Here is a 143,275-nt window from a genome sequence, read left to right as displayed (position 1 = left end):
AGAAACAAAGGCGAATGTTGTTGAAATTGCAAAATACTTCCGTAACAACCACTTTGCAGCAGCTGCACTGAAAAAAATGGGAGGAACCAAGCTAACTTTCCCACAAGGCGTGCGCTGGAACGCAGTAGTGGATTGTTTTGAGCACTATATCAAGAACTGGCCTAATCTGATAACAGTTTGTGATCAAAATTGTGAAAAAATAGATGGCACTGTCACAGCCAAAGTTCCCAACATTGGGCTTAAGAGAAATGTTGAACACATCCAGAGTACCCTGAAGCCTATTTCTGTAGCCTTGAACAAAATGCAGGGAAATAGCTGTTTTATTGCTGACGCTGTTGAAATTTGGAAGGAACTGAGTGAGATCTTAAAAAGAGAAATATGCAATGACAGAATTAAATTACAAGCATTAAAAAAACGAATGGACAAGCACCATCTCCAGCTCATTTTCTCACAAATATTCTAAATACTCGGTACCAGGGTCAAACCTTAACTGCTGAAGAGGACGAGTTGGCTATGACATGGACATCCAGCAATCATCCCTCCATAATGCCAACTATAATAAACTTCAGAGCTAAGGGTAAACCATTCAAGAAATATATGTTTGTTGATGTTTTAAAGAAAGTCATACCAGTGAACTGGTGGAAGTCACTTAAGCACTTGGATTCAGAGACTGTTGAAGTGATAATCTCACTTTTAACAGCAGTAGCTTCTTCTGCCAGTGTAGAAAGAATTTTTTCCTTTGGACTAATTCATTCCAAATTGAGAAATTGTTTGGGACCTGAAAAAGCAGGAAAGCTTGTTTTTCTTTTCCAGATTACAAACAAGCAGGAAAATGAAAGTGAAGATGACTGAGTTAGCTGCAGAAGCCAATATTTTAAGTTTCTCATGTTGACCTGGCTGACATAGTCGATTAAAAAAAAAAAATACTTCATTTAACTATTTTAAACAATTTTAACAAACAAACCTGATTTTAAAAAACTTGAATGTTTAACTAAATTCAAAAATTCATATGCTTGAATTGTTAAAATATTATATGTTTGCTGTTGAAGAAAAAAATCTAGAACACATAACGTTGTTGTTTTAGTTAAATAAAACAGTTTAAATGTCTGTCTGGTGATGTTCTCCTCCTAATACAGCATGGCAAGAAAATCCTCCAAATATTAATGATTAACCTGTTGAATTGGAGATAGTTCACCTCCCAATAGCTTCATTTACATTTACCTTTACCTTTTACCATTTACCTTTGGTAAATGAAATAACCAAATTATTCATTTTCTGATATAGCTGTAAAACTAATCTGAAAAGTTTTCAAAATAAATCACTTAAAAAAATGTATAGTATGTACCTTTTAAAAATGAAACCTACATCTATCTCTGAGTTGTGAAGAATATGTATTAAGGTTAACACAACCAACAAGAATGCACTTTTATGTAGAAATCCATGATTAAATTGAGTCTTCCTGACTAGTGATTTAAATCATGATTTAAATTAAATCAAATCCACCCTGTCAAAGTCTCAGTCTGAGGATTCAATTTTTTAAAAATTCCAAAATAATCAAAGTTAATTATAGAATATATCCACAATAACATTTCCACACATTCCTTTCTCTCTGTAGAGTGGAGTGCATACTGTTATATTCTTTCCTACCCCACATGCTACTCGATTAGATTTAAATGTACAAATTCAGCAGTTTAGCGTACACTCTTGCAATTCAGTCCCTTGCTGCTGAAGGGCAAACTTTACATCTCAATATCTACTTCAGATGTCAAATAGGGAAGAATGAATTGTGAGTTGTCAAACTTTGACCACAGCAATATGAAGCAGCCAATTTCCTCCACAGCAGAAGTGTTTTTCTTCCTATCCCACTGAAGAAAGGCCTCTCACAAGAAGATTACACAGCAGCCACACACACACACCAGGAGCATCAGGACTTGCCTTGTTTTGGTACAATCAATTCTATGCTTTTCAAGCTTCTTGATAGCTCTTCCTATCTGAAGAATTGTTGATGCACAATGGACAATTTAAGAAAACAAATGCTTAAAGTTAAGCTCCTAGTCACATGATTTTTTTAAAAAAGGTACTGAGGACTTGGCAGCTTATCCAATGACTAATGGGAGATACTGGGCACTTTGCATTTTTGAAAGTCAGTTCACATATTCAACAGCCTAACCCTCTGCCCCCCCCCTTTTTCCCCCCTTCTTTAAATCTCAATCTATGCCTTCATTATAAAAAAACCTGAAGAATACAAAACAGATTTAGTGTTAACATTTGTTTTGAGAAAGTCATGGATGGGATTGCTAAAACTACCTATCTATGTATTCATCATGTGGCCAGTTGCTATAGGATATGGGTACTCTATGCATAGGTTTGAAAGAGTACAGGACAAACTAGGAACAAACAATGCAGTATCCCCCTCAAATCTTCCCTTCCTGAGAGTGCCACACACTGGAAAACACAACTAACACTGGACAACAGGGCTCCCCAGAACTGCATTTTATGGAAAGCCTGAACAAATATTTATTTCAAAGCATGCTCTAAAGTTACTCAGACTAAGGGCTGGTCTACACCCAGCCGCTAGTTCGGCGGCTGGGGATCGAAGTTCTGGGTTCGACTTATCGCGTCTGGTCTGGACGCGATAAGTCGAACCAGGAAGTGCTCGCCGTCTACTGCGGTACTCCAGCTCGGCGAGAGGAGTACCGCGGAGTCGACGGGGAGCCTGCCTGCCGCGTGTGGACCGCGTCTGAACCGCGGTAAGTTCGAACTAAGGTATGTCGACTTCAGCTACGTTATTCACGTAGCTGAAGTTGCGTACCTTAGTTCGACTTGGGGGGTTAGTGTAGACCAGGCCTTAGATAGATTTGGCACAGAAGAAAACAAGGAGATCCCCCCCCCCCAGTGTGACTGTTATGCTCCCAAGCTTGCAAGATACACAGAGCTCAAAGTTTCTACCAAAAGAAGGTGGCATGGCAGAAATGGCCTAAGTTAACTGGAACCTAGTCCATTAAGGGACAGAAACTAGCACCCTGAATTTCCCCAGAAGTGAGCTGTCAGTAGGTAGACAGTACAAGTGCAATAAACTCTTGCCAGCCAGGTCTACTCACATGGGCAGCAGTATTCTGCATTTGTTAATGTTTCTGGGTAGCTTTCAAGGTTAGCTCCACATAGTGTGCTGCAATGATTTCACTGGTCTACAATTTTTGAGAAGTCGTCTGCTTCAGAGATAAAATGTGCTATTTATTATGTATTTTGATGTGCTGAATTCAAATATGACAATTAAAACAACTGATGGCTACTGTTTCTAAGATATTTAAGTTTTTACATTTTATGTCTATGTATATTGTGTAGATAGTAGAGTTTTAATCATAAATTGTAAACCTAGGTCTTTTCATGTGTTTATGGTTGCTTTACATGATATTTCACCTTTCCTGTTTATGTAACACTTTAAAAATCAGCAAAAGGGTTATATAAATAAAATTTATTATGAAACATAAGGCAAAAAACTATTATGTACATAGTTTAGTCCTATTCAGTGTCTACTCGGCGCTTCTTGACTTGTCTCTTGTATTCATTAAATGGAGCATCTCTTGTCACTGTCCAGCAATAGTCTGCAAGCATTGATGGGCTCCATTTGCCCTGATAGCGTTTCTCCATTGTTGCAATGTCCTGGTGAAATCGCTCGCCGTGCTCGTCGCTCACTGCTCCGCAGTTCGGTGGAAAAAAATCTAGATGAGAGTGCAAAAAATGTATCTTTAGTGACATGTTGCAACCAAGGCTTTTGTATGCCTCGAGGAGGTTTTTCACCAACAACCTGTAGTTGTCTGCCTTGTTGTTTCCGAGAAAATTTATTGCCACTAACTGGAAGGCTTTCCATGCCGTCTTTTCCTTGCCACGCAGTGCATGGTCAAATGCATCATCTCGAAGAAGTTCACGAATCTGAGGATCAACAAAGACACCTTCCTTTATCTTAGCTTCACTTAACCTTGGAAATTTTCCACGGAGATACTTGAAAGCTGCTTGTGTTTTGTCAATGGCCTTGACAAAGTTCTTCATCAGCCCCAGCTTGATGTGTAAGGGTGGTAACAAAATCTTCCTTGATTCAACAAGTGGTGGATGCTGAACACTTTTCCTCCCAGGCTCCAATGACTGTCGGAGTGGCCAATCTTTCTTGATGTAGTGGGAATCTCTTGCACGACTATCCCATTCGCAGAGAAAACAGCAATACTTTGTGTATCCAGTCTGCAGACCAAGCAAGAGAGCAACAACCTTCAAATCGCCACAAAGCTGCCACTGATGTTGGTCATAGTTTATGCACCTCAAAAGTTGTTTCATGTTGTCATAGGTTTCCTTCATATGGACTGCATGACCAACTGGAATTGATGGCAAAATATTGCCATTATGCAGTAAAACAGCTTTAAGACTCGTCTTCGATGAATCAATGAACAGTCTCCACTCATCTGAATCGTGAACGATGTTGAGGGCTGCCATCACACCATCGATGTTGTTGCAGGCTACAAGATCACCTTCCATGAAGAAGAATGGGACAAGATCCTTTTGACGGTCACGGAACGTGGAAACCCTAACATCACCTGCCAGGAGATTCCACTGTTGTAGTCTGGAGCCCAACAGCTCTGCCTTACTCTTGGGTAGCTCCAAATCCCTGACAAGGTCATTCAGTTCACCTTGTGTTATGAGGTGTGGTTCAGAGGAGGAGGATGGGAGAAAATGTGGGTCCTGTGACATTGATGGTTCAGGACCAGAAGTTTCATCCTCTTCCTCGTCTGACTCAAGTGAGAATGATTCTGGTGCATCCGGAACCGGCAGTCCTTCTCCGTGGGGTACTGGGCGTATAGCTGATGGAATGTTCGGATAATGCACAGTCCACTTTTTCTTCTTTGACACACCTTTCCCAACTGGAGGCACCATGCAGAAGTAACAGTTGCTGTTATGGTCTGTTGGCTCTCTCCAAATCATTGGCACTGCAAAAGGCATAGATTTCCTTTTCCTGTTCAACCACTGGCGAAGATTTGTTGCACAAGTGTTGCAGCATATGTGTGTGGCCCACCTCTTGTCCTGATCTCCAATTTTGCAGCCAAAATAAAGGTGATAGGCTTTCTTAACCATAGCGGTTATACTGCGTTTTTGTGATGCAAAAGTCACTTCACCACAAACATAGCAGAAGTTATCTGCACTGTTCACACAAGTACGAGGCATCTCTGCTCACTTTGGCTAAACAGAAATGTGTCCCTTTGCAAAAATCAAACACTGACAAATAAGAGAGCACGACACTGTATGATTTCTAGAGCTGATATAGGGCAATTTGTTCAGCAGAGTGATGTAAGCTTCGTTATGATTGCATCATCCATGACTTCTAGGAATAACATGATGCAATTCATATCATGTATGATGCAATACCAGCTTCAGATTGCATCGTTCATTGTTTTGCCTAAAAAGCAAGTACTGTCCAAACCCAGTCATAGATTTATTCATAGATCCAGTCAAAGATATATTTTAGTCATTTCTGGTTTAAATTGAGATCCCTTCCCTTTATAACTCACTTATCCTCCGCCATTCCCAAGTCAAGGGTCGTATATACTGACCCAATAGCATATCTTGAAAACTAGAGCCAATCAGCAATTTTAAGCATCATTTTCGTTCTCAGTGACCCAGAATTAGTAAAGTTTGACTACATTTATTTCAGAAGCATTTTGGCTGTAGAGCAGTGTTTCCACAGATAGGGCCCCTTGACATAAGAAAGGATACACTCCCGTCTCAAGGCTGAGTAATGGAATCTGGGCACTGCCCTGAGGAGACTGACTTCTGAAACTAATTTCCTTGCCGTACCCTTGTCTGGTCTTGTTGTTTGAACCCCAAACAACTGGGGACCACCAGGTGCTGCTGAAGATAGCCTCCAACTCTCACTTCAATGACCTTCCCCAGAAAGGCTTGAGACTGGGCTGCAACTGGCAAGATGTCAAGTTATTCTGTGTAGAAGCTTGCAATTCACCTTACCTTGGGGGAGGCATTAAAAATCCCCATCAATAAAGAGCCAAAGTATTCCCCACTCACTTTCACTAACTGCAGAGGGCATAAGAGCCTTACTCTTCCGAAGTGTATCAGAGATCTCTAATTGAGAAGCTAGTTAGACCTTTTAGGGAAGAACACTTGTTCCCTCCTGCTATCACAGTCCAGGAGGAAAAGTTCAACATTCAATCAATCCTGTTTGCAAAGCAGACAGAACACCCAAAATAGTTACATTGGTTGGGACTTCCCAGATACTACGACAGAGTCTCAGTCTCACCACAGTATAAGAGTACACAAGTATAAGGCGGGCAGGCAGATTCAGCACACCAAACTTTTTTCAAAAGATGTTTCATCCCCCTACTTCATAAATTGTGGCTGCCAGTTAACAATGGTGCCCTGAAAGGACAATGGAGGAAGAGGTGTTTAGGGGCAAGTAGGGCTTTAGAGCTGTGCTCCGGCTCCGCTCCAGCTCCAGGCAAAAACCTGCAGCTCCACTGCTCCAGAGCTGCTCCGCGCTCCAGCTCCGGGCTCCGCTCCAAAGCCCTGGGGGCAAGGGCACTGGTAGTCAAACAGATTGCTGTATCTCACCAGGACATCCACACACTGATCCCAGAGAACATTTGAATCCAGTAGGGTCTACGTCTCACGGAGAGGTTTGTCACAGTTGGTCCACCTTGACTACTTTGTGGGGTAGTTGTAGTCAGACTACAATAGTGTTCAGCAATACAAGTTAGAATGAGAGTGTTTAGAACTAGGGCTGTCGATTAATTGCAGTTAACTCACGCGATTAACTAAAAAAAAATTGTGATTAAAAAAATGTATTGCAATTAATGGCAATGATAAATAGAATCCCAACTGGAATTTATTAAATATTTTTGGATGTTTTTCTACATTTTAAAATATATTGACTTCAATTACAACACAGAATACAAAGTGTACAATGCTCACTTTATATATTTTTTATTACAAATATGAGTACTTTAAAAATGATAAAAGTAGTAGTATTTTTCAATTCACCTCATACAAGTACTGTAATCTCTACCGTGAAAGTGCAACTTACAAATGTAGATTTTTTTGTTACATAACTGCTCTCTAAAACAAAATAAATGTAAAACTTTAGAGCCTACAAGTCCACTCAGTCCTACTTCTTGTTCAGCCAACTGCTAAGACAAACAAGTTTGTTTACATTTATTGGAGATAATGCTGCCCGCTTCTTATTTACAATGTCACCTGAAAGTGAGAACAGACATTCACATGGAACTTTTGTAGCCGGCATTGCAAGGTATTTACGTGTCAGATATGCTAAATATTCGTATGCCCCTTCATGCTTCGGTCACCATTCCGGAGAATATGCTTCCATGCTGATGATACTCATTGAAAAAGTAATGTGTTAATTAAATTTGTGACTGAACTCCTTGGGGGAGAATTGTGCATCTCCGGCTCTTGCTTAGCCCACATTCTGCCATATATTTCATGTTATAGCTGTCTCGGATGATGACCCAGCACATGTTGTTCATTTTAAGAACACTTTCACTGCAGATTTGACAAAACACAAAGAAGGTACCAATTTGAGATTTCTAAAGATAATTACAGTATTCAACCTAAGGTCTAAGAATCTGAAGTGCCTTCCAAAATCTGAGAGGGACAAGGTGTGGAGCATGCTTTCAGATGTCTTAAAAGAGCAACACTCAGGGCTGGTCTACACTGGGGGGAAACCGATCTAAGATACGCAACTTCAGCTACGCGAATAGCGTAGCTGAAGTCGAAGTATCTTAGATCAAATTACCTGAGGTCCACACGGCGCGGGATCGACGGCCGCGGCTCCCCCGTTGACTGCGCTACCGCTGCTCGCTCTGGTGGAGTTCCGGAGTCGATGGTGAGTGCGTTCGGGGATCGATATATCGCATCTTAACGAGACGCAATATATCGATCCCGGATAAATCGATTGCTACCCGCCGATATGGCGGGTAGTGAAGACGTACCCTCAGATGCGGAAACTACAGAACCTGAACCACCAAAAAAGAAAATCAATCTGCTGCTGGTGGCATCTGATTCAGATGATGAAAATGAACATGCATTGGTCCGCACTGTTTTGGATTGTTATCGAGCAGAACCCATCATCAGCATGGACATGTCCTCTGGAATGGTGGTTGAAGCATGAAGGGACATAAGACTCTTTAGCACATCTGGCATGTAAATATCTTGCGACGCCGGCTATGACAGTGCCGTGAGAACACCTGTTCTCATTTTCAGGTGACATTGTAAACAAGAAGCGGGCAGCATCATCGCCTGCAAACGTAAACAAACTTGTTTATCTGAGCGATTGGCTGAACAAGAAGTAGGCCTGAGTGGACTTGTAGGCTCTAAAGTTTTACATTGTTTTATTTTTGAATGCAGGTTTTGGGGTTTTTTGCACATAATTCTACATTTGTAAGTTCAACTTTCATGATAAAAAGATTGCACTACAGTACTTTTAATGGGGGAATTGAAAAATACAATTTATTTTGTTTTTTTACAGTGCAAATATTTGTAATCAAAAATAAATCTAAAGTATATTTTGTATTCTTTGTTGTAACTGAATTCAATATATTGAAAAATGTAGAAAACATCAAAAAATATTTAAATAAATGGTATTCTATTAACACCGCGATTAATTTTTTTAAACACTTGACAGCCCTATTTAGAACACATCTCATATTCACATTCTTATCACATTTCAACTGTTTCTTTAATTCCTACTCCCTTCCCTTTTCATTGTCTTATGAAGTTTACCATAGATAGTTTTATAAGGATTCTTTAGAGGTGTGTAGATATTTACTCAGACTAGTGATCTGCTAATCCAAAGTCTTCAACCTATATGACTAGAAAACAACTGATTCATAGTTGTAGAAAAGCATAATTCCCTCCTTTACTTCAAAGAAATAAAAATTATAGTTTGTCACCAAATAGTTGTGGATTCTGGAATACTGACCATCTATCCGCAGAAGTTTCCAGGCATTCAAGTAAACTAGGTATGTAGGCTAATTTCAGAACCATCGTTCTTTCATTTTACTTTAAGGCTTGACAGCAATTAACTGGATATCCAACCTCTAGTTATTTTGTAGGTCAACGGAGGATTAAGATTTGCCAAAAATTGACAGCTTAGATTTTGTAAACCCTGATTTATTGTAGCTTATAATGTCACTGACATCTTTATATCTTAAAAGCCACATTCAGTATTTTACTGCAATATATAGTATATTGTTTTAGTTATAAAATGAATTATTATAGGTTAAAGCTACAGTTAGTGTGGGACTGACAACTAATTCTGAATCAAAGTGTTTACAGCATTTACAGTAAAGTATGCACAGGCCAAGATGTGAATTACAGGCAAACCTTTGAGCCTTCATATTTGAATTACACCACCATCCACTGGAGCACCAAAAACTGCCTATGTCCAATTAAGCAGACACGGTGGGTGACATGATAGAAACTGGTCCAATGAAAGCTAATAGTCAGAGACACTCTGTATGTTTCCCAGACCTGAAGCTGAGCTTTGTGTAGGCTAGGGGTCGGCAACCTTCAGCACGCGGCCTGGGAACGGCGAACCACAGCCACTGGGAGCTGCGGGGGGGACCGTGCCCGCGGACAGTCAATGTAAACAAAATGTCTCGCAGATTACCCTGATGGGCTGCGTGCAGAAGGTTGCCGACCCCTGGTGTAGGCTCAAAATCTTGTGTCTCTCACCAACACAAGTTAGTCTGATACAAGATATTACCTCACCTCCTTGTGTCTCTAAAATCTAAAATGGGACCAACATGGCTACAACAACATTGCATGAATCCAATTAAAAACGTCTAAAGCTTTAGAGTTCAAAAGAATCATAGATTTATCTTAAATATGAGTTTGTTTCAGATGCAATCAAGATAGATATTCCCCTTGAATAGAATAGAAATTAGAAACTACTTATTACTTTATAAACAAATTAAAGTGTTCCCCTGAGAAGCGTTTTCATTTTAAAGGTTTTTGGGTATTTTGTTTCCCCAGCATCACCTTCTTCCTTCATTTCACATTGTACAAAGCTTAACTAAATTTTCACAAATATGTAACTAAACCTAGATATTAGGCTTTCAGTTCCTCCACCCCAAAAAACATTTGTTCCTATAGAGATGATTGAATTATTCAGGTTTTGCTCTCAAGATTTAATGCTTTTTTAAAAGGAAGGGAATATTTTTAAAAGCTTGTCTTTAATGATTTTCCATACCAACACAAGCTGTTAACCTTTTAATGTTTGCTATTAACCGCTCAGTATAGAATATTGATCAGAACAAGAACTATGCTCTAAATATGATGCCTACAAGCTGATGCCAAAACATTAAGAGGAAGCTGGTGTCTCTTGTTGCTTTCCTAAGGTATGAATTTGGAGACATGCATATCCCGGTAAGAAAAAATACAGATAAACCTACTAAAAGCTAAGTGTTCTTACAAAATGTTAACTGCATCCACAAATACAACTTCAGTTGTGTGTCAGACAGAGCTGGGACAGTTTCCTCTGACATTTGAGAATGGTTTTATACCCCGCAACTCACACACCTTGAATGTTACAGTACATCCAGTCTTTTGTGGCACAATACTGATGGTATCTTCCCTCTCAAAATGAAGTTAAAGGACAAAATATCTCTCTCCATAGATTTGTTAAGTAATTTGCCCCCTATCTCTACTCTAGTCAGATTTTGAATCCAAACACCCATTCCTTTGTTTTGACTTTTCCAGCGCTGTTTAATATCTGCATGTGCTGAGAGGTTATGACAGCAGAGATATTTTTCAGAGGCCACTAGACTTATTTCTTGGGCTAGTGAGTGTTGGGTAAATGGCCTCACCATATACTGTAAATTAACAAGCATTGAGAAATTTTAGCCACCTACTAGTCAGAGGACTAAACCCAGTGTATTAAAACTGCAGCCACTAGGATCTTGGACATCATTCTGATGTCACCTCCCCCCCATCGCCCCTCCCCCCCACCCCCCCTCCCACCCCCGGAATCCATCTACTGTCTCCCCTTTCCATCACAAATTTAAACCTCTTGGGCCTTCACAACTCAGCCCTTCCATACTTATCTGTTCCAGTATCTTATCAAATTATACCCCGTTCTGCCAAACCAATTGTGCCAGCCTGAATCACTGGCTGCTTCATTTCTCTCCTTTGCACATTCTTCCATACAGCCCCCTTATAGATGGAACACTCGAGTGAAATAGCTTGTGAAGCACTACTGTCTCCTCCAAATTCCTCCCCTACATCTATTTCTGTGCTGCCCATAGGAAGTAAATTGGTAATAGCCACGTAGAAAGCCACTGAGGACTGCTGATTTTTTAAAACAGTGATTCAGAACCATCAAACTATTCCAAGCCTATGTAAATGCATTTTCTTACCCATCACCCTTCTCCACCTTCTTTCAATTTTCTTTCCAATGTTGACACAAACTAGACTGTAAGTTCTTCAACACAGAGACAGCCTTCTGTGGTATTTGGACAGCACCAGCCACAACAGGGCCCTGATGTCGATCAGGGCCATTGGGTACTATGCAATGAATGCAATTTAAACATTTATCTATTTTATTTATTAAAATAGCATTTTTGGTGTTTGAGACATCACCCACTAGTGGAGAAACCAGGAAGGCCACAGCTCCGATTTCTCATATATTTTAACAGCCATATTATTTCTCCTTATTGAATGTTACAGCTATTTAAAAAACAAAAAACAAAAACTTTGCAGCTCACTTTTAAGAATACTTAGTTGAAGGTAAATATATACTGAATCGAATGCATTAAAATACCATGAAAATTATTCACATCAACCAATTTATATTAAGAATTGGTGGGAAATCTTCAGGTGGTTCCTTGAGAACTTGAAGGCAACAAGAGGATATGAACAACTCCAAAGAAGCTATTAGAATCAGAAAAAATTAAAAGGGCCACTTTAAGCACATCTTTTAAATAAACTTTCCTCACGTGACATTTAGTGTCAGGGTTTGTTAATAACCCAGCCAAACCCTTACAGACTTTTAGTTCCCTAGATGCAGTTGAGCAAATTATGAAGCAAGTGTGTTGATAACGGCAGTCTTAAACAGTAATTTGTGACACAACTGAAGCATAGCCTCTGAATTTGCACCATTTAACAATGCAAGGGAGGATTATGAAGCGTAACAAGTATGCAAAATTCTTACACACCAAATTCCTCATCTCTAGAAAGGTCAAATGTGCACTACATGGAGGCAGAATTGTAAGGGGAACAACCAATATTAAAATCGGCACTTAGACGTTACCTTTTAGTCATTTTCTGAATGACTAATACCATTAGACAATACTGGTCTACAATGCAACACTAGGCGCCAACACTATGTTGGAAGGGTCTCCTTAATAGTGGGAGAAATATCTGCAATACTCAAATGTAAGTCTCCTGTTACAAGTCTGAAACAGTGCATACACCAGCAGAATAATCCCTATATTATATGTACTAAATTACTGATGTACTATTTGCAAATTAAAGGAGTTCTTCAGGCTTCAATCTGGATTTCCTTGTTGCACTTCAAGCACTTTTTTGTGGTTTAACGAATCGAAACTAGATGAAGCTTCATTTTATGTTCAGAAACAGCTAACACTCATGGTATATCTGAATAGACTGGCAGACTGCAAACACAATCTGGTGACCTGCTCCAGTCATGTTAACAGCCAGAGCTTCAGCAATTCATCAACATGGCACCTCATTTACAAAATTGACTTACCTACACACCACTATTTAAGCCAAAACCCACTGCAGAAAATTATGACGAACTATTGGTGTATCTCACAATATCAAAAGCTAAACACATCAAGTGAGGATGGCGCAGGCAATGGAGCCACCAGAGCTACTCTTCTTCCTCGCCAGAGGTTGGTCCTGGCAGAAGTCACGAGAGTCGGAGACCTCCTGGACTACGACCGGGGAGTCTGGCTGGATCCCCTGACGCTCGCTTGGCGCATGGGGCTCTCCAGGCCTTGTACTCCCCGGCGCGTACTTCAGGAGGTGAGGGCCGCTTTGCTGCCCACTGCTCGGGTCTACCTCGACCAGGTCCTGTGCGAGGGCATGCCCCGCCCACCCTCCACCCCTGGTCCTCCGGACCTTTTTATTGGGCCCCTGCCCCGTGGATCCAACTGGCCTCCCCGCCCCTTCTCCGTGAGCCGGCTGCACGACTTGAAGCCGGTTTGTTTCTTGACCGCGCCAAGGAAACATCTATACACGCTCGCGCTCCACACTCTTCACTTCCTCACCCTCGTGTCCCGCCCCAATACGAAGTGGCGGGACCTCCTGCCACCTGTCGAGGGGGAGAAGCTCCGGTGGGCCAGCCTCTATTCCACCCTGGTCCCGAGGCCCGCCGGGGATGTCAGTTGGCGGCTCCTTCATGGGGCCGTGAGCATGGGCGTGTACTTGGCGCGGTTTACCCGTCCCTGACACCTGTCCTTTCTGCGGCGTGAGGGAGACTCTGGCTCACATTTACTTAGAGTGTGCCAGGTTGCAGCCCCTACACCGGCACCTCACCGACATTATGTTGCGTTTTTGGTTACACTTTTCCCCTCACCTTCTCATTTATGCACTCCCTATCCGTGGCCCCACAAAGTCACGGGACCTCCTGGTCAACTTCCTCTTGGCCCTGGCTAAACAGGCCATCTATGAAACCAGGGAGAGGAGGTTGGCCGATGGAGGTTCCTGTGACTGTGGGGCCTGTTTCCGATCCTCTGTCCGTTCACGTATCCGGGCAGAGTTCCTCTGGGCGGCGTCCACTGGCTCCCTTGGAGGAGCAGTGGGCCCTGTCCGGGGTTCTCTGCTCGGTGTCCCCATCAGGTTCCCTTCTTTTGACCCTTTAATCGCACTCCTGTCCCCGTTTTTACATTAGTTGTCCCCCATAATCATTTGGGTTTTAGGTCCTGTGGGTCCTCCCCTTAGGCTGGGGGGAGGATCCTTTAGCAGTGGGCGGGCTTTGCCCGCCCACTTCCCGGAACCCAATAGGTACTCTTCTTCCTCCCAACCTGCGACAGGCAAGATGGCCAGCATGTGAGCTGCTGAGCAGCCACACTGCAACTGTTTGGAGTGCTCTGTCACATTATAATTGCTCCTGGAACTTAACAACACTTCCATTTAAAAGTCCCAGGGCACAGCTCATTTTCTGTTCAAAAACAAAAACACACATTTTCTTAGCAGTCACCTAAGGAACAAAAGTGGCCACAGATTGGCCACTTCTGGAGTGGACTGTGCTATGGAAATCTATCTTACATGCAAGAAATTTGTCACTATTAAGTTAAAAATACCATCTCCTGTAAGCACCTTCTGATACACATAAGCGTTCAAGCTGGCATGACCAGCTTTTAGAATATCTAGAGTAATCTATTATTTTTGGTAAAGGCCCAAATTTCTTGTCCAAGGTATAGCCAAGGTTCAGACTATAATAATGGTAATAATAAATAAATAAAAAGATGTCACAGTCCGTTCAAAAGCGTCTGGCTGTCCGTATTTGGCCTGCAGTCCGCCTGTTGACTGCCCCTGACCTAGGGGGTCATATTTCTCAAACCTTCATGTACAGACATAGTTTGAAGCACAATTAAACCTAAAGCCATGTTTTGAAAAAGAGGCTCAAATGTTCAGGGTCAAATTCTATCTTAACGGATGATTGCATCAGGGCCAATGGTAAATACAATCCAGCTGCCTTTTGGGGGGTGCATGCTCCTCCTCCTCCATCTGAACAGTGCTGGCACAGTAAACCTTGCATTGCTCTTGTGTTCGGTCATAGACCCCAAATAAGTGTTATATTCAGGGTCCACATTTTCTTCGAGAAACCTGCTAAATGAAGCTAGAAGAGCTGGAATAACGACACTAAGTGGCATATGGTATTCACGTCGTAAGTTTTTATATGGCACCTTTACAAACATTAAGCATAAGCCACCCCCTCTGTGAAATGAGTTTTACATCAGCTGTTCTCAGATTGTGATCTCTAGGCCACTGGTGGTCTGTGGGGTGCTGGCTGGTCACATGATACTGACTTGCCGCCTTGATTCCAGTTGCATTAAGAGACTATTATAAAATATATTACTTTCCCATGTGAGCAATTGCTATAGCTGCCACAAGGATGTTGCATGATCCTAAATGAGAGGGGAGGTGTCCAAGATAAACACTATTAAGATATATTCTACACTACGAGAAACTGAAGACCCCGGTACTATATCATTTTATAGATAAGCTGAGGCACAGAGATTGCATGACTTGTCCAAGGTTAAAGTCAATATCAGAGTTAATACTAGAACCCACAGTCCAGCTCCAACCACTACACATTTCTTCAGCGTGTATATGGGATAAGCAGCTCCTTGCGACAAGTGGAACTGCTTTTTTCTAGCTATCACAGATGACAGGCATGGATCAAATTAGTTAACCCAAGTAAAATAGATGTATGCTCTTTTGAGGTCAGCAGACACGGAACAAAGTCAAATACCTGCCCAGTGTGGTTAACACAGTTGCCAGTTTATGGATGGTGAGATACTACACAGATGACTTGCTTTTTCCTCAGTACCTGCAAATAGTGACTCAACAATTAAAATCCTATTAATTAAATTTGGAAGTTCATATGCCTAAACCAAACAACTTTGCAGTCCTGCCCCTCATTGCACATCCTCCCTACTATTTGTTACCCCAAATCATTGGGTCACACCTAAAATAAAAATGGAAAGATCCTAGAGACAGGAACCTTGTCTATTTGTCCTGTAAAGCACCAAAGCACACTTCTGGGTGCTATAAAAAAAATGAAAAGTTAATGTAGGAAGGACCAATCTATGATAGAAGTCAGACACCACAGCTTGAGATCATTTCCCCTTTACCTAGATAAGCACATCTAAAATGCACAAACGAGATCACGCAACAGGCCAAACAAATGTGTACAACCAGTTTCCATTTCTAGCTAATCAAGTCCATTGGAATTTTGAGTGAATAAATAAGTGAAAGTTCTCAGAGGGAGGAAACCATATTCAACAGAAAGGGGAAGAATGGTTCAGAGTATCCAGAGATCACCATGTATCTGAAGATCACCAATATTTTGGTCATGTGTTGGGCTTTGGAAACTCAAGCTAGCCATTGAAAAAGGATTTTTAATGTAAAGTCTGGAATCTCTTTGCTATTCCGATGAACCACCACAACTGGCACCGAAGATTATACGAACAATGCAGAGTGACAGTATACAATGTGAATTAGGTGAGGATCACAATAAACAAACTCCCCCAGCTTTGTATTTAAAGTCATCAGCAGCTGAGCATTTTTTTTGTAAAGCTTTTAACTGAACTTTCAAAACAGAACACTGCTCCACCTGCTCATCAGCACAAAGACATCACAATTTTAAACTGCTTTTAAAGAAGATTCTCTCTAATGAGCTATTCTACTGTAGTAGTTGTATCTCTCTTTTGTTCAGAGTCTGGGGGTGGCAGAAGAGTTTTAACAGTGTCACATTTGCCTACCTGTACCAAACTGTACAATCTGCTTTAGTGCGTTTTCAAGAGCACTAGTCTGAACACTTTACAGCCTACAATTTTGCAAACACAAACCTGAACTAAGAGCTACACAGACAAAAAATAAGTTGGCTGAACATACAAACAATTCTCACAGTAACCAGCAAACAAGGACTCTAATTTGCATTTGATTGTAATCCAAGCCTACAGAGCCCTAAAAATACACACCTACCTATTTACTAGACATAAAGCTTTCCATTAATACAAATAGAAATTGAATAGAAGAAGAAACTGACAGTACAGCATATTCCCCTGAAGAGAACTGCCAATCTAAGCACAATCCAGTATCTGATCAACTCAGTTTGCAAAAGGCAACCAATGCTGGAGCTTTAATTGCATCGGGGAATCCCAATTTCACATTCTCCAGGTAGTTCTCTGGCATTCATTCCTGTTAAGAGTCAAATCTACTACCTTGGGCAGAAGCTCTTGTCACACTGCCACACACAGAGCACTATTGGCACAGAACTACAGACTGGAATGTTTGGATTGTAAGATCCCCTGGGCAGGAATTGAGAGTTCTATGCCTTGTACAGCAACAAACACGTTGGCTGCACTTAATTTATTTCTACAAAAGTTGGTTCAAGATAAATACTACTACTATTACGGTACCATTTTTGCAGAGGAGGCGTGTCAGAGAAAGGATGAACAAGGAATACTAAGGCTATTTAGTTTAACTCCTGTCTTAAGAAAGTCTTGAGATGATATACATGGAGTTGGTGACTAATATTAAGCCCCAAGATGGCTATCACCTAGCCTTAGGGGAGGAGCTCTACCAAGGAAAATGCCTATTTCCTCTTTTTGTAAAAATTTGTTCCAAGAGCGGCAAAATCAGAATAAGTACCTAGTCCACTGAGGAAGCAAAGAAAAAAACATGGAAATGTCCCTTTAAATACAGAAGAGCTCATTCATCTGAATCCTCCTTCAGCTGCAGATAGTACCCACTATGTGTATAATGCATGTACAAGTGAAGGGCTGACCTCCCACATTTCAGCTAGAGCAGGGTTCTCAAACTTTTTGTATTGGCGACCCCTTTAACACAGCAAGCCTCTAAGTGCAACCCTTCTTATAAATTAAAAACATTTTTTAATATTTAACACTATTTTAAATGCTGGCGGCAAAGGGGGTTGGTGGAGGAGCTGGGCTGGAGGGGCTCCGACTGTCAGCCCTGGGCATGGCAGGACTCCGGCTGACAGCCTGAGCCCCACCATGCACAGGGTTGACAGCTCGCGATCCCCCACGTAATAACCTCGCAACCCCCATTTGAGAACCCCTGAACTAGAGGAACAGGAAGAATAACAAAGTGGCCAATATATGACTAGGTATGGATCAGCCTGAGTTGATGCACTCCAGTCCACCCCTTGATCACCAGCAGTGAGAAGCAACAAACAGATGCCAGAGCCTTGGGGAAAAGCTCCTGCAAGGCAGTTTCCTTTCTCTCCCCCACCTTTCCCCCAGGACAGAGATCAACCTCACTCTCCTGGTCCCGCAGCTACCCATAGAGGGGAGCTTGAAAGACTGGGGGACTTCCAGTCATAAGAGTAGGAGAGTCCTTGGTATGGAGCATCTCAGACTCAGATTCCAAGGTGAGAAGCAACCACTCTCTGACCTCCTGCATAAACACAGGCCCATAGAACTTGCCCAAAATAACTCCAACCAATTTTGATTTAAAAATAGTCAGTGACGGAGAATCCACCATGACCCTTGGTAAATTGTTCCAATGGTTAATTACTCTCACTGTGAAAAATGTATGCCTTATTTCCAGGCTGAATATGTCTAACCTTCAATTTTCAGCCTCTGGATCATGTTATTTCTACCTCACCTCAAAACATCATGACAGGTTTCAGAGTGGTAGCCGTGTTGTTGTTTTTGCTGATACAGACTGAGGAGTCTTTGTGGCACCTTAGAGACTAACAAATGTATTTGGGCATAAGCTTTCGTGGGCTAGAACCCACTTCATCAGATGCATGGGGTGGCAAATACAGGAGCAGGTATAAATACATGGTAAGGCAACTCACATCTGTTCAAGTGTGAGGTCAGTGTAACGAGACAATTCAATTAACAGCAGGATTGAATTGTCTCGTTAGACTGACCTCACACTTGGTAAGGCAACTCACATCTGTTCATGGTTATACATTAGATGTTTCATCATGTCTGTTTGCTCCCCCATTAGCCTCAGCATCATGTCCTGCCTCCACTCTTTGCACTCACTTAATTCTTTCCTGGCCTCTGCCACTGAATTAAGCTGTGCCCTATCAGTGCGGGAGGACTGCATGAGCTCAGAAAACATGTCATAGCAAGTGTGTTTTTTTGGCCTTCTAATCTGCGATAACCTCAGGGACAGAGATGATAGGGGGAGTCCAGAAACATTCTACACTCTACGATTCTGGGGGGACTGCATGGTCACCTGTGCTGCTGAGTTCGCCACGCTGACCAAACAGGAAATGAAATTCAAAAGTTCCCAGGGCTTTTCCTGTGTACCTGGCTAGTGCATCGGAGTTCAAAGTGCTGTCCAGAGCAGTCATAATGGAGCACTCTGGGATAGCTCCCGGAGGCCAATACCGTCGATTTGCATCTGCACTACCCTAAATTCGACCCAACAAAGTCGATTTTAGTGCTACTCCCCTCGCCAGGGAGGAGTACAGAAGTTGATTTTAAGAGCCCTTTAGGTCAGGGGTTCTCAAACTGGGGGTCAGGACCCCTCAGGGGGTCGCAAGGTTATTACATGGGGGGTGACAAGCTGTTAGCCTCCACCACAAACCCCTCTTTGCCTCCAGCATTTAATGGTGTTAAAAAGTGTTTTTAATTTATAAGGGGGGAGGTCACACTCAGAGGCCTGCTATGTGAAAGGGGTCACCAGTACAAAAGTTTGAGAACCACTGCTTTAGGTTGACGGAATGGGGTTGGTTGTGTGGATGCATTCACTTTTAAATCAACCTAACGCAGCTAAATTCGACCTAACCCTGCAGTGTAGACCAGGCCGTAGATATTGCCACAAATATGGGGAGGCTGAAACAAAGAATTGGAGCTTAAGTCAAAAGAAAATTGTGAAAGGCAGAAATTGTTAGGCTTAGTCCACACTAAAAAGTTTTGTCAGAGTAGCTATTTTGGCTAGCAGTATGGGAAAAAAATCACCCTTTAGCCGACATAGCTGTGCTGGCATAACACCTGGGGTAGGTGCAACTATGCTAACAGAAGAATGCTTCTGTCAGTGTAGCTAATGTCTTTCAGAGAGGCGGTGTAGCTAAGCCAGCCAAAGAACTCCGCCTGCCAGCGTATGTTGCATCTCTACTAAGGGGCTACATCAGCATGTGGAGGCTCTGTTCAAAGAGACTACAGGAGAGACTTTTGGTGGAGTGAAGAGAAGAAAAGGCTTCCTTTCCCCTCCTTAAGGATAATTAATGAGAATCAGACACTTGGATAAAGACCTATTTAAAGTAAGCAATAAAATTAAGACAATCCCACTTTCCCAGCACTTCATAAAGAAAAGAGCTAGAAATAAAGGTATCTTGTGAGTAGAATCCACTTTCCTAGCAAATTTAACATGCTCATCTATTCGAGGATTCTAAGAGTAGGGCATTTGCATCTGTGCATGTGTTTCAGAGAAGAGACTGTCTCTTATTCGAGGACCCACTTGAACACCAAACTCAAATTTGCAGAAAGAAACAGCAAAGCATGCACAGCTGATCAAATTGCTTCTTGGATGGTATCACCTGAATGAGCATTTTTTTGAGTGTCTCTCTCAGCCAGACTGCTAACTCCATACTCCTAAAACACAGCATTGGTTGGAGTGATCAATTCAGCAAACCATTAAAAAAAGTTATGAAGCAAAATTCTTGGTACAACAGATGTATAACTGACATTTTGAGAGTTTTGTTTTGGCAGAGGAGGTCTGTGGATGAGATGGTAAACAGCTGAACTAATTTATGAGAACAGAGAGAACTGCCAAGTCAATCTCAGGGATGTACTTGAGGCCATGAGAGCAGAAACCCAAATTTGGACTAATTTGCAGGGGTTGCTGCTGCTGTTTCAGGATACCTGCTGGTTTAACAGGGATACTGATTTTAAGTGACATTACACTATTAGTTGAATACCAAATAAAGAATATTTAGCTTTGACTACATAACCATGACTGCTTTCCTTAAAATTAACAGTTCTCTTCTTCCCAGACCTTTCATGACCAAACCATAAGTTTTTATATAACTGAACATGACAAATGACTAGCCTTAATCATGATTATTATAAAAGTACTTTAAAATTTAAAAGTACTTTAAAACTACTACTCTCTCAGTTTAAAGTAATTTTTCCTACATTTTTGACCATGCCTCTTGTTCTATACACTGAGCATTTACCATTTTAAGTACTGTTTTAGGGATTTTAATTTTTTTTTTTTTTTTTTAAGTTTTTGCCATTATGCCCTTAGGGCTTTTAACCGGTTTTTAAATTTTTTGTTTGCTGCCTGCTTGCTTGTTTGGGCCTGATTTTTTTTTTTTTATTGAACTGTTTTTTTTTTTTTTAATGGGCATAGGCTTTGTTTTACTACCAATTTAGCAAGGAGGGTGGGCTCCTTAACTAGCCCCCACCCCTCCTGGTCCCTTTCCTTTTTGTAATTACCCCACAGACTCCAACCAGAAACTGCAGAACTGGAATTTGCAAACTAATTTGGAAACTAATTTGCAAACTGGACACCATTAAATTAGGCCTGAATAAAGACTGGGAGTGGATGGGTCACTACAAAAACTAATTCCCCCCTACTGTTACTCACACCTTCCTATCAACTGTTTGAAATGGGCCACCCTGATTACATTGGCCTCATTATCACTGCAAAAGTGATTTTTCCTCCCTTGGTATTCTACTGTTGAGAACAGTCCACTTCCACTTTAACTGAATTGTCTCATTAGCACTGACCCCCCACTTGGTAAGGCAACTCCCATCTTTTCATGTGCTGTATATTTGTACCTGTCTACTATATTTTCCACTCCATGCATCTGACAAAGTGGGTTTTAACCCATGAAAGCTTATGCCCAAATAAATTTGTTAGTCTCTAAGGTGCCCCAAGTACTCCTCATTGTTTTTACTTGTTATGTTTCTCATGCCAATTGAACTTGACTCCTTGCATGATTTTCACAAAGCATACCTATGGCACTACAGAGATAGTGAACTTATTTTAAAAGTAAAAGCTTTTATTATGAAGAGATGGTAGCTTCTTAATGATCCAAGAGCTTGTGAAGACCTTATACTTAACTTGATGGGCATTTCAAATGCAGAGGTGCTTTAAGGCTGTGATGGTGCTAAAAAGATGGCAGGTGCTTCACATTTCCTCCATTTCCCACCTTTTGGTTTACTAATTTCCCCTCAAATCATTAGGGTTCTGGCCACTGATGCCTAGAATATCCCCTGGATTTCTGGAGTTGCTCAGATGCAACAATCAAAAAATACCACATTACAAACAGAATGGGGGTAACCCCTGCTGTGGGAGATGGGGGAATGGGAGAGAGTCCCAGCCACAGAGGGGAATGGAAGTGCACACAGAGCTGCTGGTATGGGGGGGGAGGGAGAATGGGGGACCCTGGTATGGGAGGAGGGGGAACAAAGGGTGCACAGCATCCCTGGCAGAGGAAGATTAGGGGAAGCTGCAGGGTGTCCCTAAAATAGATGGGAATGGAAAGGACAGTGAGTTTGTGGGGTAGAATGGAGCGATACAAGGAATAAGCTTGGCTTACACAAGTGTGCCACCCACGAGATAAGGTCGAACCTAATTTTCCATTGCAATCTCAGTTCTGATCCTCTTTTCCTCTAATTTTCCAAAATTAACTTGTGTGCCTGTAAACTCACCGATTTATCCTATTTCAGGGTGGAATTTTGACAAAGTTTGCATTGTATCAGACATAACCAGCTGGCTAGTTCTGTTGCATCATGGCACGACGCATTCTGGGACACGTCTACAAGGTAATCTTGTCGCAGCACTGAATGGGTATAAATTAGTCAGGTAAGTGGAATTTAACGTTATATACAAACCACTTTACAACCATTAATTAGTTAAGCCTCAATCTTCATGGAGTATTTCCCTCATCTGTTAAAATGGGACTATGGAGGTACAAGAAGTTAAATGACTTGCCAAAGGTCAAAAAAGGAAGTAACATTTTAGAGCTGGGGCTAGAACTCAAGCTCCTAGACTTGTTTGATCAATCCACTAGACCATATTGTTTCAGAATGGTTTAAAAAAGGGCTTTCTTTTTAAGGTTATGTATGACCTAAGGAATTTAATATAAGAAAAATTTTAAGACACACAAAGCCGGCCACTGTTTATGCAACAATTGTAGACCACCTCAGTACAGCAACAGGTTTCCTCGGTAGTTATATTACAAAATAACGTATAGCTGGCCAGCAAGACTGGACAGGGACCAAAATAGCCAGGACTTAACATGTACTTGCCAGTGGCAGCCAGGCAGTATCCCCAGGCAAATATGGGGCTTACGTCATAGCCAATTTCTGCAGAGTAAGTTTTTCACTTAAAAGAAGGAAGTGATAGCACATATGGTTGCAAAAATAATCTGGAAGGTTATTTTATAGCAAGCACAAATACACACACAGATCCCTGCCCTGCAAAGCTTAGGAAAAAGGCTCAAACACAGTTAGAGTCCATTTTGATTTCTACAAGCTGTGGTATGTTATCCTGTGCATCCCTGTTTTATTTAGGCATTCTTTGTTTACTTGCATGCTGATGCTGCTTGCACTGTATACTTCCTACTTCTCTATGTCCTGTTGGGGTCTAGTAGCAGCACAGAACTTAGTTCTCTGCTCCAAAACCAAATGCCATAGCTACACTACCAGCTAAATCAGCACCACTGCGATGGATGCAGTGGTGTAGATTTAGCGGGTCTGGTGAAGACATGCCTCTCCGAGAGGTGGAAGCTATGTTGGCGGAAGAGCAGCTCCCGTTGACATAGTGTGATGTAGACACCGCTGTAAGTTGACCTAAGTTGCATCAACTTCAGTTATGTAACTTATGTACCTGAACTAGCGCAACTTAGATCAACTTACAGCATTAGTGTAGACCAGCCTAATGTGAGCTCTGACGCAAACTAGGACTGGCACCAATGTATTTATGGACAACCTGCCTCCAGCCCTCTGACTAGAAGGACTGGCTGATGTGAGGTATTTTAAGCAGGTGATGATGGAAGAGAAAGAGGGTTTTCCTGGAGGAAGTCCCCCATTCCCTGTATTGTTCTTAAAACAAAACAACCCAAAACACACTTACCAGACAACACTGTTCCTCTGACAGGGAACACTGCTAAAGGATCCAAGGTACACCTCTACACTCCTGCCCACATAAGCAGAGGATCAGGAATCACACTTTGGTATATCATAGGGCAGTGCCCAGTAGAGCAGCCCAAACTGTCATTTTTGGTCAGTCAAATGTCATAAAATGTTGTTTGAAGAGATGCTCTAATACTACAGTGTTTCATGTATAATAAATGCTAAAAAAAATGTATTTTCTAAGACAAATGCACTAAGATCCTGGGTTGGATCCAACCTGAGTTAAAACTGCACTTGTCAGGGTCATGAATGATCTTGCACAGGTTTTAGTTTGGGTTCAGTTGACCGTTTTTATCATGCTGGACTCAAGTTACTTTTGATATAATTGACTTTTGACTGCTATTTCAGTGATTAACTGACTTTACTGGTGTAACTGGAAAGAAGATAGAAATCAATCAGTTCAGATGGACAATTTTGTGTCACTCATGTGGGATTTGAAACGTGGTAACATTCAAGGACTGAAAGTCTATGGTACAATAATTATTTTCAAGTTACGTGACCTGCTCTATCCATATGTTTGTCCTGTGACCACCTCACAACAGCACCATATACAATTAGGACCACAAAGCTTTATTTTGTAGTTGTTTAAAAGAGCTCTTGGTAGAGCTGTTTTATCGCTTGCAGTTCAGAATGCAGCAGTACTGCTCACTGATGAGTTCCTGATGAAATAGCAAAATTACTTTAAATTGGTACAGTTCATTTTTAAAGCCATTATCAGAATTAGGTCTAGCTACGTTAGCATTTGCTCTATGAGACTTTGATGGGTATTTCTGAACTGATTGCATGAATTCAGTTTCTCCCACTAGCTATGAAGGGTACTACACTGTGGAACTTGTTCTGTACCCTGAAATGCCCATCATTCCTGCCCATTTTAAAAAAATAAACTTAAATCACATTTGAGAAAAATAGCTATAAGAATGACCATAATTAATAATGACCATAATGACCATATAATTCTTGGCCCCATTATTTATTTCCTTCAATTTCAATCCAACTAAACCTCAATTAAGTAGCCTATTTTCATTAGGACACATGTTAACAGGGGAATATATTTACTTATGTCTACTTCCATTATGTGGTACAGCATCTCTCCATCACTTTTCCCAAGGCCTTTTTTGGTGGGAATAGACATGACACAAAGGTGAGTGCTACATAAATGAAATAATACACAAAGTAGAAATATAAGAAAAATCTTAAAGTTAATAGTTATAAACAGGCTTTACCATGCTTTATCATGACCCTGATAATAAGTATCCTGCCCCCAGCAGCAGCAAATATTTGATGCTTCAGAAAAAAGGAAAACAAAGCTGTAATACATCTGGCCAAATGCATAATTTTGTATGCATGTGAAGGGAAGAAATCCCTTCTGACACCTGGGATGATCAGTTTATACCCTGAAGCATGAAACCTGATAAACTGTAGCTATGCATGCTAAGAGAAGTAATTGATTGTAAGACTACTCCACCTCTTAAAAATACAGCTATGATATTTATCCAACCTCCTGAAGCAGAGATTTCCCCAGGCTGAGTAGCCACTGTGGGCAGTACTATTTTTGTTTTAGATGTATTTAGCTATTAATTTAATGGAGAGTCCACTTGTTCGCCTATTAAGTGACAGTTCTACTCTGAAAAATGACATTGTAGAGTTCCACGTTCACGGTGCCTTACTGATTTCAGATTACATGTGTTCAGCTTACAAGTAGACATCTCGAAGTCAGGCAGAAAGTCATGAAATACTGCTTTCACCTGAGGGAGGAGGCAAGGGTCATGGGGAATGTACTAAAAAGGTCAGAGTTCTTCTTGGAGAGATGCACCAAATGGCAATGATGTAGAACTTCACTCTCTGCCATCAGACCCCTTGCTTCCAAAGTTGCACAATCAACTCTCTTTCTGGTCTTATTCTTCATTTACACGGAATCAACAGGAGAACTGATGAGACATCATGGGTTCAAATGCCAACAATACACAAGTGACACATGTGTCTATTCATATAACTCCATTACTATCACATCACTAGCCCAATGCTTGGCTGAAATCTTATAAATGAAGAATAGTTGGTTGAAGTTAAACTCAAGCAAAACTGAGGTCATGTTGGTTGGCACAGGAAAACAATTTTGAGATGTTTGTAGCCATGGGGCATCCTTCTCTGGCTGAAAATGTACATCCACAACTGGTCACGTCAGTCTGCAGTTTAGGAGTACTCCTGTACCCCTCATTTATGCTATGCACTAACAGAGCCACATCCACAAGCAACATGTTCTGCCATGTACAGCTAGCTAGGAGACCACATCCCATCCTGGTGAATCAGGATCTTTCCTTGGTAATACACACCTTTGTCACTTCCCAAAGGGAGTACAGTGTTGAAGTTTACTTGGGCATGAAACAGTCAGTTCTCAGTAAACTACAACAAGTGCAGAATGCAGCAGCAGCAAGCCTCCTCAGCAAAACCAGGCTATAATAAACACATCAAACCTGATCTGGGCTCACTACACCATCTCCTCATAAAATACCACATCTAATTCAAAAGTTCAGGTCTTTTCTTCAAGGTACTCAAAGACATGGGACTCAGGATGTCTAAGAGATTGCCTAAAGTTTGAGGATGAGAACTGTGGTTGAGAACTCCACGCCTATGGTACCGTGGAACTTTCTACGGCAAGGATAAAGCTTGCGTGCAAGAGAGACAGAGCTTTCCCAGAAGCTAGTCCACGATTGTTGAATGAACCTCTACAGGATCAAAAAAACTACCTCAAATCTCACTACTTACTATCTAAGTTTAAGGTATACTTCTTTGAGCTTGTCTTTACAACACAAAGTTGCAAATTAAACATACAAAAAAAGTCCTCGTGCAATTTTCTGCCAGAGAGAGGAACGAAAGAACTAGCCGTGATAGATGCTAGCAATGTCATTTAATGCATTATTGGAAGCCATTTCAATAGCACAGTGATGAGGACAGTGTAAGAACTTGAACAGAATATTTTTACCCCTAACAGCCAGCCTCAAACTCACTGTAGGCTTAAACTAAAGCTGGGTTTTGGGGGTTTTTTGCCCATCACCACCAGGAATGAAGGCCTGTAGGTCAAACTATGTTATATCTTTGCAGCGTCTTCAAATGCTATAGGGTTAACACAGGTGCAAAGCAAAATGCAGAACAATGGCAGTCTAATACCTGGAACTTGGTTAATATTTCTGTTATGTTATAATGTATAGGAGGGAAAGACTCCATTTCACTCTTCCATAGCGTTCGACAACTAAGTAATGAATAATGCAAACTTATTGTTTTCACTAAAGAAAGCAGTACAATTCTGAATATACACTAGATTTGCTGAGTAAGAAGAATCTGCTTTTATACAGTCCTTTTGAAAGTAAAAGCCAAACGTTAAGTATCTGTAAGCAATTGCTTACAAGAAAAATTACAACTTTAGGCCGATTCTGCAACAGGATTTGCATGCATGGACCTCAGATCAGCATAGCCCAAAGCTCTGTGTGGTCACAAGAATCTATTAGTGTGAACCCAATTGCAGAATTTAGATCATATGGTTTAGTTTATTTTTAGAATGCATTTTTGAATACTTTAGCAGGTGCATATGTAATGCTGATAGGATCAAACCTGGGACCTTTGAAGCTTAGTGTATGAGCCTCTACTGCATGAGCTAAAAGCCACTTGGCTTTTAGATAAGGCTGTAGCAGACTCATTAATCTCTAGGCCAGTCGTTCTGAACCCATGGCCAACTTGCAGCCCAATTAGCACACTGCTACAGCCCAGGCATAACACAGAAAGAGCTGCATAGGTGGCCCACCATGGTAAATAGGTTGAGAACTACTACTTTAGGTGGTCTAGGTGCCACCAGAGGGGGACAGAGCATCACACCTAACAGGCATGTGTTACACCCGGGGAAAGAGCATTTTATTTGGTATACCGACAAGACATGCTGCGATAAGAATGGACTGATATTAGCATCAGTTGATTAAGCAGAAAAGGGGCATTTCTATAGTGCTCACTCCTTACAAGGTTCTTTGTTACAGTCTACTATTCTGGTTGTGTCCTATATCCATGGTCCACCTTTAACACAGCCCAATTTTAAACACATCACCTCTCCATTCCAAGAAGAGCCATTTTGACAGTGGACTGTATCAATACTCACCCTTTGAAACACAGGCATGCCAGTGGCAGTTAATTCCCAGGCAGGCAGGTGAATGCACATCCCCATACAGGTACATTATCCTCCACTTTGCCTGAATCCATTCACAGCAACCCAGGACCTACCACCCCACTCGCTCTTCGGGTATTCATACAGGGCAAACCATACACCCACCCCTCGCGTTTGTGTTTTACACAGGCCAATGTTGCTCTCACTTACCATGGTGACTTTGGAGGCGTTTCAGGTGATTTGGTTCTTACGTACGGCTGTCTCACTCAGTTCATGTCATGGTCAGAGGCAGTTTTATCAGGCCTTCCCCATCCATTCAACTAAAAATAACCTGCCTCCTAGTACTCCCTAAAAATAATACTAAAACCCACACTTCCTCTCCTGTCCCACATACAGCCTCAGCAACCCATCAGCTCTAGAGAGCCAGTTACAGAGCCATTAAAAGTTCACTCCTCCCCAGGAGTACAGCAATTATTAAATTAGAACAGGGAGACACCTAAAAGCCTGGTCTTTTTTTGAGAGAGAGAGAGAGAGAGAGAGAGAGAGGAGAACAAGTCAGAGGCCAATGCCCCTGTCTTGGGGTGGGGGACCTGTCTATTCTTGGTTGTGCAGGGGGAAGTCCTATGTCTCAAGACCCTCCCTAAGTCTGTTTATTTTTTCCTCTCTCTGTAGAGAGGGGTGCAGTCAGTGATGTAAGGAGACCTGTGCCCTCACTGGAGTTGTGCGGGTGTGTGGGGAGGGAATAGGGTTCCTATAGAACTTTTTGTGGTTGAAGGATCCTGTCAAGGAAGGGGGGTTGCAATAATGAAGGTGGAAGTGTGTTCCTCCTCCTGGGGGGAAAGGCCAGTGTCCCTCCCTGGATGAGATCTATAACCTGAAGAGAGAGGACTATTCCCCTCAGTGGCGGGGAGGTCTGTATCGGGGGAGGGGTGGAGGAGGCCTGTTCCCCCCAGTGGAGGATGGGGGCTGTATCGGGAGAGGGGGAGCCTGCGTCCCTTCCTGGCGGGGGCTGTATCCGGGAACGGGGAGGGAAAGGCCCGTGTCCCTCCCTGGCGGGGGGAGGGGCTGTTCCCCTCAGTGGCGGTTGGGGGCAGTCTGGAGGGGAAGCCTATATCCCTCCCTGGTTGAGGGGTCTGTAACCTGGCGGGAGGGGCCTGGCCCCCCGAGTTGCGGCTGGGGCTGTATCGGGGTTGGGGAGGCCTGTGTCCCTCCCTGGCGGGGATGAGGGGCTGTATCCCGGTGCCGGTGGCCCTCGCTCCTCTGCCTGACCGATGCTCTCTGCTGTCCCTGCACGAAGCCCCCTCGTTGCCCCCGGCCCCGCAGTCACCGCCGCACCAAGCGCATCCTTCCTCGCCGCTTCCTCTCCGCCTATGGGGGCAGGGCAGCCTCCGCCCCTCCCCGCCGGAAGCGACCTATGGACCCACAACGAGGCTGGCCGGGTTGCCGGCGGCCGAACCAATCCGAAATCGACAGGATCGGAGGCGGGGCCGCCGGTCGGAGCGTGACGCAGTGCGCACGAGCGCGGGCGGTGTGCATCGGCCGCCATGTTGGTAAAGGGCAATGAGGTGCTGCGTGGGAGGCCAATTCCCCAAGCTGCGCATGACGGGGATTCAACTCCGTCCTTTCCCATCACTCACCCCTCGCCCCCGCCTTCCCTTCCTGGGCTAAAGGGGGCCTGCCCCTGGGCTGCTCCCTCACCTTTGTTTGGGGTAGTCACTTCCCATCCCCAAGTGAAGGGACAGCCCTTCCCCCTGAGTGGGGTGCTTCCCCAGGGGCTGCTCTGCTGGCTGCAGCTGGCTACAGTAACCTGTACCCAAATATTTCACTGTGCAGATTTAGTCAGTGGAACTCACCGCCACAAGATATCATTGAGGCCAAGAGCTTAGCAGGATTCCAGGAAGGACTGTATACTTACACTGATAATGAGACCATCCACAGTAACATGAGAAGATTTAACAAAATAGAAGGGATATAAACCCTCCTGCTGCAGGCAATGACTGATGGGGCTTAGCAAGAAGCTTCCCCTTGTTACAATTCAGGGCAATTGCACCAGTAGCGTAGCTGGGGGGGAGCAGGGCAGCGGCCTCTCTCCCACTGAGCGCAAGTGGTGCCTTTTCAATTTCTTAGCACCTTTTTAATTTTTACTCACCCGGCAGCGCTCTGGATCTTCGGCAGCACTTCGGCGGCGGGCCCTTCGCTAGCTCCGGGTGTCTTCGACGGCACTGAAGGACCCGCTGCCGAAATGCCACTGAAGACCCGCGGAGCGAGTGAAGGTCCCGCCGCCGAAGACCCGGAGCACCGCCCCGTCAGTAAAAGCGCCGCCGGGTGAGTAAAAGCACCGCAGCTGGTGGCGCCTTTTTTTGTGATCACTCCCCCTGTTCCCTCCACCTGGCTACGCCACTGACTGCGCCTGTATTCCCCCTCTGTGGCCTAGCAAGGGCACCCACTCTGGGCTCCTGGCTCCTCAGCTGTCACTTCTCTAAGGGGGAGAGCCATGTTTCTCTCTCTCCAGAACAGGTTTTTTCCAGGCTGCACAGTTCCCTGTCTACACTGTATTATTCCCAGCAAGCCAGAGGGCCTAAACAGACCAGCGTCCACACTTTTCTCTCTCTTCGTAATTGACCACAGATACAAGTTACCACACAGCTCTTTCTAAGCAAGCACATTTATTGTTAAGGTGAAAGCACTAGAGAGAAAACATTAAAAATAATAAGAGAACCTACACACATGCCAACAAGTTTACCAGAGACTGCTCCAACTCCAGCAGGGTCGCTGGTAGGAGTCAGTCCTCCAAGCTCAGACAAGCAGGAATGCGCAAGAGGGGAGGACTCCTGCCTCATACTGAGAAAGCAGGACGATCAGCGAGTTATCTTAAGTGCCTATACACAAATGCAAGAAGCCTGGGAAACAAGCAGGAAGAACTGGAAGTCCTGGCACAGTCAAGGAATTATGATGTGACTGGAATAACAGAGACTTGGTGGGATAACTCACATGACTGGAGTACTGTCATGGATGGATATAAACTGTTCAGGAAGGACAGGCAGGGCAGAAAAGTTGGGGGAGTTGCATTGTATGTAAGAGAGCAGTATCTCTCTTACTCAGAGCTCCGGTATGAAAGTGCAGAAAAACCTGAGAGTCTCTGGATTAAGTTTAGAAGTGTGAGCAACAAGGGTGATATCCTGGTGAGAGTCTGCTATAGACCACCAGACCAGGGGAATGAGGTGGACGAGGCTTTCTTCCGGCAACTAACAGAAGTTACTAGATCACAGGCCCTGGTTCTCATGGGAGACTTCAATCACCCTGATATCTGCTGGGAGAGCAATACAGCGGTAGACAGACAATCCAGGAAGTTTTTGGAAAGTGTAGGGGACAATTTCCTGGTGCAAGTGCTGGAGGAACCAACTAGGGGCAGAGCTCTTCTTGACCTGCTACTCACAAAACAGGGAAGAATTAGTAGGGGAAGCAAAAGTGGATGGGAACCTGGGAGGCAGTGACCATGAGATGGTCAAGTTCAGGATCCTGACACAAGGAGGAAAGGAGAGCAGCAAAATACAGACCCTGAACTTCAGAAAAGCAGACTTTGACTCCCTCAGGGAACTGATGGGTGGGATCTCTGGGAGAATAACATGAGGAGGAAAGGAGTCCAGGAGAGCTGGCTGTATTTTAAAGAATCCTTATTGAGGTTGCAGGAACAAACCATCCCGAAAGAAAGAATAGTACATATGGCAGGCGACCAGCTTGGCTTAACAGTGAAATCCTTGTTGATCTTAAACACAAAAAAGAAGCTTACAAGAAGTGGAAGCTTGGACAAATGACCAGGGAGGAGTATAAAAATATTGCTCAGGCATGCAGGAGTGAAATCAGGAAGGCCAAATCACACTTGGAGTTGCAGCTAGCAAGAGATGTTAAGAGTAACAAGAAGGGTTTCTTCAGGTATGTTAGCAACAAGAAGAAGGTCAAGGAAAGTGTGGGCCCCTTACTGAATGAGGGAGGCAACCTAGTGACAGGGGATGTGGAAAAATCTAATGTACTCAATGCTTTTTTTGCCTCTGTCTTCACGAACAAGGTCAACTCCCAGACTTCTGCACTGGACAGCACAGCATGGGGAGGAGGTAACCAGCCCTCTGTGGAGAAAGAAGTGGTTCAGGACTATTTAGAAAAGCTGGACGAGCACAAGTCCATGGGGCTGGATGTGCTGCATCCGAGGGTGCTAAAGGAGTTGGCGGATGTGATTGCAGAGCCATTGGCCATTATCTTTGAAAACTCATAGCGATCGGGGGAGGTCCCGGACGACTGGAAAAAGGCTAATGTAGTGCCCATCTTTTAAAAAGGGAAGAAGGAGGATCCGGGGAACTACAGGCCAGTCAGCCTCACCTCAGTTCCTGGAAAAATCATGGAGTAGGTCCTCAAGGAATCAATTCTGAAGCACTTAGAGGAGAGGAAAGTGATCAGGAACAGTCAGCATGGATTCACCAAGGGCAAGTCATGCCTGACTAACCTAATTGCCTTCTATGATGAGATAACTGGCTCTGTGGATGAGGGGAAAGCAGTGGATGTGTTCTTCCTTGACTTTAGCAAAGATTTTGATACTGTCTCCCACGGTATTCTTACTGGCAAGTTAAAGAAGTATGGGCTGGATGAATGGACTATAAGGTGGATAGAAAGCTGGCTAGATCGTCGGGCTCAACGCGTAGTGATCAATGGTTCCATGTCTAGTTGGCAGCCGGTATCAAGCAGAGTGCCCCAGGGGTTGGTCCTGGGCCCGGTTTTGTTCAATATCTTCATTAATGATCTGGAGGATGGTGTGGACTGCACCCTCAGCAAGTTTGCAGATGACACTAAACTGGGAGGAGTGGTAGATACGCCGGAGGGTAGGGATGGGATACAGAGAGACCTAGACAAATTAGAGGATTGGGTTCAACAAGGACAAATGCAGAGTCCTGCACTTAGGACGGAAGAATCCCATGCACTACTACAGACTAGGGACTGAATGGCTAGGCAGCAGTTGTGCAGAGAAGGACCTAGGGGTTACAGTGGACAAGAAGCTGGATATGAATCGACAGTGTGCCCTTGTTGCCAAGAAGGCTAACGGCATTTTGGGCTGTATAAGTAGGGGCATTGCCAGCAGATTGAGGGACGTGATCATTCCCCTCTATTTGACATTGGTGAGGCCTCATCTGGAGTACTGTGTCCAGTTTTGGGTCCCACACTACAAGAAGGATGTGGAAAAATTGGAAAGAGTCCAGCGGAGGGCAACAAAAATGATTAGGGGGCTGGAGCACATGACTTATGAGGAGAGGCTGAGGGAACTGGGATTGTTTAGTCTGCAAAAGAGAAGAATGAGGAGGGATTTGATAGCTGCTTTCAACTACCTGAAAGGGGGTTCCAAAGAGGATGGATCTAGACTGGTGGTAGCAGATGACAGAACAAGGAGTAGTGGTCTCAAGTTGCAGTGGGGGAGGTTTAGGTTGGATATTAGGAAAAACTTTTTCACTAGGAGTGTGGTGAAGCACTGGAATGGGTTACCTAGGGAGACGGTGGAATCTCCTTCCTTAGAGATTTTTAAGGTCAGGCTTGCCAAAGCCCTGGCTGGGATGATTTAGTTGGGGATTGGTCCTGCTTTGAGTAGGGGGTTGGACTAGATGACCTCCTGAGGTCCCTTCCAATCCTGATATTCTATGATTCTTTGATTCTAAGCTCATAACACCTTCAGTTCAGGACAAGCACATCCATGCATAGGTTAGTTTTTCCATTTTACAGACCTGAGCCTTTGATCTTCAGGTTCTAGGATCAGGTAATCAGTAGACAATGGTCCCTTCTTTAGTGTGTAGCTTCAAATGGCTGGGTTTTTGCATAACTGGGGTAAGGAGGAGTGTGGAATTTCCATTCACCTCCTCCCGCTAGTTCCCAGGAAATCCAACTTGCACATATTTGTCTAAAAGATTATTCTTGTCTGCCACATTGTTCAATATAGTGCTTTGACCATCCCGGCCCATAAAATAATACCATAACTTTTGCATTTACTATAATGGACTCCAAAGATGATAAGGTTTTTCAAAGATATTGCAGGAAATTGCTACCGCTGTCACACCCCTTATGGCTGGTTATTCCACAATTGTCTACTCTGGGTTTTCTTGCACCTTCCTCTGAATCACCTGGTTTTGGCCACTGGTCAGCCAGAGTACTGGCTTACCTAGATCACTGTCTTGATGCAGTATGGCATTTCCTGTGGCTACTAATATGAGTTCAGTTTGCAGAATTTGGCCAGTTTTTGAAACTTACGCCTGGGCCACCACATGGCGCAGGGTAAGTGTGTTTAAGCCATGTAACCAGGAAGTGCATCTCAAACTGGTTCAAAAACATGATTGAGTCCCTGGTGTGGAAGGAGTCTTTGGGCCTTTAAGTGGCAGCAGAAAAAACACAGAAACCAGATTTTGTTACCATAATCAACGATGGCACAGCAAAGAGACTTGCCCCAACTGCAGCCATGCTCTTATGAAGGCATGGCTGAGCTGCATGTAAAAGAAATCCTTTAGCAGTATTCCTCATTTGCCAAAAAATTAATCTGTGTATTGCATGGCAGAATATTAGGATCCATTAAAGGTGAGGCTGAACTGAGCTGTGAACCGTGTTTACAAGAGTATTTAATGCTCTGAATCACCTCAAGCTTCCATTTATTTCAATGATCATTAAATCAAGATATTATAGCAGCATTTTCAGAAGACAGGTTACCATGGTGACCATTAAAGGACTAATCTTATTATCACAGTTTGTTATTCCAATTAGTTGTTTGTTTACAAGCGCTTCAGGTTGTATATTTCAGTCCACAGAAAACACTTCTTCCCAGTACAAATCTGTTTCACTCAGCACTCAGCTTCCAATTGCATGTTAGTCTGGGGAGCCATGGAAACCCTGTTGTTTTGGCATTGGGTTTGTCGAGGGTTTTGATTTTAGTGCCATGAAACAAGATAAAACTCAGCCCACTTGCACAGAATGTAAATGATTCAGTGTGTCAAAAGCAGAAAGAAGGTCAGGGAGACCCAGCAGAAGAGACCAACACCAGCTGGTCATTAAAAATGACCTGCATAGGAGAAAAAAAGAATGTATCCGTTTTTATGGTGCATGAAGAAAGCCTGAAAGATTTGTGGAGTTTCTCCTTTTTTCCCCTTCAACATCACCAATTTCAAGCCAGATCTTCCCTAATTTTGCTGGAAAGCCTCAGAGAAGTGGATCAAGAGCTCTCTCAGCCCTCAATCGAAGGAGTGAGGTAACGACTCTTTAGAGAGAGATTTTCTCCTAAGTGTTCCTTAGTCATTGGTGCTAAATGGGCATCAACAAAAACAATTTTGAAAGTCTGAATAAAAATCACTTCCCCTTCATTCTTCTTCATTGGGATCTGTGATGTCAGTTCAACAGTCATCCACAGAGTCTTGTAGGTTAAATTACACTCCAGTTTCACCTGTAAAATACAAATTGAGAAAAAAAAATCTTTTCAGTCCTTCATACATCATGAAGTTAAAAAAACAAGTGCAGAACCCCCTTTTTTTGCTTTGCCTTTTACCTTTGAAGTCCAAACACTTGGGACAGCAGCATTCTTCTCTGAGGCAAAGGGCAGGGATGGTAGGAATAGGTTTTACTGTCACAAAGTGTCTGCCCCCATTGCCATATGCATTATTAAGCGCCAGATAAATGACCTACTGAAAATAACTGACTTTTGTTAGTTTTATCCAGGCCCATACATTGTCTACACTGTAAATATGTTAGTGATAACTAGGACTGTAGCAACAGAGGCTAGTCAACCATGTCTGCTCACCCTTGCAACAGAACCAAGGGACCTGCTCAGGGGCAAGGGTCTTGACTTATGGCAGCTGCTACATGCAGAAGAGCTGCACCAGCTTCCCCCAGCCAAGCCCCTAGGTCCACTGGAAAACTAAAGTAGCAACAAGGCAGCTGTGGGGGAGGGGGCAGGGGAGGTCAACAAGAACATGCCTGAGCCTCTGGATTTTTCCTGCAGTCCTCCTGATGTCACAGCACCCATCTTTCAGCATCAGTCCCAACACGCTGCTAGCTCACTAATGCCACCTCTCTGTAATAGTTTTTAATACCTTCAGTTGTCTTTCCCTCACCTCCATTCTTCTGATCCTTACAATGCCCCCCACACTCTTCATCTTCCTATCTCTCCTGCTCTCCATGCTCTTGCTCCAATTCCCTCGTCATCCCTGGTTTGATTACCTTGGTGTATAAAGAACCCCAATAAAATACTTAAACTATACACTAAATACATTTTTCAAAGAGGTTGTATGTGTGGATACCCATCTCGGGCACCCCTATTAACTTCAGACTGTATGCATGGGAGCCAATTTAACTTCCAGGACTTCTCTCAGTAGATTAGGATGTAGGGAGCCATTATGGATCCTTCCTTGAGGCCTGTGCTGCTCCAATAATTCCCCACATCGGGAAGGGGAACTGCCCCTGTTCCACAACCAGTGGATTCCTCTGAGCCACGGAGAAAAGGTCAGGATTTGGCACTAAGGCCCAGATCCACAAAGGTATTTAAGCTCCTAACTTGCATGGAAATTAGGAGTCTAAATACGTTCATGGATGTGGCAGAAGAGCCTTTACTAATGCTGGCAAGATGGAAATCCTGCTGCCCCAGTTTAGAAACAAACATCTGCTCCAAAGCAGGAAGACCTCCCCGTTCTATTTCACAACACATACTTGTAGGAAATTAAAGGCCTAATGCTTACCCCCATTGTTGCACAGGTGTAGGTCACAACACAGGTTACAAGGCAGCGGAGAATCAGAGTGGAATGACCTATGGGAAAACCTTTTCCTAGCACCCGCTAGAATTCCTTCAGTTATAACTGGTGGACTCACGGGATTATCAGCACAATACTCATTCGCCCTTCTGCTGAAACTGGCCCTGTGAGGCCTCATCTTTGCAGTGATTTTGAAGAGAAAATGACGACACAATTGTATTGCAAGAACTGTCTGTTTTTAAAGTTCACCAGGATGAGCAAATGTAGAGATAACTACAGGCAAGACTCAAACCACACAAGCCTGTTATGTTGCATTGCTTTGTGTGCTGATGCAGCACGGGTTAATCATTTCCAGCATAGGTGCTGACTCGGGTGCTGAGCACTCACCAACTACCCACCGATTAGCTGTTCTGTGGCAGGCAGAAGGCACTGGGAGGAGCGGACAGAGAGGGGGCAGGAAAAGGCGACATGAGGGTGGGGCCTTGGGGGAAGGGATAGAGTGGGGGTGGGGCCTCGGGACAGAGTGGGGGTGGAGCACCACCCAGAAAGAAGAAAGTTGGCGCCTGTGATTTCCATTCTTTCTTCCTATTGCTTTCTCTCGATCTAGCTGGTGCTTCTGGGTAGGTTAGAAACTTGTGAGTTTTGGCAAGGGAAAAACTCTAGCACTGGAATAGCAGAGGTAGCTGCTGAGCAGGCTTCAGGGGCCTCAACAGGACTGGGTGGAGACCACCAGGGTGACTAGCTAGCAAATATGAACAATTGGGCCAGCGGGCGGGGGTTATAAGCACCTATATAAGACAAAGCCCCGAATAGCGAGACTGTCCCTATAAAATTGGGACATCTGGTCACCCTAAGGGGATCCCAGGACTAGAGTACATGAAGTTTCTGCAGGTTATGATCTAGGGGGGAATCGCACATTTCATTGCTTTTGTGGGCAATGCTTCTTGTTGTGCACTGCAGGGACTGCTTGCATCCCTCGTTCTCCCACACATGTTTCCTGTGCCACCCTCCCATCTCCCTCTAGTTCAGGGATTTCCTGCAACCCATCCCTGCCCCCTTCCTTATGTCAGGGGTGGTGTGTCCGACATTCCCCTTTCCCAGCATGCTAGGGTCTCTGTGTGCCCCCTGTGCCAGGGGCTCTGTGTATGTCTCCATGCCTCCCCCCTACCTTTCTTATTCTCCTTCACTTTCTCTTTCTGGGTGTCAACATTTTTAACCTGTAGTGGGATAGCTGAAATGTGGGATATCGTTACGCTGGAGGGTGTTGGTTTCTAGGCACCTAAAAGTTACGGCTTCGTGCTGCTTAGTGTTGCAATGCTAAGTCCATTTGTGGATCCCTCCCAATGGCCCATTACCAAAACCCTGAACCATCTAGTCTTTCCCTAGGGGTTAGTTGCAATCCAAGCAATAAGCCATGCCAGAGTGTGAATGAAGGGGCCGGAGGTGTGTGTGTGTGGGACATTTGGAGGCATAGACGGTGACACCAGGTACTGCTGTCACTGCATGCCCGGCTAGGAACAGCCCCACTCTTCAAGACCTAGTTAACAAGAGCCTGTTGTGGCTAGCACAGGTGCCTAAACCAGCCCTGCTTGCTTCTATAATGAATTCCTTGCTGACCTACTTTCTTATTCCTGTTGATCAGGTACAATCTGGTTCTGGGTAGCGTGTCTGACAGTGAGGGGGTTTCTCTTCCCTTGGCTTTTGCTCTCGTCTCACTTTAATAGCTGGATCAGAGGGATGCTGGCTTGGATTCATTGGTTACTACTGAGGTTTCGTTGGTCTTTTCTTTTCCCCAACAACCTCCTTAGTACATTTCATCATGTTGTTCATTACACAAAGAGAGTCCATCAAATGCCAAGGCAGAGGAAAAAGGAAGATGCTTGTTGACATTGCTTGTTATCAGAGAGGGAGAGAAGGTGCTTCTGTGTAGCTCCTTACACTGACACAAAGAAGACAAAGGAAAACAGCACAGGCAGAGAAAAGCTGAGGTGGAATCTCTGGAATAATGAGGCTCAAGGGGACCATAACAGCCTCCAGTAGGTAATAGTAATACTAGTGTCTCTTCTCCAGAAAGATCCCAAAGCCACTTACAAAGTGTTTAATTACAGGAATTCCTTTACACCCACCCACCCCTGAAAGGTAGCCACTTCTAGTGTAGAACATAGCAACTCTATACACACTGGAACCAAATAAGAATATAGAGTAGCCAGTTGACAAAGCAAGGAGAATTTAGGTAGGATAATGGTAATTCTTCACATCTGTTGTCTCACCAGTATTTGAAGGGTGATGCCTGTACATTCATCCTGTCACCTAATCACTGTCTCAAACAGCCTCAACACCTGCATCTGGAGAGTGATATAGGAGTTACACTCTGTCCTGCTCCCAAGAGGACTGACTAGTTAATTCTGGGGGAAGGAGGAGGGAGAGAGAGGAGCAAGAAGAGAGAAAGTGAGGGAAGAGGGATAATAATGCGGAGAGAGAAAATGCAAGATGAAGGAAGTAGAGGAGGAAGAAATCCCAAACAAAGGAGATCTTGAATAGCAAAGAATTACGTTAATAAAAGGTGTTTTAAAACCAGTAAGAAAATATAGAAAAGTTTGCTTGAGGGCAAGGATGGGCACTGGAAAAGACTGAAGAGAAGATGTTCCAAACTCAATGGAAAAGTGGAGAATGCTGCGGGAAGCGAAAAGAGGAGTGACACAAACATTGAGGTCACAGTAGTGTTCTGTATCTGACCGAAAGTTCTCTTTACACAACATTTGGACTTATAGTCAGGAGTGATTTTGCCTATTTCTAGCAACAACAACAAATTTCAGACAAATTTTTGTACCCTTCTCTCCCCTCCCCCATACACATTGCAGTGCTAGATTGCCTCTTGCTTCCTTTTGAAAAAGCGGTAGGCATGGTATATCCCTAGGGCGCCAGGATTAATGCCATTGCTTTTATATAGCAATGCCCCGGATCACCCGCCAGAACCTGGGTTTTATATCTGCTCGGAAAGACAGCATCTTCCACAGCCCAGCACCTCCTTAGCACTGGGCTGGAGTTTGGGTCCAGGCTGCACTGACTCATGGGGAAGAATGTTATCTACTGAGTCATCAGTGCCACTTCCTATCATAAGACCAGGCTTGTCCCTAGAAGACTCCCATTCAAATGGTAACTAGGTCTGGTTCTGCTCCTTTGGGATCTACAGGCTGGGACAGATCTGCAGCATTCCAGGAAAAGATAAACAGGCCCTGCCCTGGGATCATAGAATCCTTTGGGTTGGAAGGGTTCACAGGTGGGTCACCTCGTCTAATCCACATCCGTACACCTAGGCAGCAGTGCCACCATTTCCCACCAAATAACGTACTGGGCAACTCAGGTTTCTCTCTCCAGAGGTTAGTGAAAAGGCTCAGCCATCCTTCCTCCTCCCTTCACACTCACCCGATCACTGCAGCCTTCCAACCCTTTCAGTTAGTTTCCCACTATCATGATGGCATTTCATTGGCCACAACCAGCAGAGAGAAGCGAGTACTGGGAGGATCTGAAGGATTTGGTGTTCAACTTACAGGCACCAGTTTAGCAAGCCCCAAACTCAACGCTGCAGTGTGAACAGCTGTAGCCCAGAAGAACCAATGTGTTACTCTTCTAAGCCAGCTGGGGGAGAATGTCCAGCCATATCCTTTTCTCTTCTGGCCACTGCCAGGATCCTGCAGCACAGCGGGTGACCCGATGACACTAAGTTAAATCTGCAATGTTGGGCTGTGGGTCTCCACGGATTGTCTGCAAATGTCTCTCTACTAACGGTTTGGTACTATTTAATGTCCTTCTGGTGCCTCATGTACAACAGCCTGACAGGAACCCCTATAAGGCAAGGGAGATTGTCATGTGAAATACAGGCTGCTGAGATACATTGAAAAGAAGGGATTAGACTGACCATTTTGGCAGCAACTTGGGAGACTGTGAACTCTGCTTTCCAGGTGCCTTCCCAGGTGATAGTTACATACCTGGGCATGTTTTGCCCAGGCCCATACATTGTCTACACTGTAAATATGTTAGTGATAACTAGGACTGTAGCAACAGAAGCTAGTCAACCATGTCTGCTCACCCTTGCAACAGAACCAAGGGACCTGCTCAGGGGCAAGGGTCATGACTTTTGGCAGCTGCCACATGCAGAAGAGCTGCACCAGCTTCCCCCAGCCAAACTTTCACACCGCGTTTCACACTCAGTCACTCATGCAGCTGATCAAGGTGGAAAGAGCCAGAGAAGTTCAGGCATTGGTTTGCCTAATGACTCACAGGCAGGATCCATGGGTGTGAGCAGGAACACGTCAGTTACACTGCGGTGGATATCTGTTAATTTCCTATAGGCACTGGTAGGATTTTTGTTCTACAGCCAGTCTTCTAGATCTTGGTCTACCAGCACCTACTTCATCTGCAACCGGGTACCATGTAATGGCACATCTGCCTTAGGAGTGATAGAGGTACTGCAGGCAAAGGTCAACACATCAGTGGCAGTGTGTGTGTAACCAATCCATGTACTTTAGACCACACACACACGTGACTGGAGTCCTGATCCCTCAGGCCAGAAAACATGGGTCTCTCCCATGCCTGTCAGCAGTAATAGATCCAACCTGCATGCACATATGTGTATGTTCACTACAGTCCAGGTGAGAGCTGCTTTCCCTTTAGATGGAAGAGTCCCGTTTGTAAGTGGCTATTGCTCCGCTTTTCAGGAGAGCTCTTTCCGGTCTGTGTGCTCTGTTCCTGAAGGTGGGAAGGGACATGGAACAGAGGCTGCGCCTGCTCTCAGGTGTGGGGCAGCGGGGAATGAAATGACCAGTCCAGTATTAAATCTCTGTGTTAGTCTCATAGTTTAACATCTGGGAGAGGAAGGAGAAGTCTCCCTCTGTCTTTGGGAACAGGTTGCATCCTTTACTGTAGCCCTCTTTCCTCTTCTCCAGCCTCTCGTCAGAGCTTCAACATGAACCTGGGATTAACTCCAATAAATCTGTCCCCCCACCTACCAGACTGTTGCCAAGGAGACAAGGAACAGGACAAGGAGGGAGGGAGGCAGATTTAAGGGGACTAGCACAGACCGATTTTTCTATCCCTGCTTGAAGTCCAGCCTCAGGGGGTTCCTTTCATTTGCAGTCAACCTGAAGCCTTCAGATCCTCTCGTTTAGGAGAGTACAATGCAGAGCTAACGTTCAGCCCCATGCAGGCTGAGGATGTGCTGCAGATCCAGCTGGGCTAGGGGATCTGCACGTGATACCCCCTTTCTTTCTTTAAATGGCAGCCCCCGATTATGGCTCCACCACTTTGCCCGCCTAATCAATAGGATCACATTTGCCCAATGCGTTGGGATCTTGCTGTTTTTCATCCTCATTCCGTAGCGAACCCCTCTCTAGAATCTGCTTCAGCTACTCAGTTCCCATCTATGCCCTGGGGTGAGGCAGCACACTACCCAGTAACAACAGCCCACCAGGATGGGTGGGATCAAACACTTTGCTGAATTACCTGGAGAGCAGTGGTGACATTGCATGTGAATTACAAGGGACCATTACAGATCAACCCCGAGGCAGAGGTATTTCCTACATGTATTGTAATTATCTTTTTGATTTGCATTTGTACTGTACCTAGCACAGTGGGACGCTTGTCCCTGACTGTGGCTCCTAGACATACTATTTATGGGTACTACAGCAGCACTTAGAGAAGACTCCATTGTGTTAGGTTTTGCACAGACAGTCCTTCCCCTGAAGTTCTTACAATCTATACAGACAAAGGGTGGGATGGGAAACTGAGGCAGAGACAGGGGGGCTGATTTGCCCAAAGTCACAGAGCAAATTAGCGATGGAGGTAGGAATAGAGCCCAGGTCTCCTGACTCCCAGTTAGATATCCTATCCTCTAGATTGCCCTGAAGCTCCTGTTGTCTAGGTCTACACTACAGCGGGGGTCCGACCTAAGATACGCAACTTCAGCTACGTGAATACCATAGCTGAAGTTGCGTATTTTAGGTCGACTTACCTGGCTGTGAGGACGGGGGAAAGTCGACCGCTGCCACGCTGCCGTCGACTCCGCTGCCGCCTCTTGGGCTAGGTCTACACTACAGCGGGGGTCCGACCTAAGATATGCAACTTCAGCTACGTGAATACCGTAGCTGAAGTTGCGTATTTTAGGTTGACTTACCTGGCTGTGAGGACGGGGGAAAGTCAACCGCTGCCGCGCTGCCGTCGACTCCGCTGCCGCCTCTTGCCGCGGTGGATTTCCGGAGTCGTCGGCAGAGCGATCAGGGATCGATTTTATCGCGTCTTCACTAGACGCGATAAGTCAATCCCAGAAAACCGATTGCCTGCCGCCGGACCCTCCGGTAAGTGTAGACAAGCCCTAGTGGCCCAACATAGTATTGTGGCTTCCGGGAGGAAGGTTACAGCAAACACTTGTACTGTACATGTCACAGCATCACAACACAACAGGGGAATACAATGGTTGTCAGAATCTTAACTCACAAGAGGATCCTCACTCAGTGTCAGACACACGTCTGACTCAATTCCTTCCAGTCTCAGTCCCTGATTCCCTGGCACCAGCATTGACTAACTTAATTGTAGAGAAAGTTGATGGCAATAAGGTACCAATGAGCTATATGGGGTGTGCATGCTATTTCTACAGGTTAGTGGCTTCTAGCAAACTTAGCCACTGGCCACTACAATGCAGAGCGTAGACCAGACAGTCCAGGAGGGACTCTTTGCACAGCTATTATACTGGCACTTTCTGCCCATACTAGCCCTGAACGAGGACTGGCATGGCGAGGGCCGCATGGTGGTTGGCTTTGCCCAGAGCAAGTCTACTCCAAATGGTGACATGAATGCCTGTGCACCCCTGGGAGACGTGTGTGTGGACACAGAGTGATTTATAGGCATGCCAGGGGCCTTAGGGGTGCACAGTCACATTTCTCCGCTGCAGAGAAGGCCAAAGGCTGACCCTGAACCATATTTTAACTGTGTGTGGGGCGGCAATCATAGAAATTGTAACTGGTTTCACCTTTGTCCTCTTGTTTTGTTGACTGTCGTCCCACATGCATGGTGTCTAATTTAGAAGAGAAACTCCACCTTGTCTTCTCAGTTTGTCTGCAAAGTGCTGGGCTGTCAGGGAACAGGGCGTGCGTGGGTGGTCCAGCCTTGTGATTGAAGCAGGAGTCAGGAGCCAGAAATAGAAGCCCAGGGTCAGAGGCAAAAGCCAAATGCCAGAGCCAGAGTGAGGAATCGCGGATGAGGGTTGGAGCTAGAGTTGCCAACTTTCTACTCACACAAAACCAAACACCCTTGCCCCATCCCTCCTCCAAGGCCCCGTTCATGCCTCACCCCTTCTCTGAGGCCTCGCTCCCCACTCACTCCATCCCTCCTCCCTCTGTCGCTCTCTCTCCCCACCCTCACTCACTCACTCATTTTCACTGGGCTGGCTCAGGGGCCTGGCGTGTGGGAGGGGGTGAGGGCTTTGGCTGGGGGTGCGGGCTCTGGGGTGGGGCCAGAAATGAGAAGTTCAGAGTGTGGGAGGGGGTTCCAGGCTGAGGCAGTGGGTTGGGATGTGAGAGGGGGTGAGGGCTGTGGCTTGGGGTGCGGGCTCTGGGTTGGGGCCAGGGATGAGGGATTTGGGGTGCAGGAGGGGGCTCCGGGTTGGGGCTGAGGGGTTCGGAATGTGGGAGGGGGCTCTGGGCTGGGGATGGGGGTTGGGGTGAGTGGGGGGGTGAGGGCTCTGACTGGGGGTGCAGGCTATGATGTGAGGCTGAGGATGAGGGATTTGAGGTGTAGGAGGGGGCTCTGGGCTGGGGGGTGGAGCCAAGGGGTTCAGAATATGGGAGGGGGCTCTGGGCTGAGCAGGGGTTGGGGTGTGGGAGAAGGTACGGGCTCTGGGCTGGGGGTGCGGGTTCTAGGGTGGGGCCAGAAATGAGGGGTTCAGGGTGCAGAAGGGGGCTCCAGGATAGGGCAGGGGGTTGGGTTGTGGGGATGTGTGAGAGCTCTGACTGGGGTTGCAGATTCTGGGGTGGGGCTGGCGATGAGGGGTTTGGGGTGTAGGAGGATGCTCCGGGCTGGGACCGAGGAGGGCAGCTGGGGGATCAGGCTGGGGCAGGGGGTTGGGGCCCAGGAGGGGATGAGGGGTGCAAGCGCTTACCTCAAGCAGCTCCTGGAAGCAGTGGCATGTCCCCACTCCGGCTCCTAAGTGGAGGTGCAGCCAGGTGGCTCTGTGTGCTGCCCTGGCCTCAGGTGCCGCCCCCGCAGCTCCCATTGGCTGCAGGGGCAGCATGCAGAGCCCCCTGGCTGCCCCTGTGTGTAGTAGCCGGAGGGGGGACATGCTGGCTGCTTCCTGGGAGCTGGGTGGCACAGAGGCTAGCAGCCTTCCTTAGTCCCCCTGTGTGGTGCTGCCAACCGGACAGTCAATGGCCTGGTCAGTGGTGCTGACCAGAGCTGCCAGGTTCTCTTTTCGGCCGTGTGTTCCAGTCGAAAACTGGACACCTGGTCACCCTACCTTCCCAACCTTCTAGCAAGGAACTAACCAACCTCCCTCCCAAGGAGAAAGGAGAGATTCTCCCCTATTAGATGGGCCAAGGGGATGGGCTTGCTGGGAAGGACTAGTTTAGAACTGTGACTTCTCTGTGTGCGGACAAATCTATGTGCTAGGTCATGGAACAGTCTAGGAGCTGAAATGGAAGGAGTGAGCAGGGGCTTAGGAGTGAGACTCCATGCCTGGTCCCGTCGGGAGGGCTTTGGCTTTTCTCCATAGAGGCAAATGCCTCTTTGTGGGTCAGGCTGGCGTTGGGTCACAAACCATTTACTCAACTTGAATAGAAACATACGCAAGTGCAACGATGTTTAAAAACACTGGGTCACATTAAGGTTGTCATGTGTCCAGTTTTTGACCAGAATGCCCAGTCGAAAAGGGACCCAGCCGGCTTCGGTCAGCACTGCTGATCGGGCCGTTAAAAGTCGGGTCGACGGTGCTGCAGGACTAAGGCAGGCTAGTCATAGAATCATAGAATCATAGAAGGTTGGGGTTGGAAGAGATCTATCTTGATATATCTTGACTTTAGCAAAGCTTTTGATATGGTCTTCCACAGTATTCTTGCCAGCAAGTTAAAAAGTATGGATTGGATGAATGAACTATAAGGTGGATAGAAAGCTGGCTAGATCGTCGGGCTCAATGGGTAGAGATCAACGGCTCGATGTCTAGTTGGCAGCCGGTATCAAGCGGAGTGCCCCAGGGGTCTGTCCTGGGGCCGGTTTTGTTCAACATAGAATCATAGAATATTACGGTTGGAAGAGACCTCAGGAGATCATCTAGTCCAATCCCCTGCTCAAAGCAAGACCAACACCAATTAAATCATCCCAGCCAGGGCTTTGTCAAGCCGGGCCTTAAAAACCTCTAAGGATGGAGATTCCACCACCTCCCTAGGTATCTTCATTAATGATCTAGATGATGGGATGGATTGCACCCTCAGCAAGTTTGCAGATGACACTAAACTGAGGGAAGAGGTAGATACGTTGGAGGGTAGGGATAGGGTCCAGAGTGACCTAGACAAATTGGAGGATTGGGCCAAAAGAAATCTGATGAGGTTCAACAAGGACAAGTGCAGAGTCCTGCACTTAGGACAGAAGAATCCCATGCTTACTGCTACAGGCTGGGGACTGACTGGCTAAGTGGCAGTTCTGCAGAAAAGGACCTGGGGATTACAGTGGACAAGAAGCTGCATATGAGTCAACGGTGTGTCTTTGGTGCCAAGAAGGCTAATGGCACATTGGGCTGCATTAATAGAAGCATTGCCAGCAGATTGAGGGAAGTGATTATTCCCCTCTATTTGGCACTGGTAAGGCCACATCTGGAGTATTGTGTCCAGTTTTGGGGCCCCCACTACAGAAGGGATGTGAACAAATTGGAGAGAGTCCAGCGGAGGGCAACGAAAATGATTAGGGGGCTGAGGCACATGACTTATGAGGAGAGGCTGAGGGAACTGGGTTTATTTAGTCTGCAGAAGGGAAGAGTGAGGGGGGATTTGATAGCAGTCTTCAACTACCTGAAGGGGGGGTTCCAAAGAGGATGGTGCTTGGCTGTTCAAAGGGGTGGCAGATGACAGAACAAGGAGCAATGGTCTGAAGCTGCAATGAGGGAGGTCTAGGTTGGATATTAGGAAAAACTATTTTAGTTGGAGGGTGGTGAAGCACTGGAATGGGTTACCTAGGGAGGTGGTGGACTCTCCGTCCTTAGAGGTTTTTAAGGCCTGGCTTGACAAAGCCCTGGCTGGGATGATTTAGTTGGTGTTGGTCCTGCTTTGAGCAGGGGATTGGACTAGATGATCTCCTGAGGTCTCTTCCAACCGTAATATTCTATGATTCTATGATTCTATGTTGAACAAAACTGGCCCCAGGACCAACCCCTGGGACACTCCACTTGATACCAGCTGCCAGCTAGACATCGAGCCGTTGATCACTACCCATTGAGCCTGACGATCTAGCGAGCTTTCTATCCACCTTATAGTTCATTCATCCAATCCATACTTTTTAACTTGCTGGCAAGAATACTGTGGGAGGGGAGACCATATCAAAAGCTTTGCTAAAGTCAAGATATATCACGTCCATTGCTTTCCCCATATCCACAGAGCCAGTTATCTCATCATAGAAGGCAATCAGGTTGGTCAGGCATGACTTGCCCTTGGTGAATCCATGTTGACTGTTCCTGATCACCTTCCTCTCCTCCAAGCGCTTCAAAATGGATTCCTTGAGGCCCTGCTCCATGATTTTTCCAGGGACTGAGGTGAGGCTGTAGTTCTGTAGTCTGTAGTTCCCCAGATTTTCCCTCTTCCCTTTTTTAAAGATGGGCACTACATTTGCCTTTTTCCAATTGTCTGGGACCTCCCCCAGTAGCCACGAGTTTTCAAAGATAATGGCCAATGGCTCTGCAATCACATCAGCCAACTCCCTCAGCACCCTTGGATGCATTAGATCTGGACCTATGGACTTGTGCATGTCCAACTTTTCTAAATTGTCCTTAACCTGTTCTTTCACCACTGAGGTCTGCTCACCTCCTCCCCATACTGTGCTGCCCAGTGCAGCAGTCTGAGAGCTGACCTTGTCCGTGAAGACCGAGTCAAAAAAAGCATTGAGTACTTCAGCTTTTTCCACATCATCTGTGCAGGCTAGTCCCTACCTGTCCTGGTACTGCACTGCACCCCAGAAGCGGCCAGCAGGTCCAGCTCCTAGGCGGGGGGGCCACAGGGCTCCACACGCTGCCCCCACACCAAGCACCGGCTCCACACTCCCCTTGACTGGGAACTGCAGCCAATGGGAGCTGGGAGGGATGTTGTGCCTGCGGGCGAGAGCAGTGCATGGAGCCTCTTGGCCCCCCCACCTAGGAGCTGAACCTGCTGACTGCTTCGGGGGCGCAGCGTGGTTCCAGGACAGGTAGAGACAAGCCTGCCTTAGCCCTGCAGCACCGCTGACTGGGAGCCGCCCAAGGTAAGCCTGTGCCCGAACCCCCTGCTCCAGCCCTGAGCCCCCCCAAACCCAGACCCCCCTCCTGCACCCCAATCACCTGCCTCAACCCGCAGCCCCCTCCCACATTCCAAATCCCTCGGCCCCACCCCCCAGCCTGGAGCCCCCTCTTGCACCCCAACCCCTCATCCTCAGCCACACCCCAGAGCCCACACCCCCAGCCAGAGCCCTCACCCCCTCCTGCACTCCAACTCCCTGCCCCAGCCCAGAGCCCCCTCCCTCACTCTGAACCCCTCATTTCTGGCCCCACCCCAGAGCCTGCACCCCCAGTTAGAGCCCTCACCTCCTCCCGCACCCCAACCTCCTGCCCCAGCCCAATGAAAGTGAGTGAGGGTGGGGGAGAGCGAGCCACCGAGGGAAGGGGAATGTAGTGGGGGGGGGAGGCTTTGGGGCAGGGGCAGGGCAGAGGGCAGGACCTCAGGGGAAGGGGTGGGGCTAGGGTGTTTGGTTTTGTGCAATTAGAAATTTGGCAACCCTAGGCCACATTCAGGCCTGGCGTAAGCCCACGGAAGTCAATGGAGTTACACCAGGGATTACAGGGGCTAAATGAAGACTAGACAATTTCACCCACCTTCAGCCAAGGTCTCGCAAGGAGAAAGGCTGGTGCATTAGCTCACACCAGCACTTTGCCCCCTGGTTGGGAGCGGCCCAATCTCCCTATTATAACCAACTCAGGCCCCTTCCTTTGAAGGCCTTCCTCCTGCAAGAGGTTGCCTGGAGTCCTTTTAGTGCTGTTTCTTCCAGGCAGCAGTTAAGTATGAGATGCTGCTTGTCCGCAGGGGTTAAGCATCTTCTCGGCCCCTGTCTGCTTGGGAGTGAGCTCAGTACCCAAACCTGGACTCCTAGGTACCAGCAGATCAGCTCTACCAGTTGCTTTCTTAAAGCATTCCCTCTTGCTGTGCCCTCTGCTGGTTTTGTTAGTCCCATTTGGAATCCACCTTTCATCCCAAAGGACGCTGACCCAGTGACATACATTGCCAACTTGGAAAAAAAAATCACATTTCTGCCTGAAAACGTTGCAGCCATTCTAGCATCCAGGAACCTCAAAGATTCACTGAAAACAGTTTGCAAACCAATCAATCAACTCCTCTCTCTCTCTCATATACGTATAGCTGTTTTTTCCATTTTGTTTACTTTGTGCATTTGCCAGTACTTTGTCTCGTGACAGTTTCACTGCATACCTTGTATAGGGAGGCCCTGATCCTGCAAACACTTAAACACATGCTTTGCTTTATGTGGGTATTCCTATAGACTTCAAAGGGACTAACCACATAAATAAAGTGAAGCAGGTTTCTGAGAACGAAGCCTTTGGTTGGTTTCTTCCTTGCTGAAATACCCTATAAATATCAACAGGGGAGTTCCTCCTCCAAGAATCTCACATTCTATCCAAGGATGCAGGAGTGGTACCGTGCAATTAGCAAAGGCTGAAATTCTGTGCTGTGCCTCGAGGAGCTACAGTGCAGGATGAAGCAGCCCAGGGGAGTTGGGAGGGTGCCCTTGGGGTTCTGAGCAGCTCCTGGAGACACTACAACCCCCAGGCATAAATAAAACCAACCAAAGGGCTGCACCATAGCCCGTAGCAGCCCAAAATCTCCATAGCACCATGCATTTAGAGACTCATCCACCTGCCCTCTGCTTTTGGGCTTGCCAAGCTGCCACTATACGGTCATATCTGGCAGCGATGCCTGTGGAATTTTTCCCCACTCCCTTGGGGCACAGTTCTGGCCTTATATGCCATTATAGGTGTCAATAGGGGCTGGGTCCCAAAGAGATTTCTACTGGTGTGCTTCACTGAACCAATTAGTTGTGAGAAGGGGATTGAAGAAGGCAGGTCTGGGTTTGGTGAGCAAATATAAAGTCTGATGTGAAAAATGGCACCAAGTTGGGACAGGGTGCAGGTGATAGATGGGAAGAGTGGTCAGGGGAGGGACATACTTACAGGATGGGGGGCTCTATCCTGGGAGGCAGTGACTCTGAAAAAGATTTGGGGGTCATGGTGAATAATCAGCTGAATATGAGCTCCCGCTGCGACACTGTGGCCAACAGAGCTAATGCGATCCTGGGATGTGTAAACAGGGGACTCTCGAGTAGGAGCAGAGAGATTATTGTACCTTGGTGTCTGGCACTGGTGAGATCAGTGCTGGAACCCTGTGTCCAGCTCAGTCCCCCACAATGCAAGAAGGATGTTGATAAACTGGAGAGTGTTCATAGAAGAGCCACAAGAATGATTAAAGGATTAGAAAACCTGCCTTAGAGTGATGGACTCCAGGAGCTCGATCAAAAAGCTTTACAAAGAGAAGTTGAAGGAGTGACTTGATCACAGTCTACAGGTACCGCTACGTGGGGAACAAATATTTGATAATGGGCTCTTTTACCGAGCAGACAAAGATCCTGTGGCTGGAAGTTGAAGCCAGACAAATTTAGACTGGAAATATGGGATATATTTTTAACGTTGAGAGTAATTGACCAATGGAACAATTTCCCAAGGGTCATGGTGGATTCTCCATCACTGGCAATTTGAAATCAAGGTCTGATCGTTTTCTGCTCTGGGGAAGGTCTCTGGCCTGTGTTACACAAGGGGTCACTCTGTTCACTTCCAGTCTTAGACTCTCTGACTCTTGGAGACACAGGGCTGGGGTGTGTGAGCAGCAGGTGTGAGGTGACAGAGAAGGCCAGAGGAATCAGTCTGTAGCAGCTCCAGTAACACCACCTGGCTAGTGGGACCTGCAGGCCAATCCCTAATTGCCTTCCACTTCACGGTGGACTATAAGGGGCAGCTAAGACACTAGGCTTGAGGAGCTCCATGGAAGAAGGCTACTCTTAGGCCAGATCAGGAACTTCTCTGCTTCTCTCTTACTGTAACCAAGCCCTTATGCCCAAGGTATTTGCGCCTTCTTTCTGCCAGCCCATGTGAATTATCCTTCTTTACTTACCGGGCATGTAATGGGAACCCACCCTGAGGTCCCATCTGTCAAGCCTATAGCACCTGTGTTACACTGCCCCCCTGAGTGGGTTGTCGGCCTTGGGGATTGAACCTGGCACATCTGGGTCTAAACACGTTGCCTGAACTAGGAGACCCCGCTCTCTTAGCCAAGGCCATAGCAACCTCATCAATGTGGGCACGTAGCCCAGCCACCACTCAGTGGAACAGAACACATCAGCAAGGGAGTTGTACCTGCCTCTGATCTCATGGTGCCCAGAGCACAATGGCGTATATTTACCAAGATCACACAGCACTCACAGGGATGGGGCCAAAGGGCCAGGACCCTCAAATTCCCTCTTTCCCTTCGAAAGTGCATCATGTGACCATAGTCTTTTCCCCTTTTGTTTATCCCCCAGCCTCATCACCCTACATTTCTCAGTGAGGAGTTGCCTAAACTACTTATCTTATTGAGTTCTGACTTTGGAGCCAGCTTTCAATCAGTGTCTCCCTACTGTCTCAGAGGCTTAGCACTCCCATGCCATGTCATATTTGTCCACAGCTATGCCACTTCCCAGCTGTCACGGCTAGGTCATAGGCAGTTAGACCTAGTAGCCAGAGTCCATGGTCACAAGACAGGAGTTTGGGAGTCAACTGGGTCAGGATACCAGGAGATCAGGAGACAAACTGGGGATCAGAACCATGAGCCAGGAACCAGAGTCAGGCTGGGTCAGAACCGCAAATCAGATGCCAAGAAAGCAAGCAGCAGAAAGCATGCACTCCAGAGCAGGGTAGAGCCCAGCTGCTCAGACAGTATATTTATGGCTGCATCTGTAATTTTCACTCCATGCATCTGAAGAAGTGGGTTTTTTACTCACAAAAGCTTATGCCCAAATAAATCTGTTAGTCTTAAAGGTGCCACTGGACTCCTCATTGTTTTTGAGGATACAGACTAATACGGCTACCACTCTGATGCTGTTCAGACAGCTTCTTGGGCCTGCTGCTGGCTTAAGTAGGGTCAGCCAGCCAATCAGCTGCTCCAGGACTCTGCCAATAGGACTGTAGGGGGCGGAGCCTCAAATGGGTTGGGGTTCATGGTTCCCGGGTATGCCAGCATCAGTAGGCTGCTAGATGAAGGGCTGGAGCTGCTCCTAGAAACCCTGCAGCCCCAGCTTTGAGACCCATGGGTCATGATGCTAGCCTTTGTTAGCTGAAATCAACCAGGTTGCTCCCTGGTACACTCTCTCCTTCAAGCCACCCAGAGCTTCTCTTTTCCTTTTCAAACCAGGGAGGGGGCTGGAGGCAGTGTAAGCCCCCTGCCTGTGGAATACCCCAGCCCTGGACCTGGGCACGTTCTAGGGTGGATCTGGGACAGGCGGGCACTTAGGGGGTCTGCACCCTAGTGATTCTGCACCGGTGCAAAGCCCCATCAGGACCAGTGAAGCAGGGGTGCAACATGAGGCTACCTGAATAAGGGTGGTGCAAGCTGCCTCCACTCTGCCAATGCACCTGCACAAGGAGGGATCTGCCCCTATGTGGGTAGCTACTCTGGGGCCCAGGGAGGACCGGGGCACTGTCTGTGCCCTGAATCCCCTTTGCACTCAGTGCCTCGTCCTCACTGCATGAGAAAGTCTCCCTTGGGGTCGATGGGCTCAAGGGGGTGCCAAGTGCTAACGACCATCCGTCATGCTGGGTTTGATGCAGGGCGAAGGAAGGAGACAGGAGGGGGACGCTGATCCTGAGCCACCAGCTAGGAGCTGGAAGAGTCCACCCCACACAGTGCAGATGCACTTCATCAGGGTATCCCCAGGGGACCAGCCAAAGCCTGGTGAGGCGAGATAGCAACGACTGTGGCTTCCTGCGGATGTGTCTGGCTGCTCCTTCCCCAGCAGCCTCTGGGCTGGCAGGGTCTGAACTGCATCACCACTGCCTGCTCCTGGATGCTGCTTTGCGTCTTCCATGGTAGCTTCCAGCATTGCATTGCCACCAGCCTCAGCGCCTCTCCCCGGACAGAGTGCCTTCTCTCATCTGCAGGGGCCCAGCAGGTAACCCCAGGGCTCTGCAGAGTCCCCCAAGAGCAGCACTGCCATGAGGGTGGCGTCTCCTGTTCGTCAGGAGTTTGTCTGAACGGGGACAGGGGCAGCCCCTTCAGAGTGTCCATCCTACACAGTCCTGCCTGAGCCTGTCTTTCCCACACAAACCCTTCCCCCAGGCCCATCCCCATGGGGAAGCACCTAGTGCCAGCTGAACCTCAATCCAATGTTTGGAAGCATCTCAGCACCTTGCCCCAACCCTGTGGGCTCTAGGGTTGTCTCCCCCAGCCTCCTCCTCAGTGCAACCCCCTCCCCCCAGCCTCTACCCCAGCAGCTAAGTTACCCGTAATTTTGCCTGACTGGGCATGAGTAGAAGTTGTGCCCAGCCAGGCAAAACCACAGGCCTTTTCACCAATGGGTCATGATGCAACAGCGTGGCCCAGCCTCTCCATGATTATTTTACCAGCCTGCTTTGCCTGTCCCCAATTTACACAACCCTGACTCGATGGTGTCATTTGAGACATCTCAGCTGAAATTCTCACCATATAATCCCATGTAGCCACGAATGCAGCAGCGTTAAAGGAACACCATGTCACTTACACTGCTCTGCACCCAAACCCTTCACTAGTAAAGTGACAGTGCATGAAATGTGCTGGCGCAGAGCAAGGAACCATGCGACCAGCTATAACATCCCATGTCTCCTTGGAGGCTGTGCTAGAACCAATGGGTTTTTATTGAATTCGGCATGGTATTCATGCCAAGGGTGGGGCTGGGTTCAGCTGCTCCGGCGCCTGGCGTCAGATGGCAGGGCCCCTGTGCTGCACAGTGTGCTTCTTGGAAGAGTCTCCATTTTACACTCGCTAATCTGAAAAAAAATCACATCAGTTGACATCAAGCTTGCTGGATTTCTATCCCCTTAGATCTGTAGGGAAGGGGACGCTGCCTCTGAGCCCTCCCTCAGCCAACAACGCCGTTAGCCCTTCCCAGAACTCATTAGTTGTCTCCCAGGGGCTCCTGCTACATTGTTTTGTTCTCTTTGTTGGTAGACTCTTTTCCCCCAATTGCCGCCCAGATTTCTCTCCATCGCACTGCCTCCCATTGGCCCATTAGCTGACACATGAATTTTTAACATTTTGGTGCTCCCTTGACTGCCTGCGGCATGTGCCTGGGTGAGTGTCTCTCTGAATTGGTGCCAAGGGCTGGATCCAGCCAGCATGGCCAAGATGCAGGATGGGGTACAGAACAAGAGAAGGAAGAGAGTAGCTGAGACATGGCTCACCTAGCACCATGTGCCCCAACTGGCTCCCCCGGATGGCTGTAGAGTGAGTATTAGCCCACATGGTGCACGTCCTATGAATGGCTTCCTGCTTTCTGGATGGACACTGAGCTCTTGATCTGGACAGATTTCCATGTCTCTGACTCTGATTGGTCCAGCCCTAGCTGCACACTCCTCACCTGGCTCAGCTGGAGGCTCCGATTCGCCATCGCTCTGCCCCCTGTAGTGCTTTTTGCACCAGTGCAAAGTAAGTGTCAGGCCCTGCCATGTGATCTGGTGGGACTTCACACCCACAGGGCACTCGCTGCTCTAGCGTTGGCGGCGATGCAGGATTCATAGAGCAGAAGTCCAGAAAGGACCACTGGGGTCATCTACTTGTTCCAATGGTTCATTACATGCACTGTTCAAAATCTGAACCTTATTTACACCCCAAGTGAAGGGCAACAGAGTAACAGGGTGCTGGGTTCCTTGGGACAGGCCCCCCACATACAGGGAAGTGGGGCCCCCCAGGGCCGTTTAGGATAAGTCCCCCCCTCAATACAGGGGAATGGGGGCTGCCTGGGGCCAGCTGGCATAAGCCCCCCAAATATGGGGCAGTGAGGACCCCAGAACCATCTGAGATGAGCCCCCCAGATATGCACCCTTGGGGCTAGCTTGGACAAATCTTTCATTTCCTCTCTGCCTCCCACCTGCTCTGTTCCTCTCTCCCCTGCACATGCTCCCCTGGCACCTGGCTCTTTTCCTCTTGTCATACTGCATGGCTGCCTCTCCATCCCTGCTCCCCAGGACGTCCCTTTCCCCCGGTCACTGGAGGCTCCAGTTGCTGTTTCCTTTGCTCTTGGGGAGTAGCCATTCCTGGCAGAGGCCAGGTCCTTCCTTCTACTGCTCCCAGTGCTTTCACAGACACACAGGCCGTGCTTTGCGGCAAAGAGCTTCTCATCTGGAGCACCCAGGAACGAGGAGGAGGAGTAGCTCTGGTCCCGTGACCAGCCAGCCCCACGCAGGCCACCTGTGCTCCTGGGCACGGCTGCTTTGGAGCACCCTTCCGGGATTGTGCTGCCCATTAAAATAAGGGACGTGGTGCTGTCATGGCAACAGCCTTCCCACATGTCACTGCGGGGGCCTCTGCCCAGTGGCCAACGGGCTACATCGGTCTCATGGGATCCTTCCATGTGGCCAGTGGTGTCGTTGTGTGGGTGGCTACTTTGCAGCCTGCTCCTCTTTCACCTGCCTTGGCAGCTCCTGCACTGTCCCTGCTAGGAACTGTTCTTAGGAGAGGAAGCCAGGAGAAGGGCTCCCAGTGAGGAGCCCATGTGGGCGGGGGGAAGGGACAGATGCAGAGGCAGGCGAGTGATGGAACGGGGCCAAGACCATGACAGCCCTTCCGCCCCGCCCTGAGCCAGCTAATGGAATAGCCATCAAGGCCTCAGCACGGCAGCTAATGGAGCAGCCAGCTCCCAAGTGGCCCATGCTGTCCTTGAGATGGTTGGCCCAGGTACCCAGAAAGCTTGGAGGCCTCTGAGCTCCCACATTGCAGCTAAGATTCATGACTGAACACAGCTTTGAAGCGATGGGTGGACTAATAACAATACTCACAACAACACTAGAGCACACAGGTGCTGGGCAAGTCTTCATACAAGTCTGAATGCCCCTTATCCCCAGCCGGCAGCCTCTGCTACAACCCACAGCCCCCATGCTTCTAACCCAGGGTCCCTGCTCAGCTCTGCAGATGCCTGTCAGTCCTGACCTGTAGCCCCTGCAGTTGGTTCTGGTTTGGAGCAAACATGACTGGGAATTTATCTCAAGGACATGCTTTTCTCCAGGTTACCTGGCTAGCCTGTTATTGCAGGAAAGCAAGTGCCAAGAGCTGGCTCTGAGTGTGACACTTGCACCCATCAGTGACTTCTGAGGGAATGACGGTGCCCCAGACTCTGCTGCCACTGTTCATCTAGCCTTTCAGCTCTCTTTCCTCACTCCTGGGTCTGTAAGGGCAGCACCCATCACAGATGTACAACCTAGTTTAATTGCTAGGGAGCTTTCTATGACATGGAGAAACGGGGATTTCCCTCTCCTGGATACCACGCTCCACAGCGCTCTCTCCCCGGCATCAATCAACTCCTCCTTCCAGAGAAAGCCAGGGCTACTCAACTGCCTTGCAGGGAGAGAGGGGGGGCCCAGGGTTCCTCTGCCGACACCAGTGGAAATGGAGCTCATGGGGAGATGCCTGCAGGAGTGGCGCCAGGGTTTTTGGCGCCCTAGGCGGGGGTCCTTCCGCGCTCCCGGTCGTCGTCGGCAAGTCTGCAGCGGGGGGGTCCTTCCGCGCTCCCGGTCTTCGGGACACTTCGGCAGCGGGTCCCGGAGCGAGTGAAGGACCCGCCGCAGAATTGCCGCTGAAGACCCGGAGCGCAGAAGGACCCCCCCACCGCCGAATTGCTGCCGAGGGTGGCAAAATGCCACCCCCCCAAATCCTGGTGCCCTAGGCAACCACCTAGGTCGCCTAAATGGAAGCGCCGGCCCTGGATGCCTGCCCTTCTCCATAGTGTCTGTGGACACAATTGTGTCTAGTCCCTGCCCTGGGAGGGGGAGCAATCGCAGTCCCCATGCTCTGCCGAGGGCACAAACTGCCCCAAAAGGGGTGGGGAGGAGACACTGCTCCCTAAGGACAGAAGTGGGAAGTGGTGCATATCTGCACTGCATGCCCAGCACAGCCAGTTCCAGACACCCTCCATCAGCATCCCCCATTGGTCCAATTGCACCGGACAACGAATGGGAATCTCCTATGAGCTGCAGCATTCTACCACCTGGCTTCACATTTCCCTTATTGATGCTAGAGAGTTAAAAATGTGAGATGAGAACAAGAGATCATTGAACGGCCCAGTGATAATGCAGATGGCTTTACAGTATACGCCTGCAGAGTAAATGGCCTAAACGCCTGGAGAGGCCCTGGGTGATGTAATCTTTGAACTGCAATCTCTCTCACGACTCTGCAGTGCAGCTCTGGAGTCCTTCGTGGAGTTAGAGAATTGAACCATTGAATGTACACCCCCCAACCTCATGTAGTTACAATGGGTAGGAGGGTGAATTTGGAGCAGGCAATTCAATGGCCCAATGCTTCTTTAAGAGCTTTCTCATTCCACCAGTCCCCTGTGGTGCATCCCGTAATGTCTACCCACATTGCTAAGAGCTAACTGGTCTTTTGGAATGGCTTTTTCTACCTTCTGGGATTCTATGAAGGTACAGGAAACCCTGCAGGAGGCAATTACAGGATAACTGCCCCCTGCCCTTGGGAAATTCCCTCCTAATCCCCAATATCTAGAGGCTGGTTTATACCCTGAAGACAGGATCCAGTAGTTTGGATTCTTGGTCCCCTAGACATACTGTTTCTGCATACATAGCCCACCGCTGCATCCCCGGGTTGGACAGTGGCAAGTTGATGTGAGTGGCCAACTCATTATGAATCAGTTAGAGAGGGCAAGGGTGGAGGAGGAAGGTAAAACATCCTGGACTGTATCCAAACCAAAGTCCCTAGCTGGGCAGCGCGCCTCCTCCCACTTTGCATGAGCTGTCCCCTGTATGCCGTCTCCCCTTCTAGGGAACAGCCGACTCTACAGCCTGGCAAGTGTTCTCAGCAAGCCGGCGCTGGGAGCCTTCCAGCCACTGTAAATTAAAAAGCTATTGATTTTTTCCCTTTGCCTGGGCAGAGCATTTCAAACAGAGCCATGCTAAATAATTCACAGGGAGAAATGACAACACCCACGTTGGGGATGGGCCAGGAGCCTGCTGGCATGCCCCACCCAGCAGCCACTACAAGGACAGGGCTACCGCTCTCTCCCTAATTGCAGGCATCGTGCGCACTAAATGGATCACATAGCGGGGCATGGGGCCTTCCCTCGCCAGCTACAGTCTGACGGCCCGGCTCTGCTCTCAGTTACAGACCCCATGTCTCCCTCAGCAGCACTTCCCATGCACAGCATGATGACTCAGCCCTGGAGCTCCCATTGGCTGTGCTTCTCCGTTCCTGGCCAATGGGAGCTGTGGAGTCAGTGATGGGGGCGGGGGCAGCATGAAGAGACCTCCTGGACCCCCATGTGCCTAGGGGGCGCAGGGATGTGCCAGCCGCTTCCAGGAGCGGCTTGGAGCCAGGGCAGGTTGGGAGCCTGCCTTAGCCCTATTGTGCCGCTGGACTTTTAGCGGCCTAAAATCTCTCGGATTGACTTCAGTAGCCTCTGGCAGATCGAGCCCGATTCCAGGAGAATCCTGGAGGGTTGGCAACCCTAGCGAGAGGTCCCTGTGCTCCCCACAGCTGGATCTCTAGGGAAACACCCTCAGCAGCTGCTCCCCATGCACAACAGGCCAGCTGGCTCAGTTATAGGAGAGAGGCCCCACGCCCGGACGTGCCTTCCAGGGGCTATCCCGGGATCAGGCAGGTGGAGCAGGGAGCAGAATACAGAATTTGCAGCTTGGCTTATACTGAGCATGTGCATATGGACAGAGCATGCTCAGTAATATCTGCTGAAACTGCTGCCCTCGCTATGCCCTTACTTGGGATTAAAAACTGCTGCCTGCTGTTCACAGGGGTTAAAAGGGGGCAAAGAGGTCAAGTCAAGAGGTGGGATGGGCAGAGTCTAGCAGGGGGTGGAAACTGATTGCGCCGGGGACGGGGGGGACAAACAGCCGTAGGCAGCAGGGGAAGGAGAGGGGCTGACGGGCAAAATCAGGGAGAGGGGGTAGGAGCCAGGGTTAAGCCGCTGCCAGATGGTGAAAAAGGGCAAAACCCTGGCATGGGGGGGACAGAGGGGGTAACAGATACCCCAGTGGGATGAGTCACCTGCCCTGTTTGCAAAAATCGGGGCGGGGCAGAGGGGCTTTTTTATTTCCCCTCTCACAGGACAGTACATCTTAGCACCCGCTTCCCAGGGCTGTGTCATTAAAGGCACAGGGCATCCCCATGCCTAGCTACGGCAGCTCTTCCCTATCTGGTACAAGGTACTGAGGTGCTACAGGAGAAAATATTTTACATACACCCCCAAAAAACTACGTGTCACAAATCTGGAGTATTTAAAAGAATCCCTTAGCTGAGTCTTTGCTACCGCTGGATCAGAGGATGATAAAAGTGAGAGGTAGCAAACTGGGACAGGGCAGCAAAAAGAACCTCCCTAGATGTCAGTAACTGCTACTGGCAGCAAAATCTGTTGGTAGTGGCTTTTGACATTACACCCTGGCAACCTCAGAGTAGCGCCACAGAGCTGCCCTGTCCACAGCCAGGCCGTGTAGAGGGTTAGGCTGACAGCCAGGTCTGCGTGGGACTGGCTGGGAGGGAACACTCCCAGTGACTGGCATGTTCAGGTAAAACCGACGAGCCCCAAAGCAGGAAGGGGTTCCCCCATGCTGAAGCCAGGATCCACACTGCCCATACTGCCAAACACCCCCTTGGGCATCCACATAGCACGGGGCTCAACCCCATGCTCCCCACATCAACTGTAATCTCTGTACCTGGAACTGCAGGAGACACCCAGATTGTGAGAGCACCTATAGAGATCAAGTACTCTGAGGCTGATCCCCAATGGTTACCAGTGGCAGTGTACATTTTGAATGGCATCTCATGCTCAGCCAGCCCCATCCCAGAGGCTGGCAGTGCGGAGGCACATGGCTGCTGCTATTTATAGCCTGCCTCTGCTTAACCTCACAAAGAATTGCTAATTCACTGCCATATTTGCGCAGCAAACTCCAAGCCTGCATTTAATTAATCTATTGTTATTGTAGGGCCTACCTCAGATATAGATGTTTAAATTACAAGACTGTGGAGTGGCTGGCACAGAGTGTTTGGACTGAAGTAAGCAAGTGGCCCGGAAGGCCAAGCAGGAATTTTCCAGCCTCTATACTGATTTCACTCTAAGGACCCCTCTAGTGTTCTCAAGTGGGTACTGAACACTCTCACCCCTGCTCTATTCCGATTTCATCAGAAACAATGGCTATGTCATGTTACGATGATGCTGATGCTGAATTTATATTGTAGTGGTGCCTAGACACCAGCCAGGTCAAGGCTCCACTGTGCTAGGCGCTGTACAAACATATAGAAAGTGACAATTATACATGGGGTTTGCTTTAGAACACTGCAGCAATGAATGTTGATGGTAGGTTCAACCTCTGGAATGGAAAAAAATGTGAACTGGTGCTCAGACACTAGGGTAATGGGTGCAGTATGTAGCAGGAATCATCACAGATTGATGGATAGATAGTTAGTGTAATGCTGATTATTTTTTTAAAAGGCTCCAGAGGCAATTCCGGCAATTACAGGCTGGTTAGCCTAACTTCAGTACCAGGCAAATTGGTTCAAACTATAGCAAAGAACAGAATTATCAGACACACAGATAAACACAATATATTGGGGAAGAGTCAACGTTGCTTTTGTAAAGGGAAATCATGCCTCACCAGTCTATTAGAATTCTTTGAGGGGTCAGCAAGCATGTGGACCAGGGGGATCCAGTGAATATAACGTACTTGGACTTTCAGAAAACCTTTGACAAGGTCCCTCACCAAAGGCTCTTAAGCAAAGTAAGCTGTCCTCGGATAAGAGGGAAGGTCCTCTCATGGATCAGTAACTGGTTAAAAGATAGGAAACAAAGGGTAGGAATAAATGGTTAGTTTTCACAAAGGAGAGAGGTAAATAGTGGGCATCCCAAGCATCTGTACTGGGACCAGTGCTGTGCAACATATTCATAAATGATTTGGAAAAGGGGGTGAACAATGAGGTGGCCAAATTTGCAGATGACAAAGTTACTCAGGATAGTTAAGTCCAAAGCTGACTATGAAGAGTTATAAAGGGAACTCACAAAACTGGGTGACTGGGATACAAAATGGCAGATGAAATTCAGTGTTGATAAGTACAAAGTAGTGCACATTGGAAAAAATAATCCCAACTATACATATAAAATGATGGACTCTAAATTAAGAGATCTTGGAATCATTGTGGAAAGTTCTCTGAAAACATCCACTCAGTGTGCAGCAGCAGTCAAAAAAGGTAATTGAATGTTAGCAACTATTAGGAAAGGGATAGATAATAAAACTGACAATTTCATAACACCTCTATATAAATCCATGGTATGCCCACAGCCTGAATACTGCATGCAGTTCTGGTCATTCCAGTTAAAAAAAAAAAAAATAGAATTGGAAAAAGAAGAGAGAAGGGCAACAAAAATGATTAGGGGTATGGAACAGCTTCCATATGAGGAGAGGTTAAAAAGACTGAAACTGTTCAATTTAGAAAAGAGATGACTAAAGGGGGTTATGATAGAGATCTATAAAATCATGAGTAGTGAAGAGAAAGTGAATAGGGAAGTGTTATTTTCCCCTTCGCGTAATACAAGAACTAGGGGTCATCCAATGAAATTAATAGGCAGCAGGTTTAAAATAAATAAGAGGAAGTGCTTCATAAAACCCACGATCCACTCATGGAACTCATTGCCAGGGGATATTTGTGGAGGCCAAAAATATAACTGGGTTAAAAAAAGAATTAGATAAGTTCCTGGAAGATAGGTCCATCGATGACTGTTAGCCAAAATGGTCAGGGATGCAACCCCATGCTACAGGTGTCCCTATGCCTCCAACTGCCAGAAGCTGGGACTGGACAACAGGGGATGATCACTTTATATTTATCATGTTCTACTCATTCCCTCTGAAGCATCTGGCATTGGACGCTGTCAGAAGACAGGCTACTGGGCTAGATGGACCATTGGTCTGACCCAGTCTGGCCGTTCTTATGTTCTAACTGGGTTCATCTGCTCACCTGAAATGCCCAATCCTTGGGAGAAGTAGAACTGGAACTGGAGTCTTGGACCCCAGTAAGATCAAGGCACATGTGTCACAAGGAATGATCTAAGGAGCTCTGACATGCACATCTTCCCTGTTGGGCCTCCAGGAATGTGGATCCTCCTGCCTTCATCAGCTAACTCTAGTGGCCTCTTGGGGTAGGAGGAAGCTGCACGCTAGCCCAGGGCCAGCCCTCTACAACAGGGTGAGGCCAACAGGGAGATCTGGGATTGTTCTGTGCCAGGGACTAGGCTGCGTTTCCTCCACAGGAGTTTGTGGCAAGCTGTGTGGTTGATCCTGTGAATCTCCCTGCTAGCCCCACACATGAGGTGTCCCAAGGTCAGATAAGCTCACTGCCATACCCGCATTGCAGAGAAAGGAGGGGGAGCATGTCTAGAGCAGGAAGATGAGATTAATGTCCACCCCAGCTGAGTCCCCCATTTAATACTGAATGAAATCCAAGGTCCTGGCCCTGATCCTTAGAACCCCTGATGAACTGGGGTCCATGTACCTAAGAGACCAGCTCTTCAGTTCTGACACCCACAGCAGCACTGCTGCAGAGGACAGAGCCCGAAGCGACACTGTGCAAGGGAGAGGAGCCCTGGGTGATGGGACTCCATGCTAGAAGGAAACAGTTTGAGTCTGAACTCAACCGATTTGCCCCAACCATCCCCAATGACAGGGGCTGGCTTGCTAGCACAGAGGGAGAAAGGAGAGAGATTATCAACACTCTAGCAAAGGGAGAGCAGCTGGACTAAGAGCAGGGGGAAGCCAGGGCAAAGGCAAGCAGAGGGTCTGTGATGCTCAACTCTGTATGGGATCTGGACACCATGGGGAGGGAGGAACTAGAGCCATCCAGCTGGCTGAATGAACAAGGGGTGGGCCGGGTGGGTGGTAGTGTGTTGTAGGTGGGCGGTAGTGTGTCGTAGGTGGGCTGCGTTGGGAAGGAAGTTGTCTCAATGCAGTGGGCCTGTGATGCGGGACAGCCCTGACCACCCAAAGTCAAGCCAAAGTGGAATAGCCTGGGGCTGTAGCTGCTCAGTGCAGCATCTCCTGTGTGAGTAAGGGCTGGGACTGGCAGCTAAAGAGTTAACCTTTCCGCATGAATCTGGAGCTATTAATACCCGCACACTGGTTTATCTGTCAGAGCGAGCTGGCTGCTCTGTCATCCAGACAAGCCCCGCAGAGCTGTGTCTCGGCAGGGCCAGAACTTTTCTTTGTGCGAGCTCGCATGTACCCGCCAGCCCGGGCTGCTCCCCCAGCCCCGGCTCCAAACGCTGTCACGGAGTTCCACTCCCCCACGCACACTGCTCCCCTCCCGCCCCACGGAGCCGCCAAGAGCCACGGCTGATGCTGGCTGATGAGAAGATCGGAGGGAAGGGGAAACTTTCCCAAGGGCAGATCGTGCTGCAAAGTCCAGCTGAGGCTGAGCGCAGGGCACTGAGGATCTGCCTTTGGGCACCAGCGCCCTCCATGCTGGAACAGCGACAGCAGCTCCACTGATCCAGCCACAGGATGAGATCCAGCACCAGCCCCTGGAGATGGGTGGCCAAGTTCCCACACTTCTGCCTTTGAGGAACAGCGGGATGCTTTGGGGTCTCTGTGCTGGTGCGTCCTCCCCAAACTCCTCAGCTCAGGTTCTTCCACCTCAGGCTACAGACTGAGCCCTCCTTGTCCTTCCCCAGCTGCCCAAGGAGGGAGTTCTTCTAAGGGGACAGCCCCATCTTGTCCCACAAAGAGAGCGCGACAGCAGTGGCCCCAAAGATGGCCATCAATGGGAGCGAGAGTGCAGGGTCCCGTCTGGCTGCTGAGTGAGGACGGCGTGGGACAGGAGTCACAACAGCTGGGTGGGATCGTGCTGTCCCAGCGCATGCCCAGTCAGACGGGCCGAGGGCACAGGATCACCTCAGAGGGCGCAGGGCAGGGGGAGCCGCGACCTCTCCCTGTCAGAAGGAGCAACGGGTAATTTAGGAGACAAAACACACGATGACGCTTCCCGGCAACTGGTCCAGGAGACTGAGGACCTGCTGACTCTGGCTTCACTGGCCTCCGGGCAGACTGGTGAGGGGCAAGAGGATGCCAACACCTATGCAACGTGCCCGAGCCTGGAACTGCCCCCACTGTGGTGCACTGGCTGTGGGAGCAAGGAAATGGATACCTTCTGCTTCGTCTGCTTCCAGAAAGAGGAGCTACAGCCCTTGCAAATGAACAGGTCAGTTCAATACTGCCTGCTCTCCCTCCCTCCCTCCCCAGCACCCAGGGCCAGCGAGGGGCTGGGGCCTTGAGTCACTCAGAGTTTGGGCAGGGAAGGGCTTCTGGGCATTCTCTGAAGGAGGGGTGTGGGCCTACATGTGGGGAAAGCCAATGGGACTGCCCAGCTGATCTAGGGAGGGGATGCGTGAGTGTCCCGGGGGCAGCAAGGCCAGCTCACAGGGCGTTGCCCAGGAACGGGCCCATAAACCTTACTTTGTCAAAAGTTTCTCTCAAGCAAGTGCCCCGTCTTCCCTCAGGATGTGGCTTCAAGCAGCTGGGACCTGGGTACCTTTCCAGCTGGAACGGGGGAACCTGCAGTATAGGGGAGAGAAGGGAGAGGTGTGTATGTGTACACACGTCTATGCGAGGGCATGTCAGAGTGCGTGTGTGTGAACATCTCTGTGTGTGTGCACATCCAGGCTGTTTGTACAGAGCTGCCTGCGTGGGTGTGTCTGTCTCTGGCTGTCTGGGGGTACACAAGTGTACATCTGGGGAGCACTCACGTTCAGGCATGCGGGAGTGTGTTTGTGGACAGGTACATCTCTGTCTCGGTGCCCACGTGTCTATCTACGCATCTCCTTGCCATGGGGTCAGATGTTGGAACAGGAGCCCAGCTCTGGGTGTGGCAAACTATGCCGGTCCTATGTGGAATTTATCTAATGCAACAAGTATCAGTGAGTGTTGCCTTTCCTGTGTGTCTCAACGCCTTCCCGGAGGCTGGGACAGTGATCCCTATTCAGGGCCTGATCCTGGGGCATCCCTGGCAAAGTGGCACCTGGGTATTCAGAGGTCCTGAGCCAACCCCTTCCTCAACCCAGGACTGTATCAGCTTCTCCTCCTGCCATTCGCAGTGCCCAGGCAGACAGACCTGAAACCAGGGGAAGGGCTCTGGCCAGCCCCTTCTCCTCCATGCAGGTCCCAGCAGTCTCGCATGGAACCTTTGCAGGGGTGACTGTGCCCGCTTGTTGATTAGACCCAACCCAGTGTTCCCCCGGCCTCACCCTTCCTCCACACTGAAGCCTATAGTCACTTGCCCCCCTCTTTGGGATGTGCCTTTTCCCTGGGGGCAACTCCTGCAAAGCAGTGCCCACTGGGCTGTGCCACGCGGCTCTGCTCCTCTACGCTGCAGCCTGGCTTCAGCACTGCCCCCTCTGCCAGTGATGCAGATGGCATTGTCTGCTCAGCCCCCTATGCCACTCTCCAGCCTGCGCTGGCTGTCCTGGAAGGTCCTGGCCTCAGGTGGGGTCAGGTGGGTTACTGAGGGAACGACTAGGTCTGTGGTGCCGGCTTGCTGACATAGCAGAAGTCAGGATGTGTTTCCCAGGGTACTGTGGATGCATGTTATCTGCCAGGCTAAGTGTATTCCAGACAGCTCCAGCCTTAGCTTCTCCAGGTGTGGTGATTGCTCATTGTGGATTTACCTGGTGGCAGGTGCAGCTTGGTAGGAGATGGGTGAAATGCAGCCTCCTCCAGGCTGGGATGCAGCAGCCGCTGTTTCACAGAGCACAGCCAGCTAGGACAGGAAGTGAAGAGACCATAATCATTTGCAGCAGGCTTTTAGGAAGGTGGAGTATAATCAGTCCCAATTAGATCTGGGCCAGGTTAACCCTCTCTTCCCTTGTGAAAAGCGCCGCAGGACCCTTAACCACTGCATGTGACTGAGGCTGGAGTTTCCCATCTTACCCACAGTGCCCCATAGGTATTGGACCAGTACTGATTCAGGGGCAGGAATCCGCAACCCTTCTGATGCCCCTAGACTTTCCTCCGAGGTCTCCCATCTAAGGGCTGGGCAGGCCCTGCCCTCCATAGCAGGGGAGAGGGGAGGAGAGCCTTGCTCGAGGTGGCGAAGATAAAGCACCAAGCAGCAGAATGGAAGCAAAGCTGGATTATGGGTAGCAATTAGCATCCTGCTTCTGCAGGGCTTGGTGTCAGGACCTCTGTTCCATGCCTGCATGCACTGTGCTCCAGCAGGCCCCACTCTGTGTGCAAGGGGTCCCCAGGCTGCAGCACTAGGGGGTGGGGATCCTTCAGCGCACACAGCTGGACCCGAGAGTATAACCTGGCCCATCCCAGGAAACAGCACCCCCTACAGGCAGGGCCCCGGGATTCATGCCAGCCTGGAGGAGGGGGCAGGGCAGCCCAGGAAGAGGGCTGCTCCTGGCCAGACAGTGCTCAGGGGACAGAGGGAAGCAGGGCTAGCCAGCACTGTACTGCTCTGTGGCTGGGAGGAGGAATAAGGTCCTGCCAGGTCCATTGCCTACTCGGGTTGTTAGGACTTACAGGTGACCTGCCCATCAGGCCTTGTGCTGTGGGGCCCAATCAGCGGGGACAGAGATGTTGGGCACAGAGGTGTTATCCTGCGGGTGCCGCTGCATGTTCACAGGTGGCCTCTAATTATTGAGGCACTAATTTTCAGTGCCTATGCGAGACCCCTGGTTTTCAGAGGCACTGAGTGCCCACAGGGCACATTGACTTCAGTGTGGGACCTGGAAGCTCAGGCCCTGGCCCCAGCCCCTCAGGCCCTGGGCACCCAGCACGCACCAGGCTGAGCCATCACAAAGACCGCACAGCCCCTGATAGAGTCAGCACCCCCCTGCACAGGTACACAGCAAAGCTACAGCAAATGGAATAGCCCCTCTCCCCGGGCAGCTCCGGGCCCCACCCAGCTTCTCCACAGGATGCATGCTGGGCCCACCGCTTGGGATCTGGAGTGGGCTGGCCACAGCTTTGGGGGTTCTAGAGTGAATTAGCTGTAGATTGTATCCCCTCTGCTCCTCCCCCTCACCCGCTGCTCCCCCCAGCACAGAGACTGCACTGCTGGATGATGGCTGCTGTTCATTGTCATTGTCAGATTCCAGCAGTGCCCAGGGCTCCAGCTGAGATCAGTGCCGCACTGTGTTTGGGGCTGCGACAGAGTCCCTGCCCTGCCCTTACAATCTCAACAGACAAGCCAAACGGAGGGGGCAGAAAGGAGGGGTTGTTATTCCCATTTCATGCTGGGGACCTGCAGCCCTGAGAGACTGGGGCTGTGTTTCTCTCCAGCCAACGGAACGCCATTAGCCTCCCCAGAGCTTCTCCCAATCTACGCCAGCATGACTGAGTCCTAAGTGACGTGGCCAAGGTCAGGCAGGAAGTCTGGCCCCTGGTCTCCTGAGTCCTGGCTTCCCCACCAGCCCCAGCCGTCCCATTCCCCACTCCTGAGCTGCATCCTCTCCAAAGCACTACCCCGGCTCCTTCCCGTCCCTAGGGTTACCTTCCCCTCCCTTGCCCAGGGTCACTGCCCACGGCTTTCCCTTTCCATCTCCAGGTGCTTTGCCACCCCATGGGGCATAGTCTGATCCCCTGTCCACATTGCAATCAGAGGAGTTACTCTGGGTCAATTCCCGTGGCAATGAGATCAGAATCGGGACCCGTTCATGTTAAGATGGTGATAAATGGGGAGTGGAGGGGCGGAAGGAAAGCGCACAGCTGGCTTTCTGGCCAGAACCCGGTTCTGCTCTCTGTGACACTGCTGTTAACCCAGAAAGAGTGAGGCTGCTCCAAACAGACCCAGGGTAGGTGTGTGGCTTCCTGGCCTTGCAGAGAGCTAGTCACAGGCTGGGGGGGGGGCTCCCTGTGAGCAAGCGCTGGGCTTGGGGGTATCCCTTTCCTGGAGGCTCTGGCACTCCCCTCCCTTGTACTTTCCACTCTGCTGCTTTGGGAATTGTTCTTCCCCCCCCCCCCCGACTGGCAGCCAAGCCACGTGCCCCAGCTCCCCAGTCCCCAAATTAGCGAACCAGATGGCGGGGATGCAAGGTGCGAATGCAGGCATATGCCTTCTCCAAGCTGCTCCTCCCAGGCAGCAAGACTCACTGGCTGCCAGGAGCTGAGCAGGACCAGGTATATGTGGGGTGGGGGCATCCTTCCCTCCCCCCACCATGGGAGCTGGCCTACAGCCTGCCATTTCCCTTTAACTCCCCCACCCCAGCATGCCTGCTCCTCCCACAACGGTCTGCGGAGGGGACAGTCACTGAACCAAGGCTCACTTCTACCTGGGGGCAGGGGGGCAGCTCCAGTCTTTCTGCGTCCTTCAAGTGACATTGGCCCCTCTCCAGTCTGCATGGGATTGGGGGCTGCATCCCTTTATTTTCATCACTTTGCTGCTCCATTTCCTCAGGCTCTTGGCTGTCATTCCCCCTCAACACCCCTCCCTCCCCCCGACTAAGGAGGAGACTTTGTGCCCATAATGTTGGGGAGCTATTGGCACTGGCAGGAATCAGCACTTTCCCCCACCCACACCCCGCTCTGCCGGTGCCCCTCAATCCTGACCCGCAGCCTCTGGCTACTCCAGGCCTGCCTTCCCCACCCTCCCTTCTTCCAATGCTCCTCACTCATGAGCTGCAGCCCCCTGCCTATCAACCCAGCGCCTTTCACCACCATGACAAGCCCTGGGCCTGGGAGATCTGAGTCTGGGAGAGCATTGCCGCATATCAGTAACACATCTCGTGCTCTGAGGTTGTCTGCGGGGAAGGTCACTTGGCTCCGGTGCTGGGGCTCAATGGGGCTAAGCTGAGGGCGGCCAGCTCCCTGCCAGCCCATGCAGGAAAGGGCACAGCAGTGGCAGGGCTGAGTCTGGACTGTTTGCTTGTTTCTGATGAGGCGCCAGGAGAAATGTTGAGCTCTGCGATGCAGGCGAGTGGAAGGGTCACACGCCCTCCGCTGCAGCCTTGGGTCCAGAGTCCTTACTCCAGCAGGCGACTGCAGCCACTTTCGCGCTGCTCGCCCTGGCCCATCCGCTGGGCGCCATGAGCTGACTGAGAGTTTCTGAAACCTCCCCAAGGGCACCACTGTCAAGGTATTTGTTGGGCTCTTTAGACAGCAGGGGATGTAAAGAAACATCTGCCCTTCTCCAGCGGCTCGATGCTGAGATGCCCAGCCCTGCTGGGAGATTCACACTTGGCGCAGGCTACAACCAGCTGGCTGCAACATTGGAAAAGGGTCAGCTAGGCAGAATAATGGTGCTTGGTCGTGCTGCCCCCTAATGGTGATGGAGCATCACTGCAGGCAGTGTGCTCAGGGGCAGATCTAGGCAGTCCAGCAGGGTCCCTTGGCAGGGGGCACTGGTGTGGTTCAGCTACACAGAGGTGTGCGTGTTGGGGGCAGAGCTGTGCAAAAACAGACATGGCAGGGCTGGGAAATCTTCCCATCCCCACTACCAGCACAGGGAGGATGTATGGGGCACACAGGGGCCTGTGGAGTGGCTCTGCCTCTGGCTTAGGATAGATTCTTCCCCTCCCCTGGCCTGGCTACTCAGAACAACCCCAAGGCTCCAGGCTTGGAGCCCAGCGTTGCAGCCCATGAGGCATGCTGTAGAGGAGCGGACTCACCCCTGCGGCACCCCCTACTGGTTGCTTCGGGGGAATCAGCTCATCCAGCATCTGGAGCGCCCTCTGCAGGCCAGTGATCCGCCTGTCCTCTTCTGGCCCCCATGTCCCTCCCAGGACCCAGTGCCCCTATTACTGGGATGCTGCTCCCTGGCAGTACCCCACAGATCTGGGTCTCCCCTCCCTGGGGAACCCCCACCCACTATCCCCACCTTGCCTCAGGATAAGGCCACTGCCAGTCACCAACTAGCCCCCACTCTCTGGGGCAGACTGCAGTATAGGCCACTCATCATCAGCAAGGTTGGGTTTGGACCTGCTGCCTTGGCCTAGCCCTGGGCTGCCCTCTGCAACCCCCAGTACCCCTTAGCCTTCTCCTAGGCTGCAGCCTGGGGCTTTCCAGGCTGGAGCTCCCCAACCCTACTCCACCCAGGTACTCTGTGTCTAGCTCCCTGCAGCCAGTCCCTTCTCTCTCTGAAGACAAAGAGAGACTTCTGAGTGCCTGGCACCCAGCCTCTTTATACAGGCCAGCTGGGCTCAGATTGGGGCGTGGCCCAGGTGCAGCTACTTCCCCAATCAGCCCAGTAGCTGCTTCTCCCTGCCACAGCCTTCTCCCAGAGCTGTTTCAAACCCCTCAGGGCAGGAGCAGGTAACAATCCCGCTATACATGCACAGAGGAATCGGGCCATGGGAGGGGCCTGGCGAGGCATTGGTCCCTAGCAGGCAGTGAGGAACCGCCGGCTGAGCTAAGCTGGGCTTAGCTATTTTCAGGCCTATCTCAGAGTCTCAGCAGCTAGCGCTTCTCACCACCTCAGCTGCCACAACGCCACACTCAGCAGAACAGGCGCTGCTTCCCTCAAGGTCACAAGGCCTAAAATTAGACCTGCCAGCTGCTCATTGGTACATGAGCCTGCCTGCCTGCAGCCCCCTCTGCTCTGATCATGCGAGCTGGGTGTGTGCTTTTGGGGGGGGAATGTGCAGGCCCCCATGCCTGCCAGGGCTCTGGTGGCATGGGAAGGAGGCATATCTGCATACCATGCCTGCTCCATGTGTGCCAGGGCCAGCAGACCGTGAGGCTCCCTGGGGTTGTGTGGTGGACCCAAGCTGTGGAGGAGGCTTTCATTCTTGGGGAGGTATGTGTGAAATTAATCACAATCAGGGGGCTTTTGAAAATCCCCATGGCTGCCCCTTCCACCAAGGAGCCCTGAGCATCTCTCAGCCTTTCATCAATCCTCCTCCCATGCATGTGTTCAGTGTAGCTGGGCAATATCCTGGCCCCGACTAAGGCTCCTGTATGAAAAGATCTACAATGCCCCCCAGGGAATTCCTACAGGACAGGGACAATATAGGCAAATCTATGTCATCTATCAATCCATCCATCCCCACTGCTCATCCCATGGGGTAGGTGGAAGGGCAGAGCCAGGGCGTGTTGGGGACTGGTTGGAGAAGGCAGCTGCCATTCTCTAGAGCAGCCTCTAGGCTGCTCTAACTTACATCCGGGGCTCTATTAGCCAACAGAGCAGTCCAGAATTAGGGAGGCATAAAGGTGACGCACAGCCCTCCCCTGTTCCACACCTGCTGGCATAGGCGGGACTCCGTAGATGCTCTGGGGCTGGAGCACCCACGGAAAAAATTGGTGGGTGCTCAGCACCCACCGGCAGCTCCCTGTGACTCCGCCCCCCTGCTCCAGCTCACCTCCACGAGCCTGCCGCCGCTTCCTGCTTCTCCTCCCTCCCAGCGCTTGCGCTGCGACACAGCTGATTTGTGGGGCAGGGAAGGAGGGGGAACACGGCGCGCTGGGGGAAGAGGTGGGGCCGGGGCCGGGATTTGGGGAAGGGATCCAATAGGGGCAGGGAGGGGGCGGAGTTAGGGTGGGGACTTTGGGGATGGGGTTGGAATGGGGGCGGGGGCAGGGATGGGGTGGAGTCAGGGGGCACAGGCACCCACCGGCACTGAGAAAGTTGGCGCCTATGCCTGCTGTGACATACAACACAGAATCTGGCCCTTGCACCCTAGAGGCACGGACAGGGGAATGGCACCCGCCTGAGCTCACATAGCAGGTCAGTGGTTGAGCCAGGCATCCTGTCTCCCAGATACTACGGTGATGACTGCAGTATCCACCAGACCACGCTGTTAGGGCTAGGGGTGCCCAGGGCATCTTGCCCTTGCATGCCCACTATCCTTTAGCGCTCCACACACTGTCAGCACACAATAATCCTGCCCAGACACTGAGAGCTTAGTGGCTTCTTTGCGGTAAAGGGCACAAGTGCCAGCTCGCCCAATAGTGGTGGGCCCATCATACCTTAAGCAGGAAGCCCCTATCCTGTTCTCTGTATCCCAGCAGCCAGCTCAGTCAACTTGCCAAGTGATCCACTATACCAGCCCTCCCTGCTCAGCCAACAGCTGCCTTCCCAAACAGCCCCCATCTTCCTCTGTGCACCCCCTGGTTTCACTGCAAGGAGGGCCTTGTGCCCATCCCATATGATCCTTTGAACCTGCAGCCCCGGGTACTTTCCCACGATTGGCTGAGCTGTAAGTGGCTCACTGCACACTCCTTGCACCTAGCATCCTCCCTAGGCCCCTGGGAGGGTGGCAAGTCCTCTCAGGGAAGTTACAGCTTCTTTGAAGCAGGTGAAGATGGAAGAGGCAGGGAGAACAGAGCAGCTGAGCATGGAGTCAGCAAGCCTGGGCTGGCTGCCTTCCCAGAATATAATGACTGATTATTCCAGGTTGGCACTGGGACCACCTCCCATACCTGGCAATGCTTTAAATTTCAACAGGCAGATGGAAGGGAAGCAGGGAGCAGCCAAGCCAGGCAGTGTTCGAACAGTGCAGGCTGAATGGGAAAGCAGGGCAGCCAGTCCTAGGCTGGGGGACCAGCCTCCCCCAGGTCACATCCAGACAGGAGCTGACTTTCCTCTAAGGGTCTCCACGCGCTTTAGGCACTCACTCCTTTAGCCTTCTGCAAGGAGAGTTGGTATCGTTATCCCCAGAGTACAGATGGGGAAACTGAGGCACTGAGCAGAGGCGTGACCTGGCAAAGGTCGTCCAGCAGAGCCAAGAATTCAGAGTTCCCTGATCTACTCAGTAAACCACATCCAGAGAAGGGCCCAATTCTGAACTGCAGTACAGCTGCACTCAGTGTGGCTCAGGGACCGTAGGGTCCTTCCTTTGTGACTCTGAATTCTGGGGCTACATGGAGACCAGTCCGGTTCCTGGCATTAGTCAGAGCAACCTCAGGATCACACCCCTTGCTGCTACCCCAGCTCTAGGCCACCTGGAGATTCCCCAGCGGCTGGTTAAGCTGGGTTTCAGGCATCTTTGCACTAGGGTGACCAGATGTCCTGATAAAATTGGGACTGTCCCGATATTTAACTCTTTGTCCCATGTCCCGACCGATGTACGATCAGGACACCATTTGTCCCGATATTGTAGGGTTGCTTGCCAGGCGTCCGGTTGGTGCAGGGCTGGCAGGCTCCCTACCCGGCTTGGCGCAGCTCCCCAGAAGTGGTGACAGCTCCTTCTGGGTCCTAGGCACAGGGACAGCCAGGGGCTCTGCGTGCTTCCCCCGCCATGAGAACCTGCTCCGCAGCTCCCATTGGCAAGGAACTGTGGCCAATGGGAGCTGCAGGGGCGGCGCCCACCTGGCTGCACCTCCCCCTAGGACCCAGAGGGAGCTGTCACCACTTCTGGGGAGCCACCTGAGTTAAGCCTCACCCAGAGCCCGCCCCCTCTCCCACTCCCCAAACCCCAGCCCTGAGCCTCCTCCCACACCCAAACTCCCTTCCGCACCCCAACCCCCTATCCAAGCCCTGAGACACCCCCCCTTGCAGAAGGGGCCAGAGCTGGGGCCGTGCGCCTCTGACTGATCCGTGGCTTGCGGTGGGGGCCGAAGCTCGGGCCATGCACCCCCAACCGACCCGCGACTTGTGGCGGGCGGCTTGCGGTGGGACTGCAGCTGGGGGCTGCAGCCGGGCCCATGTGCCCCTGATTTACCTGCAGCTTGCGGTGGGGATGTCACGGACTCACAGATCGTGCCCACTCTTGGCCCCGTGCGGTCCGTGGGGGGGTGCCCCTTTCAGTGCGACAGCCCTTCTCAGGGGTCCACTCTCTCTTGGGGTCAGGCCCCTCCACCTCCTGGAGCCGCACCTCTCTGAGCCTTAGCACATCTGTCTCTGCCATGGGCCCCCTCAGGGAGTCCACTCGCTCTGGGCCCCCGGGGCCTCCACCCCCGAAGGGGTTGATGCAACCCTGTTCTCTAGACCGGAGTGACTCTCAGCCAGCATAAAACAGGAGGATTTATTGAGAGTTGAACACAGCACAGGAAACTCTCAGGGCTTCAGGCCTGGCCTCCCTCAGCCTAGCACATCCCAGTCTCTCTGCATCCAGGTGGGCTCTGCCTGCTCCCCCTCTCCAGCCCAGAGCCCCACTGCTTCCCAGCTCGGGATCCCCGGCCCCAAGCCCCGCCTCTGTCCATTGTCTTCTCTCCAGGTAAACAGGGTTGTAAACTGGGGCCTCCTCTCCTCGCTTCTGTCCTCTGGCTGGAACCGGCTGGTTAGGTCACTGGGTCCTCACTCTGCAGCCCATTGTCCTCCCACTGGCCAGAACTGGCTGCGATTCCTGAGCTGGGTCTCCGGGTCCGGTCGCTGGGGTATCCATCCTCCAGGCCATTGGCTGGGGTCCCACGTTCCCTCTCCGGTCCTCTGTAACAACAAACTCCCCCTCCCCTCACCTCGTTAAACCAGTAACACCCAGGGAAACTGAGCCCCACGCCCTCCGCATGCAAACCATTGAAACCCCACCGAAAACAAAAAAACAAACAAGAAAATCCCCCACTTCGTCACAGGGGGCCAGAGCCTGGGCTGTGCACCCCCAACCCACAGCTTCCTAGGACTGTGTACCCCCCCCCCGACTTCAGTGGGGGCTGTGAGCCTGTGGCTGCTCCCCCCCACCCCGTGTCCCGATATTTTATTCTTGCAATCTGGTCACCCTAGTCATTACAGACAGCGCCATCTGTGTGTTGAGTGATGCCCCGCTCTGTATGCCAGCCCCACCCCTGCTCTTCCTGGTTACCGTTTGCTGTTGGGCTTGCTCCTTTGTGTGTCTTCCTCCTAAGCATTAACAGGAATGGGAGGACCCTGTGAACAGAGCTCTTGTGGGGGTCTGTATCCACACCCTTCTCTCCTAGTCCCCACCTGCAGTCCAGACTCCCTGGGAAGCAGCGTTATTGATTGGGTGTTGTTTACTCCCCAACTCGCTCTGTCCCCAGTGCTATTAAGGATGCTCAGAGCCCCTGTTACCAATAGGCACCTCAGAGCAGCCCAGCTCTGCGGTTGGCCCCATTAGCTCTGTTTGCTTTTGACAGCGTGGTAATTATGAGTCTCTTCCTCGCCCCCTTCCCCGCTGCATTATTTACAGCTGTCTCGATGCCGTTGGGCTGGGTGCTTGCGCTCGCCCAGCATCGCATCATCTCCCAGGAGATTTGTGCCTTATTTATAAAAACAACAACAGAACCTTGGCGCTTCGACTGTACCTTATTTACAGCCGGCCTCGTGTTCCACCCATGTGTCGTTCGCCAGCCCCAGGCTTCAATCTGCTGCAGCCGGTCCCCCCTTCCGCTAACCTGCCAAGACCCCACTGCAGGACTCAGCCCAGCTCAGGAAGCTGTGGGATTCGTTCCTTTAGTGTAAATCCCATTTTCTGGCGCCTTGATCGCCATGAGTCACCGTTTGTGATGACAGTCCTGCCCAGGAATAAACACCCAGGTGGCTGTTTGCGTAGGACAGGGGGCAGCGTCACTCTAGAAGGAGGCAGGTGCTTCCTAAGCGAGGGCTGATTATAGAGACATGTGGATCCCAGCACCCTTGTGTGATCTGGGGCTGAACATTGTGGTTCAGGCCTGCCTCTGATCCTTGCTGCACCTAGGGTTGCCAATCCTCCAGGATTGGCCTGGAGTCTCCTGGAATTGGCAGCGATCTCCCGGTGACTATTGAAAGCAATCCAGGAGATTTTAATAGGATATTTTAAGAAAATGACATTACATCATGTTGGAAAAAAGTCTCTTGGAATAGCTTCAGTCAGAGTTGGCAACCCTAGCTGCATCCTGGGCCAGACACTCTTACCTGGATGGCTGCTTTCCCTTGGACTCAGATTACACGGTTAACTGACCAGCTTGGATGCTCTGAGCCTGGCCCTGGCCGCAAGGAACATGGGTTTGGTGTTCTGAGCCTGGGGAGGAGAGGACAGCCCACTTCCATGGAGCTGTGATGGCTAAGCTCTGAAGGGCTTAGGAGCCCAGGATCTTCCCTATGGGGAGGGGGTGGCCTGGATTATTGTGCTCAGCGAATGTCGCCTGTTTCCTCCTATCTCTCATTTCTCTTTTCCCACGCTCTCTCACTCAGAGGCACCAACTCCATGGGTGCTCCGGGGCTGGAGCACCCATGGAAAAAAAAAAAAAAAAAAAAGCACCCACCAGCAGCCAGCTCCCCCACAGTGCCTCCCTTCCGCTGGCAGCCCCACCCATCAATTCCTCCCCCTCAGTGCCTCCCTTCCGCCAGCAGCGCCGCCAATCAGCTCCTCTCCCTCCCTCCCAGCACCTCCCACCCACCGTCATCAGCTGTTCAGTGGTGGGGAGAGGGAGGAGCAGGGAAAGGAAGAGGTGGGGGGAGGGAGCAGGAAGAGGTGGAGTGGGGGCTGGGCCTGCGGCAGAGCGGGGAGAAAGGTCAAGCACCCCGCAGGATCTGAGTAAGTCAGCACCTATGCTCTCACTCCTGGTGCCTTTCTAGAGGCCTCATGCGGTTCATTTCCCCTGCGTGTTTAATTCCAGTAAAACTCAGGCAACGGGCAGCTCTTCAGTCTCATGGCCTCAAATTATTCATAGCACAGGCCACCTCAACACGAGCTTCCACTCTGCCATGCCTTGGGCCTTCCATTTCCAAGGCCAAGGGCTGTTGTGGCCCTTCTTTGTGGAGACTGCTAGCATGGGGACTAACGGTGCGACCTCTGACCTGGACATGGGTCCCCCATGACCTGGAGTAAAGCCACCACCGAGGCCAGGATCAGCTGTTGGATGTAAATGGATTTCAGCTGCTACTGGCCTGGGCTGGAGTTGTACTAGTTGTCCTTACACTCCCTCTTATTTAACCCCCCTTTAGCCCATTACCATTCTGGCCCCATCACTGGGGACTTGACCGTGTTTAATGGAGCTGAAGTGGATCTGCTTTTGGCTCCTTCCCCGTGCTCGTCCCCCAGCACCATCTATGTTGCCATCCCAGCTCTGCAGCCGTGCTGCGGCTTTTAGTTAAGTCCTTTCCACAGGGTGGCCGGAGAGATTAAGTTTGTAGAGGATCCAGGTTGCCACTGTGATGCCTGGTGAAATGGAGGGCAACAAGGCTCCGGTCCAGGGATTATCTGGTGCGTTGGGTTGCTCCCGACAGCATATTCCCCAGGGCTTTGTCCTGCCCAGGATAAGTGTCTTACGTGCTGGTGGTTCTGCGGTTTAACAGATCTCACTGGCAGATGAAGGTTCTGCTGCAGTCGGATCCATAGAATCCCTGTTGGGATCAGGCCAAGATCCCCACAGGAACGGCCCAGGCACTGAAGATATTTCTCTCCTCTCCTTGCTCTTCGCAGTGTCGCTCTCATGCGAGATAATCCCCTGTCTGGGGATTACAGGTGTCTAGGCAGGCCCAAGGCGGAGATTAGCTCCACACAGGCCACTGCCGCCTGTCATGCATGGATGTTCAATGAGACGCAAGCGCACATGCCTTGTCCTGCCACCATGGCAGGTGGGCGTGGCTGTCTACCCAGCAGGCATGGGAGGTTGCATTTCCAGTCCTAGCAGAAGGTTTAGGAGAGGGCATCCCCCTCTGTTTAGTCCTGGCTCCTCCCTGTAAAGCAGTGATTCTCAAACTTTTGTACTGGTGACCCCTTTCACATAGCAGGCCTCTGAGTGCGACCCCCCTTATGAATTAAAAACACTTTTTTATATATTTAACACCATTATAAATGCTGGAGGCAAAGTGGGGTTTGGGGTGGAAGCTGACCGCTCAGGACCCCCCACATAATAACCTCATGACCCCCAAGGGGTCCCAACCCCCAGTTTGAAAACCCCTGCTGTAAAGGGATGGTGATCGTGTTTCCAAGGCCAGCTGCAAGGAAGCCCTCAGGGAATGGGGATGGATGGCCTTGCAGCTAAGGGTGCAAGTCACTGAGTGACCAACCCTCTCTATGCAGTGGGGCTATTCCTACAGCCTGACCATGGGTGATCCAGCAGCTGACACAATAGGCTATAAGTCAGGAAGATCAGGTTCTAGGCCCCACTCTGCCACTGAGTGGCCTTGGGCCTATCACTGCATGCTCTGTGCTTCAGTTTGCTCACTGGTGGAAGGGGGATTGATTATGCTTCTCTGCCAATAAGTGTTACATGGGTATTGTTCGTTAGTGTGTCTGTCCCTTTAAGTAGCCAAGGCCAAGCCAGGCTCTGATTGAGCCCCATATGCAGCAAAGGGCATTTATTTATTTAAGGGGAATAGAAGCCCAAGACATTATTACACATGATTAGAATTTGTAGATGGCCAGTTGTTTGCTCAGTGCTGTCCAGGACACAGAGACACAAGCTCTCTGCCCTGGACAGCTGAACACACCAAGCCCTGGGCACAGAGCGGTTAGAGAGCAGTGGATTTTGTTTTGACTAGAATAGATGTTGCAGAAACAGGGTGAAAGGTGGCACTAGGCATGCTGAGTTAGGGAGATCCACAGCACAACAGCCCACAGCCAGGAATGGGACAGGATGGGGGCTGGTGAGCCATGCAGTGTAGTAAGCAACCCATTCCAGGCCAGACCCCAGCTGGTTGGGGTAATTACTGTGAGAACCACAAGGTCTGTCTGTGTCCTGTAGCACCAGTAACAAATCCTCATTAACAACAAGGAGTCTGGTGGCACCTTAAAGACTAACAGATTTATTTGGGCATAAGCTTTCATGGGTAAAAACCTCACTTCTTCGGATGCATAGACTCCTTGTTGTTTCTGTAGATACAGACTAACACGGCTACCCCCTGATACTCAAATCCTCATTAATCACCCCAGAGAAGTCCTGTCTCTTCTCCCCCACCAGGGGGCACTGGTGGAGCTAAGGAAATGAGCTGGGGAGTGAGAACAAAGGGGATTGGGGACATAGGCTGTGGCAGAGTCCTGGGGTAAGAGGCTTGAAGGGAGGGGAAGACGCTAGTACAGGGATGCAGCCCAAGCAGCAGCAGCTGGATCTGGCAGAGAGCAGAGGCACTCCCTCCACTCTGGGCCCTGCAGCTGGGAAGGTGCAAGTGCCTGGCTATTTCTGGGCTGTGAAGTGATGCTTGCCACCTCTGTTGAAATAAAACACCACTTGTTAATGGGGCTTGAAACTAAGTTAAGCAGCTGTTTTCTCAGATCCTGTAACAGAGCCTCCAGGTGACTCACCATCTGCAATGCCTGCTCACAGCTCCACTCACACTCCAAGAATAGCTGGGGATTCCTGTTAAAAGGAGAAGCACTAAAACAGTTAACAGGGCTATCAGCATGAGGCCTCAGGGTGAACACCCCATTGAGCTGAACAGGAACAGCTCAGTACTCTCTCAGAGCTATTGTTTCAGGCTGCCTGCAGACTCAGGTCTAGTCTACAATGACAAGTTATGACAGCATAGCTACATATATGGAGATATACCTATCTCATAGAACTGGAAGGGACCCCAAAAGGTCACTGAGTCCAGCCCCTGCCTTCATTAGCATGACCAAGTACTGATTTTGCCCCCGATCCCTAAGTGGCCCCCTCAAGGATTGAACTCACAATATTGGGTTTAGTAGGCCAATGCTCAAACCACTGAGCTATCCCTCCCCCTATCAGCCAGGGGTGTGAAACCCCCACCCTATGTCAGCCTGTGACCCCCAGCTTAGGCACAGCTATGGCAATGGAAGAATGCTTCTGTTGAATTAGCTATTGTTGCTCAGGGAGGTTCCTACCCCACAGGATAGCCCTTCTGTCTGTGCAGGCTCCATCTACACTCCAGTGCTATGCAGGAAGAGCCTCCCTAGTGTACCCACAGCCTCAGACAGGCAGAGCTGCAGGAGGCCAGCAATGGGACAACACCCTCACACCCACCCCCCGGTGACCCTGAAGTTGCATTTCCCCAACCTCCCTCAGTGACTTATTCAGACCCAAGTACTTCAAGCAGAGACCCCCTTTTGTGGGGCTCTGATTTATGAACTCCCAGACAGAGTCTAAGTATCTCTTCTTCAGACCCTCAAGTGTCCATGTCAGGGTTCGGTTCAGCTTCCTCTCCCACACTCAGCAGCCTCCTCGAGGCAGCATGCTATACACCAAACAGGCACGTCCCAGTGGCTGGGGTAGTCTGTCTCTCAAGGAGCACCCTCCCTTAGTTGAGCTATGGCAGCTTTTTATCAAGACCAGGTGCTCATTAGTCAATTAGCTGCCAAGCAGACACCTAGGCAGTCAATTACTACAGGTAGGCCAAGATGGGCTTGTTCTCTCTCACCACCCCACGGCAGCGTTACATTTGGAACCAGCCCGTCCTGGCGCAGTCTGACCCAAGAGCCTCTGTCACATGAGGCGGGGGAGCCTTCCGTGTGCAGAGCTCTGACCACAGGACAGGGTCACAGTGGGTCATTCCGGTGCCACAAACTGCAACCCCATATGCCCATGAACCCCCTTCCTTCCCCGCCTGCCCACCTCCTGTAGGACAGCCCCTGTCACAGAGGGTTAAGCCCCTTGGTCCAAGGCTGAACTGGCAGATGGAGGGTTGTGGGCACGCAGATCTCACCCCTCCTTCAGAGCTCTAGGGAGCCCATGGGCATCTGATCAGGGGTAAGGCCCCACCCTTTGCCCTGGGAACCCCTCCATGACTCCTCTAGGACTGGGATGAACTAGGACTCATGCATATGCCCGTGGGGATCGCCAGAGCCTTTCACCTGAGCTGGGAGGCAAGAATGCTGAGATCCTCCCCAGCCCAGGAGAGCAGGGCCTGGATAGTTTCTGGCTAGTGCTCTCCCCTGCATGCAGCAAAGCCTGCTATGGGAGGTGCTGCAGGCCCCGACCCAGGGGCATTGCAGAGCTGGAGAGAGGCAGGGCTGGAGCTGCCCAGAGCACGAGCAGAGCTGTGTGTGTGGTATTCAGGGAGGATGAAGCTTTCCTGTCACCTGTCTGCGCTAGGCCTGGCTTTTCTGAGCTGTCGCTCAGTGACCCAAGAGCCAAACTTTCCATAACTGCCGAATGTACAGCAAAGAACACGCCGGCTTTTGGCTGTAGGCACCAGGAGCGCTGGCTGAGAGCACAAGGCCACATTGCTGCACGGCAGGATGCGCACTAGAGGGCGCTTCAACCTCAAATTCCCACAGTAGGAGAAGTGTGGAGGAGCTGAGCACACATTGCTTTACTGAAGGCATCTCCTCTGCCCACTCATTGGGGAAGGGTCGGTGGGTGCCCCAGCTCACCAGGAAGGACCAGCTCATACCATGTCCTGGCAGAGGGTGATGAAGGCAAAAGCTCCTCCTGCCAGACCAGGGTGTTCTCCATTCCCAGAACAACCCTCCGTGCTGGCATCCGGTGCTTCTTGCCTCTGGTGTTAGGAGCTGTCCTGGTGGGGGCAGCCTGTGCATAGCAGGGGTGGGACAGTTTGAATGTCCCATATTTTGCACATGCACCATTCCGGTAGATACATCTGCTCTCTAAATGGTGATTGGCCCCTCCAGCTCTCTCCAAGCTCTTCACAGAGCAATGACCTCTAGGCTGGCGGTGCATGGCGCATACAGACAAATGTCTCCCTGGAGGCCCAGCAATCCCCTGCCTGGCAAGCTCTCCAGGCACCGTGTTCTCTCCCAGACGAGCTGGGGGCTGTAACGGTCAGTGTTGTGGCCTGCGGAATTGTAACACCTCTAACCTGTTTTATCCTTTGGCTGCTGGGGGTTCTCTTCCTTTGGACCAGATTCTGCCAACAAGATGCAGAGCATTTGACTCCAGGGGTAGTGTAATAGAAATCAATGGGGCTCGCTGTGGAGTAAGATGCCACTCGAGAGATGTAAGCATGTCGGGATCTGGCCCTTCATTCACTCTCTAATCCTGTTCTGGAACTAGCCTGCCACGAGATTCTGTTCAGTTGTAAAGTGACCTGGCATCTGAAGAGTTAACAGAAGGGCATTTGGAAACTAGAGGGGGCTCTAGCAATGGTAAGCAGCAGGCACAAACACAGGGCAAAGGGGCTAGTTTAACCCCTTAAATTCCCAGCATGGCACCATTCATCTGTAACCATCACAGCACTTTGCAAAGGTGAGAATCCCCATTTTATTGAAGGGGAAACTGAGGCACAGAGCGGCTACGTGACTTTCCCAAGGTCACAAAGTGAGGCAGAGAACTCAGATCTGTGACTCTCCAGCTGCCTAGCCCCATGTCCCATGCATTGAGCCACCCTGCCTTACATCATTACTACCCATCAAGCCCGCTCAGCCTGTTCTCCCTTGAAACATGCAGGTTAGTGCGTCGTTGCACTAAAAAAAACCAACCAACCATTTCCCTTTAGCCAGGGCCGGTGCAAGGATGTTTCGCGCCCTAGGCGAAACTTCCACCTTGTGCCCTCCCCGAGCCCTGTGGCAGCTCCCCGCCCCCACCCCGCCCTGAGGCGTCCCTCCCTGCGGCAGCTCCCCACCCCCCCCTACCCTGAGGCCCCCACCCTGAGGCGCCCCCCCCGTGTCAGCTCTCCATACCCCCTGACCCAGGGATCCGTGCGGCAGCTCCTGACCCCCCAGCTCACCTCTGCTCCGCCCCCTCCCCGAGCATGCCGGCGCTGCTCCACTTCTCCCACCTCCCAGGCTTGCAGTGCCAATCAGCTGTTTGGCGCCGCAAGCCTGGGAGGGAGAGAAGCAGAGCGGAGCGGCGTGCTCAGGGGAGGAGGCGGAGCAGAGGTGAGCTGGGGCGGGGAGTTCCCCTGCGTGCCCCCCCCACTTGCTGCAGGTGGCCCTCTCCGTGCCCCCCTGCCCCAGCTCCCTCCGCCTAAATGCCAACGACGACCGGGGCGGCCGAAGATCCGGCTGCCGCGGTCACCGCCGAAGAAAATGCCGCCCCCCAAATGCTAATACCCTAGGTGACAGCTGAGGTCGCCTAATAGGTTGCACCGGCCCTGCCTTTAGCCCTTGGAGATGGGCTGCCTTTTTGTGTGATGGGGAGGGTAGGACTGAGGCGAGGGGGAGGGGCACCCTGGTAGAGATGGGAGGAGTTGGTGGAATTCTGCAAAGGGCCCATTGTCTTTTTGGGGTTGGATCACTGAAGTGTTTCAGAGGCCTTTCTCAGTTCCGCCCCCCCGTGATCTCAGGTGTGGATCCGGGCTGCAGCATGACCAGGCTGTGCTCCAGTCTGCTGTCCCCCACAGTTCCTACAAATTCCGCTCCGTGGCCATCTACCAGTGGGGCTGAGCTGTCATCTGTAAGCCACTCCTGTGCTGCGGACTCATCACCTGCTGCTGCTTTCTGTGAGCGGGAGGCAGAGAACCAGGGTGAGTAATGGCCGGAATAGCAAAGCAAACCAGTTCAGTGCTGTCCTGGTCAGGGGGCTGCCCTCAGCCCACACGCAGTCACATCCCAAGAGATGCTGTGGTGGATGGTTTGCGGCTCCAGCACCGAGACAGGTCAGACTGGTTTCTATTGAAGGGGCATAAACAGCTGCCAGATGGGATTTGGAGTTAGGCCCTCGCATACAAGACTCCACTGATCCCCCAGGGAACGTGGCCTCCTGCTGGAGGTCAGTGACACTGTCCATGGGACACCGCCCTGCTCTGGAGGGCGAGTGAGTGACTCAGTGCTGAGGCCAGGGATAAGGAGGGCAGGGAGGCAGGTGATAATGAGTCAGCCTTAGCAGGGGCATGCCAGGAGACATGGTGATTCATAGATTCCAAGGCCGGAAGGGTCAGTCTAGTCTGAGCCCTGGAGAACACAGGCCAGAGAACATCTGCAACACGTGCCTTGGAAGTGCTGAGGAGAGGAGGTAGCTAGATCTGACGTGAGCAGGGCCAGAAGGGGGCAGCTGGCTCTGATGCCCCAGGACACAGGATGTGGAGCAAGCGAAAGCCCCCATCATCTGAGTGGGTGGAGCACACTGGGCTGGCGTCCAGTCACTCTTCTGCTCCGTTAGGCTGTGCGGGCTGGGCAGGGGCGGGTTGCCAACACTGTATTTCAGAAACTGTTTTCTTAGCATCCCTGCTCCACCCCTCCCCTGATATTGTTATTATTATCATTGTTATTAGTATTAATACCAATAAGCAGGACTCACCTATGCTCGCCAGGGCTATTTCTTGCAGCTTTCTGCAGCGCTCAGCCACTCCTGATCTTCCTGTATAGAGATGAAGACATAAGAGACGTCCCTTGTAAGGGGTTGTTGGCCACCCTAATGCAGGGGGATTGTTCAACTGGAGCTGGGCAGCCTGCAGCTCCTGGCGAGCACCCCCCGCTCAGTGCAGCAAATCAGGGGCCACCACTGGCGGAAAAGGGAACGACCACACCCGAGCCCAGACCCCATCCCAGCAGCACCCTGGCAGGGGGAGTGCCTGGTGCTCAGAGCAGGGGCCTGCCTCCGAACTTCCATTCCTGGGCTGCCGAGGACTCCCTGGGTGAGGGCAAGTCACCCGGAGCCTGCTTTGCAGTGGGGTGAGCCCCTGCAGCTCCCGTGAACTCTGACAGATTTAGAGTGCTCAGCACCCATGAAAACCAGGCCCCTTTCCCCTCTCGATTCCCACGTCAGCAAAATGGGGGAAAGACACTCGCATCCCAGGGAGGCTGGGAAGTTACTGCAGGTTTGAGATCCTCAGAGAGGAGGTACCAAAGAAGGAAAGGCCGGTGAGCGGTAGGGACTGTTACAAAAGGCTGGGTGTGATGGCTGCCACCTCTGCTGGCACCAGGCACCTCCAGAGCTGAACGCACTAGTCTCTACTGCTTGCCCTGAAGCGCTGGGACCTGTGATATACTCACAACCTCTACGGATCCAGCAGAGAGTGGGATGCATGACAAACACTGGCCAGTGGGTTCTACGCGTAACATGTGTAATCCCATGCTTGCTCAGAGTGGTGCTCTGACCCCCGATAGTGACGGCTAGGCCCCCTAGAGCAGGGGTGGGCAAACTACAGCCTTGTGGGCAAACTACAGCCCACCAGCCATTTTAATTCCGCCCTCGAGCTCCAGCCGGGGAAAAGGGTAAGGGGCCGCTCCACATGGCTCCCAGAAGCAGTGGCATGGCCCCACTTCAGCTCCTACGTGTAGCTCTGCACGCTGCCCCCGCCCCAAGCGCCGCCCCCGAAGCTCCCATTGGCCAGGAACTACGGCCAATGGGAGCTGCAGGGGCAGCGCCTGCGGATGGGGCAGCGTGCAGAGCCACTTGGCTGTGCCTCCACATAGGAGCTGGAGAAGGGACATGTTGCTGCTTCCAGGAGCTGCTTGAGGTAAGCACTGCCTGGAGCCTGCGCTCCTAAGCCACCCCCCTTTCTCCAAACCCCTCAGTCCCAGCCCGGAGAGCCCTCCTACACCCCAAACTCCTCATCCCCAGCCGGAGCCCTCACCCCCTCTGCACCCAACCCTCCCACCCCATCCCAGAGCCCCCTCCCTCATCCTGAACTCCCATTTCTGGCCCCACCCCAGAGCCCATACCCCCAATCATAGCCTTCACTCCTTCCTGGCCTGCACCCCAACCCCAATTTTGTGAGCATTCATGGTCCACCATAGAATTTCTATTCCCAGATGTGGCCCTTGGGCCAAAAAGTTTTCCCATCCCTGCCCTAGAGAATGATGAGCCTGCTACAGTCTTGGCTAACAGACATGTTTTTTATAGCTCATGCATTTAGCTCCAGGGGTCCCAGGTTTGATCCCTGCTGCTGACGCCCATGTGTGGGTTGGCGTTACACATAGTTCTGATGCCCGTGTGTGGGTCGGCATTACACATAGTTCTGATGTCTGGGCTCAGTTACCTTTAGGGGAAATTCCCACTGAAAATTTCTAACAGGTTCCAGTTGGCCAGCTAAGTTTTGGGATAGAGCAATGGATCTATGGGGCTACTGGTTCCGCTAACAGAGACCCACCAAAGGACTTTAATGGCACCTACTGGACTTTCCCTTGGGGTCTTCTTTCTCCCATGTGTTTCCCCTCTAATCAGTTTTAGTTTGTACAGCTCCCTTCCCAGCCCCACTCCTGGTCTGTGCCCATCCCCATCCATTTAAGGGGTAGCTATTCCTCAGCCTGGGGTACTGTAATATACCTGGCAGTTTTAAAATTCATTACTGGAACGATGGATAGATTTATTCCAAGAGTAACATGCCTTCTATATTCCTTGGTACAGATTCACTCCGAAGTCATCTGTCTATTTCATTCCATGTCCCTGGGATACTGCTTGTGTTATTAGCAAGGCTGAGGTCACTACAACAGGTGCCAACTGACCAGCAAGATGCCTTTAGGTTTTGTCCATACCATGTCTTGAACCCTGATCAAAGCTTCAAGCACCTGTTTGCTAGTGCACACCCTAACTATCAACGGCTAGGACCACTATTGCTAACACGCTGTGGGCAGGAAGTTTCTTTAATAACTCTCCTGGCTGAAACTGCTGAGAGACTGTACTAGAGTCTGGGTTTTATAAAATGGTTTAGGTGCAGCCTCAAACTGTGTTAGGTGGAAAATGTGTTTGAAACAGCACTGGTGAGAACACAGGCTTCATGATCAGGCCCCTTTCATCTCTTTGATCTTAATTAGTTAATGTTTGTAAAGTGCTTTGAAGATGGAGCGCTCTATGCGAATGTTAAGTGCTGTTATTAATTATTATTATTATATCTATGCATGACCCACATGCCTGCTCCATAGCAAAGTACGTTGTGCAGGATGACAGCCCCAGCTGCTGCATGAGAGCTGCTCAGGGGAGAAATTGCTAAGCTGGTGGGGGCTAAGCTCTGGTTTAATTACTCTAAATGAACTGCTTGGCTCTGCAACCAAGAATTAGCCACTTCCTGGAAAGATTCTGGTCCCGGGAGGGGCAGCCTGCAAGGCCTTTGTCTGTGAAGAGTGAGGAGGGGAACATGTCACTCAGCATGAGGGTTAGCCAGCCGGAGTGACACCAGGAGGGCTGGAGATGCAGGTGCAGCGGATTCACTATCTTAGATCAAACCATTAGTCTGGTAGATGCAGGATCACTGGGCAGCTGGCTAGGCGCATACTTGGCTTTGTTCACCGTCCTGTGTGCAGGGGAAAGATGCTTTCCTGACCTTTGTAGAGAGGAGTTTATGGCTATAATTACTCTGATCTTATCGTTGTTGTGACGAATATCACATGAACCAAGATCAAAGCCTCTTAATACTCCATGCTGTACATGCCTAGTAAAGATCACTGCAGGCCCTGGGGAGCTCACAGGCTGAGTAGAGATAAGGCACAGAGAATCACAACTTGCCCGAGGTCACACAAGAAATCTGGACAGAGCAGGAAATGAAATCTGGATTTCCTTGAGGTAAAGGTACTAGAATGGCCCTCAAGGCTAGCTCCTGTTCCAGCATGCTTGTATACGCAGCTACTCAGACCTGATCTAGAAAACAGCTAAACACTTTAAGTGGGACATCTGGTGAACCAATCATAGCCACCCCTTGAAACACATCAGAGAAGGCGGCTTATGGCAGCACAGAAGGGGGGAACAATTATACAGATGTGGCTAAAAAAAAATAAAAAAGTGGGCCTCTTCCCTTCTAGCTAGGGGTGTCTGGCATGTCTCTGTGCTGGGTCTAAAATGATTTGCTTTTTCCATTTGCTCTCCAGAACTTTATTGTTTTCCTTCCAAGTAGCAGACAGGATGATCTTGATTCAAATCAGTGGCTGGGAGGGGAGCTGAGAGGTTGGTTATCAGCAGAACGTTTATTGTCTTGTGATTAAGAGCAGGTCCTCAAGGAAACCATTTTAAAGCACTTGGAGGAGAGGAAGGTGATCAGGAACAGTCAACATGGATTCACCAAGGGCAAGTCATGCTTGACCAACCTGATTGCCTTCTGTGATGAGATAACTGGTTATGGGGAAAGCAGTGCACGTGACATATCTTGACTTTAGCAAAGCTTTTGATACGGTCTCCCACAGTATTCTTGCCAGCAAGTTAAAAAAGTATGGATTGGATAAATGAACTATAAGGTGGATAGAAAGCTAGCTAGATTGTTCGGCTCAACAGGTAGTGATCAATGGCTCGATGTCTAGTTGCCAGCCAGTATCAAGGAGAGTGCCCCAGGGGTCGGTCCTGGGGCCGGTTTTGTTCAACATCTTTATTAATGATCTGGAATGGATGATGGGATTAATTGCACCCTCAGCAAGTTCGTGGATGAAACTAAGCTCGGGGGAGAGGTAGATACGCTGGAGGGTAGGGATGGGGTCCAGAGTGACCTAGACAAATTGGAGGATTTGGCCAAAAGAAATATGATGAGGTTCAACAAGGACAAGTGCAGAGTCCTGGACTTAGGATGGAAGAATCCCATGCACCGCTACAGGCTGGAGACTGACTGGCTAAGCAGCAGTTCTGCAGAAAAGGACCTGGGAGTTACAGTGGCTGAGAAGCTGGATATGAGTCAGCAGTGTGCCCTTGTTGCCAAGAAGGCTAATGGCATATTGGGCTGCATTAGTAGGAGCATTGCCAGCAGATCGAGGGAAGTGATTATTCCCCTCTATTTGGCACTGGTGAGGCCACATCTGGAGTATTGCATCCAGTTTTGGGCCCTCCCCTACAGAAAGGATGTGGACAAATTGGAGAGAGTCCAGGAGAGGGCAATGAAAATGATCAGGGGGCTGTGGCACATGACTTATGAGGAGAGGCTGAGGGAACGGAGCTTGTTTAGTCTGCAGAAGAGAAGAGTGAAGGGGGATTTGATAGCAGCCTTCAACTACCTGAAGGGGGGGTTCCAAAGAGGATGGAGCTTGGCTGTTCTCAGTGGTGGCAAATGACAGAACAAGGAGCAATGGTCTCAAGTTGCAGTGGGGGAGGTCTAGGTTGGATATTAGGAAACATTATTTCACTAGGAGGGTGGTGAAGCACTGGAATGGGTTACCTAGGGAGGTGGTGGAATCTCCATCCTTAGAGGGTTTTTAAGGCCTGGCTTGACAAAGCCCTGACTGGGATGATTTAGTTGGTGTTGGTCCTGCTTTGAACAGAGGATTGGACTAGATGACCTCCTGAGGTCTCTTCCAACCCTAATATTCTATGATTGTATGATTCTATGAAAGGTGGTTTTGTGTGTCTCTGTGTGTGTGTGGGGGGGGCTGTCTTTGTGCTTCAAATTGCTTTAGTAGCTCCCTCAGGCAGGATCTGAGCATGGAGAGCATAAGGAAGGCTAGTGTGGTTTTACAAGCCCTTATCTTGTGTATATTTAAGTGCAGAGAAGGTCTTCAGTGCCAAGCTGCCTTGCAATTTTGCCTGTCTATACAGAGGAACAGAAACAAGCATTTGATCTGCAGGGTGAAGCAAGTGCATGCGTTTGTCTCTGCTTCTGTTTAAGGTGCCTAGTCATTTGCTTGCTGTATGATGCTACTCTTCTCTCATTCCCTAAATAGGAACAGCGCAGGATTGGATCCTTCTGCTGTTTGAGTTGATGTGAGTCAAGCATGGGTGGCACATGAACCGCCTGTTCGAGGAGGCTAGTTCCTAGCCCTGCCCCTTCTGCCCGAGGCCCCTCCCCTTCCCTTTCCCCTGCCCCTTCCACTCCCCTCTCCCGCCAGAGCCCTGAGCCCCCCACCGTGGCCGCCGGCTCCTCTGCCCCAGCTGACCCCAGCACTGGCCCCCACCCCCCAAGTCCTGGGCCGCAGGCCAGCCCGTCCTAGCCCCAGCCCACTTGGGGAAGAGGAGCAGCCTGCCTGGGCTGGGGCCACGGAGGAAGCAGCTGGAAGCAGGAGGGGACCTCGGAGCATGGGTGGCAGTTTGGGGAGGCGCAGCCGCCCCTGGCCTGCAATACCCTTCGCCCATGGAGTCAGGCCATGGAAATCAGTGGTGCCGGGATTTGGCGTCAAGACACAAATTAGATGGGTTTTATCCTATGTATAAATCACATTGGTATCCGAGCTAAGCACAGGCTCTGCAGCAATGAGGGGGTAATCTTGGTTTGGTTGGAACCAGTTTCCAGTGGTGTGGGCAGAAATTTGGGTCAGAGTCCCAATCCCGATGTCCGTAAGATACCAACGCTACAAGGGCTAAGCCTAGAGTCACTCATAGTCAAAACAACCAGCTGCTCTTAGCCCAGGTATGGCAGCCTGTCTGTGTGTGCTTCCGGGGCGGGGCGCGGGTTGTGGCATTGCTCACCCTTACTTTGACCAAGATGGTCCTGAGGCTGAGGAAGAGGCATGGGCATGAGATGTGGGTTCAGTCCCTGGCTCTGCCACACACTCCCTGTGTGACCGTGGGCAAGCTGTAGAATCTCTCTGCCATCTGTGACATTTCCATTGTCCATGTCAATTGTAAGCTCCTCAGGGCCGGGGTGATCTCTGGCTAAGTGTCTATATAGCACCTAGCACAACAGGGCCCTGATCTTGTTTGGTTCTTACAGATGCAACTGCCATAGAAATAATAACAGATGCCCATCAGTGTTGCTTGGAGCAGGGGACTGCACAGTGGGATGGAGTGAAGGGGACTGACTGAACCAGAGAAATCATGAGGTTCCTGACTTCTCAGCTACACGAGGGCCAAACAATTGTAGCTCTTAGTTCACATGGGCCTGGGCTACAAGCCTCACCCCAGCACAAGCGCTGCATGGGGATGCCCAAGTGCTGAAAGCACCGAGTCATCCAAGAAATGGTTGGTTGGCAGTGCCTCTTTTGCCTAGTGCAGACAGGCCCTTGGTGTCATATAGCAGCACTTGGCAGTAAATTAAAGAGGAGTGTCAGATCTTGATTCAGCCTCTTGGTTTAAAGTCACTCATAAAAAACCTAACTGCTCTGTGCAGTAAACCAGACGCAGATTAGAGCTGAGGGAGAGATCTCCTGCAAGCTTCGAGTGCAGGAGGAGGTCCCAGCATAGGAAAGCACATGCCCCCAGGGTGGAGTTAGGGGGAGGTAAAGAGAAACTCCCTCCTCCCCTTCTCCAGCAGGGTCCTCCTCCTCCCCTATTAAGGCTGCTTCCCTTAATTCAGGAATGTCTATTGCAAGGCCTGCGATGTCCATAGTGTGTGGAACAGTGAAAGTTTTGGCTAAGAAATGGCTGAAGGGCCAGGCAATGAGAATGATAAAGGAACCCTGATTTGCACAATACATGCGCTGGGAGCCATCTGTTTCATTATTCACTAGAATTTGGATGACAGACAGAGGTCACAAAAAAATGTTCCCAAAGCCTGAACATGTCAGCAGATTTTAACACCAGTGATGTTCCCAACACTCCTGTGGCAAAGTGCGTTATCGGCCATCCTCTTGCTTAAACTATTTCAATCATCCAATTGGGGAGGGAAACAACACCATGCGCATTAGGGTCGGTCATCAACTCACCGTCCTGCAGCATCCCCCCGTGACATGGTGTTTCAGCAATTCTGCCTTGATCTCATCCCCAGGACTTCAGTGGTGAGCTTGTCCTCCAGCAGGTCACACTGTGATTCCATCCCATTATCTGTGTTCCAAAATAATGGCAATCAACGCAACATCCGGATTATCTTTCGGGGAGGGATAGCTCAGTGGTTTGAGCATTGGCCTGCTAAACCCAGGGTTGTGAGTTCAATCCTTGAGGGGGGGCCATTTAGGGATCTGGGGCAAAAATCTGTCTGAAGATTGGTCCTGCTTTGAGCAGGGGGTTGAACTAGATGACCTCCTGAGGTCCCTTCCAACCCTGATATTCTATGATTCTATCTTCAACTACTCCAGCACTACTCATCAGTCCCAGGCTTCTTCCAGGACACTGGCTAGTAGGTCCCTTGCAAAACCCCCAGATCAGACAAAATACAAATTAAGCAACTTTGACCCATCTCAGACTTGAGCCTTTCATCCATCTCACATTCCCCTCAGTTCTTGACTCTTCTACCAAACGCTAACCCACAAGGCACCTTCCCTGGAACCTCACTCCTTTTTCAAGGCCCATCACAGCAGCTAACACTACTCCTGTACATTTCCCCACAGTTCTTCCTCCAGCTGACTTCAGTCAGGTCCTTCCTATAGAGAAGGCACTCCAGACCACCTCACTCCTGAGTCTCCACCACCCAACCACTCTCAGCTCCTTCCTTTTAACTCCTCCCTGAGCCTGACACACCCTCCAGGTGTAACAAGGTGCAGCTAATAGAGCTCTCAGGCCTTCTCAGATGATGTGGGGTTTATATACCCCCCTAAGAGAGACCAACCACAGACTGTGAATAATGAATAGAAAATAGTTGGAATGAAGCATTTGTGGACAACACATGGCATGAAAATGATTGGTCCAAATTTTTCAGCTAATACTTACAAAGAGTGAGCTTTCAAATGAGTTACAAACCAAACATAGGTCTGCATTTGTAACAGATCCAGTGCCATGTTCTCAGCTGGGGGAAATCCATGCAGCTTAACTGACATCAGAGCAATGCCAGTTTAAACTAATTGAGGATCTGGCCCATTATTTGTAATGAATAGTTTGACCAGATCGGTCAGTCATTCCAAGAATGGTAGGGTGGGAAGGAGACATAAAAGGAAAGAGAGGACTTGTTTAGGGCTGGCTCAGGAAGGAATACCTAACTGCCTTTCATCTAATCTGTTATCTACAGTTATAGGCAGAGCTTGTACTACCACCTCTAGTTAAGATTGCCCTTATAAAAGACCTTCTTGTTGGCTGTTTGAAAACGTTACCAAACTTCAGCTGTTTGGACTGAAATTTTCCATGCTGGGTATCTGCCTCAAGATGAATTTTCTTTTCAAGGTTCAGCTAAGATGTTCCAGTCATTTCTAAGAACAAAATTAGGGGAAGAGGTGTTGTTTTGCCATGTTAAAAAAAGTCTTTCAGCTGTTTGGTTGAGAAGCTTGAGAGGGTGGGTCACCTTTTTGCCATCCCTGCAAAAATCTGCCCAAATTTGGCCAAATTATGAACCTTTTTTGAAAAAACTCTCTTTGCACATGCTATGTAGAGACTTGTCAGACTCTCTGAAGAGTCTATCTGCATTGAGCATGCTCCAGCCCAGGGATACAGCTATTGAGTAGGTCTCTCCCTGCAGTTGCTGCTCCCAGGTGCAGGGGTATGCTGTGGCACCAGAACTGGGAAACTGTCTTTCCTATGCTCTCAATGCTCCCCATGCAAAGTGTGTCTCTCTTCCCCCTTTTAGTGCTGATCCATAGGGGGGTTGACAGTCTATTACTGCTGCAGATTACGCCTGTAGCTGAACTGGCAGAGGTCCGTTTGGTGGATCTAAAAGTGATCATGTGATGAACCGTCAGCATCATTCTACATGATGGAATTTGTTCAGTTTGCTTTTTTAAAAACCTAGGAAATTACACACATAAAACTATATTGAAAAGCCACAAGTAAGGTGGCAAAATCAAACACTCAAAAATTAGGAAATGCCAGAATTAAGGTAGCCTGTACAACCTTAATACTGCCCCCTTGTGTGTATGCATTATGCTAAAGTCTTTAATGATGTGATCAGATACTATTTTTTCCACGGGCCCCCTGCCTCATTCAGAGCACAGGATGGACTGTGAATGGATCAGAACTAGGTAGTGTAGGAGGCTGCAATCTGTAGGACTCCTTTTCCTTTGTTGCAGAAGTTGGAAAATGTTTGGTGACTGAGGCAGGAGACTGTAGCAAGAGAAAGGAGGGCCTCGTGGTTAAGGAACTTGAATCATAGAAATGTAGGGTTGGAAGGGACCTCAACAGGTCATCAAGTCCAACCCCCTGCACTGAGGCAGGACCAAGTAACCCTAGACCATCCCTGACAGGTGTTTGTCGAGCCTGTTCTTAAAAAACGCCAATGATGGGGATTCCACAACCTCCCTTGGAAGCCTATTCCAGAGCTTAACTCCCCTTATGGCTAGAAAGTTTTTCCTAATAGCTAACCTACATCTCTCTGGCTGCAGATTAAGCCCATTGCTTCTTGTCCTGCCTTCAGTGGACATGGAGAACAATTGATCACTGGCCTCTTCATAATAGCCCTTAGCAGATGTGAAGATTATTATTAGGTCCCCGCCTCCGTTGTCTTTTATGAAGACTAAACATGTCCAGGTATTCAACCTTCCCTTATAGGTCAGGTTTAATAAACCTTGTTATCATTTTTGTTGCTCTCCTCTGGACTCTCTCCAATCGAGTATCGAGTTTCTTCAAGTGTGGCGCCCAGAACTGGACACAGTGCTGCAGCTGAGACCTCACCAGAGCTGAGCAGAGCAGGACAATTACCTCCCGGGTCTTACATACAACACTTCTGTTAATACACTGCAGAATATTAGCCGTTTTTGCAACTGCATCACATTGTTGTCTCATATCCAATTTGTGATACACTATAACACCCAGATCCTTTCCAGCAGTACTACTGTCTAGCCAGTTATTCCCCATTTTGCAGCTATGTGGTCAGGGTGGATTTGCTTTAAATCAAATTAGTGTTAAATCATGATTTAAATCACTAGTCAGGAAGACTCGATTTAAACATGGATTTCTATATAAAAGTGCATTCTTGTTGGTTGTTATAACCTTAATACATATTCTTCACAACTCAGAGATAGATGTAATTTTCATTTTTAGAAAGTACATACTATACATTTTTAAAGTGATTTATTTTGAAAACTTTTCAGATTAGTTTTACAGCTATATGAGAAAATGAATGATTGTTTGGCTGTTTCATTTACCAAAGGTAATTGAAGCAGATATTTATGAAGTCATTGGGAGGTGAACTATCTCCAGTTCAACAGGTTAATCATTAATATATGGAGGATTTTCTTGCTATGCTGTATTAGGAGGAGAACATCACCAGACAGACATTTAAATTGTTTTATTTAACTAAAACAACAACATTATGTATTTTGGATTTTTTTCTTCAACAGCAAACATATAATATTTTAACAAAACAAGCATATGAATTTTTGAATTTAGTTAAACATTCAAGTTTTTTAAAATCAGGGTTGTTTTTGTTAAAATTGTTTTTAACTAAAATAGTTAGATGAAATATTTAAAAAACAAAACAAAAATTAAATCGACTATGTCAGCCAGGTCAACATGAGACACTTAAAATATTGGGGACAAAAGGGGCAGTGACGTTAAAGCGCTGCCGGGGCAGCACTGTAACGTGGGCTGTGTACGGGCCGGTACCGATGGCCACGTCTTACGGTACCGCTGTACCGGCCCATACTGGCCCACTTTCACCTCTGCCCTAGGATGAATTCCATCAGGCCCTGCTGACTTGAATACATCTAACTTATCTAAATATTTTTAAACTGTTCTTTCGCTATTTTGGCTTGCATTTCTTGTCCCTTATGAATATTGTTTTGAGTATCTGGTCACCATAAACCTTTTTAGTGAAAACTAAAGCAAAATAAACATTAAACACCTCAGCCTTCTTAAAGTCATCAGTTATTAGTTCTCCTTCCCTGCTAAATGCAGGGCCTACACTGTCCTCAGTCTTTTTCTGGCTCCTACTGTATTTAAAGAACCTCTTCTTATTGCCGTTTTTGTCCCTTGCCAGCTGTAACTCATTTGGGGCCTTAGTCTTTCTGATTTTGTCCCCAGGTGCTTGTGCTGTTCTTTGTACTCCTCCATAGCAATTCCTCCTTGTTTCCACTTTTTGTAGGGTTCCTTTCTGAATAACTGGCACCCCCAAATAACTTGAGTTCTGCCCCCCATCTCCTTTGAGCAGGAAACTGCACTGCCTGAGCTGCTCCTCCTGTTGGCCATTCACAGCTGGGGTTGTGGCTCACTGCAGCAGTCCAGGGACAGGGGAGCAGAGCGACTCTGCCCACACCAATGGGTGTCTCCTGCAGAGACAGCCAAGCTCATCTCACCCATGCTCTTGAGTCCTACAAGAGAGTGACACCGCTCCAGCCAAAACAAACCCAGCCGCCCCCAGATTAACCCCGCCCCGTGAGCCGAGGCGAGCCCGGGCCTTTGGCAGCCTATCCAGGCGTGTGTGACCTACATACTCGGACGTGCGAGGTGAGACGAAGGCGGCGGAGCAGGAGCGCTAGGACCCGGCTGGCTCGGCCCGCCGGAGGAGGAGCCGGGGCGCGGCGAGGAAAGAGGCCAGTGGCTGAGCTCTCCAGGCAGAGACCGGGGGGACGTACCCAGACATACACACGCACCGAGCCAGGACAAAGCGGGTAGCTGGCTGTGCGGCTGGGGCGCACGGATCCCCGCGGGGCTGCTGGCCCAGAGGCGAGGCGGCTCTGGCTGCTCTGGGACCGTCCCTACAGGGGCCGGGGGGTGCCGCGATGGAGCGGAGAGGTGGCGGCGGCGGCCGGGCTGTGCGGCGGCTGCTGTCCGGGGACAAGCGAGGACCCCGCCCGGCGCCGGCAGCTGTAGCAGCCCGGGGCGCTCGCCGCGCCTGAGCCGCCCCCTCCATCCCCGGCCCGCCCCGCCCTCCGGACCCGACCCGGCGGCAGCCCCTGCCCCGGGCCATGAGGACCAGACCCCCCTAGCGGAAGCCAGGCGAGCGGCGGAGGGGGGATGTTCCAGCCCCAGCCCCAGCCCCCCAGCGAAGTCAGGCGAGGCGGAGACCGAGCCCCGTCCGGGGGCCCCCCAGGGGCACAGGGAGCGAGCCTCGCCCGGGCACGCAGGGGCGATCGTCGGCGGGCGAGAAGAAGGGAAGGCGAACGTGTGTGAGGGAGCCGGGGGCTCGCCCCAGCCCCCACCCAGGTAAGGCCGGGCTCCGAGCCGCCCTGGGGCCCCGCAGATCTCCCCTTCGCGGCGTGGGTGCGGGTCCAGGTGGAGCCCAGCCCAGCCGGACAATGCAGCGGCAGCCCCTCCCTCAGGGCCGCCGGGAGCCCCCAGTCCGGGCAGGGCCCTGCTACGATAAGGAGGTCGCTGTGAGGCTGGAGACCCCCGCTCCCGGCCGATCTGTCTGTCCCACATTGTGCAGCTGCAGGCGGATGCTCCGGGCGGAGGCAGGTGCAGGGAGGGCTGGGCTCCCCTTCCGCAGCTCGCTCCACTCCCCTGTTGTTCGTCTGAAGGCCCTTTCCTTTGTGTCTCTCCTGTGTGCAAAGCCTAGTCCCCCCTCCCCCTCTCAATCGCTCCCGGGGGGGCTGCCTGCGCTCGGCGGCACCAGCCCCAGCACAGCCATCCACAAGGGTCTGCATGCACGCCCTAAATGTGCTAGATCGGGGCTTTGCATAGGGGAGATGGGGGGCGAAGCCTCCCCCCTGATTGTCCTGCTCTGGAACACCCCCCCCCCCCTTGCTACTGGCATGGAAATTGACATGGTAGGGAGTGGCGGTGAAACAGGGATCCAACCTCTTTTTTTATCAATGGATGTCAATCCCGCCTAATCCTGATTCCCCCCTTCACCCCAGGTGTCCCTCCCCCTGCCCTGTAATGGGTACTGGAGTAAATGCACAGCAGCATCCGGTATGGCTTGGTTCTGGCTGTGATTCTGTCAGGCCTTTTCTCTGTGAACACAGAGGGATGTAAGTGAGCTGGTAGCAGCACCAGGAGCAAATTCTATTGTCCCTCCACCCCAGAGCTCTCCCAGAGCTGGCACAACCTCAGCGTTTGAATTGATCTCATTCCATAGTACCTGTATCCAGGGGCCAGTGCTTGAGGTGACAAGTTCCCTGCAGTTTCAAGATCCTACATATTATGCACATCTGTCTCTCACAGCAGCCTTCCTCTTTGCCACCTGTACTTCCCCTATCAGTTTAGGGTCCTTCTAGCCAGTTCTTAGGTACTCTTTCTCCCCCCCCCCCTTGTTGCCTTAAATCCTCACTGCTGTTCTAGGAGGGAATCTTCAGCGCTGCCTAGGGCTACTTATTTGATCCCTTGTTTACCTCCCTTCTGTGAATCGCTGAAACTTTCTGTCAGATTGCTGCATGGATTTCAGGGCTTGGCTTTAGGCAGTATGGGGGGGGGGAATGTGAAGAGCAGGAGGAGGGATTATATTTTGAAGTCCCCATATATCGTGCACTGCCTCCCCTGAGGCTTTCTAATGCTTTCAGAAGTGCTCCAATGTCATGGTGTTTGTGCTGTGAAACCCTCCTGGAAGAATCCTTTGCTATAGGCAACCCTGCTGGAAACACTGTCCCAAAGATGGCCTGTTCTCTACCCCCAGGTAGGTAAGTGCTGAGGTAGCAATCTCTCTTGGGGGAAGAGTGCCGATTTTCGGAAGGTGGCGTATCCCCTCCCTCCATAGGCGCAGAGCAATATCTCCATCATTACACACCTTGAGAACTGGCCAGGGCTATTTTCTCCTGGCAAACAACATGCTGTAAATACTAGTTAATGGAGCCATTTAACAGCAGCTGTCCTTGTGAGCTGAGGAGATAATATCTTGTCCTGCTGACATCTCCTGATGTCATTGGCCTTAAGGGGGGGGGGGCGATTCACCTGCCCTTTGGGTCTCCCAGCACCTTCTATAAGCATGGTAGGATGATCACTTCCTGGGACATGTGTCGTAGAGCTAGACAGTTCTTGGTCTCCTCTGACTCAGTTCTTGGGCTCAGCCTTTCCAGGTGGCCCAGCTATTCTGTTGCTTGGGGTAGCTGGTGAGACAGGGAGCGCAGCTGGTGTGGTTGTGTGCATGGCCATTTATTTTCATTTCTGCCTGATGGGCCTGCTGTTGCTGGAGTCTTCTCTTCTGGCCTGGGTGTGCTGCTTGTCATTGAGCTTTGCCTGTACCCTAGGGATGGCATCCCAGGTTGGGAGGGGACTAGAGCCCAGTTGCTTGATTGTGCTGTATTGTCAAGGAACCAAATGATCTCAGCAGGGATCAGTTCCTGCTGGTAGCTTATAGAAACTCTGAACCAGAGATGGAAACAGAGTGAGTCATGCTTGAAAGGAGTTGGAGCCTGAGTGGCAATGGAAATCCAGGGGTAAGGACTGGTGAAGAGTTTAGTGGGCTTTAGTTTTCCAAATGTGCCTTTTGAATAGTCACTGTGCAGCGGAGCCGCGAGGGAGAGCGTGGCTGTAATGGCTCCTGAGGACAGGAGAGTAATTTTGCTCTGGAGTGATTGATTGAGGGCTGTGAATAGAGGTGACTCTGTTGACTTGACGAAATTGATTGCTGGGATGGAGCTGATGGATTGGGCTAGAAAAGGCAGGAAAAATAAAAAGAGAAAGGGAAGCAAGAGGCCATCTCCAGCAGTGAGATCGGAAGCTAGGTAGTGGCGGGCCAAGTGGCAGGCAGTGGAGGGGTGAGCTGCCCACCTGAACTGGACAAATAGAGGGGCGTGGCAGGAAAGGTGAGAGCTGATTGGGTTTTGTTTTTTATCTTCATTCTTAGTGGGATGCAGTGGAAAGAACCTGTCATTGAGCTAGAGTCTAGGGCTATGGCTACACTGGCGCTTTATAGCGCTGCAACTTTCTCACTCGGGTGTGAAAAAACACCCCCCTGAGTGCAGCAAGTTACAGCACTGTAAAGCGCCAGTGTAAACAGTGCCCCAGTGCTGGGAGCCGTGCTCCCAGCGCTGTAAGCTAATTCCCTCCTGGAGGTGGAGTACCTGCAGCACTGGGAGAGCTCTCTCCTAGCGCTGGCGCGCGACCACACTCGCACTTCAAAGTGCTGCTGCGGGAGTTTCGAGTGTAGCCACAGCCTAGCTCAAGAATCAGCTATGCTTTAGGAAGGGTGAGCGTGACCCAGTTAAATACCCATTGACCACCTACTTACCATGAGGCCAAATTGTGTCTGCAGATGGTAGAAGCAACTCAAGGTGCTCAGAGGCCAGGGCTGCTGACCTACCAGATGGACAGCAGGGTGCATGATGTGCCTATATGGGGCTGGCTCCTCAGCTGCTATAAGTTGGCATAAGGCTTTTGTTCTGATTGCTATACTAGCTGAGAATCTGGTTCATGGCATCTAGAGACCTGCTGGAATGGGCCTGCCAATTACCTTCAGTTGAAGCCAGTGTTGGGATGGAAGGAGATCAAAGAAGCATGAAGAGATGGGTCCAGGGAGCCACCATCTGGCATAGGCTGAGGAGGATAATAATTCCTCCTAGACTGAGCAAATCCCTCTGGGGGGAAGAGAAACAGTCTGTGCATCGGATGGATGTTGTTTTTACCAGGCGTAGAGAGAGCTGGGTGTGGGGTGATCAGAGGGGGGATGTTGGATCTCATGAGCTGTGTAGAGTCTCTTATAGAGACTTGGGGCATTGGTGGGCACCGTAAATGGCAGCACTAGTGGCAGGCACTAGCAGGAGATGGCACCTGGGATCTGCCTGTAGATGCTTAGAAACAAGGCTGAGGTTAGGGACTTTGTGCTCTGAGATTCTTCTAGTCCCACATGCAGGGGGATAGAAGAGCCGAAGTTTGTGGATGAGGGGAGGGACCGAGTTTATTAGGCTGTGGGGAAAGGAGGGCTCTTAATCACTGCTGGCAATGACAGCAAAGAAGAGTTTGGAGGCTGTTTAAGAGGGTGGGGGGAGGGGGAAAGCTGGCAGGTATAGAGACGCTCTCTAGTCAGACAATGGACATCATCTGCTGGGGACATCAGAGGTACAAGTTCCACTGCAGTATGTATCCAGTAGAATGGGCTAGGATTGCCCTGCGGGAAGGGTAGGGCGAGGACAAGGAGGAATAATCCAATAAGGTATAACAAGAGTTTCAGGCAAAATGGGCTGTCCTGTTACAAATCACAGCTACTATCAGCTGCAGATCAGCGTGGGATGTTTGAGACATACCTGGGTGAGCTGGAAAGGCTGGGATTTGGGGAAGATCTCGACACCACTGGCATTTCCGTGGTGGGAAGGGAACGATTAGCGAGATGCTCTGACGAACTATACATGGGGAGCAAGGCGAATACCTATCATGGGGATACTCTTTACGGGTGGTGAAAGTGAGACATTGCCAGAGAAGATGGAAGAATTGGGGGTGGTGGGGTTGAAAGGAGACTAAAAGATGGAACAACTCAAATAATTAAGTTCCCATAAATCACCAACACTGGAAGTCACTCTTCAGAGCGTGCTAAAGAATGGAGAACTGAGCTAGTAACAAAGATTCGTAATTTATCATTAAAAAGTGCTGAGAAGCCGGAGGACTGGAAGGCAGCCAACGCTGTGTCATCTCTGTAAAAAGGTGCCACGCTTAGGGTCTGCTTGGAAATAATAGGCCAGGGAAAACAGTAGAGAAAAGCTATGGAAGAGAGAATTGCAAAGCATTGAAACGAGTGTAATAGTTTAGGGATGGCTTCCATAAGAAGAAAGCTGTTTGTCTCACCTGTTAGTACTGAATGATCAAACTAGTGGGTAGAGCAGAAATGGTGGAGATCAGTTATTTGCTCTTTCCAAAAGCTTCTGGGGTAGAGCCTCATAAGATGCTATTCAAGATACCTGATAACCATACGGAGAATGGTGAAGCCCTGTCGCTGATTAAAAGCTGACATGAGACATGAAGGGATCTCATTGGGGGGAAACATTACATATGGCTGCCCTAAGGGTCTGTACCAGGACCCGTGTTCAATATATTTATTAACCTAGAAAGGGGGGCTGGGTACCGAAGTGGAAAAATTTGCTCCCAACACAGAGAGCACGACTGAGAGCTCACATACACCTGTGTAATTACATTAACTACAAAGAAGTCACACCAGATTTACAGCGGTGTATGAACTGAATCAGGCCCTATATGGTTTAACTTAGTTCAGCAGCATTACGAGGCAGGCGCTCCAGAAGAATCTGGAAAAATCAGGTGACATGAAATTCAGCGTAGAAAAATGCCAAAGTTGTGCCCATTGGAAGGAACATAGGAAAGTGCCCTGCTATCACAGGCAACCTGTGATTCCTGTCAAGGGATCATTGTCCACTCCTTGAGGATCTGAATTGGTTGTAACTTCTACAGAGAATTATTTAGGCATCATTGTGGACAACACAATGAAGCTGCCTGCTCAATGTGCAGCAGCCATGAAAATGGAGTGGATTAGGTGTTAGCATGACATAGGAAGAGGATGGAGAATGATGCAGAAAATGTTATAACATCATTACCTTGAACAGCATCACATTCAGATTTAGTTTTATCTAGTGAGCCATGTGCATGCTCCTAGTTTTTCATCACACGAGAACAAAAGGCCACTGGAAATTAAAAGGCAGCGTACTTAAAATGGATGAAGAGAGCTGCTTTTTGAGGGGAAGTTGTGGAACTCCCTGCTGCAGGATATCACGGAGGTAAACAGGCTAACAAGATTAAGGAATGATTAGACCTTTATACAGGGTGAGAAAGATGGTCTTGGAATGAGACTCAGTCACTGGATAGCAATCTGATTTCCGTTTCTGGCTCTGCCACATGCTTCCTGTGTGACCTTAGTCAAGTCACTTAATATTTTGGTGGCTCAATTTCCCATTTGTAAAATGGGCATAATACTTCCCTACCTCCCAGGGGTTTTTTGAGGATAAATCTTTTGAGCTGCTCAGATATGAGTGACAGGAGCCATATATGCACCAAGGCAGATAGAATAAGAATAACAAAGGTTGTGACACTGGTTATGAGGACTCTCAATCCAAATGCCTCATGACATCAGCTTGGGTTAGGAAGAAATATTGCCCTATGGGATATTGCGTCTGTAAATGCTCTCTTTGGGTAGTGATGGTTATACCTTCCTCTGAGTTACCTGATATTAGTGATATGGACCATTTGGCTGCCCCAGTGTGGCAATTCCTATGAATCGACCCCTGTACAAATATTGAATCTCTGCTGAGATGCAGTCTAGTCATGTTATCTAGATAACATGACCTGTCCTGCTGAGTTACTTTGCTGCCCACTGTACTGCTCATGGCCAGCCAAGCTGGCAATTAGTATCCATGACATCTTACTAACCGGGCTTTCATGACACCATAATTATGAACTGAAGAGGTTTTTTCTCCTATGCTCCTAATCAGTTAATTAAGTACAATATCCACTGAATGCCTATGTTTTTCAGGGGCTATACTTCAATATTTATGCTTATGGCTGTTTACACTGCACACATTCTGATCTTCGAGGGTCTATTATGTAGCTGTTAATTTTTGCTTTTGGGATAAATCCTATGGTACAAAAGCCTTATCGGAAATTGCTTATGCTGATTCTGAGTTACCAGAGGAAGCAGTGTAGAAAATGGTATTGGCAAATGACAGGTAGAGATCCCATAATCCATGAGCAGGAATTGAACCCAGATTCAGTGGCCAGGGAGCTAGCCTAGAACTCAAGGCATGTGGGTTAAATACCCTGCTCTGCCACAGACTTCCTGTGTGACCTTGGGGAGGACACTTAATCTCTCTGTGACTCACCTACTATATATAAAATGATGGCACTTCCCTCCTCACAGGGGTGCTGTGAGCATAAATACATTTAAAAATCGTGAGGTGCTCAGGTAGTATGGTAAGGGGCCAGATCTGTACAAGAGACAGCTGGCGTGGCCTACCCAGGGGTGGGTTAGAGCAGGATCTTTGAAATCAGGCTTGCTGGTGGCCTCAGAGAGACCATCATGGTAGGGAGTCAGTGAGAAACCAAGGGCCAAATATCCTGCTGGTTTAAATTGGTGGAGCTCCATTAACTCCCACCAAATTGTGACAGATTACAGCAGCTGAGATTTTGTCCCCAGGAATCTGTCAGCATGGAGATGGGGCTGGAAGATTGAGATCAACATGTCTGTTGGATAAGGATTTAGGGACAGAGAGGGACAGTCTCGGGGGTTTGGTGGCAGGACATAGTGTGCTGACTCTGTGTCTTAATTCCCTCCAGGAATTGCTGTCATGTAATTTTTGCAGATTACTAGATTATTATTGTCTGTATTACAATATTGCCTCGAGGTCTGCACTGAGATCGGGGCCCTGTCATGTCAACTAATGTACAAACATTTAGGCTACGGCTATGCTTTCAGCGGCATGTAGAGTACATACTCTGCAAACTCAGCTAGCACAGGTGTAAAGAGCAGTGTGGAGGGTGAGGCATGGCTTAGGCCAGTTAAGCAGAGGCCCTGCTTGCCCGAAGCCAAGGATATATACCCCACATGGCTCTCTGCATGCCCAAGCAATGCTTCCCATGTCTACACTACTATTTTTAGCTACGTAGCGCCCCACTGTCTCAGCCTCTCCCTGCCATAGTGAAAGACTCCAGCAGTGGGGAAAGGCTCCAGCAGGTCCCCGCTGCTGGAGCCTTTCACTACCATGTGTACCCACAACAGTGAGTGTGGACTCAGCCTGCCTTTCACTGCAGAGCATAGCTACATGTCACCATGTGTAGGCAAGGCCTTACGGAGGGACAGTTCTTGCCCCAGTGAGCTTGCAATCTAAATAGACAAGACAAAGGATAGGAGGGGGATATAGAGGCAGAGAAGTGATGTGACTTACGCAAGGTCAGACAGCAGGTCAGCAGTCCCAGTACTCTAGTCACAGACCACACTGCCTCCCTGATATATGCATATAGTCCCTTTCTTCCCCACATTGTAATTTATGTGTTGTTTTTTGAACAAAGCAATCAACACTAAAGGTTATAGCTGCAGCCGTGGAAAAAAGAGGATGAAAGAAAAACACAAAGCATTATACAAAGAACAGATATGCTGAGGTGAACTAGAGTGAAGGTTGCTGCTGAAAAGGATAGAGGGGATGTGGTTTAACAAATGGAGTGGCCCAGCAGGACTCCTGGGCTCTGCTTCTGTTTCAGCTTGTGACTTTTGTGAATGACTTTTCTACTCTGGGTCTCAGTTTCCCCATTTGCAAAATTTAACCTAGCTATTGTGAGATTGAGTTAATTAATGTGTGTAATGAGCTGTCAGATGGAAGTTGCTAGGGAAGTGAAAAGTATAATTATTTATTTGTGGGGGGCGGGAAGGGAAACCCATCTTTGTGGAGGGCTAAGTCAATTATCCATGTACAAACCTACCTAGCTACTGACTGCCCCTTAAGACAGAAAAGAGCCCAAGAATATCTATCAGTAAGAATATGAATATAACTAGTATTTACATGGAAAAATTAATAGAGCTGGTTGGGAAATTTTTGATCAAAATAGTTTTTTGATCAAAATAGTTTTTTGACCAAAAAATGCGTTTTTTGGTTTGAAATCAAAGCATTTAGAAAACTGTATTCATTTCAGTGAAATATTGTTTAGAAAACAAAACAAAGCATTTTGATAATATCAAAACTCCTGTTCCATCCTTTTTTGGAACATGACATTTTGATTTTTTTTTTGGTTACAAAACAAAATCAGGGTTTGTTTTTTTTATATAAAAAGATTTTAAAAAGTTGAAATGTGTTGATCAACCTGAAATATTTTTTTTTTTCCAGAATTTAGTTTTGCAGGAAATTTTGAAATTTTGGGGGTATGTTGTTTTGGAACTTAAATATATATATACAAGAAACATTTCCCCCAGGAACACTTTCCCTAAATGAATTGTCGACATTCCCCATAATAGCAACAGTCGCTTAGGAGCAACATAGCAAAAGGGCACAGATATGTTGCTACTAATGAGCATCTACTGTATTTCCCATATTTCAGAGTGGTAGCCGTGTCTGTATCAGCAAAAAGAACGAGGAGTACTTGTGGCACCTTAGAGACTAACAAATTTATTTGGGCATAAGCTTTTGTGGGCGAAAGCCCACTTCCTACTGTATTTTCCACTGCATGCATCTGATGAAGATTTTATTTATATATATATATATATATACACACACACACACACCATGAAAAAATGGCTGTTGCCATACCAACTCTAAGGAGACTAATCAATTAAGGTGGGCTATTATCAGCAGGAGAAAAAAAAAACTTTTGTAGTGATAATCAGGATGACTCATTTCAAAGAGTTGACAAGAAGGTGTGAGTAACAGTAGGGGGGAAATTAGCATGGGGAAATAGTTTTTACTTTGTGTAATGACCCATCCACTCCCAGTCCTTATTCAAGCCTAATTTAATGGTGTCCAGTTTGCAAATTAATTCCAGTTCTGCAGTTTCTCGTTGGAGTCTGTTTTTGAAGTTTTTGTTGTTGAAGAATTGTGACTTTTAGGTCTGTAATTGAGTGACCAGGGAGGTTGAAGTGTTCTCCGACTGGTTTTTGAATGTTCTGATTCTTGACGTCTGATTTGTGTCCATTTATTCTTTTATGTAGAGACTGTCCGGTTTGGCCAATGTACATGGCAAAGGGGCATTGCTGGCACATGATGGCATATATCACATTGGTAGATGTGCAGGTGAACGAGCCTCTTCCACACCATCAGAGGCTCAATTCTTCAACAAAAAAACTTCAAAAACAGACTCCAATGAGAAACTGCAGAATTGGAATTAATTTGCAAACTGGACACCATTAAATTAGGACTGAATAAGGACTGGGAGTGGATGGGTCATTACAAAAAGTAAAAACTATTTCCCCATGCTAATTTCCCCCTACTGTTACTCACACCTTCTTGTCAACTCTTTGAAATGGGTCATCCTGATTATCACTACAAAAGTTTTTTTTTCTCCTGCTGATAATAGCCCACCTAAATTGATTAGTCTCCTTAGAGTTGGTATGGCAACAGCCATTTTTTTCATATTCTGTGTGTGTGTGTGTGTGTGTGTGTGTGTGTGTATATATATGTGTATATGTATATGGGTATATGTATATATATATATATATATATCTTCCTACTGTATTTTCCACTGCATGCATCTGATGAAGTGGGCTTTAGCCCACGAAAGCTTATGCCCAAATAAATTTGTTAGTCTCTAAGGTGCAACAAGTACTCCCTGTTCTTTTTATATTTCCCATATGCGACTGTTGCTGTTATGGGGAGTGTCGACAATTCATCTAGGGGAAAGTGTTCCTGGGGGAAATGTTACTTGTAAGTGTTGGTTGCACTTACAAAGTGTTGCTGCAAACAAGCGTCAACTGTAATGGTATTTCCCATAAAGTGGAATATCCAGTTTTCACACAGCTTTAAAAACTAATGGTGGATCGACTGATTTGGATCAAACAAAGCTAAACTAAGGCAGGGGGATTGGAATTGGATTCAGGAGACCTGAGTTCTAATCCCATTTGTGCCTCAGATCTACAGTGTAGCTTTGGGTAGGTCACTTTGCCTGGTCCTACTTCCATCATTTGTTTCTCTTGTCGGTTTAAACTGACAAGTTTGGCTCAGGAACCATCCCTTGTTGTTTGTTTGTCTGGTGTCTAGTGCCTTGGAGCCCTGATCTCATCTCAGACCTCTAGGAGTTTCTGTAATACAAACATATATTGATTATGTGTGTTGTGATGGCACCCAGGAGTTCTAGGCATGGCCTGCGACCCCTATTGTGCTAGGTGCTGTACAAACACAGAACAGACAGACAGTCCCTGCCTAGATAACTGAATCTGTTTGGAGGTTTGACATGGGTCATATTTTTTCCTTGTTTCATTTGTGCAGTTCTTGGTTCCAGCCAAAACCAAAATCTGGAATCTAATCTAATCTGGTCCCTTTGTCTAATCTCTCTATGGTCTGACTTCACTGGTTCCAGTCCTGTTCCATATAGACAAGCAGCCCCATAACTAAAACCAACATGCAGGCATTGGTACTGTGGAGCAGCTTTAAAGGAGCCCAAGAATGCTGTGGCTAATGGAGAATGACTCCTTCTCATCCCAACAGCTGGTTCCTCTAGGTCAGGATTGAGGCACTGGCAGAGGCTGGTGTTGTGTGAAGTGTTCCCTGCATGTGTTGAGAGAGACTCCTCCAGACACTCCAGGGTGGTGCTCTGGCAGCTTTTCTGAACACTCAGTTCACACAGACATCCAAATTAAATACTGATTTACACAGCCCTGCTACCCTACAGAACAAGGACTCGTGCTCCAGGAGATGAGCTGTGTGATAAACTGCCCTCTGTCTTTCTCGTTTCAGCAGGAAGCGAAGGGAAATGTGCAGACAGCTCCGGGTGGGGGAGCACAGCTGGGAAGCTGGAAGGGCTGCCTGCTTTGCCTGTTATTTCTGTTACTGCTGGGCTCTGAGCACTAGGAGCTGTCCAAACCCAGCATAAGAGACAGCCCTAAATAGACAAAACAGAGGAGCAAAGCAACTTGCTTCAGATCACGCAGCGGGTCAGGGATCAAACTGGAACTAGAACTCACATCTGCAGAGTCCTAATCTAGTGTCCATCCCCCTAGGCTAGGCTATACACTCCCTTCCCTATCCCAGTGGGGTCTGAAGTTGTGCAGTAAATACCTTGTAGGTTCCCAGCTTTTGCTGGACTGGGTTCAAGTCAGTCAATACAAGCAGATGCCCTGCCCGTGAGTAATTAGCACCTCAGCGGTGGGGCAGCTCTAGGAGGGTGCGTGAGGCTTGTATGCTCCTATCTCAGGTTTGCTAAGGGGAGTGGATCGCTTTACATAATCCCCTGCCTTTCAGATCCACCAGGTGGGGCTGCAAACCGGCACCTCTGGGGGTCAGGCTGATGGAGGAAAGCTGCTATCCAAGCCATGGTCATGGAGCAGCCTGATGCACAGCTGGTCTTAAACAACAGGCAGGTGCTTTGTTTAGATCCCCCACAGGGAGTGAAATTCATCCTGTGCAGAGGGGCCACTTGGAAGCTACCCAGACACTTCAGTGAGTACAGAATGGAGCTGCCCACCTCTGCCACTATTCCACTGCCCAGGCCCCAGAACGGTGCCATCATCTCCACTTGCATTTAAATACAAACCTATGGGGGACAATTTCAAAAGTGCCCTGGAGAGGTGGGGCACTGACCCATTGAAAGCCAAGGGGAGTTAGGCACCTGGCTCTAGTTTTCCACAGAACTCATCCCCGACAGCTGTCACTTACTGCTCACCTTCAGAGCTTTCCTGCAGGCAACTTTCTGTACTCCCTCCTCTGTTCTCAGGCAGCTCTCTCCTGATGCTCTCCTCCGCCTGTCTGTCTCACTTCTGGATGCCCAGATGAGATCTCTAAAGCCCAGTTAGGGGGCAGATGATGAATCACAGGTGCACTGGTTCCTGCTGCCTTTTACAAGGGGTTAGTGACCCTAGCCCACAGGGTCATCTGCAAATATCACAAGAGCCAGCAAACCAGTTTAATGATGCTGAGGAACTCTGGGGTTCTGCTGTGGGGTCTGGTTGATAAGGCTCCACCTACAGGCAATGTAACCAGAGACACAGCTCATTACACCAGCGTCCAGGACTATGGACTAGCCAGAGATGCTGGTGGTTCTTCATAGAGCAGTAGGTGCTCCAGGGTCCATTGATCTCAGGGACCCCTCACTCTCCCATGGCTGTGTCCAAACTAGGGTCCGTTTGCCATTCAGCTCCAGGGGCGGGAGCGTTGTCTAAACAGGGCTCAAGGCAGCAGCCCTGCTCAAGGCAAGGCTACACAACACAGTGCCTAAACACCAGCCGCCGTCCAGAGCTCTGTCCAGTCGGACTTCCACCACTGCAGCTCCACCAGGGATGGCAACAGAGGGAGGTGGGAGCAAAGGGGTGCTGGTGCAGATGGAGCCTCATTCCCCTCCCCTCCCCTCCCCCCAGCCGCTGCAGTTAGCAATGGCACTTCTGCCATCAGCTTCCCTGGCGGACACGTTCGGCGCTCTAGAACTTGTACCTGCTGATGGGCCATCAGAGCCCAAGTCTTCAGCAGTAGCTCTAGCATGGAGGCAGGGGCTGCTGATAGCAGAAGGCTCAGAAGATGCTGGTGGGAGGCTGTGGGAGCAGAGCTTTGCCTGGGGCTGTGGGCCCCCTGGAGCCGGCACAAGGGTGAGGCACAAGAGAGTCCATCTTTGGTCAGGCTGGCCCCTGATACAGCTGCTGCTATCCCTTGGGTCAATGGTCTCTGATGTTTCCCTGGCTTTGGGTGGGGTAACAAGGGATTGTGCTGCATGGTCTGGAGTCTCCTAGCTAGGCCTAGATAGACAGTGGACATGCTAGATCTCTTCATCGTGTGATCAGCGGGGAGCAATAGCCTACCTATAAAATAATTTCACCAGAGAGATAGAATAGGCAGGAGGCCAAAGCATGGAACAAGGAACTGAGACCTCTGGGTTCTATTCCTGGCTCACTGTTTTCTATTCACTGCCTCACTGTGTGCTTTGCTAAAGTGCTTTGAGATCCTCAGACGGAAGGTGCGTGAGAATCACAGAATATTTCATTATTGTTATTGCTTTGGGGATGGGCACCTAATAAGTGGGTGTAACAGAGACAGACTGTGAGGTGAGTTCAGAGATGAAACCAAAACTCCACAGATGTTAAACAGAACGGGCCCGATCCTAGTGTAACCCATCCTCTGTTGACCCAATGGAGCTGCAGCAGTTCACACCAGCTAGGGCTCTGGCCCAGTTTCTGCCCTCTCCCACGGCACAAGCTGTAATTCACACCGTCTGTAGCAGGTTTCCAAGGTAGGTGTTTTTTTCCTTTCATTCCCTTCCCCAGGGAGCTCTCACCCCAGACGCAACGTCTGGTTTAAGCTGCCAGGTTGCTGCCTTTAACCCAATTTTTTGACTGGATTGACTGAGGGCCGAAGAGCTCAGGCAATGTGGTGTTTGATTTATTTCCCCTGGCCCAAGGTCACCTGGCGAGGGTCTGGGCAGTGCCACCCTCATACAGCCAAGCCTCACTGAGATGTTTCCATTAGCATCTGCCTGCTCTGCTCATGTTAGATCCAGCTTTGAACCCATTGACTTCGACTCCATTTAACAATCAGGTTGTTTCCTGGCCTGTAATTTTTTGATTGGTACTGAGGTTCCCCCCTGTAATTGACAAGCAGATGCTCCGCCCCTCCCTGCTGGTGTCCTGGGGGGAGCTTTTGTCACAGGGTCTCCAGGGCTCTCAACGAGCTGTTAACGAGTTGCCAATTACTTATTGGCAGAGCTGAAATCTTGTTGCACCTAGAGGTAAAAACCTGTCACCTCTGAACGCTGGGGAATTGATCCTTGGGGTTTAATGTCTGTCTCTAACCCACTGCCTCATCCTTCACACCAGCACCTTCTGTGGGAACCAAGCTGCTGTCCCTTGAAATGGAAAAGCCTATTAGGGAGTCCAGGCCATCTCTGTGGAAGGGATAACTCTCAGTCTGTGCCTCTGAGCTATTGGGGATCTGAGTCTGTGTGGGGTAGGTTGCCTTGCTGCCCAGGAGCAGGCTCCTAAATCCTGTTAACTATCCCAACAGCCTTCCTCGCAGCCTTCTTTCCCAGGGCATCAGGAGGGGGGTGAGATGAATACAGTGCACTGATGATAATGCAACAGGTGACAGAGGTGCACCTGGTGCTGGACAGAAATGGTCAGCCCCAGACAGGTCTCAAGGCACAGATGAGCACAAAAAGGGCAAGACAAGGCAGAGAGTGGCCTGTGTAGGAGGTGGCAGGAGTCTTGATTTGTGCTTTGGCAGCCATAGGTATAGTTTTACTTCTATCAGAGGGGTAGCCGTGTTAGTCTGAATCTGTAAAAAGCAACAGAGGGTCTCAAAGGTGCCACAGGACCCTCTGTTGCTTTTTACTTCTATGTTTGTGGGGGCAGCTACAGCCAGGCCAATGGGATGGAGGGGAGGGGGAGGGAAGTTCTGTGCCTCCCCAAGGCTTGCAGGGCTGGGCCCACTGTGGGGTCTCTGCTGGCCCGTTGGGCCGGGCACCTGCCCCGGTGTTTGTTTGGATCTTGCACAGAGATCAGTTTTTTGTTGTCATTTTTCCACCCCTGTGGCTTTGCGCCCTGGGTGGCTGCCCTGCTTGCACTGCCCTGGTTATGGCCTTGTGCTTTCTCATCCTCCCTCACTCTGGGTTTGGAGAACAAAAGGCCTCATTTGTGTCTTTGTTTATGAATACTTAACTGGAGACTTACAAAATGTGGAAGGTGGGCGGGGGGGAGGGGGGCGTGGAGCCACATGGGTGAGTTATTGTTGTTCTTCCCACCATTCCTCATGTGAATCCCCCTTAGCAGATTAGCAAGCACTAGTGACCCTCTGTAGCTGCTGCTGACTAGAGGTTGCGGGGAGTGGACTTTTTTTCAGAGCGAGGAGCCCTATGGACAATTTTCAAAGGAGAGTTTGTGTTTTCTAACACACAAGAAGACTGATTCAAGACCACAGAATGGAAGGGAGAGATGAAAGCGGCTTGTGGAGAAAGATTTGGTACTAACAAATGCAAACCAGGGCTTCTAGCTTTCCCATGCTGTTCATTTCCACTGCTACCACAGAGCTCTGTACCGCAGCAGTGAAAGCAGCCAGTCTCCCAAGTTTCATTTGCTGCTGCTTGGGAAAACTCTGAGCAGCAGCTGGGGCTGTGATGCTCTCTGCAAACCCGGCATGACACCACTGCCTCACGTTTATATTTAGAACACTCCTCGCAACTGTAAAGGCTAGAAACATTGTAAAATTAAACAGCAGACAGGCGGAAACCATGCGGCCCCAGTTACTGAATTAAAGCAAGCTGATTTGGATCCTGTATCTTTAATAATGCCTTTCCATGACTTCTTCATGTAACCAAACAATGCACAGTTGCTGCAGGGAATGAGTGGCGAGCGATCTGGGAAGGGAAGTGTTTGTGAGAGGCCCTCTCTTAAGCAGTCTACAATATGGACATGTTCGAAAACCATTTAAAGGCCACCTGTAGTTTGCAAATGATTTTTTCCCTTGGGCCCTTGGAAGACAGTTCAAAAAAGAACCACTTTGTGTCTGTATCCCAATTCTAATGCTATTACTTGCACTTAAATAGGACTTTTCATCGAGAAATATCCCAGGTCTTGACAAATTTCACGTGTTATTCCCCTATTGCAGATGGGGTAACTGAGGCAGAGTTTCAGACAAAGCTTTAAAGAGTGATCAGCAGGGATCCTAGAAATCTGCTTGCCACAGAAAAACGTGGAATTAGCTTTTTTTATAGGGGGTTTGGTTAATGCGGAGAGTCAGATAATGGAGGCTAAGATAAATGGGGTTCTGCTGTATATCAATAAAACATTGTGTTCAACTGACACCTCTAGATATTGTGACCAGGGGATCCAAAGTTCAGCATTTTAATCGTGGAAAAATGCAGAATGTTGTTGGTTTTTTAATTGGAGAATTTTGGATTTTTTTATCACGGAAAACTAGGATCCCTGGTGATCAGCCCTGGCCTGCGTGGGGCACAGAGACTAGGAGAGACAGAGTGTGCGTGTAGCTGCTCCCATAGCTTTGTGCCCTGGGCTGCTGCCTCACTTGCCACCCTGCAGTTGGGGCGGGGAGCAATGTCCCCCGGCTCTCCAGGCTATGCCCATGTTGGCAGCCCCAGCTCAGTAACCAGCAGGGCTATGGGATAACCCCATAAAATGTACCTTTTGCAGATCCTCTGGAGAATTTGTAAGGAGAAATCTGGCTATGGAGCAAATAAAACTCCATTTCTTTGGGGGTGAATTTGGCTTCCACTCCAGGCAAACAGAAACACAGGCTGCGATGTCTTCTACCAGCAGGACATGCCAGCCAGGTAGCAGAACTGGGCACCTATGACTGCTAATTAGGGCTTTAGCTGGGTAAAAGAACATAAGAACGGCCATACTGGATCAGGTCCATCTGGCCCAGTATCCTGTCTTCCAATAGTGGCCAATGCCAGGTGCCCCAGAGGGAGCGAACAGAACAGGTAATCATCAAGTGATCCATCCCCTGTTGCCCATTCCCAGCTTCTGGCAAAAGTTTTTCAACTGAAACTTTTTGCTTTGGTGAAAAATGCAGATTTGACCCCACTGACATGGTTTGCAAATTTGTGGCAGCTTTGTCAAATGGTTTCAGTTGAGGGGAAAAAAACAACAAAACAAAATCTGAAAAAAAAAAACATTCAAAACGTTTTGTGACATTTTTTGAACAAAACTTTGATTTTTTTCAATTGAAAATGATTTTTTATTTTGAAATTTACTTTAATGCTGTTTAATTTTTGTGTAAAACATTAAAAAAATGATCAAAACGGATATAAAATGTTTTGTTTGACCTGAAAAAGATTTTTGTTATTGTTTGATTCACCAAATTTTTTTTTTTTAATTTCATTTTGGGGATGACCCCAAACAATTTTTTTTTTTTTTTTTAATTCTTCGGAATTGCCAATGACCTGGAAAATCTGTTGTTTGCCTAGCTATGCTCAGTGCCCGTTCTCAGCAGCCCTGTGGGCTCACCAGCCTGAGATTAGCAACTTCCGCTCCCGCTTGGCCTGAAGTGTGGCTGGTGGTGACCTGAGCAGGCCAAGCTGCAGGGTGGGTATGCAGGAGGCCCAGCATGGAGCTAGGGATGGGGAAAGTCCAAAGTCCCACCAATTTTCTTGTATCAATCTTGGCCACTGTGTGGGGGTTGGGACCAGGGGTGTCACTCATTTGATTGACCTGTATGTAGCCTTTCTCTGGGGGTGCTCAGAGCAGTCACAAACTTGCCCTAGGCCCCTAGGGGTTGCTCTGATACCATGTGCCCATCTCTCATTACCCAGCTATGTTCCCTTCCGTCTCACACAGGCCCACTGTGGTCTGTCTCCGTCATGCACGTGCCTGGCTGTGACACTAAAATAGGGAGAACACTCTGTCAGCTAGCAGTGGGCAGGTCTATCTATGGGGACAACAGGGGTGGGTGGGTCTTTCCTTTCTACTCTGCACTGGGGAGGCTGCTTCCAGGCTGCCATGGGGTAAAGTTGGGCACTACCAGAGAGAGCTGGATAACAGGGACAAAGCCAAAGCAGCATTGGGAAATGTGACTCTTGGGGAGAGAAGAGACGGCTGCTGACGGGAGACAGTCACTGTCTATAAATACATACAGCAGCCATGGAGTGAGGAAGAAGTGGGTGGATTATCCTCCCTAGTCAATGAGATAAATGATTCCTGTGCTTAAACAGAGAACAATTTCAGTCTGACTAGTAGGAAGCTCCAATCAAGCCATTGAGCCCAGAGGGAGCTGCCACATGGGAGTTATAGGATCGCCATCGCTGGAGAGCGTGAAGGGGGTTAGCCACAGGCTTCAGAGCTGGGCTTTAAGGGTGACGTACGGCATTTGTCACTCGCGTTCTGTGTACATTGCCAGTTGCCCATTCTCTGCTGAGCTGGGATGGTATGATGGTGTGTGTACCCTGCACTAACTGTGAGAGACTTCACTTTTGGTGAATGGTTCCCCTGAATCTAAGAGAAACCCCTTCAGGCTGAAACTGGAGGGTTGATCTTTGTGCGTGGAGCAAAACTCAGGAGGAGAGATCGATTTGTGGTTAAGGCACTGGACAGGCAGTCGGAGGTGGGTTTGATTTCTGGCTCTGCCGCACATCCTCTGTGCACCCTTGCAAGCCGCTTACTCTCCACCGCTCTTGGTTCCCCCTTGGTAAAGCGAGGCTACACTTCCTATTTCCATTGAGAGCTCTTTGGGGTAGGCGCCGTCTGGCACTATATGAGTGGCCAGACTCCAGCAAGAGCTTCCCGAGCAAAAGCTGTCTGGCTCTCAGCAGGCACAGGTGCTCTGTCCTGCCCCTTTTTGAGTCTGCTCCCGTGTTCCTTGCGTCCCAGTGAATGTGTCCGTGGCTCGCTCGTTTTGCCAGCTAGAACCGTGGCCACTGGCTCCAGCCGGTGAACAGTTCCCTCCATGTGTGTAGAACTCATTGCACCAGGGCCATGCTTTTCAGATGCGGTCTGTGATGTTGAGGGGCCTTATTTCCTGGGGGCTGAGGAATCGCTTCCCTCTTCGTTGGCAGTACGGTCTGGCAGCTAGTGCACTGGGCTCGGACTCGGCAGAACTGAGAACAGAACCTGGTCTCCACTCAGCTGTGGATTGGGGCAAGTCACTTCACCTTCTTGGGCCTCAGTTTCCTCATCTGTAAAACAGGGACAATGATTCTTCCATTCTTGGTAAAGCACTTTGAGGTCTGCTGATGACAAATGATGAGCCTGGGGCACTACCATTACATCTGAGGACTGCTCCAGTGGAAATATCCAATGGGGAGTGCCCGGAGTTGTCTTGAGGCTGGTTGGTGCAGTATCAATTCTGTCCCAGAATCCAGGCTTTTGGGCTTTCTTGGCAAGTTAGCCCTGGCTCCGTTTCCCCCATGTGCATCTCTGGCAGGTGATGTAGAAGGTTGCAGATGCCTCTAGCCACAGTGGAAAGCTGAGCTTGGACTAGTGGCATGCAGCTTTCCCACCAGGAGGCATTGCAAGAGGGTGGGAGTGCTGCCTGGAAGCTACTGTAGTACCCATTACATCCCACAGGAGGTGCTGCAGGCAATGATGCAGAAGCAGTATAGCTGAGAGGACGCTCCTAGCTCCTGCTGTTCCACCTCTCCCAGCAGGAGGTGCTGTAGGGTCAGCTAGTGCTGCGGTAGTGCTGGCCCCACTTGCGATCTCAGGGAGAAGGTACAACAGTGAGGATTCAGGGAACAGTAGGAACGGACGGAGCTTGTTCTATTTTTAGCAAAGGACACGGGGACCGTAGACAGGTGCAGAGTTGCAGGCAGCCGCCGGGGCTGACGTATCCAGAGCAGGGAGATGGATGGGGCTCGTTCGCTCTGCTCACCTTGCTTTTTGGAAAGTCATTAATTGTGGCGTGGCACCAGCACAGCACAGCCCCCGCCTCGCTCCCCTCCCCCAGCAGGAGATTCAGAAGGGATATTTGGATAGGGCCAGGTGAGTGGATCCTGATCGGACCCAAGGTCTGGGTCCATTTGGAAACACCACCTTCCCTAGCTGGGCTGGGGCTGGTGGATTTACACCCAATCATTCACCTAGCCCCACTCTGCTGCAGCTACCGAGGGGGCAACTCCTAGCTAGACAGGGAGCCTGGAAGCTAACCCAGGACTCCCTGCAAGCCCCCCATGACAAAATGGGGACCGCTGGGACCCACTACTCCCCATAGCTCGGTATCCACATTCTCCCCACCCTACAGATGGGAGTGAATCCTAGTGGTTAGAGCAGGGGACTGGGAGTCAGGACCAACGTTTTTTGACCCAAACTGTTTTTCAATGAAAATCTCAGATTGGTGACACTGAAACAGTTTGTGGCTTCGTGTTGCTTTTGGCAAGCCGGTTTGTTCGAAACCCCCCCCCCAAAAAACATTCTGACAAAATAGAACCTTTCAGTTTGACTTTTTGTTTGAGATTTCCTTTTAATTTTATTTTTAAAAAATTGCTCAAGAATAAAAAAAATGCTTTTGATCTAAGACAGTTCTCCCCCCCCCCCCGAATTTTTGATTTGCCAAAATTAAAAAAAAATAAAAAATTGTTTTCTGTTTGACCTCAAATGAATTTTTCTTCCATTTTCCAGAATTGCCAATGAATGACAAAGTCCATTATTCGCCTAGCTCTGCTCAGGATTCCTGTGCTCTGCACCTAGCTCCGCCACTCACAGCGTGACCTTGTGCAAATAATTTCACTTCTGCGACTCAGGAGGTCTCCCCGTCTCTAAAACAGGGATAGCACCCCATCGGAGGTGTGGGAGGGATTGTTAATCGTTGGCCCGAGGAAGCATGGCAGTACACAGTATTCTAGTAATTTTTCCCTCTAAGCCACTTTTCCTGAGATCATTCGAGTGTGAGACTTCAGCTGGGGTCGAGTAAAACCAGGGAAAGCACATTCCTTCCACACATTAATAACTCCAAACTGGCAGAGCTTCCAAACGGCCCTCCAAAAGCCACCCGTGGGCCCCCAGCCTGCAGTCGGGTCCGTGCGGGTGGATTCCTGCCCCGCCTGCAAGTACGTTTGGGCACCCGGGTTAAGCAGTGCAGCTCTGATTGCAGGATTGGGGCCTCAAGCTGCAGCCAAGCTCCGTGCAGTGCTGCAGCACTCAAGGTAGCTTGTGGATAATGTAACAAATAAGGACCCACAATCAGTGGCAGAGCTAATAGCAGGGGAGGGCGGGGGGCAGCAGCACCGTCCTCCCCAGTGGCCTTTAGGTACATGTCTGACACCTTTTCAGTCCAACAGGTATAATTGAAAATGGCACCACCAGTGACCTATTGCCCTCCTGCCTGCACCCCTGCTCAAAACCTGGCTCTGCTGCTGCCCACAATGGTGGCCGTTCTCTGACTTGAGGGATGGTTGTGCAGACCCTGGTTCGCCAGAGTGTTTCAGGGACCAGTCCTGGGAGGAAAGGCCTGCAGGCCCTGGTTGAACCACTGCAGAGCAGCGTCACAGTGTTTACACTGGATCCAGAGGCAAAGATCTAATGGAAGTGTGTTCCTGAGCCTTTGGCCAAACCACGTTTCTCTCCCTTTGGGGGTGGAGGTGGGGTTGGGGGGTCAGTTCTGGGCTGCACTTGCACGAGTCAGTCCAGCGGGCATGGTGCAAAGCCATCTTTGCAGGCCTCCAATTTTGGGCTGCTCCAGGAGTGGGGTCCCCAGTGCAACCTAGCCCTTGTCTACGTGCAAACTTGACTGGAAAACACACCTTTAGTAAACCACTGCAAGACTGTGTGTAGGTAAGACCTTGATCAGCCCCGGGACTGCTCTAAGTTATGGCAGCCTTCCCAGGGCAGCCCATGTGCTCTGGCCCCCACTTCTCCCACTCCTTACCCTACCCCAACATGACCCCTATACTGGGGCTTGTGGGGGACTAGTCTAGACACCCTGGATCCAGTGAGTTCTCCCCCATCCCCTTGTGGGTTCTTCAAGCCCCTAGTGTTTTTGGAGTAGCACATAAGAGATGGAATCTCTCGCCAAACCTGCCAAATGTCATGCATCTAATGTGACACTCCTGCATGGTGAAGGCCTGTGCTGTGTTCCTGCGGAACCAATGAACTGTCCACACAATTGCTGTAAACAGGAGAGAGATGGTATTCTGATTTCATGGGCGGGGGAGAGGGGTAAATATCTCCCCGCGGCTCCTCTGGTCTGCGTCACTGCAGGCACTGCTGCATTCCTGCTCTCTGCCACCAGGGAGCCCGTGGTTTGTCCCTTGTCACTTCACTGAGAGCTGCATTGTATCCATCCACTTAGCCATCCATCACTTGTGGGGGGCGTGGGATTCAAACACCTTGAGAGAGCGGCTTTGCAGAATTCTTAGTGAACTTTGTACGGCTCTTGTCTCGTCACCCCTCCACAGACGAAATACCATCGGGGACGCAGAGACAATCCAGAAGCCACCCCATGTGTCTCTTGTCCATACTATTTCTTCTTTGCCTTTTCACTGACCTGACAAAGCGCAGCAATGGCAGGAGACAGGTGTTTTACAACAGAAAATCACTATTATTCACTTGATGGTAGTGCCCTAATTGAGATCAGGGCCCCATTGTGCCAGGTGTGGTACAGACATCTAGCGAGAGAGAGGCCTTGCTCCAGTGAGCTTACAATCTAAACAGACAAGACAGACAAAAGAAGGATTGTTACCTCTATTTTACAGATGGGGAAACTGAGGCACAGAGCGAGATTAGAGGGCTTTGCCAAGGTCACACAGAGAGTCAGTGGCAGAGCCAGGAGCTGAATCCAGATATGGATCAACCCAATCTTCTCAGAAGGACAGAAAAGTGTGAAGAGAGGAGGCTGGTGGGAGAGAAAAAGAAACGAAAGGAATGCCTGTGAATTCTTTGCTCTCCCCTCAGTTTTCTGTTCCAGTGTGACTCTGAGTCTTTGCTGGGAGATAAGACAGTTCAAACACAGCTTAAAGCAGCCAGCCAATTTATGCTCATATTAGTGCTGGGCAGTCCAAAGAGCAAGCATCAACAGTATTTCTGCATTAAGGTTCCTGCTTGTCAGATCTGAACTTCAGTGTGTTTAGCTCATTGGTGTTTATCACCTTGGAGCGGTATATCCCTCTTCCCCTGGCCTCAAGGCCCTGGCATGGCAGCTGCCATCTTTCCACCCCAGTGAAGACTGGGCACAGCTGTATAGTGAACGTGCAAGCGTAATGGCTGCCCCTTGGCCAGCATGCTGAGGATTGAACCAGGGATTGCCAAAGCAAAAAGGGTGAGTTGCTAAAGGTCTCCAGCTGGAGACTCAGATCCTCTGCGAGTCAGACGCTGAGGGGGACCGTAACACACGCTGACCAGTGGGTGACACCAGCACCACTTCTTCATCTGACATGCCCCCGCTCAATAAAACACAGCACTTCACCTGCGTCTCAGGATCTCAAAGTACTCCCCGTGCTTCCGCCGGGAGCCAGTTCCTAGCTCCCCTTCAGCCCACCCAACTGGCTGTCCTGGGGCCATGGCCCTGGAGGCTGGACTCCCAGGCTCCACAGCAGCAAAGCAGGCAGGTTTCTGTCAGAACCTGGCCTGGTTTGCTAGGTGAAGCAATCGAGGCAGAGCTGGGATTAGAACTCTGACTGCTCAATGCCCTGCCCAGGATTTAACCACTAGAAGGGACCCCCTGTCTCTGCAGGCAAAGTGGTTATGGGCACTGTCATCTGGACCATTCCTAGGGCCCAGCCTGAGTGGGACCCGCTCGGGGCCCTGCAGAGTGTGACTAGTTGGAGTCCATGCATGTCAGCAGCCTCTCAGACTGTAGCATCCCTATAGCCGGCTAAGAAGGGAGCCCAGCTTGACAGCCAGACCCCAGCCTGAGCTGGCAGTGATGGGAGACTCCCGGCTTGGGGTGAGGGGGTTGCACTGGTCCTGGGTCGGGGGATGGGGAGATGGACTAAATGCCATGTTGTTATTGCAATAGATTGCTCAGTGTATGTGTGCACTGCTGCCCTTTCCTGGGTGGAATCAGCTTAGCAATGTGGCTTTGCCACGCATGCGCTAACAGCTAAGGGAGATTTGCCTTCCGCTTTTGCGGCAGGAGGCCCTGAGTTCTCACTGTGCTGTCGCTGACACTGGGTGTGCAGAATAGCACAAGGTCGGCTATGAGGGAGTGAGAGACTGGTCCAGGGCCCTAGCCTAGGCCTTAGGAGACCTGGGTTCAGTTCTCTGCTCTGACACAGACTTCCTATGTGACCTTGGGCAAGTCACTTAGCCGCTATGTGCCTCAGTTTCCCAGCTGTACAATGGGGATGACTGCCCTGCCTCCCAGGGATGTGTGAGGATAAATCCATTGAAGATTGAGAAGAGTCCAGTTACTATGATGTACAAGAATCTAGACTTGGTCCAGGCGAGAAATGAAGAGGCAGAACAATGCAGCCCTTGCCTATGGAGATGAGGAGGGACATGAGGTCCCCAAGGCCCAGGAAAGGTTCCATTGCTGGGGCTGGTGGAAATGAGTGACAGGACTTGCTGAGAGCCTGTGACTCCCCAAGCCCCCTCTGCCCCCCAGCCCTGTCTGTTTCATGGCCCCAGGTGCAGGGGGGCTGCCATGCCAGGCAGAGCATTCTGGACGAGACCCACATACTGCATAACTAAATATGCTCCAGATGAGCAGGCTGGGGCTGCAGCGAAAAGGTCCAGTTCCTAAGGGAAGCGCTTTCCCTCTCACACTAGCACCAGGCTTTAATATGTAGTGACAAGGAGCTGGCAGCTGCTGAGACAAGTGGAGCTATTAACCCTGCCAGCTCCGGCAGCCACCAGCCCTCAGAGGGGAGCGCAGCCCAGCAGGCATCCTGGCATGCAAGCAGTCAATGAGGCATGGCCAGGCTCCTTGGGGCCCCAGCAACACACAATGGGTTTGTTGTGTGAGATTCTCTTCCCCCGCCCCCCCACACACACAAGGGGAGGGGACAGGGTAGGAGACTGAAGCCCTTTGTTCCCCCCCACTAGCTAGGTCAGCTATCTTGCTCTCCATTGTCCGGTGGGGCAGATTCCCCTTCCCACTGAATCGCCAAAGGGAGCGACTCATAGGCTCCGACTTCCCCTCTGCCCGGTGGGTGCTTGACCTCCCCAACTGTGCCTCTTCCCTTCCCTGCACCGCCCTCGCCTCCACCCCTTCCCCCAAGTCCCCGCCCCTGCCCTGCCCCCTCCACGTCTCCTCCCCTGAATGCGCCGCATCCCCGCTCCTCCCCCTCCCTCCCAGAAAGTCCTAAGCACTGCGTTTGGCAGGGAGTGGGGGAAGGGGGAAGCGCTAGGAGGGAGGGGGGGAGTGGGGACGCAGCGTGCTTGGGGAGGGGGGGAGAAGGAAGCGAGGAGGGGGGAGCTTGGCTGCCAGTGGGTGCTCCAGGTCCAGAGCACCCACGGAGTCGGCGCCTACGGCACAACTCTGCAGGGCTTCTGCCATCACTGCAGCCCCCAGGCCTGCTCAGCACTGGGTGAGCTGAGGCAGAGGGACTTAAGGAGCCCTATGCTGCCTTGCTGAAAGCCAGTGACTTGGGGAACTGCTTGCCAGCAGCTAGCAGGTTAACCCTTTCCTGCTGGCCCCTCTCCCTTGGCAGGCTTTGTTGCCCTTAGCGATGGCAGGCCTGGTGGGGGTCTGTCACAGACTTGCTGGGGAGCGGGGCTCAGTCCCTCATTTACTCTCAGGCTCCGTGTTCTGTTGGTAGAACAGGGATGCTCCCTTTGTCTTGTCTGTTTCAATGGCCAGCTCTGGGCAGGGGCTGGCTCACTCTGCGTCTCTACAGCACCTTGCACGAGGGGGCCCCGACCTCAGTCACAGCCCAAGCTATAAATAACGGTGATAACATTCGTGTAGATAACTGGACTCACCACTATAGCGTCTCCTTGTGGCTGGGCATGGCATACCAGCTTCATCTTCTCTAGGTCCCCCTGCTGACGGGTGCTCGGGGCCTGCTGTGCTCCTCCTCTTCTTGCAGCTTGGCCCTCCGGCCAGGTGGAGTTTAAGCCCTGCCCCTTCTGGCTGGGGTAACAGAGTCCAACCCAACAATAAGCCCGATGTCCTTACGTCAGGTTTTCTGGCCCTGACTCTGGGCCTCGTGGTCCTCACACCCTTCTCCCAAAGTTCGGTCATCTTCATCCGTGTCCTTTGCGGGGGATCTCCCAGCCCCTTCCTTAGTGACTGGTGGCGGAGCCCAGGACCTTTCTCTCCTCTGGATTCCAGCCCAGGGACCCCGAAGCAAGCAGGAAAGGTCTGCCCATATTCAGACCCATCCCTTGCTTCCTCCCTAGGCTTCTGCCCCCCTGAGCCTGGCAGTAGGTCTCTCCAGAGCCTCCATCAGCTCGCCCGGACTCCCAGAGCTCTCCTGGAATCCCCCCACTAAATCCCAGTGGGACATTATGAATTCAACCCCCTTCTCCCTCCTTAGCCTTGACCTTTCATCCCTCTCATGGGCCCCAGCTGACTGCTTCCAGGCCCTCCCCTCTGGAGATAGGTCAGTGTCAATTATCCCCATCACACAGATGGGTACACTGAAGTCCAGAGAATTAAGTGACTTGCCCAAGGTCACCCAGCTGACCAGCAGCAGAGGTGGGAGCAGAACCCAGGTCTTCTGGCTCCCAGTCTCCTGCTGTAACTACTAGGTGGCGCTCCCTCTCTCCTTTGCCATGCGACCACTGCTGTTTCCACCATGTGGCTGGGGCAGTAAGAGCCAGTTGTCCTGCGGATGAAGGGAGGCTTTATTGCACCCAGTCCTGGTGTGTCTCTCTGCCATGGATTCCACTTATGCTGCAGTGTCTCAAAGAGGGCCTGGGTTAGCTGTTGGCAGGATGGTTAGTTTGGGATTTTAAAAAGTGACTAAAGTCCTTCTGGATCACCGTCCAGCAACCTTCAGTTCTAAAGCTCTGGCTCTGATAAGCCCATTATTAGCATTAGACCTAACTTTTGGAACTCCCTGCTACAGGATAGCTCTTAGAACCACTGCTGGGCTAACACTAAGGGCTCATATGTTGCAGGGTGTGCTTGGCTGAACTTTTGTATTTTTCTTGAAAAACAAAGATTTAGAGAATGTGAAATTAGGCTCTGTAGTGGTGTGAAAACAGCTCTGTATGAATGTGACGTCCCAGAAAAATCCTACCCTGGGATGGGATGGAGCATGGGACATTTCAGGAAGCTCAGTTTCATTCTGAGGAAGCTAGCTGCAGCCCTATCTCTAGTAGTAAAGGAGAGCATTTTGGATTCATAGATTCCAAGGCCAGAAGGGACCACTGTGATCTTCTAATCTGACCTGGGTAACACAGGCCAGAGAACTGTCTCCAAATAATTCCTAGAGCAGATCTTTCAGAAAAAGAGCCAGGCTCTGTGGTTACCCTGGATAGAATGCACCTGACAAGGGCTCTTAACCATGTCTTCGGGCACGAGCTGATCACCAGATGGGATCAGGCGGAAGTATTCCCCCGGGGTGGAGCATTGCACACTTACGTGCATTATGAGTGTTTAGTGTCTTCCTCTGAACGGTCTGGCATTGGCTTCTGTTGAAGACAAGCTGGGCACAGATGGACCATTGGTCTGTGCCAGGGCGGTGATTCCTGCAGAGATGGAAACATCCTATTAGAGCAGAGCGTCTCCTGCCAATGCAGGATTTTCCCCTACATGGTATAATTGCTAATGTTTCACCCAGTCTAGTTTGACCTGGGCCAAGCCATGGGGTCTCCACCCGTTCCCTTGCAAAGCTTCATAGATCTCAGTTGGGACAGATTCTTGATCTTCAGCCTAAATGTCCCACTACTCCTCCCTATACCCCTTTGCTCTACTCTCCCCTTCTTGATGTTTGCACCCTCTGTTTGTCCCCCTGCTTAGCCATGCAATCTCATCAGCTTTCCTCATGTCAGTCCCTCTAGAACCCAGATGGTCTGTATTGTTGTTCATCAGTTTATCAATGTCTTTCTGATAACCCTGAACCAAACCCAGGATTTCAGGTGAGGTTGTGCCAGGTCCCATTGAGATGGACAGCTATCTACTCGTCCTGGGAGTGCAACCCTAAAATTGCACTGATTGGCCACTCCTTTTGCCATAACACTCATACCTAAATTGCTCTCTGGTATTGCCCCTAATTCTCTTTTACTGATCCTGGCTTCCTCCCTCCCATCCAGGATCCTGGACTTTGCACAATTTTAGGATATTAGCTGCATTTTTACAAGTGGGATTGCCTGCCCATGGCCCTGATCCCAGGAGGGGATCCACGTGGACAGACCCTTGTGTCAGAATGAATTGATTGCAGGATCGGGCCCATGTCAGTAACCTCTCTGGGTCCCTCTGTATTTATCAGCCCTCACTTATGGTCACAGCACCTCCTAGTTCAGTATCAGCTGCAGCTCATCCCTAGAGAGGAAGGCTAGGCCAGTGGTAAGGGTAGAAGCCTAAAATGACTCTGAAGACCTAGGTTCAATTCCCTGAATTGCTAAAGGCTTTCTCTGTGACCTTGGGCAAGTCACTTAGCAGCTCCATGCCTCAGTTTCCCCCTCTGTACAATGGGGACAATAGGCTTGCCTCACAGAAGTGTTGTGAGGGTAAATACATTAAGGACTGGGAAGAGCTCAGATATAGTGAGTGCCATGGAAGTGCCTTAGATATGTAGATTACTGTGTGGTGTCAGAATGTGGCTTGCTGCCAGAGTGCCCCCTTGTGGCTGGGCATTGCAAGACAGTCCCCACAGCCTGGTGGGTCATTTCTTCTTGTGGCTCGGCCCTCTGGGCAAGTCACATACAGCCCCATGCCTTCTGGGTAAACCAAGAGTCCAACAAACAATAGACCATCAACCTCCCCTTGGGATATCAGCCCAACTCCAGACTCCGTCGTCCTTGCCCCTGGTATCAGGGGGGTGCAAGGGTCCTTACCCTGGTGCCTCACCACCCCCCTCAATGGTCTTTTCTTTCCTCTGGCGTCCAGTCCAGGGATCCTCTAATAAGCAGCCAAGGCCTATCTGCACAGACCCGCACTGCCTCCCAGGACCACTTCCTGCCTCCACCTTTTGCACAGGCTTGGGGTGTATTGGCAGCTCTTTTTCTCCTCAGGCTCACTGCAGAGCTTCAGAGCACTTTCCGCCGCCCAGCTGCAGGAGAGTTTTCTCTGCTTCCCTGGCAGGCCCGTCCCTGACCCAGCTGGAGTCTTCCTGCAGGCCCCTCCACCAGCACATCGAACCCAGGGCCAGCTGCCTTCCCTCCAGCCTGTGTGTCTACACTGCAATTTTATAGCCCCACAAACCCAAGTCAGCTCTCCTGGGCCAGCTATGGGTGTTCTGTTGCAGCGTAGACTTGCACCCGTAGCTTCCCGCTTTAGCTCGGCTTCTCTCACTGAGTGAGAACCGGTATCTGCTCTTCTCCCTCCCCCCCGCCCTCCCAGGACTGACTGTCCACAGGCTCTTGTTAACTCCTTCTTGCCCAGTGTGGGCTTTGTCCACCCCATCACATGTGGTTTATCCCTGGGGCATGGCAGCAGGCACCTCCCCGCCATCTGTGGTTTTGCTATTTGTTACCCTTGGCTCTTTGATGCTGTGATAACGGTAACCCTTGGCCTAGGGCCCTGCAGACCATTTTCCATCTAAAAGACACTGTTTATATGCCAGCTAATTGGAATTAATGTTGAGAGATGTCGTGAGCCACTGTATTCACATCTAACTGTATAACAGCAACTGCTCTCCTCTTGCCCAGTGATTTTGGAAATCTTTTGCAAAAGAAAAGCCGTCAGCTTTATCCGGGCAGATCTGTTCTTTGCAAACACCCAGTGCTAGTTGATTTTTGTGTTTCTATCCTGCCTTTGGGGTCTGATTGGCTATTGCACGAGTGAGACCATTTACAGCCATGCAGAATCCAAAGTGGATGTGAAGCAGTACTGTTCAGAGTTGGGTAGCATTGTACACCCACTTGGGGACTACACATGGTGCAGGTCGATAGGGAGGGAGGCCTTGGATGCTTTACTATTTTTGTTTCATTATTTTACTTGAAAGCCAGGTGAGATGTAGGGGCCAGTTATAGTCAGGACTGCTCTTCTTTTTGTTCTGAAGATTGCTACAGCATCTGCTTTTCTGCAGTACTCTGGCACTGCCCTGGTTTCTCTCACCTGCTCTGCACACAAGTTTTGCGCCAGTCTAATTGTGTGTTAGGGTTGTGATTTTTGTTACAGCTATAATTATACCGGTTACAATTCCAAGTATAGCTGCAGTTGTACCAGTATGAAGCCGCCATATATCAATATAACTTATTCCCCTTCCCATGTGGGAATCAGCTATAAGCACCTTGATACCAATATAAGTGCATCCACACATGGGATTGGCACTACTCGAGCTGTATTTGTTTCTAAACCAATATGGTGAAAGCAGTGCAAAAACTGTGTGTAGACCAAGCCCATCCATTTATTTGTTAATAGCTCTCCATCAGGGCTGTGTGGCTGTCCTGCCTTTCTGGGGTCTCTACTGCCCTGATATGGACTCAGAGCAGGACTTTGGAAACACCAATGAAGAAACAGTCCCCAGCAATCCATCTCAGGTTTGCTTTAAGAGCAAGTCAGCATTGGTAGGAGATTTTGGGCTAGCCATGCTGGATGGATCATTCCAGTGTGGTTTCATGTAGATGTCAGCTTGGTCTCAAGGCAAATTACAACTGCATGACCTTCAAAGTGGTGCTTAGAAAGTCTTCCCTGCCCCAGCTGTGCATGAGATCCTCTTGCTGCATGGATGCCTCACGGGCTTTCGTATCTTTTACATCCCAAGGCTGGCCTCCTATTGCCCGGTTGTATGGCTGGGACCATGCCAGTTAGATCCAAGTGGCCAGGAGGAAGGATGGGACTTAATTCCCTTTTGTATTTGGCATCGTTTCTTGAGGTCGCCCTGCAGTATGCATGTGGGGCTGCTGGGTGCCTATGTCACCCCAAGGAGAGGCCAGGACTGTGTGAAATCCTGCTGTCCCATCACAGTCGGTGATATAATATAGTGACTGTAATTATGCTGTAGTTGCACTACAGTCACAATGTAGTGGTGTGGTATTTATGCTGCAATGGCAGTGTAGTTACCTGTAGTTCTGCTGCAATCACTGTGCAGTCAAACTATAGCTACACTGTCAACACAGTGAAGTTATGCAACAGTTATACAGCAATCACTGAAGTTCTGTGGTTGTTGTGCTTTGTGTACCTTGAATTCTCACCAGTTCCTGTAACTGTAAGGCGGCTGCTACATGACAGAGTAATTCCAGTGTAAACTCTATGTAATCAATGTACCTGGATTCTAAAAATACATGTATTATGTATGAACAAGTGTAAGGTGGTCACTCTTAGCACTCTTTGTGGCCAAGCATGGCATAGCGGCTGTATCCCCGTGTGGCGCCCCCTGCTGTTGCTTCATTGCTGTGGTGGTCTCTCCTCCACCAACTTGGCCCTCCAGCCAGGTCACAAGATTTATGTCTGCTCCTTTTGGGGTAACAAAGGTCAACAAATAAAAGTCCCACAAATAATTTCTAGACCTTAAGTCAGGGCTCTGGCCCCAGACTCTGGGCTCATGCCACTTTCCCAATGGGTGGTAGGGGAACCCAAGCCTTACCTTTACACTGGTGTCCAGCCCAGGCACCCTGCAACTGGCAGCCAAGGTCTGCACTGTCCCACTCCTAGATGCTGTTTACCTGGGCTTCTTTGTACTCAGCCTCTCACAGTCCTTCTTCCCCATAGCTTCTCTGGGTTGGCCCTTCTTTCAAGGCTAGGCTTCCAGGGCTTATTCTCCTCCCAGGTTTCTTCCTCACCAGCTGTCAGTTCCCAGACAGTGACTGCAGCTTCTCTCCTTGCAGCCCCCTTCTGCTCTCAGCTTCCTGGCTTTTTACTAACCAGCCTGCTCCTTCCCAGTTGGGCATCAAGATCAGTTAAACCTGGCTCCCCCTCCATGTGCAGCCACATAACATCATTGGCCTCCCAGGCCTCATTAGCCCCTTCCGGGTCTGTGCGGGGTACACACCCCATCATGATCAGTAATTAAGTCCTGGAGTTCACCTGTCTGTTGTGTGAATGAGTAGCAATGGTAACTAGTCATCAGACAGCACAACCACAGCGGGATAACAGTCCCCGTGAGATAACATGGAAGCTCACTATGGGGTGGGGAAAAGGGGGGGGGGTAGTGAGAGGCGTAAGCTCCTCTCTCCACACCCTTCCCTTCTGTCCCAGTAAAAGTGCTGTCTAGTTCAGCTGGGCTGCCGAAGCTGGAGGTTTGGCTGGAGACAGATGTGCTGGGGTGGATTATAATTGTGGTCACCTGTATTCTGGTAATGCCTAGAGGCCTTGGTTATAGATTGACACCCATTGTGCTTGGCACTGTACACACATCATTAGGCTTGGGAGGATTGGATTTTTATCGGTAAATGTCCATTTCACCGTACACACCATACACACCCAAACCGACTACAAATATTGCCATGGATAATAATTGAAATGTACAGAGAGGCACAGTAAGAAAAACATGGCTTGAGAACTTATTAAAGTTTGATTGAAGGATATTTATTTTGATATGTGATGTTGACAATGTGTTTTAATCATCATAAAGCTTTAACTTTTTGAATCTCAACATCTCCTATCATTAAATAATTATTGTCTGACCCCCCCCCCCAATTTCCCATGACTGTGAAAATTTAAATTGATTAAAAACATTTTAAATGCTTAAAAATTCGCATCCCTGTCATCTGTGGAAAGGGTAAAAAAATACAATTGAATTCTGCCCAGTCTGTATAATGAAGAGACAGCCCCTGCCACAAAGAGCACTCAGGGGAGAGGCACCTGGCCGCAGTGATGTACTCCAGCATCCAGAGCTCTCAGCAGTGGTGAGGGCAGAGCTGAAAGTCATCGCAGAGCTGCACAGGGCATGTCAGTGCCTGGCGATGGAATCTCACTCGGTTGTTACGGAATGAGACAGCTTGGACACTTCATTCCAACTCAGTTAACATCCCCTGCCCCTTTGAGGCTTCTGGGCAGTGGTTTTGGTACTAGGCAACAGTGGCCGAGTGGCTGCCGAGGTGGAATGGTCTGTGTTTGCCCATTGGGGATCAGTGTGTCTGCCTCACCTGCACCTAGGGCCTGTGGGGGACAGTTCCAGAATGCTGATGTCCCAGAAGGGTGCTCATGCCAGGCTGGCAAAGTGCAGGAGAGTCCAACCTGAGGGGTCCAACATCAATAAACAACCCCAAGTGATCTCACCATGTTTATTATTTAGTATGTGTTTTGTAGTTGCACCTAGGAGCCCTAGTCATGGACCAGGCTCTCCTGGCGCTGAGCGCTGTACATTTATTAGGTGTATTACAGTGGCATGTAGGAGCCCCCAACATGGCCCAAGACCCCGTTGTGCCGGGTGCTGCACAAACACAGAACAACCAGCGGGTCCCTGCCCCAAAGAGCTGACAGTCTAATCTCAGCATCCAGCCTGAATTTCTCCTCCGCCCATGCCCCTCTGTGCCCCAGACAATCCCCCCACCACCTCAAAGCAGCATCAGAGCCTGGGAAGAGCAAGAAACAGCCTGGCAAACACCCCAGCACAGTGGTGGTTCCCAAGGCTTGATTCCCTTCCTGCGGAATACCAGTACTTCCCGCTGATGTCATCTCCTGGGGGTGAACTGGCCCCATGTTTGCCAATTGGACTTGGCCACTTCCTAGCCCCCTCTCGCTCCACAGAGCTCTAGAATGGCAGGGGCCATACGGTACTACAGCAATCACAGGCAGCCCAGCCACTTAGGCCAAAGTGGCCACTGAGCTTGGTCACCTGACTTGTGATAGCTTGAGGCCTGATTTCCCAGGGGCTGAGCACCTCCTGCCTCTCCCCTTGACTCTGATGAGAACTGCCAGGAGCTCAGCACCAATGGGAACCAGCCCCTGGTGTCCCAAGTCAGGCGCTCCCAAAAATGGAGGTCTCCAAGATCAGTGGCATTTTGGAAAATGGCCTTTCAGCCTTGCCTTGGGGGCTCTGGCTATCCAGTGCTCTCAAGGGCTCCCCTTTGCACTCCCCAACGAGAACCCCCACAGACGGTTTGGGAAATGCAGAATGAGCAGGGCCAGTGCATGGGGGAAAGCCCAGGTGCCTCTGCAGCCAGAAGCTGAGCATCTGGGGCACTTTACCCCTGGGTACCCAGCACTTGGGAGCTTGGTACAGCCCCAGTGGGACTTACACTCCCTTCAGGGCCCTTCAGAGGCAAATGTTGTGGGAGAAGATGAGCAGAGATTCAATCGTCTACATCGCTTCTGGACCTGCCCAAGAAGAGAGCAGCTCAAGGGGAAGAGCAATAGCACACAACTCAAACCAAGGTGCACCCTGCTTCTGTCCCAGGGAGGGGGGGAAGGCATACCAGGAAGATTTCACACACGGTGCACCCCTCTCTTGCTCACCCCACCCGGGCATTCTGCAACACACACTTCTCATGCACTTAAACACATCCCTCTCACACTCCCCTCCCCCGCTCTTGCATTTGTACACACCCGTGCACTCCTTGGCAGTCACACACCTCTCTTGCACACCAGCCGGGGAGGACATTAGCTGCAGCGTGTCAGAACATGACTTGAGGCGGGGGCATCTCTGTGTTTTCATTTCACGATCTTCCCTTGCCCAGGTTTCCTTGGTGGAGGGTAGCAATGGGCTCTGGTCAGTTTGTGTACGCTGGGCTTGTTGCTTCTTACCTCGTAGCAGGAGCCATGTCACCCCGCTCAGGAAGCTGTCTCTGGGCTTGTTTTACTGCAGCATTGGTTTCTTCTGCCCAAATGCTGTTAACTAAAGCGATTTCCAGAGTGAATTCTGTGCAGTCGATGGGCACCCAGCCACAGGACAGTCCTGGAGCATGAAATGCTTGGATTATCCTCAGCAGCTGTACAACCCTCTCTGCAAACCACCCCTGTACCTGCTGCTCGGGCCAGGCAGTAGCTCCCTCTTCAGTCCTCATTTAACCTTTGGAGACTACCAAGAAGGGGGCAATCAGTGGTGTTTTTGTGATATGGGAGGAAGTGGCGGAGACCCCTACTCAACCATTTCATGGGATAAGCACAGATCTGGGCTGGATTTGAACCAGTAACCCAGTAGTGAAAAATTCTACAGCCCATTACCAAATCCCTAAGACAGCCAGCAAACTGAGAAAGCAGCTTTGTCACATTGTATACAGATGGGCCATGAGCTACACAGCTGGCCCTGCAGTGGCTGACTGGAAGTTTTTAAGGCCCGGCTTGACAAAGCCCTGGCTGGGATGATTTAGTTGGGAATTGGTCCTGCTTTGAGCAGGGGGTTGGACTAGATGACCTCCTGAGGTCCCTTCCAACCCTGATATTCTATGATTCTATGATTTCTCCTGTAGCAGCAGCAGCACAGTATGTGTGGAGGGGGAAGGTCCAGGGGAGGGGGCACAGACTATTTTCCTTTATAGGAAGCACACCATAGCATCCAAAGTCTGCAGCATATCAACACTAGTCCTTGCTACACTCAAGCTGGTGAGAGAATCACTGTAGGTGATTGAGTATTTAATGCTGTGAGACAGGATGGCCTAGTGGTGTGAGCACAGGCCTGGAAGCTGGGCAATCTGGTTCTCTGCCTCACCCTTGCTGTGTGAATCCAGGCAGTTAACATCACCGCTCTGTGCCTCGGTTTCACCATGTGCAGAATGGGGATAAAAGATCCCATCCTGCTTCGGAGGGGTGATGTGAGGCTTAATTAGTCTCTCTTTGTCCGGTGCTATGAGATCATAGGCGGTACCAGCTATCCTAGGGGAAGGGATTAGGATTGTGTTGGAGGCAGCTCTCTACATAATCAGGTCCTATCTTTCTGTGAATGAAAACCCGTTGGCATAGCAGGGGGGTTTTGCTCTTTAAAACTCCACGCACCAGCTGGCCTTCATCATGCATTTGCTGCTGCGCAAAGGCTCCCCGTTTATAACCCAGGATCTCCTGGATTTCAGATCCTGGCCAGCCCCAACTGCATCTGCCCGAATCCTGCCTAAACCAGCCCCCCTCAGAAATTGTCTGTGACTGTGTGCGTGGGGGGGGAGGGCAGCTTGGGCCTCCGTGCCCTGACTTGCTTTCAGAACAGAAATGCCGCCAGTTTTGCGGGGATAAGTAACAGCATCTTGTTTTTTGCTGTGTGCTGCTGGCATCTGGATCCTCTCTGCCAGGGTGAGGGTAATGCGGTGTTATGGGAAGGCTAAAGAATTGGCAATGACAGCTAACCCAAATGACAAGCAGCAGAGCTGTAACTTTCTCCTGGTGCCTAGAACCTCTGGTATGTGGGCCCCTTAGAAATCCACCTCGCTAGCCTGCCCTCCTCCCCAACGCCGGGCATCTTCCCCTCCACCCCCTTTTCCCCAGCAGAGATTGTATAGCAAATGCTAGAAAGATACTTAGCTCTTCTTCCACACACAGATCTCCTAGTGCTCAGGAGGTACAATTCCCCCTTTGACAGCTGGGGAAGTGAGGTGAGGAGATGTGCTCGAGGTCACGCAGCAAGTCCGTGGCAGTGAGGAACACAGCTCAGGCCCCTTCAGCCCCACTCCAGCGAGCTTTCCCCTGGATCAGGGGGTCAAAGCCTGAGCCCGTACAGCTACACAGTTCTTTCTAGTGCCACTGCACAGGCCTGAAAACCCAGGCTCTGAAACCCTCTGGTGTAGGCTGCTCCTTGCCTTACAGCTGTACCTTGTGTGGGTGGAGAACCGAGACACAGAGGGGTCAAAGGAGCTGCCCAAGGTCACACAGGGAGCCCATGGCAGAGCAGGGAATTGAACTGCAATCTCCTGAGACCCAGTGCCAGACCTTAGCCACAAGAGCATCCATCCTGCTGGACAAGAGCATGGGTGTGGGCATGCACCTCTGCCCCCTGCTAGATGGAATCAGACCTGCTCAGACAGCTGCTCTCTGTAGGCTACCCTTAGTAAAGATGCTCCTCTAGTGCTTACACCAATGCCTTTCCAGACAGCCTCATTGTGGTATCCCAACATTCACTGTTTGGTAAGCAGCCACCTCTTCCTCCCTGCTCTGTCCCACCTCAGCACAATGAGGGTGACAGTAGAGCATTGTGGGTGATGCTATGGAAATCCCCAGCCAGCTGAGACATTGCCACTGGTTGGGATCCTGCTCTTCCCTCTGCTAATAAGCTATCCCTGACCCTCTGAGTTCCCCACTGTCTATGGCGTGGCTCACAGCCAGCCCCAGGGAGGAGGACATGTGTGCAGAGTGATACCACACCTTGCAGACCCCAGGAGAAAGCCCTGTCACAGGGCACTTGCAACGTAAGTCCACACTTCCAGACACAGCCAGGGAGGAGCTGACAGACTGAAAAGCTGAGAGGAGAGGGAAAGGGGTGTAACACACAGGCCGAGTGATCCTGGGACATGGCCGCTCACTTACAAGGGGTTAGGAGCTCTATAAAGTCAAACACACTGAGCTGTTTGGGAGCAGGGACCACTGTTTTGTTCTGTGTTTGTACAGCACCTACACAATGGGGCCAGGGCTCCTTGGTGCTACCGTAATACCCCTAATAAATAATGTAAAGCACCCAGCACAATGAGACCAGGGCTCCTCAGTGCTACCGTCACACCCCTAATAAATAACATAAAGCACCTAGTACAATGGAGCCTGATCTATGACTGGGGCTCCTCGGTGCTTCTGTAATACCCCTAATAAATAATGTACAGCACCTAGCACAACAGGGTCTTGGGCACTACCACAATACACATTATATTACACATTTCAGCCCCTCCTGTGCCCCCCACCCACCAGGAATTCCCTGTATCAGTCCTGGAATCCTGACTCCTCTCCCAGTGCTTGACCTTTCCCTCTGTGGAGGTGAGCGGTTGACTCACGACAAGTGCATTGGATATTGGCTACAGCCACGGCAGGCCTTGTGGGAGGAAGGGGACCATTGGGGGCATTTAGAGAAGCTGGCCAGCCTTGGTGCAGGGGGCGCTCCATGTATAGGGGGTGGCCTGGAAGGAAGCACGGCCACGGGGGACGCAGACGAAGAGGGCAATGGGGCACCATGGACGGAGCTGACGAGATGGCACCTGGGCAGATGAGCAGGGAGGGCAGAGCTCTGAAGCTCTGGAGCTGGCGATGGAGAAGGGGGAGCCAGCAAAGGGATTAGAGGGGTGAGAGTGATGGCAAAGACCAGTACTGCCACGGAGGGAGTGGGTGGGAATTTAGACTGATGACAGGCGGGCCTGTTTCTGTACAACGTGGGTGGGGAATTATCCAGCACAGTGGGTCTCTGCCCCTGCAGGGGCAGCCCTCCCCAGCCCCCAAAGGACTCCCCTAGTGGTTCATGAGGCTCCGTGGGCAAGGCTCCCCTCCGCCCAGCGCCACACATGACAGCGAATGCGTGGCTGGGAGCCAGGCAGTGTGCGTGGCAGGCCCCCGGGCGTGGCCGCATATGGCAATGCCCCTGACCACATCTCTGCCTTGCAGTGCGACAATGAGTGCTGGCTCGATCGAGCAGGAGCCGTCGCGCAAGCTGGCCTGCTGCGGGGTGCCCCTGATCACCGAGGACATGCAGTCGCTGGCCATCCGCACCCTCTCCGGCACCGACATCAACAAGCACTATGACCTCATCCGCGAGCTTGGCAAGGGCACCTACGGCAAGGTGGACCTGGTGTCCCACAAAAGCACAGGTGAGGCCAGCTCAGCTCCTAGCGGCCAGGCCTAGGCATTTGGGCAGGCAGGGCTTGTTGGCAGCTCAGCGAGCCACGGGCTGGGAGCAGCTGGATGGGGAGGGGAGAGACAGCTGGGGTGGAGGAACTGAGCAGCCATCTGAGGTTCAGCCCAGACCTGTTAGCAGGTCAGGGAGCACTAAGATTCTTGTCCCTCTTGTTTGGCTTGGTGCCTGTCTGCTGCAGGCTGACTGATGCCCACTGGGAGTGGCTCACCTTGGGGTATTTCCAGCCACACCAGCTGCAGGAAGTGTCAGGCTCCTGTACCTCAGCTTGGGTTCAGCTCATGGAGGAGTCAGGAGTTGCTCAGACAGGGACCCCTGAAGCAGGCTGGGTCTCGGCTTATTATCGCCACATCTCCAGTCTAAGTCAAAGGGTTTTGCTAGCAGAAATTACACTGGCATGACGGGTGCACTCCCCAACCCACAGCCGGGGGCATCCAGCTACTGGGAGAGTAGCAGGCATGGCCTGTTGCTTGCCTCTTACCAGGGCCTGTGGCCACAGGGATCCACTCTGTCTGCCATTCCATGGGCTATTCTCTGGCACGCCCACAGTCCTCTGCCCCCGGTGAGCTGACAGGATAGGCGTGGAGGTCTCCATGGTGTGCTGAGGCTGTGGCGGTCCCTTCTGTACAGCTCCCAATGGATCAGGCTTGCTGCTTTGAGACTGTTCTGTAGTTCTGGGGGTGCAAAGCCCTTTGGAGAGGATGCCAGGTGCTCCTGTTAGTGTTCCTGCCTAGCTACTGGCCCCAGCAGAGCTGGTCAGGAATTTGTCAATGAAATGTTTTTCATCCAAACGGATACGTTTCCTGGGAAAGGGGCTTCGTCGATGAACTTCTCCACTCAAAACATTTTTGAAAAAAAGAGTTTAGAATTCGACATGAAAAATTCCACTTTTCTGGTTCAAAATGACTTTTTGTTTAGAAATTTGAGCTAATGAGAGTTAAACAAAAATTGAGAAAATGGAAATGAAACGATTCCACTGACCTGAATCAGTTTTTTTTCCAGATTTTCAGTTTGCACATTTTTTTGAAATTTCAAGTCTTCATTCTGAGTTGGGATGGGAATATTTTTTAAAATCTTGAAAATGGTCAAGGGACAGGAAAATCTCAGTCCTTGTGCTCAAAGGCCAATGTCTTCTGCACAGGCCTCTCCAGAGGTCTAGTGGGTGTGGGCCAGGCCCTGACGAGCCATGTAGAGCTGGGTTGATACAGAGAGCAGCACCTGCTGGGACCGCACTGCTAGGATGGGTGGTGCCTGAGCCGGGGGCCATGGCTTTGGGAGCTCTCGGGGGAGCGTTGTGTCCGCCGCAACCTCCCCACTGGTCTGGGAGGAGTCCTATGTTGCTGAGCCTTCTCCTGAGCCTTTTCCTCTGTAGGCACCAAAATGGCGTTGAAGTTCGTGAACAAGAGCAAGACGAAGCTGAAGAACTTCTTGCGGGAGTTCAGCATCACCAACACGCTCTCCTCCAGCCCCTTCATCATCAAGGTCTTTGACGTGGTCTTTGAGACTGAGGATTGCTACGTCTTCGCTCAGGAGTACGCGCCTGGTGGGGACCTCTTTGACATCATCCCGCCACAGGTACCGGCTAGGAAGCTTCCCTGGACTGCCTCTCTCCTGCCCCCAGAGTCTGAGCTTTAACACCCATGGCCCTCAACTGGGGCTGCCCCAGCTCCCCTGCACAATAGACCCCTATCCTACAAGAGAAGACCTTCTTCCCCATTGACCCCCGTCCCACCTCTGCTACTGAGAGACCTAAAGGCAGACTCTGTCCTCCAGCTGTGATCTCGTGTGCTAAGCAAGGGTGCTGACTGGAGTCAGCATACCAGGCTCAGGCCTGGCAGGTGCCTGAGTGCAATACCTCCACAGGAAAGCCCTGACATTCCCGTATGAGAGCTCCTGGGTCTGGCTCTCCTCTTGCTAGCACCTTGTGGGTTCCTTTACACCTGGGCAAGGTGAGAGTGAGTGGAGAGCTCTGACTTGGGAGCATCCCGGGTGTTAGTGGCTCCTGCATATACAGGGTGTTCAGTAGGTGGCGCTCTTCCCCCGACTCTGCAATCAGACCTCACCCCTGGGGGCAGCATGCCTTAGATGAGACAAAGCTGAGCCCTTGGCCAATTGTGTCCTGTTAATGAGCCTGTAGCAATTTTCACAAGAGCAGGGCTGTTAAATGCTAACTGGGGTCACTACAACCTTCCTGCTTATGCTTGCCATGCAGTTGCAACTGGGTGCATTATGCATCACTTCCTGTCCTAAACCTTTGCCTAGTGATGCTGTGCGCTGTTAAACTGCTGGCATGTCCCACCCCAGAGGGGGCCGCATTTAAGTGATTCTTGTCTCCACCATTTGCAAAGTGCTTTGGGATCCTGAAAGATGCTAGATGAAAATAAGAAATTAATGACTATGATTCATTATCCTTACGAAAGCAGGGAGGGTTCAACAGTGACCAGGGGTTCATAGCCATCTCCTGGGGCGAGCTAGTCCAACGGCACACATAGTACTGCTTGCTCTGATCATAAAACATTTCCCCTCTCTGCACTGAATGAACAAGGCGAGGGGGGAGGGGAGGAATAAGCAGACAGAACTGAGAGAGAACCAAGGAGAAAGGATGACCAAAGAGGAGAAAGAGATCTCCCCAAATATAATTAGACATAATTGAATTGGAAGTGTAATGAAATCGTAATGTAAAGCGAATAAAGGAAAATGTGATTATACAGCTTCAGCGGGTGCTGTAGCAAAGACAAGAGACAGGGTGTACAAGAGACAAGTGTGTGTGTGGGGGGGGGTGAGTCCTTGAAATGCCCTCTCCTTTGTGACCCAGGAAATTCTAGCCCCTGTGTGCCCCTCACCAGTTTGATCTTTGGGAGGCTGGCGTTGGTGTCTGCCATTGGCCCAGGGATTCAGACTAGCCTGAGCTCTGGCTAAGATCTCCACTGTGGGATGGGTTCTGGACTGGTTCCACCAGGCCTGCTCTGGTCTCCAAGATGGTGGCGAGGGATAAGGACCTTGCCCCCTGGAGAAGAAGGGGAACTGTATCCCCACCCCTGCTGAACTCCACAGCCCTGCCCAAGTGGCTGGCAGTTCGCACCCAGCCGCCCGATCACCCCCTCAAACCCTTGGTGTGTGGGAGGGAGGGAGGGAGACAGTTTGTTGGCTGCCATTTCAGGATGATGACGGTTTCCAAATTTCCACCCAGCTTCTGTGTTGCACATGGATAGGCACCCGAGGCAACGCTGCCGTCAGAGACGCTAGAGGTGGAGAAGGCCTTTTAGGTCACCTAGTCCATCCCCTTCCCACCCATGGGCCAGTGTTGGGTTGTTCTCCAGGACCTTGGCCCGTGCTAAATGGAGCTGCCACCACTTCCTGTGGGAGCTTATTGTATGTCCCTCTGGACCTCTCTGCCTTAGTTATTTCTCCTGAAGCTCAGCGTAGACTTCCCTTTTGTCAGTCTCCTTCCTCTTACCCTGCCCAACCCCAGAGCACCTTAAGCAATTCCTCTCCCTGCTCCCACATGGACACCACGACCTCCTCTCCTCCCTTTCACACCGCCTCGGCCAAGCACCCTTCATCTCGCCTCCTCAACCAGCCCCTCTAGCTCCATCGCTCTTCTCAGCCAGCTTCTTCCGGGCGCGGAGGATGCTCAACCCCCCGCTCCACCCCAGATCCTGCTCCCACCCCACCCCTTCCCCCAAGCCTCCACTGCCACCCTGCCCCTTCCCCGCCCCTTCCCCGCCTCTTCCCACCCAGTTCCACCCTCTCCCTCCAGCGTGCCCCATCCCTACTCCACTCCCTCCCTCCCAGCGCCTCCTGTACCACGCGATTCTGTGAAACAGCTGATTGAGGCAGGCAGGAGGAGCTGGGAGGGCGGGGGAGGTGCTGATCGGCGGGGCAGCAGGCAGGTGGGAGGCGCTGCAGAGGGGAGCTGGCTGCCAGTGGGTGCTGAGCACCCACTAATTTTTTTCCATGGGTGCTCCAGCCTTGGAGCACCCACGGAGTCGGCACCTATGCCCCCTCCCAGGGTGTCGCGGTCTGTTGGGGATTAACAGGCCCTAGAGAGAGACCCAGGAGGAGGAGAGGCTGAGGTGGCTCTCCAGACTTGGCCTCTCTCAGGGAGAAGGTCCTCAACTGAGATCCTGCTGCCAGTTGACTTATGGGTCCAGCACTGGGAGCAGGGGACCTTACCTGGGATTGGAGGGTGACAGTGGATGGGGGATGTGCCCTCAGAGGAGAGCCACGGCTCCATGTCATGGAGCATGGTGCGGCCAGGTCTGGGCAGCTCGTTACCAGATACTGACCAGAGAAGAGATACATAGTGCGGCCAGGTCTGGGACAGAGCTCGGAGCAGGCGGTGATCTCCGCAGTGACCAGGAACATGGGGCATGTGCCATTTCGGAGTGACACACTTCCATCTGTGTGAGGGCACATGGAGGCCTGGGGAAGGAGGAGCTTAAGCACTGATAAAGGAATTATTGTAGGACCTCCTTAATTCAAGCTCCTAAGGGGAGAGTCTTTGTGTGACCTGAAATGTGCCAACAGGACATGTCTGTGATGGGCCCCATACACCTTGTGAGCGGCCTGGCAGTCAGGGACAGTCCCCAGGAGAGCCAACCTGCTGTTAATCCATTCGCTTCTGTTGTTCTGTGGCTTAACCCCCAGTGCCTGCCTGTCTGACTCCACGTGTGACCCCCTGCCCCTCATCCCCATGCCCGGTGCTAATATGCTGTGTCTACCCTTATAGGTGGGCCTCCCCGAGGACATGGTGAAGCGCTGTGTGCAGCAGCTGGGCCTGGCCCTGGACTACATGCATAGCAAGAACTTGGTGCACCGGGACATCAAGCCGGAGAACGTACTGCTCTTTGACCGCGACTGCCGCCGGGTGAAGCTGGCCGACTTCGGCATGACCCGCAAGGTGGGCTGCCGGGTGAAGCGCATCAGCGGCACCATACCCTACACAGCGCCCGAGGTGTGCCAGGCCGGCCGGGCCGAAGGCTTCGCCGTGGACACCAGCATTGACGTGTGGGCCTTCGGGGTGCTCATCTTCTGCGTCCTGACTGGCAACTTCCCCTGGGAGGCAGCCTCTGCCTCGGACACCTTCTTTGAGGAGTTTGTGCGGTGGCAGAAGGGGCGCCTGGCAGGCCTGCCATCCCAGTGGCGGCGCTTCACAGACAACGCCCTGCGCATGTTCCAGCGTCTCCTGGCCCTGGACCCCGAGAAGCGCTGCCCCGTCAAGGAGGTCTTCTACTTCATCAAGTATGACCTGATGTCAGAGGTGCGCCGCCGGCCCTCCTACCGCTCCCGCAAGCATGCCGGAGATAAGCTCTCCGCCGGCCCCCACCGCCATGAGACGCCCAGCTCCTGCACCCCCACCCCGCTCAAGAGAACCATCCTGACGGAAGGCAGTGGCCCCCGGCTCTCTGCCTCCGAGCCAGGCCTACCCTCCCCCGGGGGAGCTAGCCGGACGGACGGGCGGCAGGACAAAGGCAAAGGGCAGATGGTCCTGGCCACAGCAATAGAGATTTGTGTCTGATGAGGGCTCAGTGGGAATGAGGGGACAGCTGGTCCTCGCGACACCGCTCTGCTCCGTACAGCCTGCAACGATGATGTCAGCACCCCCGGCTCCTTGCCCCACTGGTGAATGGGGGTCAAGGGGGGATGGGGATTCCTTTTTGTGTGAAAAGGGACCAGGAGCCGTGTCTCCCGAAGCAAAAAATACTCACACTGCTAGTACTCACTGATACTGAGGATGCGACGTACAGCTAAACCCTGGAGGAAAGGCCAGAGTGCAGACACAGCCAGACAGAAAGGCCCCGGCTTGGTGGCCGGGAAGGACCATGTGTGTCATGGCGGCCCCTCCCCGTCACGTCTTCCATGATTGGGTTGGAGGCTGCTTCCCCTGGCACTCTGCACTGTGCCCCTGCTTTGTCAGTGGGGCCTGGGAGGAGCGCTGAGGCTCTTCCCATTGTTGGGGGTGGGCAGGGACTTTCACAGGGATGAGAGCAGGAAGCCACAGGAGGGAGGGAATCGGCACCGAGTCTTGGACACACGGATGGGTGGCCATCTTGCGGGCAGCAGGGGCTCAGCAGGGATATCACAGCCATTGGGTGTGTGGGGGTGGGGTGGGGGGTAGGATGGGGTGGGGCTGCCAGTGATGGGTGGTTTGTAGTTAATAAGCAACAAGGGTGGCCATCTTGCGGGCAGCAGGTGTGGGGCTCTTGGGGTCATCGGGGGCCCCTATCACTGTCAAGGCTTGATATGCAAACTGGTGCATTGTTCCCTGGGGCAGGGTGGGCGCTGGGGCTCGGGATCTTGCTACAGGATCCCTGTGAGAGAGCATGGGGCCAGCACCATCCCAGCTGGCACTGCAGCAGCATTGCCCTCCAGCATTGCCCACTGTCACTCTTTTGTTGGCTCTTTGTGTCCGTGCTCAGGCCCGGTGACTCTCCTGTGATTTCCCTGGAGGGGGGGCTGGCGGCGCGGACTCCTGGGGTTTGGGTGGAAGGCTCATGAGCCCAGTCCATGGAGGAGGCCTTTGGAGAGATTGGGGGGGCAGCGTGCACCAGCCTGTTTAATACCAAGCAGGCTATGGTTTGCCCCTTTTGCCCCATCCCCCACTGCCATCCTGCTTGGAGGACGGTCTGTGATGGGGAGCAGGAGATAAAGCGAAAGCCAGTAAGCCTGGTTGAGCCACTGGCCTGTCTGTAAAGGGGGTTTCCTCAGGGCCAGTTCTCTGACAGCCTGAGCCCAGCCATGTCCAGGGCACGTCCCCCAGGGGTGGGGACTCGGGCAGCCCCAGCTCCTGCTGCTCCCCTCCTTGCTGAGGGATCCTGAGGGCACTTCTCTCTGTACCAGTGGGGGAACCAAGCGCTAAATGTAGCAAATGTCAGTGTGTTCCATGTGTCAGTGGGTGTCAAGCCGACTGGGCCCGGCTGTTGTCACCATCACCCTTCCCAAGGAACAGCCTCTCCCTGTCCCTGACCCCAGTGGGCCAGCTGGGCACTGGGACCCATATGGGGAGCAAGTGGGCATAGCACATGATGCCTTGTGAGGAGCAGAGACCTAACCCATTTGGTCTTAACTGGAGGGACATGGGCAGCAGGAGAGCCGCCGTCAGGCTCCGGATCCCCTGCTCCGTGGGGTTTCTGGTGGCTGCATTGGTTAGGCTCTCATCAGCATGCAGTGCTAGGCCATATGGGGCTGGGGCTTGGATGGCAGGCAGGGGCCTGTGAAGGGGTGCTCACAGATACCCCTGATGGGCTTGGCCTGGCACCTGCTTCCTGGGCTGGATGGCTCTTGCTTGCATCTGCCCCTGGGGAGGAGGTGCACACCAGTGGAAGGCGCAGGGGACAGGTGAGGCCAGCCCGAAACAGAGCCAGTTGGTGGGGTTGCCCAAGGCAAACCAGTAGGCATTGGCATGGGGGTTGGCACAGCACCCACCCCTTAGATGAATGCGTTGGAGCCAACCCCCCCAAGTGGTGGCCAGAAGGGAAAGCTATTAACTGCCCCCAAAGTCTGGCCAGTTTCCATGACAAGCTGGAGGCAGCAGGGGGTGCTGGAGAGAAGAGACGGAAGGCGGTGGCGCTGTCAGGGCAGGCGAGATGTGCTCCGAATGACTCACCATGCACTGCAGCCATACTGCACTAAGAACGGCGTGAAGGGCTGGGTGGGGCTGCAGGGAGGCAATGTCCTTGGTATGCCAGGCGCTGCTGCACCATGGACCCCTGGGGAGATAGGCTTTGCCGCTGAGCTGCCCTGGCCTCTAGAATGCATCCACTTAGACCCAGTCCAACCCAAGCTGCCGGCCAGCTCCCAGCCCTAACCCTCTGTGCCCCACCAGTGCCACGGTGAGCCCTGTTCAGCCACTGTCACACCCTGTGCAGCTAGCTCTCCCCTAGCCAGGGCTCTGCTGGCAGCCCACTCACTGCCAACAGATGCCCATGGCAAGGCTGTTTGATGGAGACACAGACACCTCTAGGGCAGTAGCTTCAGTGGCTTGGGAACAGGCAGGTGGAAATGACCCCCCCCCACA

The 143,275-nt window shown here is 50.3% G+C and overlaps 2 protein-coding genes across 5 annotated transcripts in view; one reads left to right on the top strand and one right to left on the bottom strand.

The window, feature by feature from the left end:
• Nucleotides 1-28,552, bottom strand: part of XPO6 (exportin 6) — a 97,021-nt gene extending 68,469 nt beyond the window's left edge. For all 3 annotated transcript variants that reach the window (XM_024215117.2, XM_029913498.1, XM_029913499.1), the window contains exon 1: nt 28,252-28,552. In XM_024215117.2, the coding sequence (XP_024070885.1) occupies nt 28,252-28,254 (3 nt within the window). In that variant the 5' untranslated portion in view covers nt 28,255-28,552. The remainder of the gene's footprint in view (nt 1-28,251) is intronic.
• Nucleotides 28,553-64,359: 35,807 nt separating this feature from the next.
• Nucleotides 64,360-141,315, top strand: SBK1 (SH3 domain binding kinase 1). Of its 2 annotated transcripts, none has more exons than XM_024215109.2 (4): nt 64,360-64,573; nt 135,009-135,211; nt 136,628-136,830; nt 139,988-141,315. In XM_024215109.2, exons 1-4 carry the CDS (start codon nt 64,512-64,514, stop codon nt 140,774-140,776), a joined length of 1,257 nt encoding a protein of 418 aa, XP_024070877.1. In that variant the 5' UTR covers nt 64,360-64,511; the 3' UTR covers nt 140,777-141,315. The 2 variants fall into 2 exon arrangements, with proteins under 2 accessions (XP_024070877.1, XP_024070878.1); XM_024215110.3 differs by lacking the exon at nt 64,360-64,573 and adding an exon at nt 96,646-96,774.
• Nucleotides 141,316-143,275: the final 1,960 nt, after the last annotated feature.

The sequence above is a fragment of the Terrapene carolina genome, unplaced genomic scaffold, assembly GCF_002925995.2.
Source record: "Terrapene carolina triunguis isolate 2854851 unplaced genomic scaffold, T_m_triunguis-2.0 Scaffold695, whole genome shotgun sequence".
Lineage (NCBI taxonomy): Eukaryota > Metazoa > Chordata > Testudines > Emydidae > Terrapene > Terrapene triunguis.
Note: the sequence above shows the minus strand (reverse complement) of the source record. Positions and strands in the feature narration are given on the sequence as shown.

Bases quoted from the DNA above. Each gene is read 5' to 3' on its own strand.
- SBK1 (XM_024215109.2), top strand. From the start codon at position 64,512: ATGGATACCTTCTGCTTCGTCTGCTTCCAGAAAGAGGAGCTACAGCCC. The intron at 64,574-135,008 runs GTCAGTTCAATA...TCTGCCTTGCAG, and splicing joins CAGCCCTTGCAAATGAACAG to TGCGACAATGAGTGCTGGCT. The intron at 135,212-136,627 runs GTGAGGCCAGCT...TTTCCTCTGTAG, and splicing joins GGTGTCCCACAAAAGCACAG to GCACCAAAATGGCGTTGAAG.